We start from the raw sequence: 144,179 nt of genomic DNA on the forward strand, positions 1-144,179 counted from the left end.
CCTGAGGACAGAACATTTCTTCCCATCAAACCAGGGAGGCATTTTTAACTTTTTAACAAACACACAGACATTTAAAATCTGTTAAAACTTTTGTGTATAATTTAATATTTTGTTTAATAATCAAAAGTACTTTAAAACAGCAAGAAATAATCACCATTTTGCTTAGACATAAAACATAGGAGTAGAATTAGGCTACTTGGCCTATGTTTTCTTTTCTGCCATTCCATCATGGCTGATCCATCATCCCTCTCAACCCCATTCCCCTGCCTTCTCCCCATAGTCTCTAATGCCATGATTAGTTAAGAATCTATCAACCCTCTGCCTTAAACATACCTAATGATTTAGCATGCACAGCTGTCCATGGCAATGAATTCCACAAATTCACCACCTTCCGGCTAAAGAAATCTTTCCTCATCTTTATTCTAAATGGACGCCTCTCAATTCTGAGGCTGTTCCCTCAGATCCTAGACTCCCCCCACCATAGAAAACTTCCTCTCCACATCCACTCTATTCAGATCTTTTAATATCATAGTCATAGTCATACTTTATTGATCCCGGGGGGAAATTGGTTAATATTTAATAGGCTTCAGTTTTTTAAAATAAACTTCTGCAAGTGCAGGCCCAGAGCCATCAAATGTTCCCCATAGAATACCTATGAAAAGTATTCACCCCCCCCCCCCCCCGAAGTCTTCATGTTTTATTGTTTTACAACATTAAATCACAGTGGATTTAATTTGGCTTGGTTTTTACATTAATCAACATAAAAAGGCTGGTGTCAAACTGAAAACATCTCTACAAAATTATCTAAATTAATTACAAATATAAAACACAAAATAATTGATTGCATAAGTATTCACCCCCTTTAATATGACACACCAAATCATCAGTGGTGTAGCCATTTGGTTTTAGGGTCACATAGTTGGTTAAATGAAGATCACCTGTGTGCAGTCAAGGCATTTCAATTGATTGTGTAAAAATAGACCTGTATCTGGAAGGTCCAACTGCTGGTGAACCAGTACACTGGTCAAAGCTACACAATGAAGACAAAACAGCACTTAAAACAACTTCACAAAAAGCTTATTGAAAAGCACAAGTTAGAAGAAAATTTCCAAGTCACTGAATATCCCTTGGAGTACAGTTAAGCCGATCATCAATAAATGGAAAGAATGTGGTATAGCTGTAAATCTACCTCAAGAAGGCTGTCTGCAAAAAAAAACGAAGTGACTGCGCAAGAAGAGGGCTAGTGAGGAAGACACCAAGAGACATATAACAACTGGAGGAATTACAAACTTCAATGGCTACGATGGGAGAGACTGTGCATACAACAACTGTTGTCCAGGTGCTTCACCAGTCACAGCTTTATTGGAAAGTGGCAAAGAGAAAGCCACTGTTTATAAAAAAAAAACTCATGAAACCTCTGCTAGAGTTTGCCAGCAGGCATGTGGGAGACTCTGAAGTCAGCTGCATGACGGTTCTGTGGTCTGATGAAACCAAAATTGAGCTTTTTGCCCATCAGTCTAAATGCTATGTTTGGCATAAGCCAAACACCACACAAAAACACACTATCCCCACCATGAAGCATGGTGGTAGCTGCATCATTCTGTGGGGATGCTTCACTACAGCAGGCCCTGGGAGGCTTGTGAAGGTAGAGGGTAAAATATATGCAGCACAATACAGGCAAACCTTGGAGAAAAACCTGATGCTATCTGCAAGAGAACTGTGACTTGGGAGTAGATTTGTTTTCCCGCAAGACAATGATCCCAAGCATAAAGCCAAAGCTACACAGGAATGGCTTAAAACAACAAGGTTATTATCCTGGAGTGGCCAAGTCAGAGTCCTAACCTCAATCCAATTGAGAATTTGTGGCTGGACTTGTAAAGGGTTGTTCACTCATGATCCCCATACAACCTGACAGAGCTTAAACAGCTTTGTAAAGTAGTTGGAAAACAATAGAATATGAAACTTCAGGCATTGTATGTTAACCCTTTCATTGCTGGGATTATTCTCAGAAACCTCTTCAGGACCCTCTGTAATGCCAGCACATCATTTCTTAGATAAGGGGCCCAAAACTGCTCACAATATTCCAAGTATGATCTGACCAGTGCCTTATATCGCCTAAGCAGTTTTGTATTCTAGTCCTCTAGAACGTTAACATTGTGTTTGCCTTCCTTACTGCTGACTCAACCTAAAAGTTAACCTTTAGGGAATCCTGCATAAGGATTCCCAAGTCCCTTTGCACCTCTGATTTTTAAATTTTCTTTCCATTTAGAAAATAGTCCACACCTTTATTCCTTGTGCCATCTGTGATTTTTGTCCATTTCCCAATCTTTCTAAGTCCTTCTGCAGACAGCCTGCTTCCTCTATTTTGTCTGCCCCTCAACTTATATTCATGTAGTCCACAAACCTGGCCACAAAGTCATCAATTCCTTAACCCAAATCATTGACATACAACATGAAAAAAAGCTGTCCAAACACTGACCCCTGTGGCACAAAACTAGTTACTAGCAACCAACCAGAAAATGCCCCGTTATTCGTACTATTTGTCTTCTGCCAGTCAGCCAATCTTCCATCTATGCGAGTATCTTTCCTCTAAAACCATTGGCCCTTATTTTGTCAGGCACCCTCATGTGTGGCACCTTGTCGAAGCCTTCTGAAAATTCAAATAAACAACATTCACTGAATATCCTTGTTATTTCCTGAAAGACATTCAACAGGTTTGTTAGGCAAAATTTCTCCTTTAGAAAACTACACTGACTTTTGCCTATGTGCCTCCAAGTATCCCAAAACCTCATCCTTAATAATTGACTCCAACTTATTTCCAATCACTGAAGACAGACCCCCTTCTTAAAGAGTGGAGTTGCATCTGTAATTTTCCAGTCCTTGGGAACTATTCCAGAATCCAGTGGTTCTTGAAAGGTCATTACCAACGCCTTCACAACCTTTTCAGCTACCTCTTTCCGAACCCAAGAGTGTAGTCCATCTGGTCCAGGTGACTAGATAACCTTCAGGCTTTTCAGCTTCCCAAGCACCTCCTTAGTAATAACGACGACTTTCATTTCTGCTTCCTGACTCTTTTGCATTTCTGGCATTCTGCTAGTGTCTTCCACAGTGAAGAATGACACAAAATTCTTATTGAGTTCTCCGGTTTTTTTTTTGTCTTCCATTACTACCTCTCCAGCGTTATTTTCCTGTGGTTTGATATCCACTGTCATTTCCTTTTTACTCTTTATACATCTGAAAATAATTTTTTATATCCTCATATTATTGGCTTACTGCCCTTCATATTTCATCTTTTTTCTCTTTACGGCTTTTTTTAGTCGCCTTCTGTTGATTTTTAAAAGCTTCCTAATCCTCTGCCTTCCCACTAATTTTTGCTACCCTCTGTCTCTTTTATGCAATCTTATTAGCCAGTTACCTCATCCTCTCTTTAGAATACTTCTTCATCTTTGGGATGTACCTTTATGGCACCTTCTGAATTTCCCTTAGAAAGACCAGCCGTTGTTCTTCTGTCATCTTTTCTGGTGTCCCCTTCCAATCAACTTTGGCCAGCTCCTCTCGTGTGCCACTGTAATTCCCTTTATTGTACTGTAATACTGATACATCTGTCTTTAGCCTCTCCTCTAATCTGAGGGTGAATTCAATCATATTATGATCATCTGCCCCAAGGATTCCTTTACCTTAAGCTCTCTAATCAATTCAGAATCCGGTTTATTATCATCGGCATGTGATGTGAAGTTTGTTAACTTAGCAGCAGCAGTTCAATGCAATACATAATATAGCAGAGAGAAAAAAAAATAAATAAAATAAATAATAAATAAACAAGTAAATCAATTACTTATATTGAATAGATTTTAAAGAAACGTGCAAAAACAGAAATACTCTTTTAAAAAAAAAAGTGATGTAGTGTCCAAAGATTCAATGTCCATTCAGGTATTGAATGGCGGAGGGGAAGAAGCTGTTCCTGAATCGCTGAGTGTGTGCCTTCAGGCTTCTGTACCTCCTACCTGATGGTAACAGTTTGAAAAGGGCATGCCCTGGGTGCTGGAGGTCATTAATAATGGACGCTGCCTTTCTGAGACACTGTTCCCTGAAGATATCCTGGGTACTTTGTAGTCTAGTGCCCAAGATGGAGCTGACTAGATTTACAACCTTATGCAGCTTCTTTTGGTCCTGTGCAGTAGCACCTCCATACCAGACAGTGATGCAGCCCATCAGAATGCTCTCCACGGTACAAAAATAGAAGTTTTTGAGTGTATTTGTTGACATGCCAAATCTCTTCAAACTCCTAATAAAGTATAGCCACTATCTTGCCTTCTTTATATCTACGTCAATATGTTGGGACCAGGTTAGATCCTCAGAGATCTTGACACCCAGGAACTTGAAGCTGCTCACTGTCTCCACTTCTGATCCCTCTGTGAGGATTGGTATGTATTCCTTCATCTTACCCTTCCTGAAGTCCACAATCAGCTCTTTTGTCGTACTGACATTGAGTGCCAGGTTGTTGCTGCAGCACCACTCCGCACAGATTGTAGTCTTCCAGTTAGGAAGTCGAGGTACAGAGGTCCAGGTTCTGAAACCTCAATTCCGGTTCATTGCACGGCACACCAACCAGAATTGCCATTCCCTCAATGGACTCAACCACAAGCTGCTCTAAAAAGCCATCTTGTAGGCATTCTACAAATTTCCTCTTGGGATCTAGCACCAAATTGATTCTTCCAATCTACCTGCATATTGATCATGACAGTGCCCTTTTTACATACCTTTTCTATTGCCCATTGTAATTTGTAGCCCACATCCTGTCTACTGTTTGGAGAGTTGTATATAGCTCCCATCAGGGTCTTTTTACCCTTGCAGTTTCTTTACTTTACTCACAAGGATTCTATGTCACCTCTTTCTAAGGATTTGATTTCATTTTTTACTAAATGAGCCACCCCACACCATCTGCCTTTTGATACAATGTGTATCCTTGGATGTTAAAATCCCAACTATGATCTTTCAGCCACAACTCGAGATGCCTAGACCATCATTCCTGCTAATCTCTTAACTGCACCACAAGATCATCTACCTTATAGCATATACCTCTTTCATTTGGATATAACACCTTTAATCCTATATTCATCACCTTTTTTTGATTTTAGCCGTTACATTTTAACTCATCCCACTGAGTGCAATTTTGCCCTATCATTTACATGTCCTTCCTCAGTTTCACTGCATATTGCATCCACTTGTATACCAACTGCCCTAACCGCAGCCCTATCACTCCAGTCCCCATCACCCTACCAAATTAGTTTAAATCCTCCCCAACACTTCTAGCAAACCTGACTGCGATGACTTTAAATGTAACTCATCCTTTTTAACAGATCATATCTTTCAGAAGAGATCCCAATGAAGCCAGAAACCTGAAACCCTGCCTTTTGCACCAATTCTTCAGCCACACATTTATTTGTCAAATTATCCCATTCTTGCCCTCACTGGGATTTGGCACAGGCAGCAATCCAGAGATTACTACCCTAAAGGTCCTGCTTTTCAGCTTTCTGCCCAACTCCCTATATTTTCTCTTTAGGGCCTCTTCCCTTTTCCTACCAATGTCATTGGTGCCAATATGCACCATGACTTCTGGCTGTTCACCCTCCCCCTTTAGAACACTGTTGACCTGATTTGACACATCCCCGACCCTGCCATCTGAACTGCAAATGTGTCCCTTTCACATCCACAGAATCTGCTTTCTGCCCCTCTAAATATGGAATCCCCTATCACTACTGCACTCCTCTCCCACCACCTCCCCCTTCCCTTTTGAGTCACAGAGCAAGACTCAGTGCTAGAGATTTGGTTACTGCAGCTTCCCCAAGGTAGGTCCCCTCCCCAACAGTATCCAAAGTGGTATACTTATTATTGAGGGGAACAGCCTCAGGGGTACTCTGCACTAGCTGAATATTCCATTTCCCTTTCCTGAGTTATCTCAGTTATCCAGCTGTTGCAATTTAGGGATGACTACCTTCCTGTAGCTCCTATCTATCACCTCCTCAATCTCCCATATGAGCCAAAGGTCATCCACCTGCAGCTCATTCCTTAACATGGTCTCTAAGGAGCTGCAGCTCCCTGCACTTCGTGCAGATTTGTTTTCAGGGAGACTAGAAGTTTCCCACGACTCACACAAAGAACATACCACTACTTCTGGATCCATTCTCAGCACATGAAGTAACTATGGAGAAACATGAAAAGAAACTCACTAGAAACTTACTAAGAACCTTTGCCTGTGCTTGCTCAAGCTTGTTCTCACTGAAGCCTGTTCAGCCAAACCCAGAACATTAACAATGCACTGCTCCAACAATGGCCAGTCCGCTTACACCTTCTTTCTTATTGGCCCCGCGTTGATTACTGCCCGCCTAAAAGAAGCTGAAGCATCCCGAGCTCTTCTTAAAGAATGGAACCTCACCATCAAACATGTTGATTTCAGCCTGCCAAAAAAATTCTTCTAATCTTTGATTCGGGAAGCTTCAAATGAATGGGGATTCCAGTACAGTACCAGGTCTGGCTGGTGTGGAATCACAAGGGGTAGATTCTATGGCAAGGCTCTGATCAACTAGTGTGTATATCTGGATAATATCAAGAGAGGTTTCTAATGGAATTTGAAACCTTAATAAGCAAAAAACGAAAGGTAAAATAAAGTTTGATCAATAAAAGGTATTTATTTCATACAACACTTTCCATTATACACTACAGGATTATGTGCAGTGTTGGAAATTCAAAGTAATGTAAATCTAAAGAGACAATACAATTAGAAACAATTGCACCTTGAACACTTTTAAAAAATAAAGCCAAGTAACAGTAACATTTTGTCATAAAATCACATACAATGGGATGAGTAAAATATTAAGAAGTTATTTTGATTATGTTTAACTTTGCCATTTATACTTGTATGATTTCCGAAATAGTTGTCTACAATGTTTTTAAACAATAAATGAAATTGTAAAATTATAAACAAAATATTCACCATGACAAAAGTTTTGTATTCCAAAAAAGTAGGAATTTTGTCCATGAACAAACATTTTGATAATTTATTCTATATTAAAATTAACTACACAGTGCTTGCTTCTTTCAGTGCTAAATAAATGGGAACTCCATATAATTAGCTCATCTAATTCTGTGATTGAATTTGAATATAAAGTGACAGTATAACAGTACTTAATGTTTGTTAGTGCAAAGTAGCTTGAGCAAAGGGTTTGGACAAGAAACATGCTGCATTTCAGTTTCTGATCTTATAAATTGGCACTCCAAGTATTTTTTTTATTGGAGTATTGGGATAGTTTTCTGTGCTGGTTTATCTGCATAATGAGGGGTGATTGATAAGTTCGTGGCCTAAGGTAGGAGGAGTCAATTTTAGAAAACCTAGCACATTTATTTTTCAACGTAGTCCCCTCCTACATTTAAACACACTTAGTCCAGTGGTCATGGAGCATACAGATCTTGGACCTTCAGAAAGCGTCTACAGCAGGGATGATTGATAAGTTCATGGCCTAAGGTAGAAGGAGATGAGTTATACAGCTCTCGTTACATGAACATGCAGGTTAACTCTTTGAGTGATTATGCAGAAAGTTTGAAGTTAATAACTCATCTCCTTCTACCTTAGGCCATGAACTTAGCAATCACCCCTGCTATGGACACTTTCTGGAGGTCCAAGATCCGTATGCTCCACAACTGCCGGAATAAGTGTGTAAATGTAGGAGGGGACTATGTTGAAAAATAAATGTGCTAAGTTTTCTAAAATTGACTCCTTCTACCTTAACAATCACCCCTCGTATATCTCTATATGCACATTTGCACTTTTGTTTTTCACACTTAACCTGATCTTTTATAAATCTCAAATAGCAGAGTTATATCATTCAAATTCATGAAAATCTGTATGTTGACAACATGATAATAGCATTTACGTGCCTTCTACCTGGAAAGATGTTTTAATAGAAGGCTCAAGAAATTCTGTATTAGAAAAGCTAATGTTTATATCTGGACATGCTACATAAAAACTGTGGAGTTTGTTTTTTTTTCTTGATATTTTATGCCATATTATGAAATTACATAACAAATGGCATGGTATACACTTACATTATTTCAGAAAGTACTTAAAATTCCATCTTTGTTCTATATGTGCATCAATTCATCAAGAAAAAGAAACAAGTGGTAGCTTCTCAAATACCAGACTAAATCAAGTTCCATGAAAATTTTTTAAAAAAATCACAATAATGTGCATACATTGGCAAAAGAAATACAGGTCAAGAGTATGTGGTGGATAGCTGTTTATATATTATAATGCAAGAAAGAATGACTATTTAATTTGAATTATCCAGTTTGCTATTTTCTATTCTTGGATGCAGTATAGGCAAAATTACTGCCATTTCTAAAGTTCCTGCCATAATTTCAGTCACAAATCTGTTTTCCCTTTGATGTTCTCCAAACATAACTGCTTAGTTTTTAAAAGCATTGCTGGAAACTCATTGAAGGGTGATATTCTTTCTGGTAAAGGTAAAATCGATTATTCCTGTGAATTTAAATCTTACATTCAGGTAGGCAGAATATTATTTTACTTCTGTTGGAATGAAGGCTGTGTACGTTTAATGAAAGTCAGCTTTTCTCATTCAGTTAGTTTGATTCCTGAAGAACAGGACATGTAACTAGTGCTAATGAACATTAGTTTAACTAACTAGGAACTAATAATTAAACTATTTACCCATTGAATTTTTTTTTACATGTACTACATCTTAAATTATCATTAATTACACTATTTCAGATGCTTTTTGATCACTGTAATCCTATTTGTTTCTTGTCTTTTACCATCCTTTGCAAGTTTATTATAGTAATAATGGAAAATACACTTGTAGCAATTCAAATTTAGCATAATCATTTTTGAATTTATGAATACTTTGAACCACAGTGATTGAAGAAGGGGCCTGTATGTTAGGTCTGTGTATTAATGCTGCAAATATGGATTTATTTAAACTTTATCAAATATGGATCAATTTTTAAAAAATCACTACAAGATATATCAGTTAAGAAACTAATTTGCAATTGAATAATGTCAAGATCTTCCCCTCCACAGTAATAAAAATAAAAAGTAGTAAATCCTGTTTAAATTTCTTCCAGCTGAAGATATTTCTGAAAAGCCCATTGTTTAGTGAGTACAATTTATTTGGCTGATGTAGTAGTCATAGGTATAATAACTTGAGAAGCAGTATACAAGTATCACATTTGTAAACACTGTTCCTCATAGTGTGCAAAATAAAACATGCTTGTATAGTCAGAGACAGACTTAAAGTGATAAACTACCATTATGTTTCAGAGGAAATGCACACAATTTACAATGCAGGCCTTCACAATCATATTCAATGAGCATATAGACCTCTTCTTTACACAAAATTTGTTCAGCAGGAAAAATTAAAAAAACATCAATGATAATGGAGTAAGGGAGGCAATAATTTTTCATCACTTACCTTGTGTAATTTGTTACTATATTTATCTTGACATTTTAAATTTGTTTTCTGGTATATAGTTAATTAATCTCTAAACCTTGTTTTATGTATTGACCATATTAACCAGTTAATAATTAAGAGGAAACCTTTGTGTTCTAGAATCACAGGCATGTAATATAATAAATAAAATTAAATTTTGTATATAATTATAAAAATATTTAATATTGCATTGAATTCTTTTAAATCTTGTAGTATTACAAGTCAAAAGGAAATTTGAAAGCAAACAAAAGATCTTTTCTGGAAGAAAATTTGGGTGATAAGTGGTGGCAGCTGGACCTCAAACATTTGAAGAGCACAACATTTAAATGCATACAGTGGCAATTGCAATTCCTTTATGTTCAAATTTAAACTGCATATTGAGAAAGCTACAGAGCCTGCAAATGGAAATATACATTTACAAACTATATAGTATTTGCATTCTTGACTTACTGTGAAAGGTGATGTCTGCAGCACATGCAGCGATTTTTTAAAAAAATTGTTGATCTATATGCAAAAAATACACTTTAGCACTATTTATTTAGTGATAGTTGTACAGGACACGGTGGCAGTTCCCAGATGATTTGGAGTCATTTAATTATCTGAGGACAGTCACTCCAAGCTTTAGCTTTTCTCTTGGCAAGGGCTAACCAGGCAGGTTCCACTGATACTGGTGCTGCATCAGGAGTTGAGAACCTCTTCGGCAATTCCTTTACTGGCGGAGTTGAAGCTACTGAATCACAAATTTCAACTAGTAAAGAGAATTTTTTTAAAAAATCAACAACAATGAATGTATTGAAGAGTAAGATATACGGTAAACACATTCTGATTAAAGGTGTGAAAAGTTTACTGTAAAGAAAATCATTTTATGACTTCAATTTTCCTCCCATTCAATCCAAGTGTATTTGAAATACTGATTAATTGTAGTTACAGATAGTGTTATCTGGAGACTTCTAAAACAAAAAAAATTGCAGTGCAATACGTAGTGATTCTCATTCAAGTTAACAAAATGTATCAAACTGTCTGCAGAGGATATTTTTTCTTACCAGCACACCTGGGCTATTTAACTCAGAACATGGAAATACAACATGCTTCTTTAAAAAAACAGCACAAAACCAACCACCTGGGGAGTGGGTAAACTGTAAATTACATTCTATCACGCAGTGGTAAATCAAGGCAACTGCGCTGTGTTGTCCAGTTGCCTTGATTTACTACTTTTTGATATACAATGACCTGGATGACTGAGATCCTTCATAGACATGTAAATTATAACTTTTTTCCAGGCTGTGGATTTTTTCACAGTTTTATTCAATGATAAGCGACTGTTTACTAGCGGCACTTATACAGTTAATTAGGTGAATAGTTAAAACTTATTACCAGATTATTATTGACAGCAAGGATTCACTTCTAACTTTAAAAATTTTGTATGTATAAATGCTGAAGGTCATTGTTTATATACTACATCTAAGTAGCACAACTATAGATTAAGATTTTGGTGACTGATGAAATTCAGCATAGTGAGATGAAGAGCTGCTTTCTATTGGTATTGTAACATTTTCCCTCAGTTACCATAAATTCCCTCTAATAACCCTAATCCCTTGCCAGCACCTTAGCATACTTTTTGCATTTCCGCTTAGCTTTAGCTCTCCTTGTAATTGGGCCCCTTCTGCAGGGACTCTTGCCCACATGTTGAAAGTGAACTGTACAGTACAGCATTCAAGGTAAAAGATAATAGTCAAAGATGTTGAGAATTTTCCTTTTCAAAATACTCTTGGTATTCTGCTCTTGACTAAACCTTAACTTTGTTATAAGGCTGAGAAACAGAGAAAATTCATTTTCATTTGAATGTGAGAATTAATAATGCAACCAATTTCATTTTTTCTTTCAATTATTAACATTTCTGTATCATTAAAAACGAACAGTCCTGCTAAAGGGTCTTGGCCCGAAAAATCGACTGTACTCTTTTATTCTTTTCCATAGATGCTGCCTGGCCTGCTGAGTTCTACTGCATTTTGTGTGTGTGTTACTTTAATGTTTTAAAATTCGTTTGTAGATGAAGACATTGTTGGCAAGGACGACATTTACCTGCATTTATGGTAATGAGTCATCTTGGCATTTTAGAGAGCAGTTTGCTGATTCAGATTAAGGTGGCAGATTTACTACCCTATAAAACATTGCCTTTTGCTGGGGCAATAGCATCAACATGGGTGATGCCAGCAGGCTCAATAAACTGATTAGAAAGGCTGGCTCTGCTATAGGAGTCAAACTGGACACACTGGAGGCTGTGGTAGAACAAAGGACCCTACAGAAAATCCTAGCAATGCCGGACAATGTTCCTCACCCTCTGCATGCCACCTTGGCTGAACAGAGGAGCACTTTTAGTAATGTACTAAGACAACTGAGCTGCTCCAAACAGCACTATAAGAGGTCGTTCTTACCCTCGGCCATTAGGCTCTATCATGTCAACCTATAGCCAGGGAAGTGATGACCCCCTCTTGTTAGACTTTTTGAGGTAACTTGTTTTTTTTTATTCCTTCTTCCTTCTCTTCTAATATTTGTATATCTGTGCACTTGTAATGCTACTGTGACACAGTAATTTCCTTTCTGATCAATAAAGTATCTATCTATGAGGATTTTCAGGGTGACTGTCCTTAACTAAAAAGGGTAATAAGGTTACAATCACACTGGAAGTGAAATCTCTGTAATCAGTCAAAACTCAGACTTGAGCTTTTTACACTATGCAGAAGAAATATTAACAAAACAATGATTCAGGAAACAGCTTTGAGGCAATAGAACTATTTAATTATTTTCAGAATAGAAACTATTTTTGAAATGTATTCTTCTTAAATAAAAAAATGTGTCAATTACCTGTGACAGAAGTTGGGAGTGTGGCAGATTTTTTCAGATGTTCACGGCGTTCCACCTTGGATACAATATTGGTTGCAATTTTCTTTTCTTCATCTTGAGTGGATTTCTTCAGTGAACTTATATAATGGGTGCCTGCTTTAATGTCTGTAGAGCTGGAGACTGTTATCTGAATTGACAAATTGTAAAAGGTAGTTTCTTCAATGTGTCTTGCATGTAATTAGGTGTTCAACTTGTTTGAAATATAACTATTTATGTTGGTGATTCAGCATTAGATAGCATTTGAATTCAACCAGGAAAAGTGTGAAGTGATTCATTTTGGAAGGTTGAATTTGAAAGCAGATTACAGGGTCAATGGTAGGATTTTTAGTAGTGAGGGAAAAAAAAAGGAATTGTTGTGTCTCTGGATGTGGACCCCAAGATACCCCTCTGTTCTCCACAGCAAAAATCTTACCACTTAATCAAAAATCTGCCTTCAAATTCAATCTTCCAAAGTGAATCACTTCATGCTAGGGTTAAGAAGGCATATAGTGCGTTGGGCTTCATTAGTTAAAGAGTCATGAGGTAATATTGCAGCTCTATAAAACCTTGCTTGGATCACATCTGGTATACTGTGTTCAGTTCTGGTTGCCTCATTATAGGAAGGATGTGAAGGTTCAGAAAGAGTGCAGAGGAGATTAACCAAGATACTGCCTGGATTAGAGACATCTTACGAGGATAGGTTAAATGAGTTGGAACTGTTCTCTTTGGAGCGAAGGAGGGCGAGAAGTGACTTGATAGAGGTACATAAGACAATGAGAGGCATAGATTGAGTGGATAGACAAAGACTTTTTCCTAGGGTGGAAATGACAAATACAAGGGGTCATAATTCTATGGTGATTGGAGGAAAGTTTGGAGGGGATGTCAGAGGTAAGGATTTTTTTACATGTAGTGGTGATGTGTGGAACTTGCTGTTAGGCTGGTGGTAGAGACATTTAAGAAACTCTTAGGCACGTGGATGATGGAAAAAGAGGGCTTACGTAGGAGAGAAGGGATAGATTGATTTTACAGTAGGTTAAAAGGATGGCACATTGCGGGCCAAAGGGCCTGTACTGCATTATAATGTTCTGTGGATGACAAGATAAATTTTATAACTTTATTACAGTCAAGACTCATTCCTTGACATGTTGATATTCAGCATTATACTTTATGTACATAAAAATGTCAGCTGAGGAAAGACATCCAGTTCAGGATTATCTCTGGAGTATTCCTGACATTCTATTGACAAGTCCACACTCCCTTCCCTCTCCAAACAATTGGTCCATCCCTGAAGGAAGTTCCCACACTAATTAAAGAGTGAATAGGTTGTTTTTCCACTTCAATTTAATTAGTCTTGACTGTATCTAACAGCTTTTATCCTATCGCTTAAGGACTAAAATGTTCAAGGACAATAGGGAAAAGATTGTAATTTGCAGACACTAAGGACAATTCTAGAACAGTTACGGCACAGGAACAGGCCCTTCAGTAAACAGCGTATGCCAAGTCATGATGCCAGTCCAGAGATATCCCATTTGCCTACACATGGTCTATATTCCCCCATTCCTGCCCATGTATGTGTCTGTATAACTGCCTCTCAAATGTTGCTTTTGTATCTGCTTCCACCACTTCCCCTAGCAATGCATTGCTGACACCAACTAATTAAAAAACCTGCCTCAAATATCCTTTACATTTTCCCTCTCTCAGTTTAAAGCTTTGCCCTCTAATATTTGATGACCTGAGAATCTATTCTTTTTTTGTAATATTCTGGAAGGAATGAACAGCCACTTTCTGCATGAGCTATTGGCATTTAGAAACAAAAATAGCCTGAGACTAACAATCTCTATTTCAAAACTAAGCCATTACAAAATACCAAACTTTTTTTTTCCCAAATCATATTTCGGTTTTGAAAGAAAAAACATTTTCTGTTAATGTCCATCAAAAGTTCTGGTAACTTTTAACTTTTGGTAGATTACTTATACCCTTCTCTTCTCACCTATTCATCATCTCTCTCTGGTTCCCCCTTCTTCCATATTCCTCTGACCTCTCCTATTAATGTCTTTAGACCTTTACCTCCTCTGCCTATCACCTTATCCATCCACCTACCCCCTCATTTACCCACCTTTCCCCTCATTCACCCACCTTCCCCCTCATTTACCCACCGTTCCCTTCAGCTGGTCTCAAACATCACCTACCAGCTTCTACTGCTTCTCCTCCTTTCTTTCCAGTTCCGATGACATGTTGTTTGTTTTTCCCCTTCATAGATTCTGACTGACTTGCTGAGTTCCTCCAGTTATGTATGTGTTGCAAAAGGTTCCCTCTGATGCTCCAGAGGTGATTGTCTTAATCACTAATCATTCTCTTCTACAGCTACACAACCACATTAATTTCAAATAAACATGCTGCAATGCCAGTTTCGAGCAGTTATATTGGAAAAATAGTTTCCTGCTTTTTTGCCCATAGTGAAAGAACATAGCATATTTCTATGTGCCAGCTGATTTAAGGCCATCTGTAACAAATCCTCTCTAATTATGTCTGTGGTAGTGTGACTCAATTTAACTTTCTCTCCCCTTCACAAGACTTTTGTCAGAGATTTACATTACAGGACATTTTCCTCAGGTACTTAAACACTGACATTTTAATTGTTTGGAGATTTGAGTCAAAAGAAGGTTATAGCTTGCCTTAGTTTCAGTTGAAAATATCTTTTATGGTCTGAGCAACCCACTTAATAGAGGCTGTCTCTTTAAAGCAGAGAAAAGGAAGAATTTCTTTAACCAGAGGGTGGTGAATCTGTGGAATTCACTGGCGCAGAAGGCTGAGAAAGCCAAGGTATTGGGCATATTTAAAGTGAAAGTTGGTCGAGTCCTGATTAATAACAGTTACTGGAAGATGGCCGAAAAATGGGGTTGAGAGGGAAATGACTGAATCGTGGAACAGACTCAGTAGGCCAGATCACTCAATTCTGCTCCTATATTATAGTCTGATTAAGATCTGATTAAGGCCAATTATCAGGATATGACACCAGATGTCAGCATTGCCACATCTGCATACAATGCCAGAATAAAAGTTAGCCTAGTCCAGCTAAAAATACAAATATTCTGCTAGTACATGGAAAAGAAATCAATGTAATTTAGATCTTGTGTTGAAATATTGGTGAAAGCCACTCACACCTATATACTTGGCATTCAAATCATTAGGAGCAAACAATGGTTATAGACTTTAGGCTTTCGATTCACAGCAACGATGTGCAAAAACATACATGCACAATTACACACAGAAATCAGAGTACAAAGCTGATGTACTTACTCAGCAAAAACAAGCCACTGAAGTAAAGGTTACTACAGTCAGGTGTACAACCTCATATTTCTTGGTCTTGCTTAATCTGATCGGTTGTAATTGCCAAACAATATCAATTACATTTTTGAAAATGTAATTTTACCAGTGTTCCATTCCTTCAGATTTAAGTGTGATGAAGATTCTCTCATTCTGTTTTTCTTGCCCCATTTCGAAATACTTTAAACCTAATTTATTACTTCTGGTTTATACTCTATCAATCCCCATACTGATAAATAGTGATTTGTATATCTCAGTATTTCCCAACCTTTTTTAGCCTAATGGCCCCCGAAGCATTTTCATACACTCCAACGGCCCTAGTGGGTACAGTTTACTTTCTGGCACCCTATTGTGTTAAAACATATCTACCATGAGAAAAATGATTCTGCTTTAAATTTTTATTTTTCTTTAAACCTGGCTTACACAGTACCTGAGTGCTGTACAGCAGCTTCAATATCAATGATTCTTGAGCTTGATGGTTTTTAGCAAGAGTTGAAATATCTGGTTCAAGTTGTGACAGCAAAAGCCTCAAGTCTCATTCGTAAACAATGTCCAAGTGGTTTCTATTTTTTATGAGTATGTGGTTCACTGCACTGAACCCTCTTTCAACAAGGTAGGAGGATGGAAATGCAATGAAGAGCAGTTTGACTCTTCTCCAAAGACCAGGGAATTTCATATGACAGTGTAGCCACATACCGCAAAAGCTGAAATTTTTGAAAAGCATTTTTGCTTCTTCATCATTCTGAATTTCAATAATTTCATCTTGCAAGTTCTCTACCTATTCTTGCACCTTGCAAAGAAATAGGTAAATTGCCCAAACTGGAACTTCCAGATCGTTGAGATCCTTGAATCGATTCTAAAAATCCTTCTTCAGTGACTGCAGGTGTAAGCAGTACTCTTGCAAACCATCATCTGTGAAAGAGAGTGCCATACTTCCCATGCAAGGAAATTGTGAGAACATTCTTCTCCCTAAGTTTTGCTTATATATTTCCAATTTTCCAATAAAAGTGGACACTGCACTTTTTGACTGGATTAAACTGAAATTCTCACCATGCAGTTTCATATTTAGAATGTTAATTTTGTCATAAAGATCAGCTAGGTATGTTACATCTTCATGTAGAAGTTCAATCTTGTCTCGCAAGCTCTTGTCGACTTTGAACAAAAGTTCAACCAGTGTCAAAAAGATCAAAGAAACATTTTAAACAGCGGCCTTTTGACAGCCAATGCACTTCAGTGTGAAGAAGTGTTCAAACTCTTCATCATTATCTTGGCATAACTGGCAAAGTATTCTGCTACTTAATGGATGAGCTTTAGATTAGATTAGATTAGAATCAACTTTATTGTCATTGTGCTGAGTACAGATACAAAGCCAATGAAGTGCATTTAGCATCTGACCAGAAATGCAAAGAATAGTGTTATTTACAAAATAACTGCGAATAAAAAAATTGCTACAGCACACAAATATAAAAGTATTGAGACAGTACCATATGGATGCAATACTGCTTAGCGCTGTGATGTGAGGTTCAGCAGTGTCACAGCCTCAGGGAAGAAGCTCTTCCTGTGCCTGCTGGTGCGGGAGCGGAGGCTCCTGTAGCGCCTACCGGATGGGAGGAGAGTGAAAAGTCCATGGTTAGGGTGAGATGAATCCCTGATAATGCTTTTCGCTCTGCCCAGGCAGCGTTTATGGTAGATGTTCTCAATGGTGGGCAATTGGGTGCTGATAATCCGCTGGGCAGTTTTCACCAAGAATCATGCTTGTAAGAAGTCGTTGGCTAAGGTTTTGGCGGTGAGATGTCATGATGGATTACAAACAAGCTCGGAATTTCTTTTTTCATAAATGCCACTAAACCAGCATGGTGACCTATCATATATGGTGCTCCAACTGTTGCACAAGAAATCATGTTCCTAATCAGAATACTTTTATTCTCAATATATATTTTGAGCTCATTGTAGATTGATTCTCCATTGATATTTGTTTTCAACTTTTTACAAAAGAGAATCTATTTATGAGGGGTGATTGATAAGTTCGTGGCCTAAGGTAGAAGGAGTCAATTTTAGAAAACCTAGCATATTTTTCCTACATTTACACACTTAGTCCAGCAGTCATGGAGCATATGGATCCCTTCTTTGTAGGAGTTGGCGTCTTGGACCTCCAGAAGTGGTCCACAGCAGGGGTGATTGATAAGTTTGTGGCCTAAGGTAGAAGGAGATGAGTTATTCACTTCAAACTTTCTGCATTTTCACTCAAAGGGTTGAACTGCATGTGCCTGTAATGAGAGCTTTATAACTCATCTCCTTCTACCTAGGCCACGAACTTATCAATCACCCCTGCTGTGGACCACTTCTACAAAGAAGGGATCCGTATGCTCCACGACCGCTGGACTAAGTGTGTATATGTAGGAGGGGACTATGTTGAAAAATAAATGTGCTAGGTTTTCTAAAATTGACCCCTTCTACCTTAGGCCACGAACATATCAATCACCCCTCATATAAACTTTTCCTTTTTTGATAAATTATACATGTGCCATTAGCAATGCCTTATTGTCTCACACAGCTGATTCATCCAGTTGTATCCCAAATTCTGTTTTTTGTAGCTTTCTGCATATTTGATACTCAATGTCATCACTCATTTCATCAATGAGCTAGAGTTATTACTCAGGTGAATGGATTTTAAAATACTGGTATCCATTTTGAAGACAGTGGTGAGCACTTCTGATACAGCAGGCATTATTAAGCTTTCACCAATTGTATGAGATTCTCCACAGTTTGCAATCATTTTCGAAATGTTATAAGCAATGAGACCACTAAAAAGGTTATTTTTAGCTTTCTTAGCAAATAACTCAAGTGTGCAATGCTTTTCAAATGCTTCTTTTATCTTCTGGAACTGAGTCATACCATAAATAGCCTTTTCAGGGGGTCTTTTATGGACATGTTCCTGCAATCTTGATGGTTTCATGGCTTCATTAGACAGTATAGTATTACCACTAAGACACATGGGGCATTGCTGATGTGATGGGAACGGAATAAAACCATATTCCAGGCATGTAACATTGTACTGACGTGCTTTCTGTAGCTTCTGTTTCTCAGCAGGATTAGAATTCAAGGCTTCACCGCCTTCAGACTCAGAGATCCCGCTGTACATATTTATCCATCATTAATGGGGCTAAATTAAAATAAAAAATTAATCTGGGAACACCTGTTGGATATTGACAATGGCAGTGAGTTGACAAGGTCTTGTGCCTCAAGTTAGGGTGCTGCTTACCCCTCCCCAAGAATCTTGAATGCCCCCTGATGCTTCTATTTCCCCTAAAGCTCCATTAGACACATAACCGCACCCATTAGGAATCACTGATATATCTCTGCCTCAGACTTCAGTTGCCATCTATCAACCTATTCTATCATTGTTTTGAAATATTATTTAAACTCTATTACAGTAAAATTCCAATAATTCACTATCCTATGGTTCAGATATTTCAGTGATTTGAACACAGGAGATTCTACAGATGCTGGAAATCTTGAGCAATCCACACAAAATTCTGGAGGAACTCAGCAGACCTGGCAGCATTTATAAACAGTCAACATTTTGGACAGTCCTGATGAACAGTCTCAGCCTGAAATGTCAACTGTTTATTCCCATCCATAGATGCTGTCCGACCAATGGTTTGGAGTCTGACTCACTGGGTCCTGTTTCTTGTGCTCCCTTTAAATTCAACAGGAATCTAGAGATTTTATAATACTGTATAATATTAAAAATAAGTAGTTGCCTTCTTTAGAATAATGATGCTTCATTCCAGCTTTTTACATAAGAATAAGCAGTCTCTTAAGGTTTATCCTGTCAAGAACCCTCAGTCTTATGTTCCATTCAAGTTAACCCTGTTATGATATACTTATACATGCACTCGTGAGCAGACGATTAAAGTTGGTGCACATGCGCCGTTGTTTTTATCTGAAATATCTGTCTTGAAACATGGTGGCAGCGGTGGGGCTCGGAAAATTGCTCTTTTCAACTGCAGTGCCCGATGTTTTCAACTTGCAGTTGACAGTATAATAATAACACAACTCTGAAACGTCGGTGGGTGAGTGTAAGAGTAGAAAAATATCAACCGAGACGAGCAACCAGCCACAAATAGAGACGGGTGCAGTAGCAATGCCTGGAGGTGAGACAGCAGAACCTCAGCGGCATCCAGCACCCGTGGGCGACCCTGTGCCGGGGAACCACGGTCAGGGTGGAAGTCCTCCCCCAGTCAGCGGCATCCGCCCGCGACGGTCAACTGCAGAGTGATAGACGGATGGAAGACATGGCGGCAGATGTGGACGAACTACAGTGTCGTAGCACACCTGCACATACAAGTTCCAGCACACCAGACGGCATTATTTTTACATACAAATGGACCGTCAGGACTTGAGGTCTACAACAGTTTTGTGTTCGCAGACAAGGCTGAAGGCCAAGACCTCACAAAGATTTTAGCTGCATTTGACAGATATGCTATTGGTGAGAAAAATGAGACATATGAACAGTACTTGTTCAACAAGCAGCAACAAGAACAAGGTGAGACCTTTGAATCGTTTCTTGCCAGCCTTAGATCTCTTGCAAGGTCATGTAATTTTTGCACGTGTATGTCAGGCAGTCTGCTGAGAAACGAGATCGTACTGGGCATTAACGACTCCCAAACCAGAAAATGTCTGCTACAAGAGAGAAAGCTATCACTCAGTGACTGCACTGACATCTATAAAAGCACAGAAATGGCTGAATCACACCTACAAGCATTCAGTACAGATAGCAGTTCCGCTACTGTCCATGGGATTAAACCTCGCACTAACAAGAAAGGTTCAAAGGTTCAAAGCATCCTGGACAGAAGGCTAGTGCTAGTGGTGGAGCCAGAGCAAAAGGCACCTTGAACAGGCACAGAAGCGAAGTGAACCCTTGCAAGTACTGTAGCACGGAACATGCAAGAGACGAGCAACAATGCCCAGCATACAGACAGGCGTGCAAGGCGTGTGGCATTCAAAATCACTTTGCAAAGATATGCAAGCAGAAGCCCGTGCATGGGGTGGAAGCACAAAGCGGTGACCAAACCGACAGTGACAGCAGCACCGAGTTTATCGACAATGTCATACTGGTGGTCAACAGTTTGAAGACAAAGGATGACGTATTCGCACAGATGCTCATCAATGGAAAGCCTACAGACTTCCAAGTCGACAGTGGGGCGAGCAGTAACATTTTACCCCGCAAATACTTGGAGGGAGTAGACCACATACTAAGACTAGGTACAAAAAAGCTGATGATGTGGAATAAGACCACCATGGATGCAGGAGGGATGTGCAGAGTGAAATTGCGTAACCCCATGACGAACCGCAAGTATTCTGTTGAATTTGTCGTGGTCGCTGACAACTTTACACCATTGCTGGGAAGCAGGGCCATCCAGCAAATGAAGCTGATTACAGTCAACGATGACAACTTTTGCAGGGTGCATGCATCTACACAAAGAAAAACAATGCACACCAGCATAACGCTATGCAGGTGTTCGATGATGCGCTCGGGGAGCTTCCGGGTGCAGCCCACCTGCAGATTGATGAGGAAGTTCAACGCACAGTGTTACCCCCACAACGTCTACCTCACACTGTGAAGCAGAAAGTGAAAGCTGAGCTTGATCAACTGGTAGACAGCTAGGTGATAGCTCCAGTCCATGAACCTACAAGGTGGGTTAGCCAGTTAGTGGTGGCAGAGAAGAAGAATGGCAATCTTCGTATATGCATTGACCCTCGACCATTGAACAAAGCGCTAAGGAGAGAACACTACCCCCTTCCGGTGATAGAGGACATTTTGCCAGATCTTGACCAGGCTAAGGTTTTCAGCAAGCTTGACTTGAGTTCTGCATTCTGGCAAGTGAAATTGGACAGTGAATCAAGCATGCTCACCACTTTCAATACACCTTTCGGACAGTATAGATGGCTCAGACTCCTGTTTGGAACCAGCGTTTCATCAGAGATCTTCCAGCACAGGTTGCATCAGGCGCTGGAAGGACTACCGGGAGTGATCTGTGTCACAGACGGCATTCTGGTGTACAGAAAAGGGGAAACGCAGGAAAAGGCAATCGCCGATCATGATGTGAAACTTGAGCAGCTATTACAGCGTTGTGCAGGGCAGCATATCAGGCTCAACAAGAACAAATCTGTCTTCAGAGTGACAGAGATACCCTTTTTGTGGCACCTCATCACAAGTGAGGGACTTCATCCTGATCCTAAAAAGGTCGCTGACGTTCTCAACATGCCACCACCCACGGATGTGCAGGGAGTACAGCGATTGATCAGATTTGTCAACTACCTGAGCCGTTTTCTATCAAGTCTCTCAGATACCCTTGAGCCAATAAGACAGCTGACAAAGCCAGATTTAGCATGGGAGTGGTCAGCTGAGCAGCAAAAGGCTCTCTCCAAGATCAAGCGGATGGTATCTGAAGCACCGGTGTTAGCAAACTACAATTCTAAGGAAGAGCTAACCATCCAATGTGACGCCAGCAACAAAGGCCTAGGGGCAGCACTCCTCCAGAACGGACGTCCGATCGCATATGCAAGCAGAGCGCTAACGGACACAGAAACGCGTTACGCAGCGATCGAAAAGGAAATGCTCACAATCGTTTTCACACTTGAGCATTTTCATCAATACTCTTTTGGCTGCTTCACAAGAGTACTCAGTGATCACAAGCCGCTCGAAATGATAGTTAAGAAGCTGTTGGTGAAGGCACCGAAGCGCCTGCAGGGAATGCTTCTTCGCCTGCGGAGCTATGACTTTGACATCATCTACTGTCAAGGAAAGCTCATGCACCTCGCGGATACGCTATCACGAGCAGTTAGCGGTACTCCAGGCCAGGAGAGCAGCTTCGACGAAGTCAACATGCTATTACACCTGCCAATCCGCGATGAGCGTCTAGAGCAGATTCGCGTAGAAACAACGAAAGATGACACACTACAGATGTTGAAACGCGTAATCATCAGTGGATGGCCGAGCAAATGTGACACACTACCAGAGCAACTTACACCCTACTATAGCTATAGGGATGAGCTCGCAGTCCAAGACGGCTTAATCTTCAAAGGTGAGTGTGTCGTCATACCGCAAAGCGAGCGAAAGCAAATGAAGGAAAGAATTCATTCGTCTCACTTGGGCATAGAAGGATGCCTCAGACACGCACGCAAATGTCTTTTTTGGCCAGGCGTGAGCAACGACATCAAGCAATATATTGCTACATGTGATATTTGTCATACATACGAAATGAGTCAGCAGAAAGAATTGCTTATAAGTCATGAGGTACCTGCTCGGCCGTGGGAAAAGATAGGTACCGACCTGTTTACATTCAAAGGAAAAGAATACCTCGTCACCAATGTTCCATCTAATTTTTAGTAGCCAGTGTGCGCAAAAATCTTATGTTGTGCAATTTTTTTCCTGTGACAAAAGTATGTGCGCACTGAAAGCACAAGTAGCACAGTTTATGTAAGTTTACAAAATATTTGACATAAAACTGCACAGAATAACAACAAAATAACATACATATTTAAGTCACTCAGTTATTTTTTCTCTCCTGTCTTTGCCATTTACCCATTCGTTGTAAATTCTATCTAGACTAATAGAACTTCCATCCAATTGATAGCTTTTGATTCTCATTAACATATCCAAACATTCACCTAAATGATTTCTCAGCTTGTTTTTGAGTCGATTCATTAGGCTAAAACCTCGCTCACAGTCCGCACTAGACGCAGAAAGGATCCCCCATTGTCCATCAACTGTGCAAGATCGCAAATCTGTTCATTTTGAAGTATAAATGCCACTAGCTGAGCAAAGTTTGAAATCAGTTTGGATTTAATTTTTTCTTGCATGGAAAATTTGAAATCATTAAACTGTCTAACTATTACAGTATTTTCAGCTAGAAAATCTAGACATAAGGCATTAACTTGTTCATCGCCAAATGTGAAGTCACAATCTGCAATTGCGGAGAAATCAGAAGCTGACCATTCTTGTACCTTATCTTCAGGAAACCTTCCTTCTAAATGAATACAAAGACTATTTATAAAAGTCAACAGCGAACTTGTATCTACTGTGACGTTTTCTACACGTTGTTGGCTTAGCAAAACTTTAACTTTGTCACTCCACAAAACACTGTCTCCCAGATACTGCTTTCTTATCTTGTTAATTCTGCCTCGTGCAAAATGAAGTGAATCAGTCGCTGTCAGGCCACTCTTTTGCAGAATCTTGCACAGTGCAGCCAGTTCATCAAAGACATCACTTAAAACCTGTAAAGCTACTTTGTATGTGATGTTTATCAATTTCTTGTGACAGTATTTAGTCAACTAACTAGTTAACAGAAACATTTAGCTATTATTTTCAATAAGTATAATTATTAATTACTATATTATTTTAGGTAACTAACCTTTTGTGCACACATTAATTTCCTTTGTGCGCTGGTTGAAAAACGTGTGTGCATGCGCACACGCGCACAGCTTAGAGGGAACATAGCTCGTCACCGTTGATTACTACAGCAATTTCTTCGAGGTAGATCTTCTTTGCGATATGACCAGCGCAGCCGTTATTTGCAAATTGAAGGCTCAAGTGGTTAGTGATAATGGGTCACAGTACGCGTCAGCGGAGTTTCACAGATTTGCACGAGAATGGGATTTTGAGCACTTGCGTAGCTGCTCCAGAAATAGTAAAGCGAATGGAAAAGCTGAGTCAGCAGTTAAAACAGCTAGGCAGATCCTCACAAAGAGCAACAAATCGCCAGCAGATCCCTACCTCACACTTTTTTATTAATCTTTTTATTGATTAGAGAAAACATATATACAGACAAGGGGAAAATTATCTCAAATGTATATATCAGCAACAATATAAACAAAAGATGAAATAGATATTGTCATAATCATACATAGGAATAAGCAAGTATGCAATATATAATTAAAAAAGGACAACTAATTCTCCTCTTATCAATTCATAAAGAGAGGGAAAAAAACTAAATTTAAAATGAAAGGAAAAAAAACCACCGCACTAAAAAAAAGAAAAAAAATGGGGGGACTGGGCAGTCCATTCAGAGGATACATCCAAGAAAAAAAGAAAGACTTTCTGATCAACTCTAAAACTTTCAAAAAAAGAAAGTAATTGGAAGAGTGATAAATCAAATGAAAATATAGAATAAAAGGTCACCATATTTGCTCAAATTTATCTTTTCTTTCTTTTTTAATCTTTTTATTGGTTTCATAATGGTAAACATAACATAATATTGATACAAAGTTACTGGGATTTCATTGTTATAATTAACATATTTAATTATAAACCCAGTTGACACATGGGTATTAAACCTCTCAATCGTACAGGATACAAATACAATATATATTAAAAAATAGAAAAAAAATATAAAAATATACCCCAAAAGAAAAACTAACCTAAACAATGTTAACCAACTAACCAAAAAAAGAGGATGTATCAAAGGTCCGACTTCTTATTTACTCTAAACTTAAACAGGACATAATGGAGGGAAGCCAGAAAAAGATAGTAGATGGATTAGAATCCTTCCACTTCAATAAAGTGGCTCTTCTAGCCAATAAAGTCAAAAAGGCTTTCATACATTGAGCGGAAACAGGAATATTTCCTGCTTCCAATGGGATAATCCCAAACATTGCCGTAAGTAAATTAGGTTGTAAATCCAGATCCAAGACTTTTGATAGCATTTTAAAAACATCTCTCCAAAAGCTAACTAGCTTTATACAGGACCAAGACATATGAGTTTAAAGTGGCCACCTCAATATTACATCTGCAGACATCCCACCCTGCAAAAACTCATTTCAGTGAGGTAGCACCCCTGTCCCCCGCAACCCCATATACCGCACCCCCGGTCGACCTCCAAGGGTGTATGTAATACTTTGTTTCGTGATTTTGTCTAATCTGTAAACCAAGTTGGGTATGTACAGAAAATGTGACATTAAAATATGTACTTATATTATATTATTATGTTTATTCTATTACAACTTTAAGCAAGTCTACAGGGAGTTTGGCCTCATCACGTAGGACATCAATAGAGTAGCTCCTTAGCAGCTAGCCAGCTAGTTTAAATAACTTTAGCTATGCTAATGAACAAATGACACCTGTTAAACTCACCTCAACATGTCTTTTACATTTTAACCCACCATGAGCAATGTAATTATTAATAGAAACGTCACTGTTGCAAATAGTGCAGCGAGCAACACTGTCATTATTTTTGAGGTCGACCGTAAAGCTTGCCCACAGAGAAAACTGATAGGTCTACTTAGCACGAAGAGAGACCAATCAGGATGCTTGCTTTTGCTCTCGCTTTCCCTCTCCGGCTCCCTCTCAAAAAATCGATTTCCGGGTTATTGTATATAATTTCCGGGCGTCAGGGAGCTGCTATCAATATGTGGGAGACTCTTGGAACTTCCGGGAGAGGTGGGATGTCTGCATCTGTCACAAATAGGATTAATATTGGAAAAAATACGCGCTAGTTTATCCTTTGACATATAGGCCCGATGCACTACCTTGAACTGTATCAAGGAATGACGGGCATGAATAGATGAGTTATTAACCAAATGAAAAATTTTACTCCATTGATTATCTGAAAATGACTCTTGAAATTCCGATTCCCAAGCACGTTTAATTTTATCATTAGGTATCATTCATGAATTCAATAACCATTTATAGATTATAGCTATCAACCCTTTTTGAAATGGTTTAAACTGAAAGAAAGCATCTGTCACATTAGGTGGATAAGCAGAAGGGTAATTTGGCAACAAACCACGTAAAAAATTCCTAATTTGTAAATATCTAAAAAAGTGTACATTAGATAAATCGTACTTTTCCACTAACTGAGAAAAAGACATTAAACAATCCCCTAAAAACAAATCTGAAAAAGTTATTATTCCCTTGGTTTTCCAAATTAAAAAGGCCTTATCCAAAATTGATGGTTTAAAAAAATAATTAAGATGGATATTACTAGAAAGAATAAAATTATTTAACTCAAAAAATCTACAAAACTGAAACCAAATTCTTAATGTATGTTTAATTACGGGATTAAAATCTTGTCTACTAATCTTAGAAAATAAAAAGGGAAGAGGGGCTCCCAGTAAAGAGGCCAAAGAGAACCCCTTCACCGAGTTTTCCTCCAAATCCAACCATGAAGGACATTCATGTATGTCTGAATAGTGAATCCAAAAAGTAATATATCGAATATTAATTGCCCAGTAATACATTCTAAAATTTGGCAAAGCCATACCACCATCCTTTTTTAATTTCTGCAATAAGGGTTTACTCAATCTAGGATTTTTATTGTTCCAAATATAAGATAAGATTATAGAGTCTATTCTGTCAAAGAATGTCTTAGGAACAAAGGAAGGAACTGCCTGAAATATATGTAAGAATTCCAGTAAAGCTATCATTTTAATAGCATTAATTCGACCTATTAATGATAATGACATAGGCGACCATTTAGAAAGCATTTGTTTGGTGTATTCAATTAATGGAAAAAAAATTATATTTATAAAGGTCCTTAAAATTTTTAGTACTTTTAATACCAAGATAGGTAAAGTAATTTTTAGCAATACTAAAAGGTACTTGATGATTTGGATCCGAGTAATTATTAATAGGAAATAACTCACTTTTATGTAAATTTAATTTATACCCAGAAAAACTACTGAATTCAGAAATTATAGATAACATAGAAGGAATAGATTTCCTAGGATCTGAAATATAAACTAACAGGTCATCTGCATATAATGAAACCTTGTGTATTTTGTCCCCTCTCTTAATACTCTGAACAGTATTAGAATCTCTGAGAGCAATATCAAGGGGTTCTAAAGCCAAGTCACATAATAAAAGGGCTAAGAGGACATCCCTGCTGAGTACCCCTATATAATCTAAAATAGGGAGATTTTTGATTATTAGTTATAACTGCAGCCATAGGTGCATGATAGATCAATTTGATCCAGGAAATAAATCCCAGGCCAAAATTAAATCTTTCCAAAACCTCAAATAAGTAAGACCACTCCACCCTATCAAAGGCTTTCTCTGCATCAAGAGAAACAACACATTCAGATTCTCTAGATGAAGAAGAGTGAATAATGTTTAATAATCTTCAAATGTTAAAATGTGAATATCTATTTTTAATAAATCCAGTTTGGTCATTGAAAATAACAGTAGGTAAAATACTCTCAAGTCTATTAGCCAAGATCTTAGAAAAAATTTTAAAATCCACATTCAATAGAGAGATTGGTCTATAGGAAGCTCATTCAGATAAACCTTCATCTTTTTTAGGAATTAATGAGATTGAAGCTTCATAAAAAGTTTTCGGGAGATTCCCAGAGGATATAGAATCAGTGAAAATTTGACATAAATGAGGTGTAAGTGTATCATTGAAAGTCTTATAAAATTCCACTGTATATCCATCCGGTCCTAGAGACTTACCTGGTTGGGAAGAGGATATAGCCCTTGCTATTCCCTCTTGTTTAATAGGTGCATCTAATGTATTCATATCTTGAATAGAAATTTTAGGTTTATTCAATTTTTGCAAAAATCTATTCATAAAAGTAATATTGTCTGAAAATTCAGATTTATAAAGATTAGAGTAGAAATCCATAAATATCTTATTAATTTCACAAGGATCTACCGTTTCAGTTCCATCAGGTCTTCATATTTTCAGGATCTGTCTTCCAGCCATATTTGCTTTTAACTGACCAGCTGGAAATTTGCCTGACCTGTCCCCATGTATATATAAAATTGACTTTTAGATTTAAGAAGTTCCTGCTCATGGGAAAAGTCAAAAGCAAATCATGCTGTGTTTGGATTTCCACCCTTTCCTTAAAGAGATCTTCACTAGGCATTACTGAATAAACTTTATCTATTTCTTTAATCCTATTAGTAATAAGTAAAAGTTCCGCCTTAGTTTTCCCTCTTAAACCTGCTAAATATGAAATTATCTGTCCCCTAAGAAAAGATTTCATTGAATCCCAAATAACCAAATTTGACATTCCCTCAGTTGTACTTAATTCAAAAAATAGAGAAATTTGCTCTTTAATAAAATTTACAAAGGTTGAATCTTGTAACAATAAAACATTATGTTTCCACTGAGGTATCTGAATATTATCAGAAAACTTCAAAGTTAGTTTCATAGGTGCATGATCTGACAACGCAATCACATCATATGCACACTCAGCAACAGAGGGCACTAATCGCGTGTCCAGCAAAAAATAATCAATTCTTGAATGGTTATGGTATACATGTGGGAAAAAAAGAAAACTCTTTTTCTTTAGGATGTTTAAATCCCCAAATATCCACCAAACTGTATTCTAATAAAAGAGAATTAATGCAAGTCGCAGCTTTATTAGGAAGCGACGGATTGGTGGACGATCTGTCAATTGACGGACTGAGACAGCAGTTAAAGTCACTGCCCATAATCAACTTATATTCATTTAAATTTGGCAATACAGAAAATAGCTTCTTAAAAAATTCAGGGCTCTCTATATTAGGTGCATATACACACACCAAAGCCACCTCTTGACCACATAACAGACCAGTGACAATTGAATATCTTCCAATTAAATCAGTAACAGTATTAAAATAAACAAAAGGGATTTTAGAATTAATAAAAATAGATACCCCTCTTATTTTATTTACTGATAAAGAATGAAATAAGGGTCCCTTCCAAAATTAAAAAAAAAATTTCATCTTGCCTTCAGATACCAGTCTCCTGCGCAAAAATAATATCTGCATGAAGTGTTTTTAATTTCTTAAAAATCTTTCTGTGCTTAATAGGTTGGTTCATACCATTTAAATTCCAAGATGTTATACTAATTTTATTAAGATGCATATTTAAAGTTTAATTAAAAAATTTTATGAAGTGAACTAATGCGCAGGCGCAAACTAAATCCAAAGAAAGGGCGAAGCATGACTCGATCAGAAAGAAAAGCAAGTTGATTGACAAAAAAAAAAACCCCAGGATTGCCCAGTTGATAAAAAAATAATCTAATAGACCCACCTTCTCCCCCAGAAACCCAGAAACTGTCCAATAGGGAAATGGCACGCTATCCTAATAACCTTTAACCCCTGTCTCCAGATAGCAACCCCTGCTTACAAAGTAAAACGTTATCACCATCAAAAAGACATAACAAAGAATACATAAAGAAGTAAACAAATTTCAAATATTTTCATATTATGTCTAACAATAATTAAGACCGAATTAACGACAGCCATCTTAAATCCATTTAAAATACGCAACCGTGTATTCAAAAAAAGGATAAATCCAACCATTATACTACAACTAATATTAAAGACTTACAAATCAAAGAAAAAATAAGTAAATATATATAAGTTGAATTCAAAACTACATTAACTATTAAAGCAAACAACAACAGATCTAAGTAAGTCAACCAAATCCATGACTAAGCACTCATAAAACATGGAGCTGACTTTCATTGAAACCGTAACAAACAACTCCCATCTAAAGATTAACTCAAATCAAAGAAGAAAAAAATAAATAAATATATATATATTAAATCCAAAACTATATTAACTGTTAAAGCAAACAACAACAGGTCTAAGTGAGTCAACTAAGTCCGTGTCTGGGCACTCATAAAACGTGGAGCGGACTTTCATCGAAGCCGTTACAAACAACTCCCAGCTAAGGATCAACTTTTCAAATTGCTTACGAAATGGACTTAAACTCCTTTATAAATTTCCAACCGTATTCTGGAGAGTCAATCCGTTTTAGACGAGCATTGGGTGGAGTAATCATCAGATGAGCCGGGTAACACAGAGAAGGGTGACAGTTAATCTTAAAAAGTTCAGCCATAACTTCCCGATATTTAATTCTTTCAGCATAAATCACTGGGGTAAAATCTTCAACTATATGAATCTTAACTTGATTATAAATTAGCTTATCCCTTTTCCTTGCATTCCAAAGAATAGCTTCTTTGGTTGTAAAATAATGCAAACACAGAACTACAGGATGTGGTTTCATTTCAGCTGAAGGCTTAGGACGTCGAATTCGGTGGGCTCTGTCCAATATCGGACAGGCTTCGAGAATGTCACTCAAGAGTGAATATAACATGTTCGAAAAAAACCTCAATGGCTCACCGGTTTCCGTATTTTCAGGCAAACCCAGTATGCATAAATTCATCCTGCGACCTCTGCTTTCCAGATCAATTGTTTTCTTCTTAATTCTTGATAATTCCGAAGTAGTCTCATTAATTTTATTTTCCATAAAAGACATACAGTATTCAAATCCTGCTCTTTAATAGTTTGACTCATTAACTCCTGTTCTCTTTCAATTCTATGAGTGCTCTGCTTAAGCGTCAGATATCGATCTTCCAGATTCTTCAAAGATTCCTGAACAACGAGAATGGTTTTTTCAAGCATTTCATTAGCATTCATCAATTTATCGATTTTGGTATCCACCGTACCGATCTTTGCGTTAATAGCTTCTATTAAAGAGAGCATTCTTTCTGAAGTAGAAACTTCCTCTGATTTCTTCGTTTGTTGAGCTTTGGGAAGAGTTTTGCCACTTCTTAATTCGGTTCCAGATCGAATATCAGCCATCGTAAATCCTTCAGCAAAAATAATAAATCTTCAGACTTGAAATGAATCCAGCAGTGGAAAGTAAGTTGTGAAAGATGGAGCTACGACAAAAACGTCTTACTCCATGAGCTGCCAAGTGGAGACTCCTACCTCGCACTTCTAGACCATCACAACACACCTTCGCAAGGGCTCAGCACAAGTCCTGCCCAGCATTTGATGAATCGCCGCACACGCATGCTCCTGCCTACAACAGCGAGTTTACTGGAACCCAGAGTTGTACGCGAACGCGAGCGTATGAAACAATGCATCCAGCAGCAGGCCAACAATTACAACATCAGCCAAAAATCTTGCCCCACTCGAAGAAGGGGATACCGTGCGCATGCAACCCCTGGTGCAAGGTAAAAAGAATTGGGAGAAAGCAACTGTGTGTCGGCGCCTTGATGAGTGTTCATATGTAGTTCAAACCCCCTCTGGGATCTACCGACGTAATCACACACATCTACGAAAGACGGCTGAGGAACTGCCTGAAAAGCTAATCACATATGAACAGGCAAAACTAGGTCAAACAACCGAGATCAATGACCACAGTGTGCCTACTGCATCAGATGCACACAGCCAAATACTAGCAGAGGCTAATGACACAACACAAATACTAACACAAACGTTGAAACATACAAATAACAAACAACAGGATTGGGACAAAACAGTAAAAACTCGTTCTTGCCGCACGGTGAAAAGGCCACAATATCTAGAAGACTTTGTCCCACATTGAATAATTGCATGAACAATTGAATAATAAGTCTGTGACACTATTTGGCATTATAGTGTCATGTTTATACTCAATGAAGGACTATGTCCTATTTGAGGTTGTGTAGTCTGTAGTTTGAAGTTAAAGTTGAATTTTAATATGTTTTATATTTTGTATATATGCTCATACAAATGGAAATAATAAATGGTATGTATTTGTGACAGGCATAAGAGACATAAGGCATGATTAATAAATACTTTGAAAGTTAATTCTGTGAAAATACACTGCAAAGCAGACTTCAGCGAAATTGAGTTTAATTGTTAATACAATTGTTCCTTTTCTTTGTTTTGATAAAAAGGGGGATGTTATGATATACTTGTACATGCACTCGTGAGCAGACGATTAATGTTGGTGCGCATGCACCATTGTTTTTATCTGAAATATCTGTCTCAAAACAACCCTGACTCATTGAAACCTCAGCAGGTAATAGTCTAGTAAACTTCAAATATGGAGTCAGTCATGTGCACAGTACTCCAGCTGTATGAATATTCCATAGAATTTGAGCACGTCCTCCCTTCTTTTATATTCAGTAGTTAGCAGTAAGTGATAACATTGCAGGCTTTGTTAATTATTTACTATCCCTGTTGTGAATCATGGACTAAAATGTACAAATTCTAAGGATCTCTGCCATCCTCATCATTCAGCAACACTCAGAAAATGCTCGAGGAACTCAGCACGCCAGGCAGCATCAGACCTGGTCTGCTGAGTTCCTCCAGCATTTTGTGTGTGCTGCTTGGATTTCCAGCATCTGCAGATTTTCTCTTGTTCATCATTCAGCAATATGATTTTTTAAATCTTTCCTGCCAAAATTAGGCAACATCCCATCTTTCCCCATACTCCATTTGTCAGAAGTTTGCCTACTTATTTAATCTATATTCTTTTGTAGCTTCGTGTCCCAAATGAATTTCCTATCTATCTTTACTTCATTGGTAAATATAGCAATCATTCAGTTGTAAAAGGCTGAGGCCCTAGCACCAGGCCCGGTAATACAATACTCATCTTGCCAAGCAGAAAAAAATCCATTTATGCCTATTCTTCTTTTTTTTTGTTGGTCCCCCAGTCTATCCGTGTAAAGGTGTTACCTCCTGCTCCATGATCTTATACGTTCCACAACAACCTTTGACGTCACACCTTGTCAAATGGCTTCTGAAAATCTAAGTATTACATTAGTGCAATTGGTGTAGTGATAAAGAATGAAATTTTCCCCAAAGAATTTGTTTAATCTTTCTATCATTTCCTTATTTGGCTTCATAATTTCAGCTGTCTGTCCCAAACTTTTGTTAATCTTTTTATGAATCTTTAAGAAAACTTTGATATACAGTATGATAATTTGTTTTCCACTAATTTTAGGTGAATGCTAGAATCTTTCAATCTTAAGGCTTTTTAAAATATTCTTTTTGCTAGTATACAGGTGGCCTCCATTTTCCGAACGTTCGCTTTAAGACACCTCGCTGTTACGAAAGACCGACATTAGTTACCTGTTTTCGCTAACAGAAGGTGTTTTCACTGTTACGAGAAAAGGCAGCGCTTGCCCGAACAGCCAAGTTCCTCCCCCGGAACTGCATTCTAGCCGGCATTGCTTAAACATGTGCTTTATCTCGATTTATTTTGTGCATCCGTTAGCAAGATGAGTTCTAAGGTATCGGAAAAGCCTAAAAGAGCTCGTAAGGGTGTTACACTTAGCGTAAAACTAGACATAATTAAGCGTTTCGATCGTGGTAAATGAAGTAAGGACATTGTCCGCGCGTTGAACTTGCCTGTGTCTACCATTTGCACTATTTATACACAGAGAGAAAGAATTTTGAAAGCTGCCGATGTTACTGTTGGTTCTGCTCGTAGCAAAGTGGTCTCTCTTAATCGGCATCCAATAATGGATAAAATGGAAAGTCTATTGCTTGAGTGGATTGATGAGTGTACAAAGCCCGGTGTTCCGTTAAGTTTTCTTATACTTAAGGAGAAATCAGTCAGTCTTTTTAATAAGCTGAAACAGAAAGCACTGGACGATGGTGATGAAAGTGTTGCGAAAGTGGAATTTAAAGGTAGTCATGGGTGGTTTGATCGGTTTCTGAGGCGAGGGCAGCTTCATAGTTTAAGCAGTGGTCCCCAATCTCCGGGCCGCGGACTGATACGTGGCCGCGAAGAATGAAGTTGTGCCCCAGTAGCCGGGACACACCCAGCATATCTTTAAGAAAAAAGCCGAAATAAACAAGCTAATTAATTAGGTGCCTCCTGGCACGTAAATGTCAGCCCAGATCAGAGGCAATTGCCAATTGCGTCAGGTGGTTATTCATATGAGCAAGTGTTTAACTGTGACAAAACTGCAATTTATTGGAGTCTTCCTGATTCCGGTAAGTGAAACTACACTGTACATACATTATTTCTACTTTATATAGGCTGTGTATTTTTACGTGTTATTTGGTATGATTTGGCAGCTTCATAGCTTAAAGGTTACTGGAGAGAGTGTCTCTGCCGAGAGCGTTTCCGCAAGATTTTCGCTGTGCTAGACAGTGCTGCAGAAAAGTATTTCTACTTTATATAGGCTGTGTATTTATCATATCATTCCTGTTTTTACTATATGTTACTGTTATTTTAGGTTTTATGTGTTATTTGGCATGATTTTGTAGGTTATTTTTTGGGTCTGGGAACGCTCAAAAATTTTTCCCATATTAATAAATGGTAATTGCTTATTCACTTTACGACATTCCGGCTTACGAACCGTTTCATAGGAACGCTCTACCTTCGGATAGCGGGGGAAACCTGTATCTAACTTTTCCATGGTTGGGTTCCTGTTCCCCTAGCTTTCTATTTCCCAATTTTTAATACCAAACTGAGTTATTTCTTAACACATCTGCCACAATCTTCTACAATACCGTTAAATCCTGATTACTTAACTACCCTTGCTAACCACTTCATATTGGCATAGGTTCTTACATTCAGGATTTAAAAATATAGTTTCCAAATCATTCCAAATTTTGTTTGATGTTCACTCTGTCATTGAGGTTACATATTAAAGGTTATTAATTAACCATTTCACTATACATTACTAAATCTGGATTGAAGTGGTGGTGGATTGAATAGGAAGGTTAACAGGAGGAGGATAGAAAGGCTACTGTTTCTACCATTAGAGGCAGTTACAAAAATTGATATTGAAAATCTGTGCTGAACATTATAAAATTTAAGCCACATTTCTGACACTATTTTAATTAATTTAATTAAAAGTGATGGTTGCTGTGAGCCATATTTCTTCCTCTTATGTGCTTGCCCTCAACAAAACGAGCAGAGAACTTAGAAATTCTAGATATATTCAAATATGCCACATTGTATCTTTTTTGGAGGAGTACATCTACTTATTTAGCTTGATTTCTCTTAATGTGGGAAACATTATGACAAGCAAACTGAAAAACTCAAACATTAGCTATATATCTAATGATAAATGCATTAGATATTGTTAATTTTACTGCATTCATAATGATGACTATATTTAGAAAAAGAGTAAATTTTTATCATCTTTGTTTATTCTACCAGCAGTAATAACCTTAACACAATGGTATCATTAGCTTCCACCAGATTTGATATGCAGTGTCTTTAATTCAGTCCAATAGTTAAATATTAACTTATTTCATTCAGATTGATGTGAGCTACCAGCAGAAATGCTGGATGTGGGTTCAAGATGTTGGATATAAACATAGATGGGAAGGGTATGGAGAGCTATGGACCAGGTGCATATTGATGGAACAAGGCAGATTAACAGTTTGAACAGACTAGATGGATCGAAGAGCCTGTTTATGTGCTGTGACTCTATGACATTTAAATCTTGGAATAACTGGAAGTGCTTACGTTTCCCTTAATCAGTTTTTCAGCTATTTTGGCCTGCCTTCTCTCCTCTCGGCTTGCTTGCTGTTCACGGAATCCTTTCTGCTTCTGCATTGCCAATGTAATCCATAGAGGTTGGGCAGATTCCACCTTGTCCACAAGCCTTGAACTGTCTAGGGAATGTCTGCTTTGAAGAATTGGTTTTTCTGCAAACATAATATGAAAATGTATTTTTTAACCAGAAGCAAACTAGCTAAACAGATGCACTTATTTTCAGATTATGTCATGTTAATAACAAATTATGAAAATTATAGATGAAAAAGTTTAATTTAAAATCATTTTGAATGAATTGACAATTTGACACAAACTATTCCAAAGGAAATAACTAACAGAACACACACACACACACACACACACACACACACACACACACACACACACACACACACACACACACACACACACACACACACACATACACACACACAAGATTCCACAGACGTCGTTAGTCCAGAGCAACACACAAAATGTTGGTGGATTTAAAAACGTAAACACGAGGAAATCTGCAGATGCTGGAAATTCAAGCAACACACATAAAAATGCTGGTGAATGCAGCAGGCCAGGCAGGATCTATAGGAAGAGGTACAGTCAACGTTTTGGGCTGAGAGGCTTTGTCAGGACTAACTGAAAGAAGAGATAGTACGAGATTTGAAAGTGGGAGAGGGAGGAGGAGACCCGAAATGATAGGAGAAGACAGTAGGGGGAGGGATGGAGCTAAGAGCTGAAAAGTTGATTGGCAAAAGGGATACAAGGCTGGAGAAGGGAGAGGATCATGGGACAGGAGGCCGAGGGAGAAGGAAAGGGAGAGGGGAGCCCAGAGGATGGGCAAGGAGTTATAGTGAGAGGGACAGAGGGAGGAAAAAAAGGGAGAATAAATAAATAAATAAATAAGGGATGGGGTATGAAGGGGAGGCGGGGCATTAACGGAAGTTAGAGAAGTCAATGTTCATGCCACCAGGTTGGAGGCTACCCAGACGGAATATAAGGTGTTGTTCCTCCAACCTGAGTGTGGCTAGAACTCAGTGGGCCAGGCAGCACCTATGGAAATGAGTGAACAGTCAACATTCCTGATGAAGGGTCATGGCCCAAAACATCAACTGTTTATTCATATCCAAAGATGCTGTCTGACCTGCTGAGTTCTGCCAGCATTTTGTGTGTGTTGCTAAGGGAAATAACTTTCATTATATGCTTAATATTTGAATGATCTGAGAAGAAGTCTGGTAAATATCAAGGATGTTTGGAACGCTGACTTTTATCCCATAAAAACCCAGATGAAATCTTGACATTTAAACCATTTTGGGGAAAAAACTGTATAGGAAAAATCAGGGACTTAAATTCATGTGGAATAGATATCCGAATATATTAGCTAAATATTAATTATTACATTTAGTAGGATAACATGGGTATAAAGTAGTTCTCAGGGCAATTTTACTGTTTCTGTCCTCTGCCGTTCCTGAGCAAATGTGACCTACAGAGGAAAACCTATATGAAAAAGAGGAGGACTGACGTCTAATATACAAAAGAAAACAATGTGTGCAAAAAAATAAATACTCAGATCATGAATTGTAAAGAGTTCCTGAAAGTAAGTCTGTAGGTCATAGAATCACTGTGTTTGAAGTAATCCACACCAGTTCAGGAGCCTGATGGTTGTAGGTTAATAACTGTTCCTAAACTTAGTGGTGTAGGATCCAAGGTGGTGTGCACCTCCTGCTTCATGAGAGAATAGGACATGGCCCAAATGCAGGGGTCTTTATAGCACACCGCTCATCACAGGCCTCCATTCTGAGAAATAACCTTCAGCCATCATTTTCTGCTTCCTGCCTCCAAGGCAATTTTGAATCCACCAAATTAACTCTCCATAGATTCTATGGCACCTACCCATCCATACGGAGATTAACGCAATAGAAAGGAAGGACATAAGCCGGGAAGATGTGGAATCGATATGGGTAGAGCTGCATAACACTAAGGGGCAGAAGACGCTGGTGGGAGTTGTGTACAGGCCACCTAACAGTAGTAGTGAGGTCGGAGATGGTATTAAACAGGAAATTAGAAATGTGTGCAATAAAGGAACAGCAGTTATAATGGGTGACTTCAATCTACATGTAGATTGGGTGAACCAAATTGGTAAGGGTGCTGAGGAAGAGGATTTCTTGGAATGTATGCGGGACGGTTTTTTGAACCAACATGTCGAGGAACCAACTAGAGAGCAGGCCATTCTGGACTGGGTTTTGAGCAATGAGGAAGTTAATTAGCAATCTTGTCGTGAGAGGCCCTTTGGGTAAGAGTGACCATAATATGGTGGAATTCTTCATTAAGATGGAGAGTGACATAGTTAATTCAGAAACAAAGGTTCTGAACTTAAAAAGGGGTAACTTTGAAGGTATGAGACGTGAATTAGCTAAGATAGACTGGCAAATGACACTTAAAGGATTGACGGTGGATATGCAATGGCAAGCATTTAAAGGTTGCATGGATGAACTGCAACAAATGTTCATCCCAGTTTGGCAAAAGAATAAATCAAGGAAGGTAGTGCACCCGTGGCTGACAAGAGAAATTAGGGATAGTATCAATTCCAAAGAAGCAGTATACAAATTAGCCATAGAAAGTGGCTCACCTGAGGACTGGGAGAAATTCAGAGTTCAGCAGAGGAGGACAAAGGGCTTAATTAGGAAGGGGAAAAAAGATTATGAGAGAAAACTGGCAGGCAACATAAAAACGGACTGTAAAAGCTTTTATAGGTATGTAAGAAGGAAAAGACTGGTAAAGACAAATGTAGGTCCCCTGCAGGCAGAAACAGGTGAGTTGATTATGGGGAGCAAGGACATGGCAGACCAATTGAATAATTACTTTGGTTCTGTCTTCACTAAGGACGACATAAATAATCTTCCAGAAATAGTAGGGGACAGAGGGTCCGGTGAGATGGAGGAACTGAGCGAAATACATGTTAGTAGGGAAGTGGTGTTAGGTAAATTGAAGGGATTGAAGGCAGATAAATCCCCAGGGCCAGATGGTCTGCATCCCAGGGTGCTTAAGGAAGTAGCCCAAGAAATAGTGGATGCATTAGTGATATTTTTTCAAAACTCGTTAGATTCTGGACTAGTTCCTGAGGATTGGAGGGTGGCTAATGTAACTCCCCTTTTTAAAAAAGGAGGGAGAGAGAAACCGGGGAATTATAGACCGGTTAGCCTAACGTCGGTGGTGGGGAAACTGCTGGAGTCAGTTATCAAGGATGTGATAACAGCACATTTGGAAAGTGGTGAAATGATCGGACAAAGTCAGCATGGATTTGTGAAAGGAAAATCATGTCTGACGAATCTCATAGAATTTTTTGAGGATGTAACTAGTAGAGTGGATAGGGGAGAACCAGTGGATGTGGTATATTTGGATTTTCAGAAGGCTTTTGACAAGGTCCCACACAGGAGATTAGTGTGCAAACTTAAAGCACACGGTATTGGGGGTAAGGTATTGGTGTGGGTGGAGAGTTGGTTAGCAGACAGGAAGCAAAGAGTGGGAATAAACGGGACCTTTTCAGAATGGCAGGCGGTGACTAGTGGGGTACCGCAAGGCTCAGTGCTGGGACCCCAGTTGTTTACAATATATATTAATGACTTGGATGAGGGAATTAAATGCAGCATCTCCAAGTTTGCGGATGACACGAAGCTGGGTGGCAGTGTTAGCTGTGAGGAGGATGCTAAGAGGATGCAGGGTGACTTGGATAGGTTGGGTGAGTGGGCAAATTCATGGCAGATGCAATTTAATGTGGATAAATGTGAAGTTATCCACTTTGGTGGCAAAAATAGGAAAACAGATTATTATCTGAATGGTGGCCGATTAGGAAAAGGGGAGGTGCAACGTGACCTGGGTGTCATTATACACCAGTCATTGAAAGTGGGCATGCAGGTACAGCAGGCGGTGAAAAAGGCGAATGGTATGCTGGCATTTATAGCGAGAGGATTTGAGTACAGGAGCAGGGAGGTACTACTGCAGTTGTACAAGGCCTTGGTGAGACCACACCTGGAGTATTGTGTGCAGTTTTGGTCCCCTAATCTGAGAAAAGACATCCTTGCCATAGAGGGAGTACAGAGAAGGTTCACCAGATTGATTCCTGGGATGGCAGGACTTTCATATGAAGAAAGAATGGATGAACTGGGCTTGTACTCGTTGGAATTTAGAAGATTGAGGGGGGATCTGATTGAAATGTATAAGATCCTTAAGGGATTGGACAGGCTAGATGTAGGAAGATTGTTCCCGATGTTGGGGAAGTCCAGAACGAGGGGTCACAGTTTGAGGATGGAGGGGAAGCCTTTTAGGACCGAGATTAGGAAAAACTTCTTCACACAGAGAGTGGTGAATCTGTGGAATTCTCTGCCACAGGAAACAGTTGAGGCCAGTTCATTGGCTATATTTAAGAGGGAGTTAGATATAGCCCTTGTGGCTACGGGGGTCAGGGGGTATGGAGGGAAGGCTGGGGCGGTGTTCTGAGTTGGATGATCAGCCATGATCATAATAAATGGCGGTGCAGGCTCGAAGGGCCGAATGGCCTACTCCTGCACCTATTTTCTATGTTTCTATGTTTCTATACCAGACTACATAGAACATAGAATAGTACAGCACAGTACAGGTCCTTTGGCCCACAATGTTGTGCCGACCCTCAAACCCTGCCTCCCATCTATTCCCCCCCACCTTAAATTCTTCCATATACCTGTCTAGTATTCTCTTAAACTTCACTAGTGTATCTGCCTCCACCACTTACTCAGGCAGTGCATTCCACGCACCAACCACTCTCTGAGTAAAAAGCCTTCCTCTAATACCCCCTTGAACTTCCCACACCTTACCTTAAAGCCATGTCCTCTTGTATTGAGCAGTGGTGCCCTGGGGAAGAGGTGCTGGCTATCCACTCTATCTATTCCTCTTATTATCTTGTACACCTCTATCGTGTCTCCTCTCATCCTCCTTCTCTCCAAAGAGTAAAGCCCTAGCTCCCTTAATCATGCAGGACCTTGTTGAAGGTAGTTATTAATGAATATGATATAGTTGGGATCACAGAGACATGGCTCCAGGGTGACCAAGGATGGGAGCTCAACATTCAGGGATATTCAATATTCAGGAGGGATAGACATGAAAGAAAAGGAGGTGGGGTGGCATTGCTGGTTAGAGAGGAGATTAACGCAATAGAAAGGAAGGACATTAGCTGGGAGGATGTGGAATCGATATGGGTAGAGCTGCATAACACTAAGGGGCAGAAAATGCTGGTGGGAGTTGTGTACAAGCCACCTAACAGTAGTAGTGAGGTTGGGGATGGCATTAAACAGGAAATTAGAAATGCGTGCAATAAAGGAACAGCAGTTATAATGGGTAACTTCAATCTACATATAGATTGGGTGAACCAAACTGGTAAGGCTGCTGAGGAAGAGGATTTCTTGGAATGTATGTGGGATAGTTTTCTGAACCAACATGTTGAGGAACCAACTAGAGAGCAGGCCATTCTGGACTGGGTATTGAGCAATGAGGAAGGGTTAGTTAGCAATCTTGTCGTGCGAGGCCCCTTGGGTAAGAGTGACCATAATATGGTGGAACTCTTCATTAAGATGGAGACTGATATAATTAATTCAGTAACAAAGGTTCTGAACTTAAAGAAGGGTAACTTTGAAGGTATGATATATGAATTAGCTAAGATAGACTAGCAAATGATACTTAAAGGGTTAAAGGGATATGCAATGGCAAGCATTTAAAGATCGCATGGATGAACTACAACAATCGTTCATCCCAGTTTGGCAAAAGAATAAACCAGGGAAGGTAGTGCACCCGTGGCTGACAAGGGAAATTAGGGATAGTATCAATTCCAAAGAAGAAACTTACAAATTGGCCAGAAAAAGCCGCACACCTGAGGACTGGGAGAAATTCAGAGTCCAGCAGAGGAGGACAGAGGGCTTAATTAGGAAAGGGAAAAAAGTTTATGAGAGAAAGCTGGCAGGGAACATAAAAACTGACTGTAAAAGCTTTTATAGATATGTGAAAGGAAAAAGATTGGTTAAGGCAAATGTAGGTCCCTTACAGTCAGAAACAGGTGAATTGATCATGGGGAACAAGGACATGGCAGACCAATTGAATAACTACTTTGGTTCTGTCTTCACTAAGGAGGACATAAATAATCTTCCGGAAATAGTAGGGGACCAAGGGTCTAGTGAGATGGAGGAACTGAGGGAAATACATGTTAGTAGGGAAGTGGTGTTAGGTAAATTGAAGGGATTGAAGGCAGTTAATCCCCAGGGCCAGATGGTCTGCATCCCAGAGTGCTTAAGGAAGTAGCCCAAGAAATAGTGGATGCATTAGTGATAATTTTTCAAAACTCTTTAGATTCTGGATTCGTTCCTGAGGATTGGGGGGTGGCTAATGTAACCCCGCTTTTTAAAAAAGGAGGGAGAGAGAAACCGGGGAATTATAGACTGGTAAGCCTGACATCGGTGGTGGGGAAAGTGCTAGAGTCAGTTATCAAAGATGTGATAACAGCCCATTTGGAAAGCGGTGAAATCATTGGACAAAGTCAGCATGGATTTGTGAAAGGAAAATCATGTCTGACGAATCTCATAGAATTTTTTGAGGATCTAACTAGTAGAGTGGATAGGGGAGAACCAGTGGATGTGGTATATTTGGATTTTCAAAAGGCTTTTGACAAGGTCCCACACAGGAGGTTAGTGTGCAAACTTAAAGCACACGGTATTGGGGGTAAGGTATTGATGTGGATAGAGAATTGGTTGGCAGACAGGAAGCAAAGAATGGGAATAAACGGGACCTTTTCAGAATGGCAGGCAGTGATGGGTGGGGTACCGCAAGGCTCAGTGCTGGGACCCCAGTTGTTTACAATATATATTAGTGACTTAGACGAGGGAATTAAATGCAGCATCTCCAAGTTTGCGGATGACACGAAGCTGGGCGTCAGTGTTAGCTGTGAGGAGGATGCTAAGAGGATGCAGGGTGACTTGGATAGGTTAGGTGAGTGAGCAAATTCATGGCAGATGCAATTTAATGTGGATAAATGTGAGGTTATCCGCTTTGGTGGCAAGAACAGGAAAACAGATTATTATCTGAAAGGTGGCTGATTAGGAAAAGGAGAGGTGCAACGAGACCTGGGTGTCATTATACACCAGTCATTGAAAGTGGGCATGCAGTTACAGCAGGCAGTGAAAAAGGTGAATGGTATGCTGGCATTCATAGCAAGAGGATTCAAGTACAGGAGCAGGGAGGTACTACTGCAGTTGTACAAGGCCTTGGTGAGACCACACCTGGAGTATTGTGTGCAGTTTTGGTCCCCTAATCTGAGGAAAGACATTCTTGCCATAGAGGGAGTACAAAGAAGGTTCACCAGATTGATTCCTTGGATGGCAGGACTTTCATATGATGAAAGACTGGATCGACTAGGCTTATACTCTCTGGAACTTAGAAGATTGAGGGGGGATCTGATTGAAACGTATAAAATTCTAAAGGGATTGGACAGGCTAGATGCAGGAAGATTGTTCCTGATGTTGGGGAAGTCCAGAACGAGAGGTCACAGTTTGAGGATAAAGGGGAAGCCTTTTAGGACCGAGATGAGGAAAAACTTCTTCACACAGAGAGTGGAGAATCTGTGGAATTCTCTGCCACAGGAAACAGTTGAGGCCAGTTCATTGGCTATATTTAAGAGGGAGTTAGATATGGCTCTTGTGGCTAAAGGGATCAGAGGGTATGGAGGGAAGGCTGGTACAGGGTTCTGAGTTGGATGATCAGCCATGATCATACTGAATGGCGGTGCAGGCTCGAAGGGCCGACTGGCCTACTCCTGCACCTATTTTCTATGTTTCTATGTTTCTACATCTTGTTGAAGCCCAAATTGATAATGTCCACCTGTGTCTACCTTTTTATTTACCTCTTAATAAAAGATTCATCAGACATAACTTCCCATGCACAAAGGTATGTTGACTCCACCTATTCAGACCGTATATACAAATACTACTAGATCCCGTCAGTTAGAATTCCCTACAAATAACTTCCCCACTACTGATATCAGCCTTACTGACTTATAGTTCCATTAATTGCCCTTCCTACCCTTCTTAAACAATGGAACAACAGTAACCACCTTCTAGTCTTCAGGAGCTTTACCAGTGACTAACAATGAAGCAAATTTATCCATGAGGAACTCAACAAATTTCTCCTCTAGCCTCTCAAAAAGTCTGAGGTTGCACTTGGTCAGGCCCTGTGGATTTATCCACCTCAATGTGCTATAAGGCTGTAAATACCTCCCATCTGGTAATATGACTGTCCTCCAAAACACCTCCACTTGTTTCCTTAAACAACCATGAATTTCTTTTCAGTAAATACTGAGGAGAAATGTTCATTTAAATTAATCTTTCTCGGCTGAACTCCAAAGGAACCTGCTCTCTCTCTATCCACCCTTTTACTCTTACTATAGTTATAAAACCTCAGGATTTTCCTTAATCTTACCTGCCAGATTCATCTCATACCATCCCTTTCCCCTCCTGATTTGTTTCTCAAGATTATTCTTATAGTCATCAAGTTATTCACTCATTTCAATCCCCTAAACCCAATAAATGTTTCCTTCTCAAACAAGAGAAACTCTGCAGATGCTAGAAATCTAAGCAACACAGACAAAATGCTGAATGAACCCAGAAGGCCAGGCAACAGCTATGGAAAAAGAGTACGGTCAGCATTTCAGGCTGAGACCCTACATCAGGATTTCATCATATCCTTCTTTTTCTTGACCAGAGTCCTAATATTCCATGTCAGCCAAGGCTTCCTAAACTTGCTCTTCAACCTAACAGAAAAATGCTGCTTCTGGACACTTGATATCAATCACACCCTTAAAAGTTCTCCACTTGTTACTCATTCTTTTCCCTTCACATAGGCTAACCCAAAATCACCTTCTGCTAGATCTTGCTTAATTCTCCCAAAATCAGCTCTTTACTAGTTTATTGGACCTATCCTATCCTGTGCTTCTTCACCACAATTTTTAAAGTTCCACTCTCTCTCCTAACGAGCCGAGCCCCAGCCCCAGCCCCAGCCCCAGCCCCAGCCCCAGCCCCAGCCCCAGCCCCAGCCCCAGCCCACTCCCTCTCACAAAGGTGGCTGTGGTTGACCTTACCTTCTTTTTATTGCCTGTTGTTAATTAACTAATTGGTCAATCAACTATTAACTATTACCAAATCTGCCATTTAAATTCCTGTAGAGTTAAATTCATAAGCAAGACCCAAGATGTGGGTGCATAGAAATAATACAAAAGTAATTCTCTAGATTCCTCACTGTGGGACAAAATAAAGACAATACATGAGGTCATTTCGGTCCATTGTGGACAGAATGCTGCCCTGTTGTCGATAGCACTTTTTGGAGATCACCTTAAATTTAGGTCTAGTATGCTCTCTCAAGAAAATGTGAAAGATCATGTGGTACTATTTCAAATAAATCAGCTAGCACCCAAAATCAAACTACCTGGTGTGCACAATCTGATAGCAATGTTTCTTATAATGACTAAATTTGATAGCACAGGACTTAATTGGTTGTATGGTGCTTTCAGGCAGCTGGGGGCTAAGGGACATAAAAGATGTTTCGTAAATGCAAACTTTAAATTTCCTTAATCATTCAATGTTGAGGAATTGAAAAGCAGAGCCTCTTAACTAAGGGGAATATCTTACCACTGTTAATAGAGCAGAATGGAACCAAAATGGTTGCAACAAGTTCACACTTTGCCTACCTTTCTGAATGGAGTCTGTTTTTTTGTCTGCCCTCCATGGAAGGTTGATGAATGGCAAAAGAGATTTTTTATCTTTTGTTTCTTCTTCATTCTTTAATCTGCATGTTTGCACTGAGGTACCATTCTTCTCATCTTCTTTTCTCATATCTGAATCAAGTGAAGACTTTGTGTTTTTGTGATCTGCAATGTCAATAAAGTCTGTCTTGTTTAAGGTACTGTGAGGGGATGGAGGTGCAGTGAACTGTGTAGGCTTAGGTGCTAAAGCTGGTTTTTGAGATATTTGTGGTCTTGATGAAAGTTTCTCATTCGAAAGTGCGGCAAGTTTAATTTTAATATGCTTTGCCACATCAGCACTACTTAGGTGTGTAATCCCGGTCTGTGAAATGTCTGAAATACTACTTAAGCTGTCTTTCAAAATTTTACTATTCTTATTATTCGTGGTACAAGAGCTTTGCTTACCAGAAACAGTGCATGATTCACTTTCTTTCCCTTTTGCAGCTAGGAAGGCTGGAATGCCGTCCATACTATCTCCAGCACTGTATCTCTTCTTCCTTTTTTGTTCTCCTTGCTGCTCATAGTGGAACCGAAGGGAATAGTGGGTCCTCCGTAATTTTATCCCAAATGGTGATGTATCCATCATCCCCTCAGTTTGAGAGATCACATTTGCTGCTGTTCGGTTACCACTGGGGAGCTGAGCTTGTGGCAGTGAACGCTCTTCCCTTGGTGTTGCAGGAAGACTTGGAACTAAAAATGATGGAAGATCTTTGGCAAACTTGCAACCCTCAGCAGCATCTGTTACCCTAATATTGTGATTTTCTGACTGTGAACCACCTTTTAAGTCTTTGGGTACATCCTGCTCAATATCTCTGGATGTCAAAGACCTGCTGGGTTCAAAAGAATCCATTATGGAATCAGCCACAGGCACATTTTCGCCAGGTGTATTTTTCTTCTCCTTTTCATGAAATATATTTTCTTTAACACTATCACTAACTTTATTGCCATCCGCCCATTTCTGCCATGCGGGTGTTATTGAAAATTTTGCGTTAGCAGATAAAGTTTTTCTCAAACTGCCGTGGGCACTTGGTACTTTGCATGTAGTCCAATCATCACTAAATCTGCCATGGACCCTCCTTTCCTTTTCTTGCAGTCTTTCATTTGAACTTTTAAGAATTTTAGCCCTAATGGTAGCCCACTCATTTAAAGCTCTCGACTCATCAAGTGATTGTCCTGCATTGAACTTCAACTTTCCTATTCTGCTCCTCATATCAGGAGTTGACTTATTTGCTTTTTCAATAAATGGCAAATCAACGGTTTTCTTCTCTTCTGGAAAACCAAGCAATGACTTACAGGCAGTATCTTTAATCTGTTTCAGATCAACAGCAGTACCACAAAGTTGAGCTCCAGTGACCAGAATGGCTGTGTGAGGAACATAACTTGAAGAGGTGAGACCTTTACTTGACTTCGGAGAAGAATGTAAAACAGTAGCATCTAATGAAGGTATAGTTTTTCTTGGAGGTGTCACAGGAGTCAGATTAACTTTTGGAAAGATGATTTGTTTCTCTCCTGAAGCAACTTGAAATGAAAATGGCTGTGACATAGTTTGTCTTTCATCCAGCTCTTTCCATCTAAGTTCTTCTCTTCGTTGCTGCTCTTCCAGTGCCTGAAGGGATTGTTGCTCTTCTTTACTTATCACATTATCATCATTTTGCCTCTCTTCTTCTTCCCTTTGTGGATTCTGCAAATCTGACTGCTGTTTAACCTTCTGCTGATTTTGCTTTTCCAAATCTTTTCTTTGTGCTTCTTCATTAGATTGTTTGTTTCCAGCAGCACTAAGATGCAATTTTCCTTTCTCTTCACTTTGAAACCTCTCTTTTGTCTCCAAACATCTTTCTTCTTTTTCTGTTTTCAAATTCACTTTCTCATGATGTTGCTTTTCTAGTTCCCTATTTTGTTTCACTTCTTCACAAAGTCCCTCCTCAAATTGACAAACTTTTTCCCTTTTTAGTTTACGACACTGTTGCTCTACCTTGCTTAATTTTTCCCCCTCTATTTTTTGTCTCTGTTCTTCATCTTGTAATTTTTGCTCTTCAGTTTCTCTTCGCTTCTCCTCTTCTTCACGAAGTTTTTGCTCCTCCATTTCTCTTTGTTTCTGCTCTTCCTCGTGTAATTTTTGCTCTATTTCCCTTCGTTTCTGTTCTTCACGCAATTCTTGCTCCTCTATTTCTCTTCGTCTCTGTTCTTCCTCGCGTAATTTTTGTTCCTCTATTTCTCTTCGTCTCTGTTCTTCTTCACGCAATTTTTGTTCTTCTATTTCTCTTTGTCTTTGTTCTTCACGCAATTTTCGTTCTTCTATTTCTCTTCGCTGCTCTTCCTCGTGTAATTTTTTTTCCTCTATTTCTCTTCGTCTCTGTTCTTCTTCATGTAATTTTTGCTCCTCTATTTCTCTTTGCCTCTGCTCGAGTAATTTTTGTTCGTCTATTTCTCTTCGTCTCTGTTCTTCTTCACGCAATTTTCGTTCTTCTATTTCTTTTTGTCTCTGTTCTTCATGTAATTTTTGCTCTTCTATTTCTCTTTGCCTCTGCTCTTCTTCAAGTAATCTTTGATCCTCTATTTCTCTTCGTCTCTGCTCTTCTTCACACAATTTTTGTTCCTCTATTTCTCTTCGTCTCTGCTCTTCTTCGCGCAATTTTTGCTCCTCTATTTCTCTTTGTCTCTGCTCTTCCTCACGTAATTTTTGATTCTCCATTTCTCTGCATCTCCATTCTTCCTCTCGTATTTTTTGCTCCTCCATTACTCTTTGTCCTTCCTGCTCTCGTCCTTCTTCCAGTCTCTTTTGTTCTGCAAATTCATATTGTGTTTGGTCTTCTTCATGGAATTTATACTTCTTTGCATCCTCTCTACATCTTTGTTCTTCATCGTTTTGATGTCTTTTTTCTTCATTTTCTTTCCCTTCCACTGCTTTATAATGTTGTTGTCCATTCTCCACATGAATCTGCACCTTTTCTTCTCGGTCACATTCAACTTCATGAACAATCACATTCTGCAACTCCTACAAGATGCAAAGTTTTTAATATATTTTTAAATCTTCAATATAATAGACACAATTTCTTAAATCTTGCAACTTAATCCTCCCCACTTTTCCAGGATATTTCAATTTTGCTGGTAAGAGTCATAAATTAGTGATATATTATTCCACAAAAAAAATCTAGATGTAGACCTTTGATAAATCAGTTCACTCTAGCTTAATATCAAGGGCATAATATGCTTGTTACAAAAAGGGGATAATACCCTTAAAAATCTGTATTTATGAATAGTCTTGTAACCATTGTAACTAGAATATAAATAATAATTCCAATAATTCTAAGTTTTCTACAATACTGAATTATTCTACTTACCCCAGGCAATTATTTAACCTGGTGCCTGTAGAATTAGCAAACAGCTTATAAATGCAGGTCATTTTGGAAAACGTTGAGTAAATTTCTTTGTTTGTAATAACTCAGGAGTGTAAAGGTAGATACATTGGACAGGTGATGAAGAATAAGGATCAACACAGCAACCCAAAGATACGAATGTATAATTCGTGAAATTGCTGTGACAGTAGATAAAAATAAACACTTGCTTTTTAAAAATTTTTGGTTTTATAGGTATAAACATGGTACAAAGAAATTAAGAGGTAATGGTAAGTTTCTAGAAAATTTGCTTGGGTCTTAGGTAATGCAGTTTTAGGTAAATTTATTTAAGAATTAAGGACATTTATTAAAGAAAAGGAGTACAGTCTTGTGGTTCACTGGCAGAATGCAACTTTATTTATGAACATAGAACTACTAAACAGGAGGAAAATTTCATAGGTAAAGTTACAATGAGGTTATGAGTGCATTGTCAGTTGGATTGGTTTTGATCATTCGTTTAAGGGAAAAATGGTAATTATTTAAATCAAAGGAAGAATATGGTTATGGGGTGAAGAAGGAAGTTGGATCTCTTTTGGATTATTTTGGAATACAGGGCATTGTGGCATAGTCTTAAAAGCCTGGATTAATAATAATTCACTTGAGGCGATAATCCAGAGGTATGTATTTGAATGCTGCCATGATAACCAAGAATTTTAAAATTTAGTTAGTTTAATGAATCAGAAATGAAAATGATAATATCCTTCATGGTGACTGTAATGTGATTGGAAGATTGTACATTCTGGTACGAGAGGGAAAGCAACCAGAAGTCGTGATACATGTTGGTACCAACGACATAGGCAGGAAGGGGTATGAGGTTCTGAAGTGTGAGTTTCGGGAACTAGGCAGAAGGCTGAAGAACAGGACCTCAAGGGTGGCGTTCTCAGGATTGCTGCCAGTGCTACGTGACAGTGATGGTAAGAATTGGAAGAGATGGCAGTTGAATGCGTGGCTGAGGAGTTGGTGCAGGGAGCAGGGTTTTAGATTTTTGGATCATTGGGATCTCTTCTGGGGAAGGTGGGACCTGTACAGATTGGACGGGTTGCACCTGAACTCGAGGGGAGCAATATCCTTGCAGGTAGGTTTGCTAGCATGGTTCGGGAGGGTTTAAACTAATTTGCGAGGGGGATGGGACCCGGAGCGATAGAGCAGTGAAAGAAGTGCATGGAGTAAAGCCAGATCTAACATATAGAGAGGCTTTGAGGAAAGAAAAGCAGAATAAATGGTGTAAAGGTAGTAAGGTAGAAGGGCTGAAATGTGTGTACCTCAATGCAAGAAGCATCAGGAACAAAGGTGATGAACTGAGAGCTTGGATACATAAATGGAATTATGATGTAGTGGCCATTACAGAGACTTGGCTGGCACCAGGACAGGAATGGATTCTCAATATTCCTGGATTTCAGTGCTTTAAAAGGGATAGATAGGGGGGAGAAAGGGGAGGAGGGGTGGCATTACTGGTCAGGGATACTATTACAGCTACAGAAAGGGTGGGTAATATAGCAGGATCCTCTTTTGAGTCAGTATGGGTGGAAGTCAGGAACAGGAAGGGAGCAGTTACTCTATTGAGGGTATTCTATAGGCCCCCTGGTAGCAGCAGAGATACAGAGGAGCAGATTGGGAGGCAGATTTTGGAAAGGTGCAAAAATAACAGGGTTGTTATCATGAGTGACTTTAACTTCCCTAATATTGATTGGCACCTGATTAGTTCCAAGGGTTTAGATGGGGCAGAGTTTGCTAAGTGTGTCCAGGACGGATTCCTGTCACAGTATGTGGACAGGCCGATTAGGGGGAATGCCATACTAGATCTAGTACTAGGTAATGAACCGGGTCAGGTCACAGGTCTCTCAGTGGATGAGCATCTGGGGGACAGTGACCACCACTCCCTGGTCTTTAGCATTATCATGGAAAAGGATAGGATCAGGGAGGACAGGAAAATTTTTAATTGGGGAAGGACAAATTATGAGGCTATAAGGCTGGAACTTGCAGGTGTGAATTGGGATGATGTTTTTTGCAGGGAAATGTACTATGGACATGTGGTCGATGTTTAGAGATCTCTTGCAGGATGTTTAAGGATAAATTTGTCCCGGTGAGGAAGATAAAGAATGGTAGGGTGAAGGAAATATGGGTGACAAGTGAGGTGGAAAATCTAGTCAGGAGGAAGAAGGCAGCATACATAAGGTTTAGGAAGCAAAGATCAGATGGGTCTATTGAGGAATACAGGGAAGCAAGAAAGGAGCTTAAGGGGCTGAGAAGAGCAAGAAGGGGGCATGAGAAGGCCTTGGCGAGTAGGGTAAAGGAAAGCCCCAAGGCATTCTTCAATTATGTGAAGGAAAAAAGGATGACAGGAGTGAAGGTAGGATCGATTAGAGATAAAGGTGGGAAGATGTGCCTGGAGGCTGTGGAAGTGAGCGAGGTCCTCAATGAATACTTCTCTTCGGTATTCACCAATGAGAGGGAACTTGACGATGGTGAGGACAATATGAGTGAGGTTGATGTTCTAGAACATGTTGTTATTAAGGGAGAGGAGGTGTTGGAGTTGTTAAAATACATTAGGACGGAGAAGTCCCCGGGGCCTGATGGAATATTCCCTAGGCTGCTCCACAAGGCGAGGGAAGAGATTGCTGAGCCTCTGGCTAGGATCTTTATGCCCTCGTTGTCCACGGGAATGGTACCGAAGGATTGGAGGGAGGTGAATGTTGTCCCCTTGTTGAAAAAAGGTAGTAGGGATAGTCCGGGTAATTATAGACCAGTGAGCCTTATGTCCGTGGTGGGAAAGCTGTTGGAAAAGATTCTTAGAGATAGGATCTGTGGGCATTTAGAGAATCATGGTCTGATCAGGGACAGTCAGCATGGCTTTGTGAAGGGCAGATCGTGTCTGACAAGCCTGATAGAGTTCTTTGAGGAGGTGACCAGGCATATAGATGAGGGTGGTGTAGTGGATGTGATCTATATGGATTTTAGTAAGGCATTTGACAAGGTTCCACACGGTAGGCTTATTCCGAAAGTTAGATGTCATGGGATCCAGGTAAGTTTGGCCAGGTGGATTCAGAATTGGCTTGCCTGCAGAAGGCAGAGGGTTGTAGTGGAGGGAGTACATTCAGATTGGAGGATTGTGACTAGTGGTGTCCCACAAGGATCTCTTCTGGGAACTCTACTTTTCGTGATTTTTATTAACGACCTCGATGTGGGGGTAGAAGGGTGGGTTGGCAAGTTTGCAGATGACACAAAGGTTGGTGGTGTTGTAGATAGTGTAGAGGATTGTCGGAGATTGCAGAGAGACATTGATAGGATGCAGAAGTGGGCTGAGAAGTGGCAGATGGAGTTCAACCTGGAGACGTGTGAGGTGGTACACTTTGGAAGGACAAACTCCAAGGCAGAGTACAAAGTAAATGGCAGGATATTTGGTAGTGTGGAGGAGCAGAGGGATCTGGGGGTACATGTCCACAGATCCCTGAAAGCTGCCTCACAGGTGGATAGGGTAGTTAGGAAAGCTTATGGGGTGTTAGCTTTCATAAGTTGAGGGATAGAGTTTAAGAGTCGCGATGTAATGATGCAGCTCTATAAAACTCTGGTTAGGCCACACTTGGAGTACTGTGTCCAGTTCTGGTCGCCTCACTATAGGAAGGATGTGGAAGCATTGGAAAGGGTACAGAGGAGATTTACCAGGATGCTGGCTGATTTAGAGAGTATGCATTATGATCAGAGATTAAGGGATCTAGGGCTTTACTCTCTGGAGAGAAGGAGGATGAGAGGAGACATGATAGAGGTGTACAAGATAATAAGAGGAATAGATAGAGTGGATAGCCAGTGCCTCTTCCCCAGGGCACCACTGCACAATACAAGAGGACATGGCTTTAAGGTAAGGTGTGGGAAGTTCAAGGGGGATATCAGAAGAAGGTTTTTTACTCAGAGAGTGGTTGGTCTGTGGAAGGCACTGCCTGAGTCAGTGGTGGAGGCAGATACACTTGTGAAGTTTAAGAGACTACTAGACAGGTATATGGAGGAACTTAAGGTGGGGGGTTATATGGGAGGCAGGGTTTGAGGGTCGGCACAACATTGTGGTCCGAAGGGCCTGTACTGTGCTGTACTATTCTATGTTCTGTGTTCAAAACTAATGTCCTTTATGGCATTTTTCATTCTTATCTCATCTGGTCTATATGTAGCTAATGACATAGTTTTATGTACATAACACTTCATCACCCTCTAAGATGAAGAAAAGTACTGATCATCAATAGGTGCTCCTTCTATCAACTTAAGAAATTAGGTAAAACAATGCTAGCACAGGCAAGCTAAGATGAATGGATTCTGGTAAATGTGTATTTGGTATGCTTCAACATGCTTTTAAGATTTCCATTGTCATTTAATAATATAAAATAATTTATCAGTTTAATGATTAATTGTATAGTCATTTCAACAATTTTTTAAAAATCATTTTAAACATTTTAATTGTATGATAAGCAAATTATCATCTAACTAAATTGATGATTTTCCTCCAGTATAATAACAATACTTACAATTTATTTGTTTACTGTAAACAATGCTGATTTTCAAAAACAATAATGTATATCACTTTCTCAAAATATACAGTTACCCGTGCCAGTCTCCCACGTTTCTTCGAGACTCTTTGATTCCGTGGCTTGACAGAAATTTTGTGCCTAGCTGCAGAGTTGTTGAGGCGGCTCAGTGACTGTGGGACTGCATCAAGGTTAATCGATTCAATGGTTCCGCCAGACCTTGCAGAAGGTGGGGTGCTGGTGGGCCTTGACGATCGAGCTGTTGGAACCTATAAAATAGAAGGTACCTCTGGTTTTAAATAATGAGATTTGTAAATTTATCAAAAGTGCAAATAATTATCTCTACTGTTTTAGAGATTTACTTAACTTTAAGTTAGGATTAAAACTAAATTATCTCTGATGCAGGGAAACTGGAAACTAATATAGTAATCATCAGAATATATCTAATTAAGTTTTAGAACTAAAATATTTGTTACTTCTCCCTTCACAAGCATTTCCAGCCCTCATTTTTTACACTTAAATATTTGTGCAGTACAATCTAGAAAAACAATCTATATTGTATCTACAACAGAACACAACAGAATTTACAGACAGAACAAAATTATATCAATTTTATACTAACTGTTTATTTTATCATTCATTTTTTCAGCTTAGAAGATACAAACAAATAGGTTAACCACTTCCTAGTCATAGTGAACATTGTAACATGTTCTTCAGCTTCACTGCCTTTCTCTCCTCACCTTGGGCCTAACCTTTTCGACAGATCATGAGACTGGAGAAGGGAAAATTAAATGGAAGGATAGATTAATACATTATCAATAGAAGTGAATATATGAAAGATAAAGATGGAAAACAAGGGAAAATATTCAAATTTCAGTGGGAATTGCTAATAATAAACAGTATAAGAAAAATGTTTGAAATAAATGTTAGTAAAAAATTAATTTAATATCTAAAATAATATAGTAATTTATTTTCACCTCATCATTCATCTATGCAGATAGAAAACACTGAATGCAAGCCAGATATAATGTGATAAATTTTTCAAAGATAATTAGCATAACATTTATAGATAATGCATCCAGTATTTGTGTCAAAGTCACAGTTATGTATTATTTCTCATTTTTCTAATCCAGAAACTGATCATCAAGGAGTTAGTTTCTTTCTAACTAAATCCTTGCTTGTTTATCGTCTGTTTGTTACACCTTGAAATCTATTTTTACCCTGTTCTGTCCTATTTCAATGACCTAGGTAAACTACTGCAGGTAATGCAGTAAATGTATAACCGATGGTAAAGATGTCTACACCTCGTCTACTAGGCGACTAATTTACCAAGCAGTAACACTCTATCCACAGTGACCATTTTGCACTTTTTGTTGTATGGCATTTTAATTCTTCTACTTACTCTCACATGTACCTTTCAGTTATCATCCCTTGCCATTGCTACTGAGAGGATAAAACTCAAGTTGGAAGAATGAAATATCAATATTTTTGTTTGTATAGCTTACAACCCAATGGCAAAAATAACAAATTTCCTAATTTCAGGTAACCCACACCCTTTGTATTTCCTTCCCACACACACTCACCTGCCCAACTAGTTTTCTTCGCCCTTTGTTCTCCACCCCATTCCCACCCTCTCCCCACATCACCTCCTTCCCCACTACCACCTACTAACCACTATACCTCCACTCCTTCCCCATCTGATTACATCTGCCCGTCTTACCCTCTCCGTATGGTTCCAGCGATCATCCCAACTCCCTCCATTCCCTTTCTGCTCCCTCAGCCCTCACGCTGGGTTTCAACCCGCAATGTCAACCTACACCTTTTGCCCCCACATGTGCTGGTGTCATTCATTTTCATGAAAAGGCTCCAAACCCATGCATTCATTTTACAGTGTTAGTTGTTAACTATTAGAGAGGTCATTAGCTATTTCTTACTGAGAAACTTCCCATTCAAACTTGAAGGGCACAAATTCAGAATCTCTTCAAAGCTGCTAGTGTTTTTTTTGTGTGGATGTTTCCGCTTTTAGAAACATTAACATTGTGATTAAATTAATGGGAAGCCTCCAGTAAGGAGAATATTACAAGTGCATCTATTTTGTGAGCAATATTCATGAATACATTATCAGATCCATTGTTATGAAAATATACCTAGGACCACGAAAATAATCATTTGGATGACAAGGGGAAAACATGGGCAGCCTTATTTCTGAAAATATGATTCATGACTTTACACAAAGTACTTGATGATCTGCTGAGCTGGAGAAAAATGAACACTTACCCTGAATCCCAAACCTGGTAATTGGATTTCTTGCTGGATGCATTCTTCTAATGCACTTCTGGAAGACCCATCAACTTCTGCATTGGCTCTGGTATTGTCCATTTTCTTCACAGTAAGAGTCTGTAGTGGTTGACTAAATTTAATGTTTCTTTCCGGCTGGTGCTAAAATTTGGCACAACATGTAAAATGAGTTTTTTTTCATGTTTGGAAATTCTTTACTGTCAAATTATAACTACTAACAACATGCCAAAGCAAGACTCAAACACCACATGTATTCATTATCTTGCTTTAGTTCCATGTCCAAGTTTTATTCACAAAGACGCATTGAAGTGCATTTAATTTTACCATCCTCTTCTGTGAAAATATTAATAGTTTCATTGATCCCATCTAACACTGAAGGGAACAAGTATTCAATGGAATGCAGACAACGTGTTAAAAGCAATTCTGCCCATTGGGAAGATGATATGGTAATTTATTGTGCCATATATACAACACAAATAATTTAAAAGATTGTATTTTTTTCTACCCAAGGTAGGATACACAGAATCAAGGCAGCACCTTCCAGACTATCTGCCAACTACCATCTAGAAGGACAAGAACAACAGATACCTGGGAACACCATCACTTGGAAATCCCCCTCCAAGTCACTCACCATCCTGACTTGGAAACTTATCACTGTTCCTTCATTGTCGCTTCATCAAAATCATGGAATTCCTCCCCAACAGCACTATGGGTGTACCTACCCCCCAGGGACTGCAGCGGTTCAAGATGGCAGTTCATCACCCCTTCTCAAGGGCAACCAGGGATGGGCAATAAACACTGCCTGAGCTGGTGATGCCCACATCCCATAAATGAATAAATAAAAATGTAAAAAATTCAATCGTGCTTGGTATATTTTTCCACAAATGGGAAAGATCATTATTGAAAAATATATATTATGAGTAGTTAAAACAAAAAGAATAGCATAGCATATATAAATATTGAATACATTATCCTTCTCTTTTGATAGGCTTGTTCACTATACAATATATCTGAGCAAGATAAATGAACATCATAGACTAAATAACAGAGTTGAGAAAGCATGACTGACAAGCAGAGAGCATACCTTGGGAAAATAAAGTGAGCACTACCGGAAAATAGTAATGTGAAGCATCAGAAAGGGCATTCAGTAGTGTCCAGGAAAATGTACAGAATAAAAAAAAATGAGGGCAGACCAAATAGTACTGAAGAACAAACTTGAAAAAGAATAAAGGGAACAAGGTTTAGGAAGAAGGCACAAACTAAACAGCTTACAAAGGAAAATACAAAGTGAACTGGAGAAGAGGGCGGAAAGTAACTGATTGTTGAAAGCAGTGACACCGCTTCTCCTGAAGTTGACACTATTGCTGAATCCTGTCCTCATTTAATTACTCCCTCCATCTGGTATCAACAAGTAAGTGAGTAGATGTTAAATGGAAAAGACGAAAGTTATGACTACATCTTTGCAGTAGTGCTGGTAACGTGTGCTACAGAGCTAGTATCTATCAATTGCAGCAGAGCAAAAACACAAGTATATGACAAAAAAAATAAGGGATTCACTTTATTTTCTGTCATCAAAAAACAGGATAGATCTAGTCCAGCTAATTACTACTCATGTCAGTCAACACTCAAATCACTGAAACATGATGGCAGGATCATTGACAATGTTTTCAAGGAACCTTGATTGAAATATAAAAAAAGGATGACATCCAGAAGTGAGGTGACATCAAGAAGGCATGTGACTCTGGCATCATGGAGTTTCTTATTGTTCAAAGTAAATTTTATTATCAAAATACTTATATGTCACCATATACAACCTGAGATTCATTTTCTTCCGGCCATACTCAAAAAATCCGTAGAATAATAACCATAACAGAATCAATGAAAGACTGGCCAACTAGGGTGTTCAACCAGAGTGCAGAAGGCAACAAACTGTGAAAATACAAAAGAAAAAAAATAAACAAGCAATAAATATTGAGAATATGATATGAGGAGTCCTTGAAAGTGAGGCCATTGGTTGTGGGAAATTTTCAATGATGGTGCAAGTGAAGTTGAGTGAAGTTATTCCCTTTGGTTCAAGAGCCTGATGGTTGAGGGGAAATAACTGTTTCTGAACGTGGTGGTGCGGGTCCTAAAGCTCTGGACCTTCTTCGTTGAGAAGAGAGCATGCCTTGGATGGTGGGGCCACTGAAGATTGACACTGCTTTCCTGTAACAATGTTTCATGTAGACGTGCTCAATGGTGGAGAGGGCTTTACCCCTGATGGACTGGGCCATATCCACTACTTCTTGTAGGATTTTCCTTTCAAGGGCATTGGTGTTTCTATACCAGGCTGTGATACACTATACATCTATAGAAGTTTGTCAAAGTTTTAGATGTCCTGCCGAATCTTCACAAACCCCTAAGGAAGTGGAGGGACTGCAGTGCTTTCTTCGTAATTACACTTACATGCTGGGCCCAGACAGGTTCTCCAAAATAAAAACACCAAGGAATTTACAGTTGCTGACCCTCTTCACCTCTGATCCTCCAATGAGGACTGGCTCATGGACCTCTGGCTTCCTTCTGCTGAAGTCTATATTCAGTTCCTTGGTCTTGCTGACTTTGATTAAGAGGTTGTTGTTATGATACCATTCAGCCAGATTTTCAATCTCACTCCTATATATTGATTCATCACCTCTTTTGATTTGGCCTGCAATAGTGATGTCATCAGCAAACGAATATGGCATTAGAGCTGTGCTTAGCCACACAGCCATAAGTGTAAAGGGAGTAGAGCTGGGGGCTAAGCACACAGCCTTGTGGTGCACCTGTGCTGATGGAGATTGTGGAGGAGATGTTGTTGCCAATCTGAACTGACTGGAGTCTGCGAGGGAGTCCAGGAACCTATGGCACAAGGAAGTACTGAGGCCAAGGTCTTGGAGCCTATTGATTAGTTTTCAGGAGATGATGGTATTCAATGCTGAGCTGTAGTTGATAAAGAACATCCTGAAGTATGCACCTCTGGTGTCCAGATGTTCCAGGGTTGACTGAGGAACCAATGAGATATCATATGCTGTGGACCTGTTGCTCCGCAGGCAAATTGGAGCAGATCCAAGTCACCTCTCAGGCAGGAGCTGATGTGTTTCATCACCAACCTCTCAAAATACCTCATCACTGTGGATGTAAGTGCTTCTGGGCAATAGCCATTGAAGCAGGTCACCACGTTTTTCTTGTGCACCAGTATAACTGAAGCCTGTCATACCCAATGCGAGAGGGTACGTGTGGTTGTTTTTCATCTGAATCCCCCTACTGTTGTAAGTATTCCTCAGGCCAAGGCTCAAACATAGTTAACTGCTTCAAGGCCATTTTGATCTTTCCTCCTTTACAAGGTCAGAAGTTGATACGTTTGTTGAATACTACATTATTTCCTAAATCAGTTCTCAGGTGCTCTATGTCCTGACGGTTCAAGACATGGACACATAAAGCAGTAAGTAACATCTGTACCACTTGAAACAAGAGGGAGCCAAATCACTTCCTGCCACTTCCACCTCTCGACTTCACACCATCAGCTGACCAGAATGTAACTGGATCGGGAATATTAATACTGTGATCAAGTTCTAGGCAATTGACAAGGAATGACTTACCTTTTGTTTTCACAAGGCATCTACAAGGTACAAGGCAGCAGTGCAAGGGAACAATCTCCATTTGCCAAAGAGCGCAGTTCCAAAATTGCTTGTGAATTGTGACAGCAACCAGGGCAACGTAGCCCCCGCGGCTTTCACCCATATTCCATCCTAAGGTTTGTACCCTCCACCCTGATCACATTGTGTACCATCTACAAAATACACCACAGTTACTTATTAAGGCTACCTTAACAGCACCTCCCTAACCTGTGACCTCTATTACCATAAAGGAAAGGCAGAAGCTGCAAGAGAACATCATAACTTGCAGGTTCTCCTTGAAGTTACCTAGCTGGAAATATATCAATATTCCTTCATCATTGCTTGGTCAAGACCTTGGAACACTGTACGTGTACCTTTATTACACAGAATGCACTGATTCAAGAAGCCGTTCACCACCATCTTCTCAAAAACAATTAAGGATCAAAAACAAATACTGGTATTTTCATTATGAGTGAATATTAAAAAAAATTCTGATATCATAGCTGGACAGAAAGTTGAAAGCCTACTCACTTGAAAAAGGTAAAGGGAATGAATGTACTTGTGCCAGAGTAATATTCAATAAGATAGGCTCAAAGATGCCTTAGAGTAAGGTTTAAGTGACGTGAAAAATAGATAATAATTCTGCCTCAAGTACAATGAAATTAGAGTTAACAATAGCAGTACAGAGGTACACAACAGAAAATTCAAACAACTTTCTTTTGACAATTTTCCTGTAGAATAACCAAGCAAGAAGCCAACAAACTCAGCTCCATTGTCGTCATCAGATTCATACCTTTGAGTCTCTTATCTACTGTTTTTCCTCTGAAATTACTTGACATTTATGTTCTGTGGCAATAAGCCTCTCCACAAGTGATGTTTTTCTCCCTAATCATCTGTTGCAGCCTTGACTGTAACCCACACCTAGTGAAAGAGAATTGAACAGCAACCCACACTGAATTATCTGAGAAGGTCTCTTGTATCTCAGACAGCTTGAAATTAAAATTCCATCGGAACATAAATTATGTAGCGTGTTTATTAATAGCAGAAAAGATAAACAGTTCCACTGACAGATTGGTTTACAGAACAGACGTTTCCCCTTTGATGCAAAAGGTATTGAAGGTACCCAAAATACTCTTACTGTTACTGGATCTGATTAACTGCTTTCCATAGTTTCATGCTGTGAGGTTCTAACCTTCTCCAAAGCTGCTGAGGTTTCTGTTAAAGACCTCAGAAAACTGGGAACATATTACCACATATATATAGAAGTAAAATATTGCAGATGTTGGACATCCGTAAGGACAGTAAATGAAAAATAAAATACCAGAATTCTGGGAGAAGCAGCTCTGAGAATTTAAATTGTGGAAACAGAGGACCAGTGTTTAAATGCAACAGAAACAGAGGCCACAGGAATTTAAGCACAACAAAAATAGATGCCTGTAGAGTTTAATGAGAAGAGCTGAACCCCAGAAGATTATCAATTATGGGAACAGAGATCCTGCAGGTTTAAACAACAGAGGCACTGAGAGCAAAAACCCACTTAGAGATAGATCCTTAAGATTTAAACACAATGCTTATAGAGATCCTAAGCATTTAAAAATATTGTAATCTGGGTTAGATGTTGTAATAACAGACTTCAAAAGGCCTTTTTAAACTCCTAAATTTTTCATTTAAATAATACTGGAAAGGTAAGATATTGAACAGAACAGCTCAAAACATCCTCTGCACTGACTATAATATTAAAGTTAAAAAGTTTAATGTAAATTTGTTATCAAAGTGCATACTATATATGTCACCATATACAACCCTCAGATTCATTTTCTTACTGGTATATTCAATAAAACTGTAGAACAAAACTACATAACATAATAAATGAAAGACCGCACCAGCTGGGGCATTCAACCTGTGTGCAAAAGACAACAAACTGTGTAAATACAAAATGAAAGAAATAATAAATAAATAATAAACACATAAACAAATAATCAATAAATATCAAGAACATGATGGGAGCGTCGGGCCGCAGGAGGAGCCGGATTGGGTTCGAAGCAGCTGACCTGGATGCAGGCCATGCTACTAAAGGCACTGGAATTGGAGCACGAAGGCAGTGTGCAGAGAAACTCCGAGCGACTGTCTTGGATGTTTCTTTCGCGATGACAAGATCCTGTTGGACATTGATTGCTTCAAGCCTGTTTCCCTTGTTTGGTGGTGAGACAGGAGGTGTGGCAGCAGAGTCACCTCTGTTATAGCGAGGACTATGCCTCAAGCCGTGGGCTTGACAGCTGCTGCAGACCAGGTGAAGAAAGACAATGGAGGTGTTGTAGCGTGGCATCCATGCTTGCTTGGGGGTGGACTCTCCTGTCGGAGCTGCCCCCCAGTGTTGGATCGCTGGAACTACAGGTTGGAGTGCAGGGAACCATCAATTTGTGGGACTTGCCGCTCAGGGTCTTGGATGAAAAATGTGTTTTCCTGAGTGACTATGTTCTTTTTTAAATCTCTCATTACTTCTGAATGTACATGTATGTTTTTACACCTCGACCCCAGAGGAATGATGCCTTGTTCAGTTGCATCCGTGTATGATTTGAATGAAAATTAAATTACTTGACTTTGAAAAGTCCTTGAAAGTGAGTCCATTGGTTGTGGGAATATTTAATGATGGGGCAAGTGAAGTTGAGTGGTTATCCTCTCTGGTTCAAAAGCCAAATGGCTGAGGGGTAATAACTATTCCTTAACCTAGTGGTGTGAGTCCTGAAGCTCCCGTGTCTTCTTCCTGATGACAGCAGCAAGAAGAGAGAATTACCTGGATGGAGGGGGACCCTGATGATGAATGCTGTTTTCCTGCAATTGCATTTCATGTAGATGTGCTCACTGGGGTGGGGGGGAGGACTTTACCCTTGATATTAATCAGACTAATTCCATTTGCCAGCATATGCCCTGTATCCCTCTATTTCCCCTTCCACATTACTCCATCTGCCAGCCAACACCACCTCACCAGCATTCACCTATCACTTGCCAGCTTTGCCTCACTCTTCCCCCTCACCTCTTTATATTCACCATTCCACTCTTTCAGTCCAGATGAAGGCTCTCAATCAGAAACACAGACTGTCCCATTTCCCTCCATAGGTGTGGCCTGACCCGCTGAATTTATCCAGCTGCTCATTTTCTGCTCCAGATTGCAGCATCTGCAGTCTCGTATGCCTCCCTCTAATTCCTGTTCATTGCTTCTTAAATGTTGCCATCATATCTACTTCCATTACCTCCTCCTGTGTTCTCTGTGTAAATTAATTTCACTGTGCTTTTTGCAGAAACAGGAGAATTGGATATGACGTTTCTTTTACTATACCATCACACCGCAGTCCAAGTAAAGCAGCTGCACTATGGGATTTGGTGCTTTCATTGCGCTCTTGGACATATTGGAGAATATAAGAAACAAAAGCTCGAAGAGGCGAGATGGCCTCTCAAGATTCTGGCTGTCCCTCACTTTGCAGAGTAAAAGGAAGCACAGCAAGTGTGCATCTGGAAGGCAAGGTGTGCAGTTCCTATCAAACATACTCATTACTGCTAGATCTTGGGATTACACTTACTATATTTGAAGATTTGGACACCTTTGAATATATGATGTGTAAGTTGCTTTTAGCAATGTCTAACAACATTTTACTTGAATGAATACATAATGTAGACACAAAACCTGTAGTACTAGAACAGGAACCTACTGCTAAGGATCAGTTTACATTCTTCCCTGGGTTGAGATGGTACTCATGACATCTGCACATTCTGAAATATTTACATCATTTAGTGTGTTTGACAGCCTACCAGGAACTCCACAGTAGGCAAAGCCCAGTGACAGCCACTCTTACAACAGAAAAGCAGTCAAACATCCAACAGGCCAGAATGAAACGTCTGACCTTAAAGCAAGCGAGGTTAATCGAATCCTTACGGGATGTGAAATCATTTGCTGCTTGTGAATTTCATTGTGAGCTACTGAAAATACTTGACTACTTAATGTTGAAGTGGTCCGTGGTCACAGAGTGTATGTTTGTGATCTTCCGCTGATGCAGCTCATCCACTTCAATGTTCAACGTGTTGTGCATTCAGAAATGTTTTTCTGCACACCACTGTTGTAACACATGGTGAGTTGAGTTACAACCAACTTTCCGTCAGCTTGAACCAGTCTGGCCATTCTCCTCTGAATTCTCTCATTAACAGATATTTTCACCCACAGAACTGCTGCTCTCTGGATGGTTTTGTTTTTCACACCATTCTCTGTAAACTCTAGATGTGCGTGAAAATCCTAAGAGATCACCACTTTCTGAGATACTCAAACCATCTTGAGTGACACCAACAATCATTCCACAGTCAAAGTCAACTAGATCACATTTCTTCCCCATTCTGACATTTGGTTTGAACAACAACTGAACCTCTTGACCAGTTCTGCATGCTTTTATGCATTCAATTGCTGCCACATGATCAGCTGATTAGATATTTGTGTAAACAAGCAGCTGTACAGGTGTACCTAATAAAGTGGCCTCTCAGTGTATAAGTACTGTTAAGGGTACCATCTTTATATTTTCTTCACATTTAAATTAATTTTGTGGCGAATATTATGGAACATCACAGCAGTCAGTTGAAAGTCATCCCTTGCCCAATCTTACAGTTGAATTAAGAGTGTGTACATGAGGGCATGATTTAAATAAGCAATAGTTAGCAAAATACTGTGCAGCAGTTAAAATGCTTAGAGCACGTGTTTTTCTGAAAATATTGGAGTCTGCAGTATTATCTGCTATGTGTGCTGTTCTTCAGCTTTGGTTCAAAGTCAATGTAAGCAAACAAAATGACTTTCCCCGTGATGCGGCCACGCACTCAGAAACTATGCTGAACCTGCACAAAAATTTTTACAGCTGCCGCATTAAAAAACCTTTCATGCCATCGCTCTTCTGTGGATCTCTGAGAGTTAGTAACTTGCTACTCCACTTGTCTCTGTGTGCCGATATCCTTGTAATCAGTGTCAAACTAGTGACAGGAGAAAATGTGCCAGTATATGTACTGTTTGTAAAAGCAATCAGCCTGTCTTGGATTAGAACATAGAACAGTTCAGCCCAGTACAGGCCCTTTGGGCCACTATGCTGGACTGAACCTTGCAGGTAACAATCTCCAGTCTGGCAGTAAATGCCCAAATTATAGGATTATTTCACTCCACTAAAGTGAGGGATTTTATGAACAAGAACCAGTCCATTCCAAACTGAAACTGGTTTGAAACAACCATTGCACTCACAAATAGAATAACGTAAAAGATTTGGTACAAATGATCCAAACGGAAGCTAACAGTCAATGTATATCTTAGGTATTGCCCTGTCATTACAACACATCTCACCTGAAGGGTTCGAACTTTTCCTGGGATGCCTTGCTGAGATGTCACTTGTGCTGTTGTTTGATTGGATGATGAACCCCCTGGGATAAATATACTGTCATGGGATAATGTCCTGGTTCCTATGCTGACAGACCTGTCAACATTTCAGAAATGTACGTTATTACCTTGCTTACAATACACATTATTACCCTGCTTAATATGTATTAATTTTCAAAATGTGCAATTCGGATCCATTATTTTCATCTTTAAGGTTAAGATTCTATATTTCACTTCCTTTGAATTCTCGTAAGTTTTTATCCAATTTTATTTGTCCTCAGTTTTCTTCAGGCTTTCTGACAACTGTGGTCAGGTAGGTGATCATTATTATGATCATAATACCATTACAATATCATTAGTTTCAATATAATTATGGAGAAGGATAGGACTGGACCCAGGGTTGAGATTTTTGATCTCAAAATTTTCCTCAATTTCCTATAATTGGTCACCGAATTACAGGAAAGATGTCAATAAAATTGAGGGAGTAGAGGAGATTTACTAAAATATTGCCTGGGTTTCATCTCCTAAGTTACAAAGAAAGGTTGAACAAGTTAGGTCTTTATTCTTTGGAGCGTAGAAGGTTGAGTGGGGACTTGATAGAGGTACAGTATTTAAAATTATGAGGGGGATAGATAGAGTTGACGTGGATAGGCTTTTTCCATTGAGAGTGGGGAAGATTCAAACAAGAGGACATGAGTTGAGAGTTAAAGAGCAAAAGTTTAGGGGTAACATGAGGGGGGACTTCTTTACTCAGAGAGTGGTAGCTGTGTAGAACGAGCTTCTAGCAGAAGTGGTTGAGGCAGGTTCGATGTTGTCATTTAAAGTTAAATTGGATAGCTATATGGACAGGAAATGAATGGAGGGTTATGGGCTGAGTGCAGGTCGGTGGGACTAGGTGAGAGTAGGAGTTTGGCACAGACTAGAAGGGCCGAGATGGCCTGTTTCCGTGCTGTAATTGTTACATGGTTATACGGTTATAACATAGTAATAGGTCTTGGCTACAACTTTCTCTCTAATTTTTCCTACAGCTGCACAGGTCTGAGCAGAAAATATTTCCACAGCCTGAAAACTGCGCGGCACACTACATAAAAGAGAGTTCCAACTGCATGGCAACAAAGGATTTGTGCACAGAAGCATTTCAGTTACTGAGCGGCTGTGGACCTATGCAGCTTAGAGGAAATAGTGCTTGCCAATACAAGCAGTTCAATAATCCATCTAAATATCAACATGTAGAATGCCAGTCCATCTGTGACTGTATTGGCTTTGGTGTCCTAAATATTTGGGAAATATGATGAGTGAGGCTGGTGTTTAAAACCGCAAACACGAGGAAATCTGCAGATGCTGGAATTTCAAGCAACACACATAAAAGTTGCTGGTGAACGCAGCAGGCCAGGCAGCAACTATAGGAAGAGGTACAGTCGACGTTTCGGGCCGAGACCCTTCGTCAGGACTAACTGAAAGAAGAGCTAGTAAGAGATTTGAAAGTGGGAGGGGGAGGGGGAGATCCAAAATGATAGGAGAAGACAGGAGAAGGAGTGATGGAGCCAAGAGCTGGAAAGTTGATTGGCAAAAGGGATATGAGAGGATCATGGGACAGGAGGCCCAGGGAGAAGGAAAAGGGGGAGGGGGGAAACTCAGCGGATGGGCAATAACGGATGGAGTATGTGGGGCATTAACGGAAGTTAGAGAAGTCAATGTTCAGGCCATCAGGTTGGAGGCTACCCAGACGGAATATAAGGTGTTGCTCCTCCAACCTGAGTGTGGCTTCATCTTTACAGTAGAGGAGGCCGTGGATAGACATATCAGAATGGGAATGGTTTGTGGAATTAAAATGTGTGGCCACTGGGAAATCCTGCTTTCTCTGGCGGACAGAGCGTAGGTGTTCAGCGAAACAGTCTCCCAGTCTGCATCGGGTCTGGCCAATATATAGAAGGCCGCATCAGGAGCACCGGACGCAGTATATCACCCCAGCCGACTCACAGGTGAAGTGTCGCCTCACATGGAAGGACTGTCTGGGGCTCTGAATGGTAGTGAGGGAGGAAGTGTAAGGGCATGTGTAGCACTTGTTCCGCTTACAAGGATAAGTGCTGGGAGGGAGATCGGTGGGGAGGGATGGGGGGGAAACGAGGCTGTGTTAATTGAAATAACTACACCAAATGAGAAAATAACTTTCACAGAGCTATTATACATGTAAAAATATATGATGCTGAAAAATTGTGACTGAATCTTCAGCACTCTGTGCTTGATATTAAAATTCCAAAATTTAAATTTCAATCTCATCCTGGACATCTTGATTACATTTATGGAAATACCCTTCCCCTTTTCAGGGTGGTGTGTCCAAGGAAAAGGTAAGGGAAACAATGTTGAAAGAAATATTAAAGAAAACTGCTTCTTTCAGACTTCATATGACTGTGGCATTTTCAAACCTGTATCAAAGGGAAAATCACATTGTGCTGGACTTCCCTTTGCCCCAGTTCATTTCAATACTTGTTAGACAACTGGAATTGCAAAATGAATGAGAGGCCTGTGCACTAGGTGTTCTTGTTCATCAGTCACTGAAAGCAAGCATGCAGGTACAGCAGGCAGTGAAGAAAGCTAATGGCATGCTGGCCTTTATAACAAAGGGAACTGAGTATAGGAGCAAAGAGGTCCTTCTGCAGTTGTACAGGGCCCTGGTGAGATCACACCTGGAGTATTGTGTGCAGTTTTGGTCTCCAAATTTGAGAAAGGACATGCTTGCTATTGAGGGAGTGCAGCGTAGGTTCACAAGGTTAATTCCCGGGATGGTGGAACTGGTTATGTTGAAAGATTGGAGCGACTGGGCTTATATACACTGGAATTTAAAAGGATGAGAGGGGATCTGATTGAAACATATAAGATTATTAAGGGGTTAGACACGCTGGAGGCAGGAAGCATGTTCCCACTGATGGGTGAGTCCAGAACCAGAGGCCACAGTTTAAGAATAAGTGCTAGGCCATTTAGAACGGAGTTGAGGAAAAACTTTTTTCACCCAGAGAGTGGTGGATATGTGGAATGCTCTGCCTCAGAAGGCTGTGGAGGCCAAGTCTCTGGATGCTTTCAAGAAAGAGATGAATAGAGCTCTTAAAGATAGCAGAATCAAAGGTTATGGGGATAAGGCAGGAACTGGATACTGATTGTGGATGATCAGCCATGATCACAGTGAATGGTGGTGCTGTCTTGAAGGGCCGAATGGCCTACTCCTGCACCTATTGTCTATTGTCAACATTCACCTGTTTATACATTACCTTTATAAGCCATACACAAAAATAAGGCTGGGGAAATGGTTGATGAAGTGTGATTTGTAATGAACTGCAGTCATCTCTGATTCTTAGGTTTTGGCACTTTAACAAGTTTTAGAAAATGTATGGAACTTTGTAAATTTATGCCTATATTAAGCCCTTTTTTTGAACAACACGGTGTGAGTTACGTAAGTTTTTGCTACAGCCTTATGTAATAAGGAGCACTGAGATCAAACTAAGTTTAGGGGAATATATGAACTAATATGGTCATAATAGTCCCTGAAAAATAGTCTTTATAAGACTAATCTTTAATATCACTGGCTAATGAAAATGAATATTTTTGAGTCTCCAGAACTGCTTTGAGATGTTTATGATGGAGGGAGTCCTTCAGTCCTATGTTAGCTGCATTCGCTCTCAACGTCCGGCAACTTTCCGTATATGCAGTTTTCAACTGCAATTATATTTCCCCAGGAAATAAAATATCAGCTTAAACAATTCACTGGTAGCTAACAAATTACAAGGCAACTTCAAAACTACATTCAGCCATCCAATATCAATTCAAATTGAAACCTGAGTTTTCTATGCAATGCCATTTATTCTATCCGGATTTTGATAATGCAAAGTTCAATAGAAAATGTTTTCCACACTTATAAGCTATTTGAACCACATATCAGACATAGATCCAATTCAAATATTGTTGGCTGATAAGAGATACTGAGGCTGTGGTCAAGAAGAAGAAGGAAGCATACACTATAAAGCGATGAAAAATACTTTTAAGGAGGAAATGGATCTGGCAGGTAAGGTTAAAGGAGATCTCATGTCTGAGGTCTGATGGCTATATTGAGTAAAATAGTGGCTAGGTAGAAAGTCCCCTTAGAGATCAGCAGAACGGCCTACATCTAGAGTAGCAGGATATTTTCCCCAGTGCTTAGTGAGGAGAAAATCATGGCTGATCAAGCGCAGATATTTTGAAAGATATCCTATTATCAGACAGGAGGTATTTACAGCCTTTCAGTGCATTAAGGTGGATAAATCCCCAGGGCCAGACTGAATGCATCCTCAGACTGTGTGGGAGGAAATTGTGGTGACCTTTGCAGTGATGGGCATTTCTTTGTTAGCTGCTGGTGAAGTTCTCAATTACTTGTGGCTAATATTGTTCCGTTGTTTAAGAATGGTGGCAAGGAGAAGCGGGGAACTTGCAGGCTGGTCAGCCTGATATCAATAGTAGGGAAGTTATCATCCAACATTCTGAGAGACGGGATCGACCAGTATTTGGATAGATAAGTTTGATCAAGAGTAGTCAGCATGGCTTTGTATATGGAAAGTCATGCTTTACAAACATTTTGAAGTTTTTTGAAGAGGTAACCAAAAAGGATAGCAATCTTTTTATCTATTTGGACTCTAGATAGGATTTTGACAAAGCCCTGCATGGTATGCTGGTTTGGAAGGGAGGTCCCGTGGAAACCATAGGACATAACAGATTTAGGCTATTCGGCCCATTGGATCTGCTCCATCATTCCATCATGGCTGATTTATTATCCCCCTCAACCCCATTCTCCTGCCTTCACCCCATAATCTTTGACACACTCACTAATCAAGAACCAATCAATCTCTGCTTTAAATATACCTAATAACTTGGCCTCCACAGCCATCCACGGCAATGAATTCCATAGATTCACCACCCTCTGGCTAAAGACATTCTTCCTCATCCTTGTATTCTGAGGCTGGACCATTTGATCCTAGACTGCCCCACTATAGGAAATATCCCTTCTACGTCGACTCTATCTAGGCCTTTCAATATTTGATAAGTTTCAGTGAGATCCTCCCGCAAACTTCTAAACTCCAGCAAAAACAAGCCTAGAGCCATAAACATTGGCTTTTATATTTTAGTCATCTTGAATCCAGAGAGAGCTGGTCAGGTGGATTCAACATTGAATAGGAGGTAGGAAGCAGAGCGTGGTATTGTAATTGTTTTTTGGATTAGTGGCTGTTACCTACTGGTGGGCCACAGGGCTCTTATTCTTTGTTATTTATATAAGTGAATTGGATGCAAATACACAAGGCTTGATTGGTAAGTCTGCAGATGCCATGAAATTAGGAGGTGTCATGAATAGTGAAATAAGTAAGATTACAGGAGGATCTTGACCAATTAGGTAAATTGCTTGAGGTGTGGCAAAGTATTTCAATACAGGTGAGTGTGTGTGATTCATTTTGGAAAGTCAATCATCATAGGAATTATGAATGGTAAGGAACTAAGTAGTGTAATGCAATAGAGGGAAGGATTAGTGGGCCTAAGGTATAAGGTGAAGTTGACCAGGCAAGGTCTATTTTCAAAGGCGTAGACTATTCTCTGAACAGAGAGCAATTTCTGAAATCAGAATTGCAAAGGGACTTGGGAGCCCTTGTGCAGGATTCCCTAAAGGTTAACTTGCAGGTTGAGTCATGGGAAGGGAGGTAACTGCAATGTTAGCATTCATCTTGAGAAGACTAGAATATAAAAGCAAAGATGTAATGGTAACACACACATGTTGGAGGAACTCAGCAGGTCAGGCAACCTCTATGGAAATGAATAAACAATCAACATTTCGGGCTGAGATCCTAAGTCAGGACTGGAAAGGAAGGGAGGAGAAGCCGAAGTAAAAAGGTTGGGGCAGGTGGGTAGGAAAGGTAAGGGGCTGGAGAAGAAGGAATCTGACAGGAGAGGAGAGTGGACCATGGGAGAAAGGGAAGAAGGAGGGGCACCAGGGAAAGATGACAGGCAGGAGAGGAGAAATAAGACGCCAGAGTAGGAATAGAGGAAGAGAGACAGGGGAAGGAATTCTTTTTACTGGAAGGAGAAATTGATGTTCATGCCAAGTTGGAGGCTACCTCGATGAAATATGATATGTTGCTCCTCCATCCTGCGAGTGGCCTCATCATGTCAAAAGGGGATGCCATAGACAGACATACTGGAATGGGAATAGGGACAGGAATTAAAATGGTTGGAATTAAATGGCTTTTGGTGGATGGAAAGGAGGTGCTCAACAAAGCAGTCCCCCAATTTATGTCGGGTCTCACCAATGTAGAGGTGGTCGCATCAGGAACACCAGATACAATGGGTGACTCCAACAGATTCAAAGGTGAAGTGTTGCCTCACCTGGAAGGACTATTTGCGGCATTAAGGGAGGTAAGGGAGGAGGTGGATGGTGGATGGGCAAGTGTAGCATATCTGCCACTTGCAGGGATATGTGCCAAGAGCAGATTAGTGGTGAGGGATGAATGGACGAGGGAATCCTGGAGGGAGTGATCCCTCTGGAAGGTGGAGATAGGAGCGGTGGGACGTAAAAATGTGTTCGGTGATCGGATCCTGTTGAAGATGGCAGAACTTGAGGAGAATGATGTGTTGGATGTGGAAGCTCATGGGGTGGCAGGTGAGGGCAAGAAGAACTCTATCACTGTTAAGGCTGTGGGAAGATGAGGTAAGTGCAGGAGAAGATGCAGGCGGGGGCAGTATCAATGGTAGAAGTAGGGAAGCTCTATTCTTTGAAGGAGGAGGACATCTCTGATGTCCTGGAAAGGAATGTTTCATCCGGGGAACAAACGTGGCGGAGATGAAGGAACTGAGAAAAGGGAATGGCATTTTTATAGGAGACAGGATAGGAAAAGGTATAGTCAAGATAGATGTGGGAATCAGTAGTTTTAAAAAAGATGTCGGTAAATAGTTTGTCTCCAGAGATAGAGACAGGGAGATTGATAAAGAGAAGGAAGGGTTCAGAAATGGGCCAAGTGAATTTAAGGGCAAGCTGGAAGTTGGAGGGAAGGATGTAATGCTGAGGCTTTATAAGGCATTGGTCAGTCCGCACTTGGGGGTATGATGAGCAGTTTTGGTCTCCTTATCTAATAAAGTATGTGCTGGCATTGGAGAGGATCAAGAGGAAGTTCACAAGAATGAAACTGTTAACATATGAGGAGTGTTTGATGGCTCTGAGCCTGCACTTATTGGAGTTCAGAAGAATGCTGGGGGATTGCATTGAAACCTATTGAATGTTGAAAGGCCTAGATAGAGTGGACATAGAGCGAATGTTTCCTATTGTGGGGGAGTCTGGGAACAGAGGGCACAGCTTCAGAATACAAGGACTCCCCTTTAGAAAAGAGATGAGGAGGAATTTCTTTAGCCAGTGGTGAGTGTGTGGAATTCACTGCCAGCAAAGGTTGTAGAGGCGGAGGTACATGGAGCTTAGAAAAATAGAGGGCTATGCGGTAGGGAAATTCTAGGCAGCTTCTACAGTAGATTACATGGTCGGCATAACATTGTGGCCGAAGGCCCTGTAATGTGCTGCAGATTTTCTATATTTCTATGTATCTGTGGAATTCATTGCCACAGGTGGCTGTGGAGGCCAGGTCACGGAGTTTATTTAAAGTGGAGGTTGATTGGGTCTTGATTAGTAAGGATGTCAAAGTAATGGAAGAGAAGACTGGAGAGTGGGGTTGAGAGGGATGATACATCAGCCATGATGGAATGGCGAAGCAGACTCAATGGGCCAAATGCTTAACTCTGCTCCCATGTCCTATGGTCTTCATTTCTTGAAACATTGGTGAATGATATGTAACCTTATAGAGATGTTTAAAATTATGTTAAAGTAACTGGTTAACAGTCTTTTCCCTGGGATAGAAGAGACCAAAAGAAGGAAGCATAGACTAAGTATGAGAGGGATTTTCCACGCAGAGGATGGTGAAGATATGAAATGAGCTGCCAGAGGAAATGGTTTAGGGGGTGGTTTAGGCAGGTACAATAGTATAACTTAAGCAAGGCTTAGAGGGATATAGATTGAATGCAGAAAAGTGGGACTAGATGGATAGGCATTGTCATTGGCCTGGACTCATTTGGTCAAAGGGCCTGTATCTATGCTGTATTGCTCTATGGCACTACTCACAATGATTGCTATGTGTCAATATAATTTAATCCAAATGAGCTGTTTTTCCCTTTCAGGGCTCTTTTGAAGACTCTGACTTGGAGTTACACACTGACTTCGGTTCTTTGTGGAAATGGGACCCACTCTCAGGGCCTCACAACCAGGTGCTTTTCGATATGACAAGGACGCGACCCGGAAGACTAGTGCACCCTCAGGCTCTGGGGTTGGGCTGATTCGAGGCCGGTGCTGCTGCCTGATGTGTCATGGGAGTACACGGAAGGGCAAAAGCAGTGAGCTGGCTGCTGTCTGAGTGCCCAGGGACCCGAGTTCTTTGGGCACAGAGCACAGAAAGAGCAACGCAACAGACTTTTAACACCATAAATCAGCGAGCTGTTTTGTTATGTCTCCCCTCTCGCTGTGAAACGGGGATACCTCTTTTGCCCTTATGAGGGAAAGAGAGAGCCAGTGTTATGTCGAATAATGGATGAATGAGTAGTTTTTGGGGTACTGCTAGTCTATTTCTTTATAGGTGCTTTGCTGCACACCTGAGTGCTCAGTGGGGGGTGCCGATGCTTTTTTTGCTGGTGGTGGTGCTGTTGTTGCTTTGCTGCTGCTTATGTGTGTGGGGGGGAGCTGGGGGGGGCTTTGGGGTTCTGACATTTAACTGTCATTCACTCTTTGGGGCACTCTATTTTCGTGGATGTTTGAGAAGAAGAAGAATTTCAGGATGTATATTGTATACATTTCTCTGACATTAAATGTGCCTTTTGAAACCAATTGAAAATGCCATGCTATGTAACAACTTATTGTTTTCATTAATATTGACATTTACAGTAGATTCTGGTCAATTGAGACCAGTACATTTTGGCCCAATTAGCCAAAGTTAAATCAAAATAATTGAAAAGGTATTAAAAAAGGCAAACTGGATAACAAGTTACATATTTAAATGAAATACGGAACAAGTAGAACACTATCACTGCTACTACAGTACTACAACACTGTGCATTAGTTTCTAATAAGTAGCAACAGTGGAATTAATCCGCATTGTGTTCTTTGATTGTAAGCAACCAAAATCAGTGCAGACACCTAGAGCACCTACATACAATGCTATTGATGATTGCATCCTCCAGATCTTCATCTTTTATAGTATATACCACAAATATACTGTAGTACATATCATAATTATACAAATTCATTACTGGGAAAGAAAATTGAACTTCGAAGTTACATTCTTATTACAGTGGATCCTGTTATGATTTGCTATTTTGTAACTTAAAAACACTAAAAAAAAACCTAAATGGAAAAACAAGGGAGCCAAGAGATGTGAGTCTTAGTTCATTTTTTACTTTAAGTGAGGCACGTACATATCACATGGTAGTGTCATGATGTATGCAATTTATATATTTTTACATATAACTCACAATGAATTATTTAAATGAACAAGAATGCTTAATCAAACAATATGTTTACAATATTACTCAAATATTACTGAAATATTAAATACACAACACTCCTCCCCACTTAGCTATAAACTCCAACTCATTAAAGAATACTGTATAAAACAAATGCTATATACAGACATTCACAGCATAGTAAATTTTAAATTGTCCCATTCAGGCATAAAGATTTAATCACTGTGGAGTTTTTCTTACTCTTGTGGGATAACATCTTTCCTGACAATGGGGGTCACTCTGCTTGGCAGGTGAGACTCATGGATGTGAAACAATCTCAGGTTCTGGGGCCTCTTTCATGGTGGTTGTAGGAGTTGGTTATAGGACTGCAGGAAGTGGTTCTGACAGATTTGGCCGCCTTTCTTTTCTAACAATTGACTCTGCTGTTCTCAACTGATGGATGTGTCATCTCCAGATCACATCAGACACAATCTCCACTGTGTGGTACTCTTTCCAAGTACCCACTATTCAAAGTAACCCATATAAAAGAAAAGAAAGCTGTCAAACACCCAATTTGCTAAGAGAAAAAAAACACGTTGCTCATAAAAAAGAAACCCTAAAACAATAAAAGAACCAATTAAAAAAGAGAATTGAACACCTAATGTGCTGAGAAAACAATAACTGTAAGCAAATAGCTTTCTGAACTGAAGTCCGTAGATCAGCATAGTTCAGCACCAAGCCAAGACATGGAGCAGCATTCTGAACCAACCCATCCCTCACTTCGCGCGCCGACACGCTGCATTTTTCAGTCACCTCGCCAGGACTGCTTATCCAGGAGTGAAACATCACACCTCCTTGCTTGAGGAGCCCTCAATTTGGCTCAGCTGTTTGTCCTGCAGAGATTGGGTTTGAGGAGATCCAAATGTGAACACAAGGGACAACCCAGGAACAGGTATTTGTCCTGCATACTCCTCCTGAGATTGGGTTTGAGGAGATCCAAGCGTGAGTGCAAGGGAGGAGTCAGGAATAGCATAGCTAGTGAGTAGTTGGTTGTGGAGTGTGCTGCAATGTAATATGCAAGGAGGAAATTGGTGAGCTTCTGATTCGGTGTTAGTGTAGTGTGTCCTGCTGACATTGCTCACAGTACATTCTTTAGACTCTAGACAGACCTTTCCACCAAGCCATTTGTAGCTGGATGGTACAGCGTAGATGTAATGTGTCTTATTCCATTCATTTTCAGGAATGACTGAAACTGTTCTCCCAAAATCTGTGGTCCATTGTCACCGAGTAAATGCTCTGGAACACTGGTCCCTGCAAAGAGGCTTCTCGACACATCAGTAGTATGCACAGCAGTAGTGTAGTCTACTGGGAACACTTCTGGCCACTTTGTAGCTGCATCCACTACTACCAAGAAATCTGTGCCTATGAATGGCCTGGCAAAATCCACATGAATCCTCTGCCAGGCAATCCATGATATTTCCAGGGAGGGAGAGACACTGCTCTTGGCATCTTCTGGTTGTGTTGGCATCTCACACAGTGCCTGCCAAGCTTCTCGATCTGTTGATCTATCCTAGGCCACCAGACAAAGTTTTGAGCCAATGCTTTCATTTTAATCATGATTAGATGACCGGTATGCAGGTCCTCCAATGTTTTAGCTCTTAGCTTGGACGGTACAAAATCTCCCAACCCCCACATAAGGCAACCTCTGCCAAGGGCAAGTTCATCTTGGCGCTGGTTAGAATGGTGGAACTGGAGTTTCTTCTGCATATTCCAGTTATTTTGGGCGGCCAATGAGACCTGAGACAGTGTGGAGTCTTTCCTGCTTTCCCTTTGGATCATCTCTGCGACAGTATGGAGATCTTTAATTTGCATCAGGGAGAACACATCAAGAGGAGTGTCCTGTTTTGTAAATGTTTCAGGTATTTCCTTTCCCAAGGATAAACGGGACAATCCAGCCGCATTTCCATGCTTAGTCGTCCTCTTGAATTCGATCTTGTAATTGTGTCCTCCAAGAAACAGAGCCCATCTCTGTATTCGTGCTGCTGCTGTTAGTGGAACACCTTCTGTGGATTGGAAATGGACACCAGTGGTTGACGATCAGTAAAGAGGGAAAACTCTCTCCCATACTGGTTGAAACACTGAATGCCGAACCACACCCAAAGCCTCGCTGTCAATCTGTGTGTAGATTTTCTGTGTAGTGGTAAGGGAACATGATACAAAGGCTATGGGCATTCACTTCCATACTTCCACCATTCATAACGTGTGACATGACTGCACCTGTACCATAAGGCGAGGCATCACAGGCAAGCTTCACTGGACGATGTGGATCATAATGTGTGAGTACAGTGTCTGACATCACCATTTCCTTTTCCTTTTTGAAAGCCACCTTGCACTGCTTTGTTCATTGACATTTCTGTCCAATCTGCAGTAATGCGTCAAGGGGTGGAGTACAGTAGCCAGGTTTGGCACGAGCCTGTGATAGGTAATTGACCAATCCTAAAAAAGAACCGCAGCTGTGACATGCCTTTTGGTTGTGGGGCATCCACCATTGCGAGAATATTCTCAGAGCATTTGTTTAAATCTTGTGCATCAATGGTGTGACCACAGTAAGTGATGCTTGGTTTAAAAAATTCACACTTGTTGTATGGTGCTCTGAGTCTATAATCTTCTTATCTTTTTAACACTGTATTAAGACTCTCAAGATGTTCCTTGTCATCTTTACCAGCAACAATGATGTCATCCAGGTAACACTGGGTACCTGGGCAGCCTTGCACCACCTGGTCCATAGCTTTCTGCCAGAATGCAGGTGAAGATGCTATTCCAGAAATCAGCCTATTATATCAATAAATCCCTTTGTATGTGTTTATGATGAGAAATACTTTGGATTCTTCTATATCCATCTCTAGGTACTGTAGACCTTTAGGTCCACTTTGCTGAAGTGTTTTCCTCCAGAAAGGTTTGCAAAGATATCCTCTTTCCTGGGCAGAGGATATTGATCTACTTCCAGTACTGAGTTGATAGTGACCTTAGGATCACCACAGATCCTGACAGACTCATTCTTCTTGGGTACTGGGACCACTGGTATTGCCTATGGGCTCCACTCAACCTTGGAAAGAATTTCTTCAGCCTCCATGTGATCTAGCTCACTGGTTACTTAATCACGGATGGTATTTGCAAAACTTGGGTGTGGCATTTTCATTTAACACTATTTAACCCTTGATATGTTTTAGTTTTCCAGTGCCATCCTTGAACATCGCTGTGGCATCATCCAGTACCTTTCTTAGTTCACTTTCAGTTGAGCTATTACAAGGGATGTGGCTGGTAAATGCTGGATGGATCTCCAATCAGGTTGTAGTTGTCTCAGTTAATCAGGCCCCCACAATGCTGGTCCTCCTGTTTTTACCACATACAAGCCCACTGTGGCTTGTTGGTAGTTGTAGTTGTAGTTCACTGCTATGAATGTCTTCCCACAAGGATTATCTTTCCTCTTGCATAAGTTCTTAGTTAGATACCTGGAGGCTTCAGTTCACTATCTTTGAAATGCCATTTTGTGAAATAACTGAAACAGACAATTCTATTCTATTTTAATTAATTTGCCTTTCACTTCTAGCATAAGCCATACTGCTTGTCTATTTTTAGATTTCACACTGGAAATCTCAAGGCTACGTAGTCCTGTGTCACTCTCATAATTATCAGGTTTTCCATCAGCAGCATGCAGATTAGTACTCTCTTTCAAACTGCAACTTGACATTTTATCTTTTTCTCATCCCTGTGCAGTCCATCTGTTTTTGTCTGCCTGACGTACTCTTTGTATGTGTCCTAATTTGTTGCATTTTTTGCAAGTTTCACCTTTACATCTGCATTGATCTGGTGTATGAGAGCCCTGCCACAATAGTAGCACAATCTGTTTGGCCAGGCCGGTTTCTCTTTAGACATTGCAATTTTATTCCTGCTCACTTTCATTCCTGACGGCAACTCAATTGGTCATCTATCTGCAATTTTCAGCTATTTCAACCACTTTTTAAAATGTGAGTTGTGTTTCAGTTAGGAGCCGATTTTGAATGCTTTCTTGTAAGATTCCATAAACGATACAATCTCTCAGTGCATCACTAAGCCCATCATTGAATTGACAATACTCAGATAATCTTATTAGTTCAGCCATGTATGCTGAAATAGACTCCCCTTCCTTGTGATTTCACTTATAAAACCGGAAGCCTTCTGCAATCAACAATAGTTTCAGTGTGATATGTTCCTGCACTACTTTTACGATATAATCAAATTTCAGCTGGTTTGGCTGGAGTAGCCAAACTCCTAAGCAAACTGCATGGCTTTAAATCCAATGTGCTTTGCAAAACTGGCATTTGTTTCTCATTGGCTATTTTATTTGCTTTAAAATACTGCTCAGTCCATTCAGTAGAGTGACATTCTGGGTGGGGGTGAGGCCGACAGCCTGTCCCTGCATTTCTAATGACCAGTACTGTTTATTGTTCTTGTGTTAAAATACTTCTGTGGGATTATGGTGGGAAGTTCCAGTTCATTTATTGTTACATTTTAGCTTGGGTTATACAGTTATTCACTTGTGTGTTTGTGGGTCACCCTAACTGTAACTGGGGTGTGTGATGGTCACCCCCTTCCCGCCCCGGTTGGTGTGAGACTGGTTGGGTTCACTCTCTGGGTCATGTTGCCTGGTCTGTTTGTGTCTATCACAATCCACCCACGTCACGCCGGTGTTCTTCTCTGACCACTGCCTTCTGCGAGCCACCTGTCACCTACGGGAGGACCGGAAAGCAGGCAGGGGGCGTGGAAACTGCATGTTAAGCTGCTGACTCCAGAGAACATTAAGGAACTAGAGAGGGAGTGCACAGGTTGGAGAACCTTGAAGGCCTTCTTTGATTCCCCTGTTCACTGGTGGGAAGCCACCAAGGAGAACATCAAGAGGTTCTTCATCCACAAAGGTATCCAGAAAGCAAGGCAGGGGCAGAGGGAACTGCGTAAACTCCAGACAGAGTTGCAGCAACTTCTCCTTCTGCAGTCGAAGGGGCGGACGTCAGGGAGGAATTACGAGAGTTGAAGGGCCGGCAAGCCCAGCACTTCGCCGCCAAATCCTCCAAGATCATCTTCTGATCAAGGGTCCAAACCGTGGAGCAGGACCAGATGTGCTCACGCTTCTTCTTCCAAAAGGTGCAGAGAGGGAGCTCTGTGATCCACAACCTTAAGAAGGAGGACAGCTCCGTTACATTCTCGCAGACAGACAGATTGAGGATCTGCAGGTCCTTCTATGCCAGTCTGTATGACAGAAAGGCCACAGACACCACAGCCTCCCACAACTTCCTGTTGTCTATCATGCAGGTCTACTGGAAGTGTACAACGCTATGCTTCTAGCTGGCAGCATGTCGGAATCCATGAGGAAGGGCATCATTACCCTCATTTACGAGCAGAAGGGGGAAAAGGATGACAGTAGAAATTGGAGGCCCGCATCACTCCTGAATATGGACTACAAGATCCTGTCTAAGGCTATCGCCAACAGGGTCAAGTCTGCTCTGGAACAGGTGATCCACCCGGACCAAACCTGTGCTATACCAGGCAGGAAGATCTCGGACAGCCTTGCGCTGCCGAGGGACACCATCGCCTATGTGCAGGACAGGGGGGTGGACGCCTGCCTGGTCAGCTTGGACAGGATATCACACACGTACATGACAGATGTACTCTCCAAAATGGGATTTGGGGAGGGAATCAGGAATTGGATCAAACTGCTCTACATAGACACCTGAGTGCAGTCCAGGCCTGGAACATTGTCTCCACATCCCGCTGCCCACGGGAGGACTGCAGTGGGGCGGAATCAGTGATCCACCTCTTTTCACACTGTGGGTTTGCGGAGAAGGTGTGGAGGAGGATGGACGGGCTAGTGTCACGTTTCATCCCCAGCAGCTGCGTCACAGAGGACTCTCTGCTCTACGAGCTGTTCCCGAGGACGCACATGGAGACAAACATCCGGCGCTGCTGGCAGAACATCAACTCAGAGAAAGACGCTCTTTGGTCGGCCTGAAACTTGATGATCTACCAGCAAATCGAGATGTCCTCAGCAGAATGCTGCCGAGTGGCACATTCTCGGCTGCAGGAGTACGTGCTGAAGGACGCACTGAAACTTGGTGCAGCCACCGCAAGGGCCCGGTGGGGAAGGACCATGGTTTAGGGTTCTTCTCCCGTGGGAGTGGGAGGGGTTGGGGGTAGGGAGTATACCCCCCAACAATGGTGAAATAAAATAAACCAATAGAGTGCCACGTCAGTGGCTGAAATTGTGAAACTGTATAGAATGTAATAGTACTGTCTGTAAAGTATTCAGAGTCATTAAATGGTTTATTGCAAATAATTCTATTATGAAAAAAGTATATCTTGTTATATAAAAAAAAACTTGTTGTTGAGCTTTCTCGTCTGTCGTTATGACCCAAATGCTCGCCACCATATACTTTTTATACTCTACTAATAAAAAGTGTCAATCTTTCCGATGTATCCAGCCAGTTCTGTTCTCGTTTTATGATTATTATCGCATGGTACTCACAGTTTATGAATCTGTGACTTCTTCCTTTTACTGCCTTGTTTTTCCCTGATTGTTTTTCCTCTTGCAAAGAAAGTGTGCTGCTCCAAAGAGAAAAAAACTGCTGTGGTTTTTTTTTAAACCCGAACTTCAACAACAGGCAGTCGTTTCAGGTTCATTTAAAGTTTCTCATCACCACTATTATGTTTTATAACTCCAAAACATAAAAACATAATTGAAGAAAAGCAAAGAAGCTGAGAGATGCAAGATTTAATTTCTTTTTTACTTTAAGCAAGGTGTGACCATATCATGTGGGCGTGTCATGACACATGCAATTCATGTGTTTTTACACATAAGTCATAATGAATTATTTAAACAACCAAGAATGTTTAATCAAACAATATATTACTGAAATATTAAATACACAACAAATTCCACTTAATTGGGCCACCGGTTATTTGAGGCAGGAGACTGTTGCCAAACCGTTTCGAACTAGCACCAGTCACGTGCAGTTGCATGGCCATAGACACTACACTATGAATGTTTCATTGTAACATTCAAGATGATTATCGATACTTTGAAGTTCTTCATAATTCCTAACTTGTTGACATAGTGAAATTGTTTCATTTTCACTCCCTGCCATTTCTGGCATCTCCAAGCCTGGATGCTTGAAACTGCAGTGAGCAAACAGTTCTGAGTTGTCTTACTTCTTATTTCTTACCCAACTATCAGTAACAAAAATCACTGCATTTTGAACACAAACATGCACAACTGACACTTTTTAAAACTGTTGGCTCTAAGCATGGTGTAGTCTCTAATGGCCACACAAGTGCATGTGACTAACGCTAGTTAGGAACTGTGGGCAGCAGTCTCCTATCCTAATTAAGCAGAATAGTGTCCCAAATAAACAAAGGGCATCCCACCTATTTTCTAGAATATTTTTTGTTCTTTAAGCGTTGTCCCAAATAAGTGGGTGTCCCAACTAACTGATGGCCCAATTAAGCCATAATCCACTGTAATAAGAATATAATTTCATAATTCAATTTTCTTTCCTGGTGATGAATATGTGTATATTCATGGTATATACTATTAAAGATGACAACAAAAGTGGAGTGCAATCGAATATTTATAGTGTTGAACAGTTGTAACTGCTGTTAAAATCTACAATCTGAAGGTGAATTGAAAAATTGATTTCAACCTATTGAAAGATGCAGTTATCATCATCATCAACTTTTTAATAGGTTGGGACTTAACATACTCAAAATATTAGGAGAGTAACATTATGACAACTGTTACAATACTTGGTTATACAAAATATGATTTTACAAAACCAAAGATTAATTAGATTTAATTTACTATTTTAGTTTCAATTTCCGTAAATATTAGTGTACCACTTAGCACTTTTCCGGATTGGACTCCATCTGCCACTTCTCCACCCGACCGTGCATCCAGTCTATAGTATGTGGTAATAATGATAACCTACACTATCCACAACATCTCCAACCTTCATGTCATCTACAAACTTACTATCGCACTCCTTCAGTTCCTCATCCAAGTCAAATCTAGGGGATATTGAAAAATCTAAACAGAGTGGATATGGAGAAAATGTTTCCAATAGTGAGGGAGGGCACAATTTCAGAATAGAGGGACATCTCTTTAGAATAGAGATGAGGAGAAATTTCTTCAGTGAGCGAGTGGTAAATTTGTGGAATTCATTGTCACAGATGGCTGTGGAGACCAAGTCACTGCGTATATTTAAAGCAGAGGGTGATAGGTTCTTGAATAGTAAGGATGTCAAAGGTTAAGAGTTGAAGGCAGGAGAATAATGTTGAGAGGGTTAATAAATCAGCCATAATGGAATCGCAGAGCAGACACAATGGGCTTAATGACCTAGTTCTGCTCCTGTGTCTTATGGTTTTATAGTCTAACTCATTTTTAACAAATCACAAACAGTAGATGGAACCAGAATAAATCATTGCGTCACATCACTATCGCCCACCTCCAGGCAGAGTACTCCATCTACTACCACCTTCTGTGGGCAAGCCAAATTAGAATCCATGCAGCCAAGTCTCCATGGATCCCATATCTCATGACTTTCTGGATGAGCCTATCATGAGGAATGTTGCCAAGCACCAGGTGATCTACTTGGAATCCACAAATCTGGAATAGAAGGAAGTCATACTGTATCCTGCAGGACTGCCCAAGAAGATACAAAGTAATGTTAGTAAGTATGATTAGAAAACCCTCACCAATTTTTTCTAGATGCACCACAGAAAGCTTCCTATCCAGGTACATCACAGTTTGGTATGACAAATGTTTTGCCCAAGACTGAAATAAATTATATAGTTATGGGTGCAGCTTAATCCCTCAGAAAAAAAAGAATGTAGCAAAACCAACGAGCTGATCATTGACTTCAGGAAGGGGGACGGGGGACTGTGCACACGCTCCTGTTCGCATCATCTCTGCTGAGCTTGAGAGGGCTGAGCTTCAAGTTCCTAGGAGGGAACATCAATAGCCTGTCCATTGCCAAGAAAGATCACCAATGCCTCTACTTCCTCAGAAGGCTAAAGATATTTGGCAAGTTTCAGTTGATCCTCACAGATTTTTATCAATGCACCACAATGATCAATAGTTTTCAGTCATGGATGAGCAATTTCCATATAGCCAGCACTTTGAATGCTACAATTGAAAGGAAGGGGGAAGGAACATAAGGCCATACGAAATAGGAGCAGGAGTCGGCCATCTGCCCCGACGAGGCTGCTCTGCCCTTCAATACGATCATGGCTGAACTGTCCATGGACTTATCTCCACCTACCTGCCTTCTCCCCATAACCCTTAGTTCCCCTAAAATCTATCCAACCTTATCTTAAATATATTTACTGAGGTGGCCTCCACTGCTTCATTGGGCAGAGAATTCCACAGATTCATCACTCTCTGGGAAAAGCAGTTCCTCCTCATCTCTATCCTAAATCTGCTACTCCCCCAAATCTTGAGGCTATGTCTCCTAGCTCTAGTCTCACCTACCAGTGGAAACAACTTTCCTACCTCTATTTTATCTATCCTTTTCATAATTTTATATGTTTCTATAAGATCTCTCATTCTTCTGAATTCCAGTGAGTACAGTCCCAGGTGACTCAATCTCTCCACATCTCTGGAACCAACCTGGTGAACCTCCTCTGCACCGCCTCCAAAGCCAAAGACTGGTCTCCTTACTTGGTCTCCTCAAGTAAGGAGACCAGAACTGCATGCAGTACTCCAGGTGTGGCCTCGTCATTACCCTGTACGGTTGCAGCATAACCTCCCTGCTCTTAAATTCAATTCCTCTAGCAATGAAGGTCAACATTCTATTTGCCTTCTTGATAGCCTGCTGCACCTGCAAACACACCTTTTCTGATTCACGCACAAGCACTCCCAAGTCCCTCTACATAGCAGCATGCTACAATTTTTTACTATTTTAAATAATAATCTGCTTTTCCATTTTTCCATCCAAAGTGGATGACCTCGCATTTATCAACATTGTATTCCATCTGCCTGTCTCTTGCCCACTCACTGAACCTATCTATATCTCTCTGCAGACTCTCCGTATCTTCTGCACAATTTGCTTTTCCACTCAATTTTGTATCATCAGCAAACTTAGATACACTACACTTGGTTTCCTCTTCCAGGTTGTTAATGTACATCGTGAACAGTTGCGGGGCCAGTACTGACCCCTGCAGCACTCCACTCACCACTGATTGCCAACCAGAGTAACACCCCTGTATTCCAACTCTCTGCTTTCTATTAGTTAACCAAGCAGAACCTTATCGAACGCATTCTGAAAATCCATGTAAATAACGTCCATCTGTTCCCTCTATCTACTGTGCTCATTATATCCAGTAAGTTTGTCAAACAGGACCTGCCTTTGCTGAATCCATGTTGCATCTGCCCGATGGATCATTTCTTTCCAGGTGCCTCACTATGAGGGGTGATTGATAAGTTCGTGGCCTACGGTAGAAGGAGTCAATTTTAGAAAACCTAGCACATTTATTTATCCCACATTTACACACTTAGTCCAGCGGTCGTGGAGCATACGAATCCCTTCTTTGTAGAAGTCGGCACCTTGGACCTCTAGAAAGTGGTCCACAACAGGGGTGATTGAAAAATTTGTGGCCTAAGGTCGAAGGAGATGAGTTATTAACTTCAAACTTCAAAGAGTTGAACTTATCAATCACCCCTTCTGTGGACCACCTGGAGGTCCAAGATGCTCTCATTACGTGTACGTGCAGTTCAACTCTTTGAGTGATAATGCAGGAAGTTTGAAGTTAATAACTCATCTCCTTCTACCATAAGCCACGAACTTATCAATCACCCCTGCTGTGGACCACTTCTACAAAGAAGGGATCCGTATGCCCCACGACCGCTGGACTAAGTGTGTACATGTAGGAGAGGACTATGTTGAAAAATAAATGTGCTAGGTTTTCTAAAATTGACTCCATCTACAGTAGGCCACGAACTTATCAATCACCCCTCATAATTCTTCTTTAATGATAGTTTCAGGCATTTTCCCAACTACAGATGTTAAAATAGCTGGCCTAGAATTATCTGCCTTCTGCCCACATCCTTTTTTGAACAGTGGCGTGACATTTGCCGTCTTCCAATCTGCCAGAATCAGCCATGGCAGTCCAAAAAGGAGTTGTTACACCTGAACCTGAGGGGGACCAATATCTCTGGGCTGGTTTTCTAGAACTATTAGGGAGTGTTTAAACTAATTTGGCAGGGGGTTGGGAACTGGAATGACAGGGCTGAGGACGGGGCAGTTGTTATACAAGTAGATATAGTGTGCAGTGAAACTGTGAGGAAAGACAGGCAGATGATAGGGCAACATTTTATTCAGTAAGATGAGCTGAAGTGTATCATGGGGCAAAATTTAAAAGGATAATGAATACAGGACTGAAGATGTTACATTTGAAAGCACGCTGAATTCACCCTGCAGTTTGAAAGAGATGAAGTCAGATGTAAGAGTATTAGAGTGGAGTAAGTGGAACTACATAGGTATGAGAGGAACTGGTCAACGTTGATGGGAAGGGGACACTAGGATGATGGCAGAACATCAATGGCTGACATTTCTGGGGGCAAGTTGGAAGGCACAGGATAAGTACATCCCAAAGATGAATAAGTATTCTAAAGGGAGGATGGGGCAATCATGGCTAACAAGAGAAGTCAAAGACAGCATAAAAGCAAAGGAGAAAGCATATCATATAATATAGCAAAATTAGTGGGATATTAGAGGACTCAGAAACTTTTAAAACCAACAGAAGGCAACAGAAGGAGAGAAAAGATAAAATATGAAGGTAAGCTAAGAGAATATCAGAAGTTTTTTGCAGAAATATAAAGAGTTATATTGGACTGCTGGAACATGATGCTGGAGAGGTAGTAATGGGGACAAAGAAATAGAGGATAAACTTAATAAGTATTTTGCGTCAGTCTTCACTGTGGAAGACACTAGCAATATGCCTGAAATTCAAGAGTGTCAGGGGGCAGAAGTGAGTGTAGTTGCTATTACAAAGGAGAAGGGTCCTTTGGAAGCTTATTGTTCTGAAGGTAGATAAGTCACCTGGACCAGATAGATGACACCCCAGGGTTCAGAAAGAGGTAGCTGAAGAGATTCTGAAGGCATTAGTAATAATCTTTCAAGAATCTCTAGATTCTGGAATGTTCTGGAGTACCGGAAAGCGTAAATGTCACTACTCTCTTTCAGAAGGGAGGCAGGCAGAAGAAAGGAAATTATAGGTCAGTTAGCCTGACTTCAGTGACTAGGAAGATGTTGGAGTCCACTATTAAGGATGGTTTGGTGTACATGGAGGCGCATGATAAAGTAGGACAAAATCAGCATGGTTTCCTTAAGGGGAAATCTTACCTGATAAACCTAATGGAATTCCTTGAGGAAATAACAGGCAGGATAGACAAAGGAAAGTCAGTGGATGCTGTTTACTTGGATTTGCAGAAGGCCTTTGATGAAGTGCCACACATGAGGCTGCTTAACAAGATAAGAACTTATGATATTACAACAAAGATACTAGCATTGACAGAAGACTGGCTGACTGGCAAAAGGCAAAGAGTGGGAGTAAAGAGGGCCTACTCTGGCTGGCTGCCAGTGAGTAGTGGTGTTCCACAGGGGTCAGTATTAGGATGGCTTCTTTTTAAGTTATATATCAATGACTTGGATTACAGAATTGATGGCTCTGTGGCCATGTTTGCAGACGTTACAAAGATAGGTGGAGGGGCTGGTGGTGTTGAGGAAACAGGGAGTCTGTAGCAGGACTTTGACAGATGGTAAGAATGGGCAAAGAAATGGCAGATGGAATATAGTGTAGGGAAGTGTATGGTCAAGCACTTTGGTAGAAAGAATAAAAGCATAGACTGGTTTCTAAAAGGGGAGAAAATTTAAAAATTGGAGGTGTAAAGGGACTTGGGATTCCTTGTGCAGGATTCCTTAAAGGTTAATTTGTGGGTGAATCGGTGGTAAGGAAGGCAAATGCAATATTAGCATTCATTTTGAGTGGGCTAGAATATAATATCAAGGATATGAAGCTGAGGCTTTATAAGGCATTGGTCGGACTGCACTTGGAGTATTGTGAGCAATCTTGGACCCTTTATCTCAGAAAAGATGTGTTGGCATTGGAGAGGGTCCAGAAGTGGTTCATGAGAATGATTCCAGGAATGAAAGGGTTAACATGTGAAGAGCATTTCATGGCTGTGGGCCAGTACTCGCTGAAGTTTAGAAGAATGAGGGGGATTTCATTGAAACCTATTGAATATTGAAAAGCCTAAATAGAGTGGATGTGGAGAGGATATTTCCTATTGTGAGTGAGTCTAGGACCAGAGGGCACAGCCTCAAAATAGAGAGATGTCTATTTACCACAGAGGTGAAGAGGAAATTCTTCAGCCAGATGGTGGTGAATCGGTGAAATTCATTGCTACAGGTGGCTGAGGAGGTCAAGTCATTGAGTATATTTAAAATAGAAGTTTTGAAATAGGTTCTTGCTTACTCAGGGTGACAAAGATTATGGGGAGAAGGCAGGAGAATGGGGTTGAGAAGGATAATAAATCAGCCATGATGGAATGGCAACACAGACTCAATGGACCAAGTGGCCTAATTCTGCTCCTATGTGCTATGATCTTTTGATCTTCTGGCAGTAGTACAAAATAATTGGCAAGATTTATGTGAGCTGAAATTAAATGACACTTACAAAGTGCTGGGGTAATCCAGCAAGTCAGGCAGCTTTTATGAAGGGGAATAAGGATCAGGGTCTCATCCCAAAATGTTGACTGTTTATTCCCCTCCATAGATGATGCTTGACCTATTGAGTTCTTGCAGCATTTTGTGTGCAATGCTTAAGATTATTGCAGAATGTCCTGTGTTCATGAAATTAAACAACAATCCTTTGTGTTTGCAAATGTGAAACTTAAAAGCAGAAGGTTGGTGGCTCAGCTTTGAATTCTCCCTTGTTAAGCAATTCAAACTTAATTTTCAGAACCACAAAAGCAATATCTGAAAATGGAATATTCTAACTTTATATTCATATGGTACAGCCTGTTAATTATTAATGACTTATAATACACTAACTTTTTATGAAACCCCGGTTGATATGATTACTACTAATGCCAGGCACTAAACCCCAAACGAGTGAGACAAGATCGTACCTTTAATTGTACTTTAAACTTGTTTAAAAAAATTTGAAACATTGTTATTGTAATCAAAATGTGCAACTTAATTCAATGATAAAGTTAGAATTATTCCTGTAGTTCTATAGTTTAATTCCCTGCAGTTTTATTGAATTATCAGATCATATTTTGAGAATGTCTTCTATTGAGATATTCAGATAGAATGTAATTCAATTCCTTACAATTTAACCTAAGCATACGGCAAACATTGCTGTTCAGTGATTTCCTTAAATTGTTCATGCAATTTTTTCATTACATCCTAATTCTAATTTATCATCTCAGCAATTAGTGTGAATGAATAAAAATGCTGCTGAGTGAATCTCTAATCATGACTTTAATGTTTTTTTATCTTTACTTTGCTAGGAAAAATCATTGATTCAAGGAGAATTTACCTTAATTCATCTTCTGATTCCTCAGTAGCTAATCCAATGCCATTTCGAACATCCCCAGATGAGTGACAGGATTTTAGATTTACTCTTTCAGCAAATGTTGGAGGCACTTTCCTTCTTTTACCAAACAGCTTCCTGAATGTTTGGAATTTGCCCTGCTTTTTGTTCTCTGTCAATTACAAGATTCATACACACTTTTATGTAAATTAATTGCTGTTATACCAAGGGTTCAATACAGGAATAAATGGTACAGTCACATGGAAAGTATGGTCAAAGGGCAATTATGAAGTCGATTCAGCATTTTCTCTTTGGTATTTCTTTAAGTTAAAAAAAATACTCATATTGAAACCATTTGTTTTCATGCCATTTCAAGCTTTTAATGTTGTAGAACTTTTAGGATATTTCAGACAAGGGTGCCAGTAATTTTAATCATTCTTAGACATACAATAGTTTGTCTAACCTCTGTGCCACCTAGCAATGTATATGAGGCAAATGATAGAGGATCTTGAATCTACAAGGTGGAATAAGTCTTTGGTAGTAAAACTTAAATGGGCAATAGTGAATTAGCAACCTGTAAAACCCTCCAGATGAGAAGCAAAACATGCAATGTGTAAAATGGCTACAGATTTATTGTCAACAATTTGTACTATTAATAAAGACACCTTCCTCAGGGTAGAAATTATACCAAGCCTGTTAAAATGACGATGCAGAGGGAGCCCACAGTGCTTTTGGGCAAGCCACACTGTTGTGATATTCCAACGTCTTACCCCAAAGAAACAGCGACAAGATCCTACACAAGAAACAGCGACAAGAAAAGATGAGGACAGGAGGTTGATATAGTATCACTGTGCACCTCAGGTGTAAAAATCGAGAAATAACCCAATGCTTAATGCAGCACACAACTCAATCACAGTGGTAGTTATGTAGCAATAAATACTGTACGTTAATGTTTTATCACATATATTACTTTCACTTTTGGAAAACTGTAATGCTTTACACAGAATCCTCCATGTCCTCACTTGCTGACCCCTATCAGTTCAGATTGACAACAACATCTCCTCCACAAACACCATCAGCACAGCTATGTGCTTAGCCCCCTGCATATTCAAATTTGCCGAAGACACCAGTGTCGTAGGCCAAGTCAAAGGTGGTTATGAATCAGCATATAGGAGAGAGATTGATAATCTGGGTGAGTGGTGTCACAACAATGACCTCTCAATCAAAATCAGTAATACCAAAGAGCTAATTATTGACTTCAGGAGGAAGAAACCAAAGGACCATGAGCCAGTCCTTATCAGGGGAATTAGAAATGGAGGGGGTCAGCAACTTTAAATTACTTGGTGTTATCATTTCAGAAGGACCTGTCCGGAGCCCAGCACATAAGTGCAATTATGAAAGAAAGCATGGCAGCACTTCTACTTCCTTAGAAGTTTGAAAAGAAATGGCATGACATCTAAAACTTGGACAAACTCAGGAGGGTAGGGGAAGGAAGAGGATCATGTAGCAGTGATAGGGGACTCTATAGTTAGGGGGTCAGACAGGCAATTCTGTTTGCGCAGGAAAGAAATGTGGATGATAGCTTGCCTCCCAGGTGCCAGGGTCTGGGATGTTTCTGATTACGTCCATGATATCCTGAAGTGGGAAGGAGAACAACCAGAGGTCGTGGTACATATTGGTACTAACGACATAGGTAGGAAAAGGGAGGAGGTCCTGAAAGCAGACAACAGGGAGTTAGGAAGGAAGTTGAGAAGCAGGACCTCAAAGGTAGTAATCTCGGGATTACTGCCTGTGCCACGTGGAGTCAGTATAGGAATAGAATGAGGCGGAGGATTAATGCGTGGCTGAGGGATTTGAGCAGGGGGCAAGGATTCAGATTTTTGGATCATTGGGACCTCTTTTGGGGCAGGTGTGACCTGTACAAAAAGGACAGGTTGCACTTGAATCCCAAGGGGACCAACATCCTGGAGGGAAGGTTTGCTAAGGCTATTGGGGAGAGTTTAAACTAGAATTGCTGGAGGGTCGGAACCAAATTGCAGTGATGGAGGAAGAGGCATTTGGCTCACAAATAGAGAAAGCTTGGACACAGTTGAGAGAGAGGATAGGCAGGTGATAGAGAAGGGACACGCTCAGACCGATGGTTTGAGATGTGTCTATTTTAATACAAGGAGTATTATGAAAAAAGCATATGTGCTTAGAGCATGGATTAGTACTTGGAGCTATGATGTGGTGGCCATTACAAATACTTGAATGACTCACAGGGAGGAATGGTTACTTCAAGTGCCAAGTTTTAGATGTTTCAGAAAGGACAGGGAAGGAGGCAAAAGAGGTGGGGGTGTGGCACTGCTGATAAGAGAAGGTGTCATGGCTGCAGAAAAGGAGGAAGACATGGAGGGATTGTCTGCTGTGGGTGGAAGTTAGGAACAGGAAGGGCTCAAGGTGCCACACATGAGGCAAGATAAGAGGCCATGGAATTACGGGAAAGTTAAATACGTGGATAGGGCATTGGCTGATTGGCAGGAAACAGAGAGTGGGAATAAAGGGATCCTATTCTGGTTGGCTGCTGGTTACCAGTGGTGTTCCACAGGGGTTCGTGTTGGGGCCGCTTCTTTCTACGTTGTACATCAATGATTTGGATTATGGAATAGATGGCTTTGTGGCTAAGTTTGCTGATGATACGAAGATAGGTGGAGGGGCCGGTAGTGCTGAGGAAACGGAGAGTCTGCAGAGAGATTTGGATAGGTTGGAAGAATGGGCAAAGAAGTGGCAATTGAAGTACAATGTTGGAAAGTGTATGGTTATGCACTTTGGCAGAAGAAATAAATGGACAGATTATTATTTAAATGGGGAGAGAAATCAAAGTTCTGAGATGCAATGGGACTTGGGAGTCCTCGTGCGGGATACCCTTAAGGCTAACCTCCAGGTTGAGTCGGTGGTGAAGAAGGCGAATGCAATGTTGGCATTCATTTCTAGAGTATAGGAGCCGGGATGTGATGTTGAGGCTCTATAAGGCGCTGGTAAGACCTCACTTGGAGTACTGTGGGCAGTTTTGGTCTCCTTATTTAAGAAAGGATGTGCTGACATTGGAGAGGGTACAGAGAAGATTCACTAGAATGATTCCGGGAATGAGAGGGTTAACATATGAGGAACGATTGTCCGCTCTTGGACTGTATTCCTTGGAGTTTAGAAGAATGAGGGGGAACCTCATAGAAACATTTCGAATGTTGAAAGGCATGGACAGAGTGGATGCAGCAAAGTTGTTTCCCATGATGGAGGAGTCTAGTATGAGAGGACATGACTTAAGGATTGAAGGGCGCCTTTTCAGGACAGAGATGCGAAGAGATTTTTTTAGCCAGAGGGTAGTGAATCTATGGAATTTGCTGCCACGGGCGGCAGTGGAGGCCAAGTCATTGGGTGTATTTAAGGCAGAGATTGATAGGTATCTGAGTATCCAGGGCATCAAGTGTTATGGTGAGAAGGTGGGGGAGTGGGACTAAATGGGAGAATGGATCAGCTCATGATAAAATGGCGGAGCAGACTCGATGGGCCGAATGGCCGACTTCTGCTCCTTTGTCTTGTCTTGTCTAACAACTCTACTGGGTGTTTTTTATAGACCACCCAATAGTAACAGGGACATCGAGGAGCAGATAGCGAGACAGATTCTGGAAAGGTGGAATAATAACAGGGTTGTCGTGGTGGGAGATTTTAATTTCCCAAATATCAATTGGCATCTCCCTAGAGCGAAGGGTTTAGATGGGTTGAGTTTGTTAGGTGTGTTCAGGAAGGTTTGTTGACACAATATGTAGATAAGCCTACAAGAGGAGAGGCTGTACTTGATCTGGTATTAGGAAATGAACCTGGTCAGGTGTCAGATCTCTCAGTGGGAGAGGATTTTGAAGATAGTGATCACAATTCTATCTCCTTTACCATAGCATTGGAGAGGGATAGGAACAGAGAAGTTAGGAAAGCATTTAATTGGGGGGGGGGGGAAATCAGGCTATCAGGCAGGAACTTGGAAGCATAAATTGGAAACATGTTCTCAGGGAAATGTGGCAAATGTTCAGGGGATATTTGCATGGCGTTCCGCATAGGCACATTCCAATAAGACAGGGAAAGAATGGTCGGGTACAGGAACCATGGTGTACAAAGGCTGTTGTAAATCTAGTCAAGAAGAAAAGAAGAGCTTACGAAAGGTTCAAAAAGCTAGGTAATGATAGAGATCTAGACGATTATAAGGCTAGCAGGAAGGAGCTTAAGAATGAAATTAGGAGTACCAGAAGGGACCATGAGAAGGCCTTGGTGGACAGGATTAAGAAAAACCCCAAGGCATTCTACAAGTATGTGAAGAGCAAGAGGATAATACTTGACAAAATAGGACCAATCAAGTGTGACAGTGGAAAAGTGTGTATGGAACCAGAGGAGTTAGCAGAGGTACTTAATGAATACTTTGCTTCAGTATCTACTATGGAAAAGGATCTTGGTGATTGTAGGGATGACTTACAGTGGACTGAAAAGCTTAAGCGAGTAGATATTAAGGAAAAGGATGTGCTGCGCTTTTGGAAAGCATCAAGTTAGATAAGTCACCAGGACCGGATAAGATGTACCCCAGGCTACTGTGGGAGGCGAGGGAGGAGATTGCTGAGCCTCTGGCAATGATCTTTGCATCATCAATGGGGATGGGAGAGGTTCCGGAGGATTGAAGGGTTGCAGATGTTGTTCCCTTATTCAAGAAAGGGAATAGAGATAGCCCAGGAAATTATAGACCAGCGAGTCTTACTTCAGTGGTTGGTTATTTGATGGAGAAGATCCTGAAAACCAGGATTTATGAACATTTGGAGAGGCATAATATGATTAGGAATAGTCAGCATGGCTTTGTCAAAGGCAGGTTGTGTCTTACGAGCCTGATTGAATTTTTTGAGAATGTGACTAAACACATTGATGAAAGTAGAGCAGTAGGTGTAGTAAGTATGAATTTCAGCAAGGCATTTGATAAGGTACCCCATGCAAGGCTTAGTGAGAAAGTAAGGAGGCATGGGATACAAGGGGACATTGCTTTTTGGATTCAGAACTGGCTTACCCACAGAAGGCAAAGAGTGGTTTTAGATGGGTCATATTCTGCATGGAGGTCGGTGACCAGTGGTGTGCCTCAGGGATCTGTTCTGGGACCATTTCTCTTCATGACTTTTATAAATGACCTGGATGAGGAAATGGAGGGATGTGTTAGTAAATTTACTGATGACACAAAGGTTGGGGTTGTTATGGATAGTGTGGAGGGCTGTCAGAGGTTACAGCAGGACATTGATAGGATACAAAGCTGGGCTGAGAAGTGGCAGATGGAGTTCAACCCAGATAAATGTGAGATGGTTCATTTTGGTAGGTCAAATATGATGGCAGAATATAGTATTAATGGTAAGACTCTTGGCAATGTGGAGGATCAGAGAGATCTTGGGGTCCGAGTCCAAAGGACAATCAAAGCTGCTGTGCAGGTTGACTCTGTGGTTAAGAAGGCATATGGTGCATTGGCCTTCATCAATTGTGGGATTGAGTATAACAGCTGAGAGGTAATGTTGCAGCTTTATAGGACCCTGGTCAGACCCCACTTGGAGTACTGTGCTCAGTTCTGGTCGCCTCACTACGGGAAGGATGTGGAAACCATAGAAAGGGTGCAGAGAAGATTTACTAGGATATTGCCTGGATTGGGGAGCATGCCTAATGAGAATAGGTTGAGTGAACTCGGTCTTTTCTCGTTGGAGCGATGGAGGATGAGAGGTGACCTGATAGAGGGTGTACAAGATGATGAGAGGCATTGATTGTGTGGATAGTCACAGGCTTTTTCCAAGGGCTGAAATGGCTAGCACATGAGGGCACAGTTTCAAGGTGTTTGGAGGTAGGTATAGACAAGATGTCAGGGGTAAGTTTTTTAAGCAGAGCGTGGTGAGTGCGTGGAATGGGCTGCTGGCAGCGGTGGTGGAGGCGGATACGATAGGGTCTTTTAAGAGACTCCTGGTTAGGTACACGGAGCTTAGAAAAATAGAGGGCTATGGGTAAGCCTAGGTAGTTCTCAGGTAAGGACGTGTTCGGCACAGCTTTGTGGGCTTAAGGGCCTGTATTGTGCTGCTGGTTTTGTATGTTTCTAAACATATATAGATCTGTGGTGGTGAGTATATTGACTGGTTGCATCAATACCCTTGAATGGAAAAGGCTACAAAGCGTAGTGGATACAGCCTAGTTTGTCAAAGGTAAAGCCCTTCCCACCACTGAGCACATCTACATGGAATGCTGTTGCAGGAAAGCAGCATCCATCATCCAGGCTATGCTCTCTTCTCACTGTCGCCATCAAGAAGGTGGTACAGGAGCCTCAGGACTCACACCACCCAGTTCAGGAACAGTTGTCACCTGTCAACCATCAGGCTCTTGAATCAGAGGGGATAACTTCACTCAACCCACCACAAAACTGTTCCCACAACCTATGGACCCACTTTCAAGGACTCTTCATCTCATGTCCTCGAATTTATTGCTTATTTATTTATTATCATTATTTGTTTTTTTTCTTTTGTATTTGCACAATTTGTTGACTTCTGACCATTGGTTGTTGGTCCGACCCAGATGGTCCTTGGTTTTACTGAGTATGCCCGCAAGAAAGCAAAACTCAGGCTTGTATATGGTGACATATATGCACTTTTATAATAATTTACTTTAAACTTGAACTTTGAACAGTATCAATACAGCATGATGAAATTAAAGGTAATTTAAAATATACTTTATGGCATAATTACAATGTTTAAATGACAAAAAGAAGAACGTAAGAACATAAGGAATAGGAGCAGGAGTAGGCCATTTGGCCCATCGAGCCTGCTCCACCATTCAATAAGATCATGGTTGATCTGTCCGTAAACTCAGCTTCATCTACCTGCCTTTTCCCCATAACCCTTAATTCCCCTAATATGTAAAAATCTATCTAACTGTATCTTAAATATATTTAGTGAAGAAGCCTCAACTGCTTCCCTGGGCAGAGAATTCCACAGATTCACCACTCTCTGGGAAAAACAGTTTCTCCTCATCTCCGTCCTAAATCTTCTCCCTTGAATCTTGAGGCAATGTCCCCTAGTTCTTGTCTCACCTGACAATGGAAACAACTTTCCTACTTCTATCTTATCTATTCCTTCCAAAATTTTGCATGTTTCTATAAGATCCCCTCTCATTCTTCTGAACTCCAGAGAGTATAGACTCAATCTCTCCTCATAAGTTTACCCCTTCATCTACTTCTGCTCCAAATATTTGTTTTAGCAAATAACAAGCAAATAGGTCAAAATGTAGATAGAAAGCAAACCTTTAAGTGGAACTGGTGGGTGAGCTTTATTTGGTTTCTATTTCTAGAAAACCTGTATGCACTTATAAAGGACCAGGTTTGGGATCTTGCGGAAGCATTAATAGTGCCTTTAGAGGCCATGTCACACAAGAACTAGTGAACAATTTCTCTGTGATTTCAACCCTAAATGCTATGCATGTAGCAACATAATATTTTACAATTTTTCTACTTTGTTCAAGTGTACCAAAATAGATGATTAGTCTCCAAGCAATGTTAGAATTGGGCTCTAAATTAGCAGGGATGCAATCAGTGCAGTACTCTGTGTATATGGCCTGTGACCAAAATCTAAGAACAGTTGGCACCCTGACCTTCAGAAGCACCCTTCATTTCCAGCTGTGAGTACAACATTGAAGGAACTAATTTAAAACAAATGGAAACTCCAAAGTCTCGATCTGCTCATACAGCATGGAAACTCGCTTTTTTGGCCCAACTCGTTGATACCAACAAAGATGGCTACTCGAAACTAGCTCCAATTGCTTACATAGGGAGTTGGATTAGAACACAAATTATTACTGAGATTTATGCACTATAACTAGATCACTTCTGAAGGAGTGGAAGTAGGCAAACATCATTACAGAGGGAAAGCTTGTAATGCCTGCTATTGATTTGAAAGCCTAGAGGTAACACTTTTTATGCATGCTTTGAAAGGGAGACTAACACGCCTGTGAGAATCCCCACAGGATCTGATGACATTGTGATCTTTGTCTCATAGGCTAATGTCAGAATATCTTTCAAGTGGGTTAATCCTCTCAAGATTTCAGGTCCTGACGGTGTACCTCAGAGGTTACTGAATATCTGTGTTGACTAACGGGCTAGAGTGTTCAAAGGCATCTTCAACCTCTCACTCTGCAGTCTGAGGTTTCCAGCTGCTTCAAGAGTGCAGCAATCCTACTCATGCCCAAGAACAGTAGAGTGAGCTTCCTCAGTAGCTCTCAAATCTACTTTTATGAGCTGCTTTTGAGTTAGTTATGGCTAGAATTAACACCAGCCTGAGCAAAGACCTGGACACATTTTAATTTGCTTAGAGCCAAAAGAATCTATAGAAGACACAATTTCACTGGCTTTTTGGAACACCTAAACCACAAAACATATACCAGGCTGCTTTTGATCAATTACAGCTTAGATTTCAACACCATCATCCCCTTAGTATTAATCACCAAACTTCAAAACCTGGGCCTCTGCTAAAACCGTATCCTCAACTTGTTTACTGGGAGATCACAGTCCGCGTGGATTGGTAATAACTTCACCTCCTTGCTGACGATCAGCACAGGCATACGTCAAGGATTCACCCCTAGTCCACTCTCTGCCCTCATGATTGTGTTGCTAAGCACAACTCAAATGCCATCTATAAATTCACTGATAACACTACCATAATTGGTAGATTTTCAGATGGCAATGAGGCAGCTTACAGGAGTAATATATATCGGCTAGTTGAATAGTGTCACAACAACAACCTCACACTCAATGTCAGCAAGACTAAGGAATTGATTGTGAACTTCAGGAAAGGGGAAGTTCAGAGAACAGACACAAGTGTTCATCAAGGGGCTGGCAGTGGAAAGAGAGAATAGCTTCAAATTCTTAGGCTTCAACATCTCGGAGGATCTAAAGTGGGCCCAACACATTAATACAATCATGAAGAAGGCATGCCCACCACTTCAGGAGGTAGTGTCTCCAGAAGGCGGCATACCATCGCTAACAACCCTCACCATCCAGGACACACCTTCTTGTTACTACCATCGGGAAGGAAATACAGGAGCCTAACGACTCACACTCAATGGAATCTGCTTCTTCCCCTCTGCTGTCAGATTTCTGAATGGTCCATGAACCCACAAATTTGACTTCGTTATTTTTTTAGTCCCATTTGTTTTTAACAATTTGTAGGATTTTTTTGTCTTTCCAGTGAACTACTATCACGAAGTCTGCGATAATGAATCTGATTCAAAACTCTCTTCAGTCTGCAATTTATAATCACGGAGCAGTTAACACTTGTCTGGTTGGAAGTCATGGTACCTGAAGAGCAAACAAGTTACCGTAATCACTTACATGCATGGTGAGGTGACATGGAGGGGTGATTTCAGCTTAAAGTTAAAAGCAGGCACAGACTGTATTGTGTGACACCAAGGTAAACAACTTGCTAAAGCTGGCAATTATTGATAAATGTAGATCAGTTCATGAACTGACACATGATTTCTATCAAATCACAAATTCCATGTATAGCTAGATGAGGATTAGAAATGTTGACCAATACTCAGTCAATCTACCCGAATGATCTATACTTTTCCCATGTGTTTTGCCCCTTCCCCTAAACTATACATCTGTGATAACATCATGAAAGTTTATTTACATTGAATGAGATTAGCCACACAAAAAACCTAAAAAAAAGTTCTGAAAAACAACCTACACATCAAGAAGATTATTTCCAAATATGGCATTTATAACTAAGTGCAACTATGGAACCTGACAGCTATTTCTCTGTTTCATCTTGACAATTCTCAGCTCAATAAAATATTAAATGTTTAACTTTGTGGAACAAAAATATTGCATGAGAAACGTCCACATTACCTTGAAGCCCTATCAGATATACTAACACTTTGAAATCAGTGATAAAATCGCATTCAAGGAGATAAACATTATTGAGAGATTCATTGCAACGTCTTGGTGACATGATGCACCCATCCTCCACAGATAATCCCATGTCACCATCCTCCACAGATAATCCAAGGACTTTGTTCACTTCACAACTCTCTGTTACCAAAGTCCTCACACCTGAAAGATGTTTTTTTTAGCAGGCATTTACAGGAAAAAAATACAGTAGAATTTACAAAAAAAAATTATACATAAACATACAAAGACTGTCAAATAACCAATGTGCAAAAAGAAGGCAATAATAAAAAAAACTGAGATCTTAGACCATAAGATATAGGATCCGAATTAGGTCATTTGGCCCATCGAGTTGTAAAGAGTTCTTGAAAATGCAATAAATCATGGTATGACTAGTTCAATAAATCACATTATGACTTGTGGCAATTGTTCTGGCAAATATGCCGCCTCCTCCCCGTGAACATAATGATTGTTAAACTTTTAGCACTAGATAGATATTTTGCACAAAAATATATCGGCATGCAGAATGTCCTTTAATTTTCTTTTTTGATTATATTTTTTGTTAATTTTATGACAATTCATTGAAGATTAGAGGCATTTCTTTCAGCTCAACTCATGCAAAACTCAGTATTATTCCTGTCTCACCCAAGCAGTACCATGCAGTGATATTGGGGTTGAGGTCACCACTGAAGTGTTGTGTTTATTCTATCCTGTGTTCAAATTCATTACAGGTATTCTTCCACAGTCTGAGAACTTCACTTTATCAATTGTGCTCTATGAACTGCAATAAACCACCATGAGATTTTGATAATAAAAAGCAACTAAACAAATAAAATTTGTGCAATAGTAAAAGTATAACACAAGGCGTGATTCATGTCCAAGTTATAAACTTGTGAACTTTTCAAACAAACTAGGTGGAGAGGTTATATTGCGGATAGGGAAAATTTGGTTTGCAAACAATCCTCTTCTTTTTAAAGTACCATGAAAAGGAAGCAAGATAAATGAGAAGCATAAGAAAGTTTGAATGCACATAAGAGAGAGGAGCAGGCGTAGAGCAAATCCCCCTCAACTCTGCTCCACAATTCAATAATATCATGGCTGATCCAATCTCAATCCAAACACTACTTTCCCACTGTGCCATCACCGAAGATCCATGTGACTCAGAGAAGAAATTCTTCCTGACCTCCATCTGAAATAGTAACCCCTTGGTCTTAAAATACACTCTGCTCCCTGGTTTTATATACTCACTTTAGATGAAACATCCTTGCAGCATCTTCCCTGTCAACGCCTTCAGAACCTGAGATGTTTCAATAAGATCATCTCTCATTTTCGAAATGCATCCTGCTCAAACTTTCTCCTTATGTCAAATGCTTAATTGCAGAAATCAACCAGAAAAAGGTCAGAAGCAGGAATATTGCTTGATGACTGCACAATGTTCAACACTGTTCTCAAATTCTCAGTAAGCGAAACAAATACAACTAGCTCCCAAAACCGAGGCATATTCAGGCATTCCTTATCTCCAAAAAGAAAGAGTCTAATTTCCTACTCCAGACATTCAATGGCATTACCATAGCCAACTCTTAGAAGATCGTACAATGCTTGAAGACCTCTGAAGTATTTCTGTACTCTTCACAGCACCAGAGTAGTAAATATGATAATCAATCATTTTATTATTATTTTAGATGAGGATGAAATATCTTCAAAGAGTTATATGCCCTCTGTAACAGACAGACAGGGCCTTGATTTAGCACATAATCTGAAAGATGACAGTCCTTGATAATGCAGCATTCCTTCAGTGTAAATCCAGTGTTAAGCATAAGCAATGCAGATAAAACTTCGAGACCTCGCATCTTCAAAGCAAGAATTGAAATAAGCTGACACATCATAAACTGCATTAGACAAACCCTAGTTTTCTAACTTTTGAAACATCCTATATTAATTAAAATATCTGGGCAATATCCAAGAATTATATCAAGAACATTTGCGTATGAATGGGAATAAAGACTTTCAAGGGTTTTCTCACATTGATTCCTAAATTCATCGGAGCACCATTTAATGAATATCTGCTGTACCAGCACAAAAGATCCTGAGGAAATTAGCATAGAAATATAGAAACATAGAAAACCTACAGCACAATACAGGCCCTTCAGCCCACAAAGCTGTGCCGATCATGCCCCCACCTGAGAAATTACGTAGGTTACCCACAGCCCTCTATTTTTCTGAGCTCCATGTACCTGTCCAGGAGTCTCTTAGAAGACCCTATTGTATCCGCCTCCACCACCGTCGCTGCCAGCCCATTCCATGCACTCACCACTCTGTGTAAAAAACTAACCCCTGACATCTCCTCTGTACCTACTTCCAAGCACTTTAAAACTGTGTCCTCTCATGCTAGCTATTTCAGCCCTGGGAAAAAAGCCTCTGACTATCCACACGATCAATGCCTCTCATCATCTTATACATATCTATCAGGCCAGCTCTCATCCTCCATCGCTCCAAGGAACCTATTTTCATAAGGCAAGCTCCCCAATCCAGGCGACATCCTTGTAAATCTCCTCTGCACCCTTTCTATGGTTTCCACATCCTTTCTATAGTGAGGCAACCAGAACTGAGCACAGTACTCCAAGTGGGGTCTGACCAGGGTCCTATAGAGTTACAACATTACCTCTCGGCTTCAAACTTTGTTCAAGTACTGTGAATGGTAACTCTGCCAACTTATGCAATCATCTAATCTAACCTGCAGGCACGTACAAGATGGTGGCTGATAATGTATTGAGGTCAGATACATCTCGGGGGTACTGAATTGAAGCTAAGTTTTGTAAATTCTTCAGAAAGTTTCTTTTGATTCCACCTCCAAGGATGATGAAAGAATATTGTTGTATCTTATTGAGGCCAAAAATATCCTGCTGAGGCAGTTCGTTGTTATGGCTCAGAGTCTTCATTGCAGATTGTATTCATTCTTCTAAGTACTTTCCAGCAAAAGTGTTTCGACAAATAAATCAGCCCAGATTGTGGTATCACAGCTCCACATCTTTCCATCTGTTTTAAAGATGGTTTAAAAAAATAGTTTTACTACACACATTAGATATGCAATTTTCTTCGCTTATTAGCAATATTAACATATCCCTACACAAAACCTTAAAAAAACATAATCCTTCATCATGGTATATGGCAGATGTGAAATTGAACCACGCGTTTTTAAATATGAAATAGATAAAAGGAGTGATAATAATTAGAAGAAATATGGCATCTATCAGTGCTTTTACTTATTCAGAAGTAGTATATTCAGAATTTTACTCTTTAAAACTTAAATCCTTCGGTTAACATAAACTGATTATTAAGAACCCAAGTTGATGATAACTTTTGGAACACCCACATATGCATGCAAATCCAAAGGCTCAGAATTTCCTTCATTGTTTGCCCACACAAAAAAACAGGCTCTTACCTTCCTAAGAGACACAGAATCCAGCACGAAGTATGAGTCCTGCACATCTAAGGAGTTTATAATCCCACATACCACAGAAATGCAATGAAGCCAAGCCCTCAGGCTCAACTACCAAACAACCTGAATTCTTGTCAATGGCTCTGACACAGAACATTAAAAATTAAACATTTTGAAAATATAAAAACACTAGAAGACATTTACAAACAACTAAAGAAACACATGAAATGATCTCAAATAGTTATGAAGTAAATAACCTGGAAGTTCTCTCTCTCCCTGGATGCTGTGAAAATAAATACAGTCACTGAACCTACATCTTGATGCAAGTATTATGAAACTGTAGAGGTTCACCATCTACAGCTGCATCCCACGAAGGTGTCCAGCAACAGAGCACAGTGGTCATTGATCTGGAAATTCAACACACTGACAGAAAGCTCAGGTAATGCATGGGAGTGGCTTATTGGCAGACATCCCACCTCTCCCGGAAGTTCTGGGAGTCTCCCGCATATTAATAGTGGCTCCCTGATGCCCGCAAATTATATACAATGTCCCGGAAATTGATTTTTTTGAGAGCCAGCATGAGAGAACGCACGAGAAAGAGTGAGCGCAAGAGCAAGAAAGCAAGCGCGAGACAGCGAGTGTGAGTGAGAGCAACCACGAGAGAGAGAAAGAGCACGAGAGCGAGAAAGCAAGCGCGAGAGCGAGCGCGAGTGAGAGCGACCACGAGCGAGAGAGTGCACGCACGCAAGAGAGAGAGCAAGAGAGTTCTGAAAAAAGTCAGAGTGGCAGAGTGTTCCAAAAAAAAGAAAATATAAAACGTACGTCACCCCAGACTACACTAAAGTGTACCCCTGCCTAATAGGGGTCAAAATAATGACAGTGTTGCTCACTGCACTGTTTGCAACAGTGACTTTTCTATCGCCCAGGGTGGGTTAGGACTGTACAAGACATGTTGAGGTGAGTTTAACAGGTGTCATTCGTTCATTAGCATAGCTAACGTTATTTAAACTAGCTGGCTAGCTGCTAAGGAGCTACTCTATTGCAGACATCCCATCTCTCCCGGAAGTTCCGGGAGTCTCCTGCAAATTGATGGTGCTACCTCCCTGAAATGAGTTTTTGCAGGGTGGGATGTCTGTATTGGCAGCACATTAGCTCAGCCAGAAGATGAAGAGTTGAAATCTCAATGCAAACGTTTTCCTGCAAGTGTTCATTAAAAGAACTTTCTAAACATTAGACTGACATTCAAAAGAATAATTGTGCATGGTGTAAGTAATCCTTGGTTCTGTTGTAAAAATTAGAAATGGTGTTTTGAGAACCACTATGTGTGAAGTGGTTCCCTTCAGACATTTCCTGCTCTAATTGATGTAAATTAGGTCGAGCTCTTTACCCTTGCAGACTGATCATGTTGAAAATTCCAACTGCAATTTTTCTTGGCTACTGTTAACTAGTAGGTGTCTCAAGAATCTCACATAAAACTCAATCTAGGAGCTGTGCATGGAGTGAACAAACTGGATGGATATGATGAACAGGTTGCTTGGAGGGAAGACATAAAGAAAAGATTGCGGTGAATAATGCCTGAGTCCTATCTGGAGTCATACGGCAACTGAGAAAACTGCAAGAAAACCAGTTCTTATTTTGTATTAGTTTCTGCGCTCCACGAAGGTAACCAAAATTGAAAATGATACACATTGAAATCTGATGTAAACTATGGAAATTAATCAATTACCTTGACCTTTATCTCACAGGAAACATCTCAAAATAAGGCAATTTCAGCTTGCTTTATATCATTGAAAGTATCAAAATTCAAGGAATGAAAACAGGACGTATCTGCTTGTTTCTGTGTTTCACCATCTGTAGGTGATTATTGTGCCAAGCTCCTAGTCAGCTAATCGGATATTCCATTCATCAGCAATGAAATAGATGCTTATAACTGGGTGGATCTTTTCAGTCATATCATTCATAGACAGTAGGGTTCACAAAATCACAGATGTAACATACTTTAAACATGCTGCCTTTTATGCAAGATCAACTGTACAACTGAACATTAAAGTTCTCTCCATGATATAACATCAAACTTCTTCCTCTTGACCTGTAATTTCTACACGTGTTGTTTTCACTTCTCCAGTCTTTTCAACCTTCTACTAAAGGAGAGGGAACTGGAAAATTTCAATTAAATGTACTCCTTGGACTTCCTTTGACATAAGCATTAACAAACAATTTTGTATAATTCTACCAAGTAAATTACACTGTAATCATATTCCATTTTGCTTCTAGTTGTGATAGTTACAAAATTGCAGACAGAATTCCTTTGCATGCCAAATGCAAATGAATATTCTACAGTAATTAAACACGCACATAACACCCACTTCATTCAGCAGTCTGTCAAAAGTTTTCCATCAGACTGTATTACATCCAGCTTCTAGAGTGGCGCAGCTATTAAAGCCTCTTCCTCACAACCAGAAGCCTGGGATCTAGTCAAAGCAAGTGGAAGATACTGGTCTACGACAAAAGTTACCAATGCTCACACTAAATGATCTAAGGTAACTGAGGTAAATCATTCATTCAAAAACAATCCATGGTTGTCAGATAACCATCACGCTCCTCCGGAAGGGAATGTGAAGTTATCACAGCCTCTAATTTTTGGGCCACTGAGAATTTTCAGATGACCAAACAAACAATCTCAAAAGAACACTTTGGCTACAAATTGTTTTAGAGCCGACTTCAGCATAAGTGCAGCAGAAATTTTTCTTCTGCCAAATTTCCTCTGGCAAAACAGGAACAGTTCTCAGAAGTCACAAACAGCGTCATATATCACTTTGTTAAGAAAGAATTTAAAGCTGTATCTGACACATCCCACTCAACAGTACTAACAACAGTATTTTCCCAACTTGCTACATTCTCTCTGATATATAGTGTTATCAATCATATTTGAATTCTTCCAGTGAGACTTTTGTCAAACCTCCCAAAAGGTATTCTACATGATTAAGACTGTTATTCATCCATACACCTCTTAAACAGCTTGCAGAATTTGCTGGAATTGATCACATCATCCATCTCCACCATATAAGGCAAAGCATAAATATAGAACCCTCTTTTTCTCAATCTTGGTTAACTATAAGTTTAAAAAGTGCGAGTGAGGGAGTTTTAAGATGGAGGCGCAGTGAAAAGTCTGTTTTGCTGAGCTCAGCACTGCAACACTGATAATTTCGCATATAAACCTATCCGTTTCAACTTTTTTTAAATGCTCAAGCGTCGGATTTAATGACATGAACATTGATGAGTATTTTCTGTTCAGCTGCTTCAACACCATGCCATCGAAAGGTACTAAAAAGGTGGCCAAGATGGGCTGCACAGAGCGCTCACCCGGGGCTGAGGAGCTAGCTACTGCTAGCTTTGCTAACACGTTGGACCCGGCTTTTCATCAAGTAATTCAGGAAGTTACGGAGACCGTATCCAAAATGATGGACGAGAAGCTGGCTCCACTCTCCCTAACACTCCAAAACCACACATTGGAGCTGAAAAATCTTGATACAAGAACGACCAAAGCCGAGGGTCGAGTCTCCACGGTAGAAACTGTAACTGATCAGGCCCAAAGCCGCATCCGGGCGCTAGAAAAGCAAGTTCAAAGTCTGTCTGACTATATCGATGATCTTGAGAACAGAGGTAAGAGAAAGAATATACGAATCATCGGTCTACTTGAAGGTACAGAAGGCAGCCAACTGGCGAAGTTTTTTGAGGGCTGGCTGCCTAATTTCCTTGATTTGGAAACCAGGGCTGGACACATTAAAGTGGAAAGAGCTCACTGTACGCTGGTGCCAAAACTGGGCCCAGGCCAACGCCCTCGACCCGTCTTCATGCGGTTCCATAATTTCGGTGATAAGCAAAGAGTGATGGAGGCTTCGAGATGCCGCAGGACTGATGTCCAGGCTTTAATATATGAGGGATCCAGGTTTATGTTTTTTCAAGATTTTTCAGCAGTCATTATTCGGAAGCGCAAGGAATTCGACCAGGTAAAGAAGAGGCTGAGAGAATCCGGAATACACTACTTTATGCTACACCCAGTGGTGCTGAAAATCACCTACAACAGGACCACCAAGATATTTGATTCTCCTGACAAAGCAAAAACTTTTGTGGGCACGTTGGGCTAAAGAATGTATACAGTATACAGTGTAGCCCTGGTTATGGATGATAACATGCTCGATGGTTGCTTTATTTTACCTTTTCATTACTCGACGGCAAGATATCTTATAGGATGGGTAACGTGTTTGTGGGGCAGAATATGGTGTGCTAGAAGGTTCAGAGATCCCCTTTAAGTGTGGGGTAAAGTCCTCTTGTTCAGCGCTGTTGGCGCTTTGTTTTTTTTGTGGGTTTTTTTAATTTACTTATTGCTGCTCAGCTCTCCCCTGGAGTCACATGGTTGTTATAAAGGGTTATAACCAGTAATATATTAAAATTGTGCACTTGGAACATTAAGGGGAGTCATTCACCAATCAAGAGAAAGAAAATCCTACTAAACCAGAAAAAGGAAAGGGTGGATATAGACTTAATGCAGGAGACATATTTAAATGATAAAGAACGTCTAAAACTGCAACAGGGTGGATTTGATCAAGTCTATTTTTCATCTTTTAATACCAGGATTGGGGGGGGGGGTGGCCAGTTTAATTAGGAAGAACTTACCTTTTAAGTTATTAGACTGCATTAAGGATAAGTATGGGAGATTTGTGATTGTAAAGGCTTCAATATATGGAGAGGAATATGATATTCTCAATGTTTACTGCCCTTCAGCTCATCCTCTCAAATTCCTAACAGATGCTTTTTCCAAACTTACAAGCTTTTCAATACAAAACATTATTGTAGGTGGGGATTTTAATTGTCTCATGGACCCATTGATGGACAGAGTGCCTAGTGGTCCCCCATTGCTCTCCTCACAGACCAAACAAATCATGGGCTTATGTGGAGAACTAGGACTTGTGGATGTCTGGAGGTTGTTACATCCCTGAGACAAAGACTTCACATTTTTTTCTAATCCACATAAGTGTTGCACCAGAATGGACTTTTTTCTAATCCCGCCCCCCAAAACTCCTAGATTTAGTTGTATCCTGCACAATTGGAAGTATCACTATTTCTGACCATGCAGCAGTATATTTAAATATTAAGCCCAAAGATAATTCAGCATGACCTAGACGTTGGAGGCTGAATCCTTTTATTCTAAAAGATAATAAATTTATAGACTACTTTACTTCCAAATTCAAAACTTTCCTATCTATTAATTCCAAATCAGCTAGTAGTTCATCGATGATCTGGGAAACTGCAAGGGCCTACTCTGCTAGTAAGAAGCGACAAGCTGCGGAACAGCAGCGCCTAGTGGAAGCAAGGCTTGCGGCAGCTGAAAAGGATCATATTAATAAGCCTTCTGCAGCCCAATTATAGAATATCACAGCCCTATGCTGTACACTAATCTCCTTACTTACACAAGCAGCCAAAAGAAAATTGACATTTGCTGAACAACGATTGTTTGAACACGGTGAGAAACCAGGTAGGTATTTGGCTTATTTAGCTAGAAAGAAAAATGCCTCTCAGACTATTGCTTCAATTAGGGATGGGACAGGAGACCTCACTAGTAATTCTAAAATGATTAATGTTGTGTTTAAGAATTTTTATTCTAAACTGTATCAATCTGAGCAATGTAATGATGGACAATCTAGGCTGGAGTCCTTTTTCAGGAGTTTAGATTTCCTAGGCATTTCTTCTGAACAAGAGTCCCTCCTCAATGCTCCGTTATCTATACATGAGATACAGGAAGCTGTGAGACAGCCCCAAAGTAGGAAGGCCCCTGGTCCTGACGGACTCACTCGTGAATTCTATAAAGAGTTCACAGGGTTGTTATCAGAGCCTATGCTAAACATGTTCAATCATGCATTTAATTGTGGTCTCCTCCCACCATCATTGAGAGAAGCTAATCTCTCCCTAATTCTTAAGAAAGGAAAGAGCCCCAAAGATTGTGCCTCCTACAGGCCTATTTCATTGTTAATTATTGACTTTAAAATCTTTGCATTGTGATTAGAAACTGTGTAACCTTTTATCATAAAAGAGGATCAAACGGGTTTTGTAAAAGGCCGTAGGTCATCTAACAACATCAGAAGATTATTTAATGTGATTCAGGCATGTCAGTAACAGGCAGTGGATGGCTCGGTGGTTTCCTTAGATGCAGAAAAGGCCTTTGATCGTGTCGAATGGCCGTATCTTTTTTCACTTTAGAACGATTTGGTTTGGGCAATATTTTTATTAAGTGGGTGAAGGTTCTTTATAATCACCTTTTGGCTGCAATTCTCACTAATGGTATTAGGTCGGATAATTTTAGTATTCTGAGGGGCAGCCGGCAGGGCTGCCCTTTATCACCACTTCTTTTCACACTAGTGATCGAGCCATTGGCTGAGGCTATCCGGCGAGACCCCAAAATATCTGCTCCAGACATAGGACTAAAGTCACATAAAATTGCATTGTATGCAGATGATGTTCTAATTTTCTTATCAAACCCTGCTGTATCAGTGCACCACCTTATACAATGCATCAATTCATTTAGCACCTTTTCAGGTTATAAAATCAACTTTACTAAATCAGAGGCTATGCCTCTGGGGAATCTGCAGCAGGTACCTGACACTCAGGGTGTTTTCCCCTTTAAATGGTTGCAGACAGGTTTTGTTTACTTCGGCATATTTATCACACCTACGTTTGATCAATTGTTCAAAGCGTTTACACAGTTATTTGACAAAATCAAACAGGATCTTGAGCGATGGAGCACTCTTCCCATTCCTTGGCTTGGCCAAATATCCTTGCTCAAAATGAACATTCTTTCTCATCTGCTCTACCCAATACGAATGATTCCAATCATTTTTACCCAACAAATACTTTAAAATATACATGGCTGGTTTGTTTCTTTCATCTGGAACAAAGAAAGACCCTGTATTAAAATGTCTAAGTTACAGCTTCCCAGTAGTCTAAGGGGTCTGGATTTTCCAGACATCGAAAAGTTATCAATTAAGTTCCTTTTTATCTTATGTGGTTGACTGGGTTTGCAGGGACCCCTCCTCAATTTGGCTAGACATTGAAGCTTCACAAGCAAAATACCCTCTTATTAATTTGCTTTTCCTCAATAAGATGAAACTAGTTAAGGAATATTGTTGAAATCCAATAACAATTAACACAGTCAGGGTTTGGAGGGCGGTGTGACAAATTGAGGGCAACGCCGCGAAAACATCACCCTTCACTCCAATAACCGGCAGTCCAGATTTTCAGCCTGGCATAATGGATTCTGGATTTAAACCTTGGATTTCTAAGGGTATTTTCCATCTAGGAGATTTGTTTGATGAAGGAACGATGATGTCTCTTAGTCAAATAGTACAGAAATTTAACATACCCAACAAGGATCATTTTCATTTCTTTCAGATGAGAGAAAAAAACATCATTGTTAACTGATTTCTATAGTTCTGACGTAGAAAAGAGGGTGTTTCGTTCTAAGGGTGAAGTCTCTATTGGTACTTTTTATAGCATCCTGAGAGAATGTTCTTGTGGAGAGGCTGAGCGGCTGGGAAGGGTCTGGGAGGAAGAGCTAGGAGTAGAAATTATAGCTGAAACATGGGAAGACATCTGTGATAATGCAAAGAAGATTTCAGTTTGTAATAGAACTAAAGCATTGGAACTCAAAATTCTGCATAGAGCCCATCTGACTCCAGATCGTCTCTGAAATTTAAGATGGGGGTTTCTCCAATGTGTTCTAAATGTAAAGTAAATACTGGAACTTTCACTCACTGCTTTTGGACTTGTCCCAAACTTCAGGCATACTAGAGTGATATTTTGGGTGAAATGGAAAGGATTCTGAAGATGGAGCTTGAACTGGACCCAGTGTCTTTTCTCTTAGGCTTACCCAGTAGTCGATTATTAATGCACATCAGAAAAAACTTTTTAACATCCTGACTTTTTGAGCGAGGAAGAACATTTTACTTTGTTGGATATCCGATAAGGCCCGTGGACTTCTTGGTTGACGTAGTTTAATCATGGAATACATTCCTTTGGACATTTTGACAAGTATGGTACACTCAAAAACAAATAGTTTTCATAAAACATGGCAACCTTTTCTGCAGTATACAGATGAAAACCTGTCTGCTCTACTAATAAGGGCTTTTGTATAGGATGTTGTGGTGATGTCTATATTTTGATGGAAGTGTTCTGATACCCGATATCTGTGAGGGGAAGAAATGTAAATGTAAGTGTATCTGGAAATTGTAAGTTTTGCTATGCTGAGCAAAAAAATAAAAATAAAAAATAAAATAAATAAAAGTGCAAGTGATAAACATCACACACAAAATGCTGGAGGAACTCAGCAGGCCAGGCAGCACCAATGGAGGAAAATAAACAGTCACTTTTTGGGCCGAGAACCTTCTTCAGGACTGTGAAGGAAGGGGGAAGACAACAAAATAAAAACATGGCATTTTCACTTACAAGAGTAAAAATGTAATTGAAAAGTTCAAGAGAATTCTGCAGACTAATGGTTTCAAATCTGATACAACACAGTGATCAATACTATTTTTCAAAATGACTAATGTATGCTGAAATTATTATGCAAATCTTCTGTTGCATCAAAACCTTGTGCCTTGCACAGTCTTCTATAGCACCCCAGATACTAACACACTGGTGTGGCTCAGTACAGTTTAGGTCTATCTTAACACAGGCAACCTATAGGAAATAAAGAAGCACTTTGACAGGGGCTGTCAAGACTGTCAGTGTGTTCAGGGCCATTGAAAATGCCAAAGATGCTCAAATTCATTAAAACTTGGTGCATATTGAAAAGTAAATTTTGATCTCTAAAACACTATAAATTGAGCTATATATTAAAATCAAATCAGACCTCTAAAAGTAAAGTAAATAATGCTAAAAATAACTTCTTACTTTTCTCCGTTTCTCCCATTCCTTTGTCTGCTTTGTGTGTGCTAATTTTAACGATGAGAATCCACACAGGAGCAGCCACAGCCAGAGTATGTAGGGCAGAAGACATTTGTCACCACTTTATATTGCAAACCAGAATATCTAGATGGATAGGCTGTTAAATCCCAGCATGAGTGTCAGAATTGGGGTGGAAAATGTAATAACACCCATTTCAGTGTGGTGAATTCAAAAGAACTTAAAACTGACCTGCAGATTGATAACTCAAAAATATTTGTAATTAGCATTGAATGCCTACCGTTCCTGGCCTGGATCAGATTTTGGTAAATCAGATCACTTGGCTGTTCTCCTCCTGCCTGCATTCAGGCAGAGCATAACAAACAAGGCTCCGGAGATCAGGACAACTCACGAGTGGTCACAGTAGGCACAGAAACAATTACAAGATTGTTTGATCTCTGGAAAGCCATCTCACAGGTAAGGTGGAGATTCCAGACCAAACTTGAGTCAACGAAGGATGCTCGACAGCTGTGGAAGGGCTTGAATGCTATCACCTCCTACAGAGTTAAATCAAGCAACATGAGAGACAACACAGACTGTGCTTCCGGATGAACTCAATGCCTTTTATGTTTGCCTTGAATATCAGAACATGAAAGGACCACATCTCAATATTTGGAGCTGACATGATTCTTTGATCTCAGTATCTGAACCTGATGTGAGAGCTGACTTTAAGAGGGCGAATCCAAGGAAAGCATCTGGACCGGACGGGGTACCTGGTCATGTACTGACCAACTGGCTGGTGTGTTCACTGAGATCTTTAACCTCTCACTTTGGCAGTGTGTGTATCCCACCTGCTTCAAGCAGACTTCAATTCTACCGGTGATCAAGAAAAGCGTGGTAACCTGCCTCACTGACGATCACCCATTTGCACCTACATCGACCGTGATGAAGTGTTTTGAGAGACTGCAGATGAAACGTGTCAGCTCCCGCCTGAGAGGCAACTTGGACCTGCTCCAATTTACCGACGGGAGCAACAGCTCCACAGCAGATGCCATCTCATTGGCTCCTCACTCAATCCTGAAATGTCTGGACATTAAGATGCGTACATCAGGATACTCTTTATCAATTACAGCTCAGCATTTAATGCCATCGTCCCTCAGAACTAATCAATAAGGTCCGTCCTTGGCAATACCTCCTTGTGCAATTGGATCCGAGGTTTCCATACTTGTAGAGTCCAGTGAGTTTGGATAGGCAATAACATCTCTTCCACGATCTCCATCAGCACTGGTGCACCACAGGGCTGAGTACTTAGACCCCTGCTCTACTCACTCTACACCTATGACTGTGTGGCAAAGCACAGCTCCAGCACCATATTCAAGTTTGCTGATGACTCCGCTGTTGAAGATTGAAAATTTGTCTGAGTGGTGTCATAACAACAACCTCTCACTCACTGTCAGCAAGACCAAAGAACTGATTGTAGACTTCTGGAGAGGGAAACCAGAGGTCCATGAGCCAGTCCTTATCAGGAGATCACAGGTGGAAAGGGTCAGCAACTTTAAATTCCTATTTCAGAGGATCTGTCCTGGACCCAGCACCAAAATGCAATTGTGAAGAAAGCACAGTAGCGCCTCTACTTCCTTTGGAGTTTGCAGAAAACTGGCATGACATCTAAAACTTTTTCAGACTTCTGTAACTGTGTAGTGGAGAGTGTATTGCTTGGGTGCATCACGGCCTAGTATGGAAATACCAATGCCTTGCAACAAAAAATCCTACAAGTCCTTCCAACTATTGCACACATCCACATGAAATACTGTCATAGGAAAGCAGTATTCATCCCGGAGATCCTCACCACACAGGCCGTGGTCTTTTCTCACCGCTGCCATCAGGTAGAAGGAACAAAAGCCCCGCAGGACTCACATTATCAGGTTCAAGAACAGATACTACCCCATAACCGTCAGGCTCTTGAACAAAGGGGATAACTACACTTACTTATTCAGATGTTCACATAACCAATCTTGTCTGGGCTCTTTGTGATGAATAGGTTGGCTTTGATCCATTGATCAGGGTACTTTTTGCTGTCTATGCAAAAACATACTTTCTTGAAAACTTTTCACTATATTAGAACTTTGGGCGTGTTTCTTGAGTTAGGCGCAGAAGGAAGATGATCTGGAGACAGGACCTCCGCAAACCCTACCCAGCAAAGTCTGTACAGCTGGTCTCCAGGCACACATTATTGGTGATATCTTGGTCCACAGTGAATGAAAGGACTTTTTTTCTCTGAGAAGTCAAAAGCAGGAGTTGTTCAATCCTTGCTCAAGCTTGGAAAAGACCCAACTTTCACAGCCATATCAGTAAGGATGATACACATCTGATGCACAGATATTTTAATTTTCAGGTTTAGCATCTATCGCTTTAGGTGTATGAAGTACAACTGCAAAGATGACAGAGGTTATTGCAGTTAGTGATCCCGATTAAGTGACCTGGGTGGCATGTCAGCACTCCATAATAACTATTTACAGATTATAGAGGAGAAGGTGCTTGCTGTCTTGAGGCAAATTAGAGGTGGACAAATCTAAAGGCCATGGCAAGGTATCTCCTTGGAACTTGTGGAAGGCTAGTGCAGAAACTGCATCCTTAATCATGGGTGAGGTGCTGGAGGACTAGAGGATAGCTGATATTATTCCCTTGTTCAGGAAAGGCTCAAAGAATAAGCTGGAAAATTGTAGGTCAGTGAATCTGATATCCATAATGGGTAAATTATTGGAAGGTATTTTAAGGGACAGGATATTTGGTTGTCAGGGCCTGATTAAGAACAATCAATATGCCTTTGTGCGTGGAAGGTCATGTCTTACCAATCTTACTGAGTCTTACGAGGAGGTTACCAGGAAAGTTGATGAAGGAAAGGTAATAGATGTTGTCAACATGGATTTTAGCCAAGTCCTGCATGGAAATCTTGCCCAGAAAGATAAGTCACTTAGCATTCGGGATGAAGTAGTAAACTGGATTGGATATTGGCTTAGCAGAAGCAGCCAGAGAGTGGTAGTAGATGTTTGCCTCTCTGATTGGAGGCCTGTGATTGGCAGTGTGTTACAGGGATCAGTGCTGGGTCATTTGTTGTCTGTCATCTGTATTAATGATTTGGACAATCATGTGGTAAACTGAATGTGCAAATTTGCAAATGACACCAAGCTCGAGGGTGTGGAAGATAGCAAGTAAGGCTTGCAGCAGGGTCTGGACGAGCTAATAAAATGGGAAAGTGTTGCACTTTGGGTGGACAAACCAAGGTAGGCCATACACTGTGAATGGAAGGCGTTGAGGAATGTGGTTGAACAGAGGGATCAAGAATACAGATACATAATTCCTTGACAGTGGTGTCACAGGTAGATAGGTTTGTAAAGGAAGCTTTTGGCATATTGGCCTTCATAAATCAAAATATTGAGTACAGGACTTGGAATGTTATGTTGAAGTTGTATAAGACATCGGTGAGGCCAAATTTGGAAATATTGTGTGCAGTTCTGGTTACGTAGTTACAGGTAAAAATATCAATAAGGTTGAAAAAGTGCTGAGATAATTAACAAGGATGTTGCTGAGTTATAGGGAAAGATTTGAACAGGTTAGGACTTAATTCCCTGGAGCATAAGAGAACGAGGGGAGATTCGATAGATAGGTACAAAACTATGAGTGGTGTAGATAGGGTAAATGCAAGCAGGCTTTGTCCCCAAGGTTGGTGAGACTAGAACTAGAAGTCAAAGGTTAAGGCTAAAGGTCAAATATTTAAGGGGAACCTGAGGGGCAGCTTCTTCATTCAGAGGTTGTGCCAGAGGAAGTGATGGGTGTGGGTTCGATTTGAACATTTAAGGGAAATTTGGATAGGTACAAAAATGGAAGGGATATCTAGGGCTATAGACCAGGTGTGGGTTGATGGAACTAGGCAGAATAACGGTTCCACACAGACTATATGGGCTACAGGGCCTATTTCTACGCTGTAGTGTTCTGTGACTCTGTTTTCTTTATACTAATTGTCATGTTAAACTTTCAGTGCATTAGAGTAATGATTTATCATCATCTGAAATGTATCAGAGACAAAAGCAGCATAATAAGACCATAAAACCATAAGATATAGGAGCAGAATTAGGCCATTTGGTCCATTGAATCTGCTCCACCATTTCATCATGGCTGATCCAATTTTCCTCTCAGCCCCAATCTCCTGCCTTCTCACTGTATTCCTGACCTGTCCTGACCAATCAAGAATCTATCAAAGCACAAACAAGAGAAAATCTGCAGATGCTGGAGATCCAAGCAACACACACAATGCTGGAGGAACTCAGCAGGCCAGGCAGCATCTATGGAAAAAGGTACAGTTGACGTTTTGGGTCAAAATTCTTCCACAGGACTGTAGAAAAAAAGCTGAGGAGTAGATTTAAAAGGTGGGAGGAGGGAAGAGAGAACCCCCCCCCCTCCAGGTGGTAGGTGAAACCTGGAGGGGGAGGAATAAAGTAAAGAGCTGGGAAGTTGATTGGTGAAAGAGACAGAAGGCCAAGGAAGAAAGAAAAAGGGAGAAGGAGCACCAGAGGGAGGCAAAGGGCGGGCAAGCAGATGTGGTGAGAGAGGGTAAAGGGGATGGGAAATGGAGAAGGTGGTGGGTTTGAAGGTGGGGGTGTTGGGGGCATTACCGGAAGTTTGAGGAATCAATGTTTATGCCATCAGGTTGGAGGCTACCCAAACAGAATATAAGGTGTAGTTCCACCAACCTAAGTGTGGCCTCATCACAACAGTGGAGGAGACCATGGACAGACATATCAGAATGGGAGTGGGAAGTGGAAATAAAACCGGTGGCCACTGGGAGATCCTGCTTGTTCTGGCGGACGGAGCATAGATGCTCGGCAAAATGATCTCCCAATCTACATGGGGTCTCACCGATATACAGGAGGCCACACTGGCAACACCGAACACAGTAAATGACCCCAAAAGACTCACAGGTGAATTGTTGCCTCACCTGGAAGGACTGTTTAGGGCTCTGGATGGTAGCAACCTCCAACTTATATATACATAAAGATTTGGCCTCCACAGTCGCCTGTGGCAAAGAATTGCACAGATCTACCACTCTTTAGATAAAGAAATTCCTCCTCATTTCTGTTCTAAAAGGACACCCTTCTATTCTGAGGCTGTGTCCTTTGGTCTAAGACTCTCCTACCTGAGGAAACATCGACTCTATCAAGGCCTTTCACCATTCGGCAGCTTTCAATGAGGTCACTCTTCAGTTTTCTAAATTCCAGTGAATACAGGCCCAGAGCTATCAAATGATCTTCATATGACAAGCCACTTAATGATTTCTGGAATCATTTTTGTGAACGTCTTTTGAACCCTCTCCAGTTTCAGCACATCCTTTCTAAGATAAGGGGTTAAAACTGCTCACAATACTCCAAGTGAGGCCTCACTAGTGCTTTATAAAGTCTCAACATTACATCCTTGCTTTTATATTCTAGTCCTCTTGAAATGAATGCAAACATTGCATTTGCCTTCCTCACCACAGACTCAACCTGCAAATTAACATTGAGGGAATCCTGCACAAGGACTCCCAAGTCCCTTTGCACCTCAGTTTTTGTACTTTCTCTCCATTCAGAAAATAGTCAACCCTTTCATTTCTTCTACTAAAGTTCATGACCATACACTTCCTGACACTGTATTCCATCTGTTATTTCTTCACCCATTCTCCTAATCTGTTTAGGTCCTTCTGTAACATCTGTACTTCCACAGAACTACCTGCCCCTCCAGCTATCTTCATATTGCCTGCAAACTTTGCAACAAAGCCTTCAATTCCATCATCCAAATCATTGACGTGTAACGTAAAACGAATTGGTCCCTACATTGACCCCTGTGGAACACGACTAGTCACCGGCAGCCAGCCAGAAAAAGGTTCCCTTTATTCCCACTCTTTGCCTGCTGCCAATCAGCCACTGCTTTAGCCATGTTAGAATCTTTCCTGTAGTACCATGGTCTCGTAGCTTGTTAAGCAGGCCCATGTGTGGCACCTTGTCAAAGGCCTTCTGAAAATCCAAGTACACAATATCAATCAATTCTCCATTGTCTATCCTGCTTCTTATTTCTTCAAATAATTCCAACAGATTCATCAGGCAAGATTTTCCCTTGAGTAAACCATGCTGACTACGGCCTATTTTATCATAGGCCTCCAAGTACCCTGAGACCTCATCCTCAATAATAGACTCCAACATCTTTACAACCACTGACATCAGACTAACTATAGTTTCTTTTCTTCTGCCTCTCTTCCTTCTTGAAGAATGGAGAGACATTTGCAATTTTCTAGTCTTCAGGAACCATTCCAGAATCTAGTGATTCTTGAAAGATCATTACTAATGCCTCCACAATCTCTTCAGCCACCTCTTTCAGAACTCTGGGTGTGCAACCTCTTGTCCAGCTGACTTATCTAACTTCAGACCTTTCAGTTTCCCAAGAACCTCCTCTCTAGTTAAGGTAACTTCACACACTTCATGCCCCCTGACACCTGGAACTCCCACCATGCTGCTAGTGTCTTCCACTGAGAAGACTGATACAAAATACTTATTAATTTTGTCCACCATGTCATTGTCTCCCATTACTACCTCTCCAGCATTATTTTCCAGTGGTCTGATATCAACTCTCACTCTCTTTTACACTTTGTATATCTGAAGAAACTTTTGGTATCCTCCTTAATACGGGCTAGCTTACTTTTGTATTCCATGTTAACCTTAATGACTTTTTAGTTGCCTTCTGTTGGTTTATAAAAGCTTTCCAATCCTCTAACTTCCCACTCAGTTTTGCTCTATTATATGCCCTCTCTTTGGCTTTCATGTTGGATTTGACTTCTCTTGTTAGACACAGTTGTCTGGAAGATCACCAAGGGAGAGCCAGGTGATCTGTCTTTTGCTAGCTAAATAGGAAGTTGAACAAGCTGCTGGCCATCCAATTACAGTAAAAAGTCTGCTATGCAGCTTGTACCTGACTTGACAACTGATCATTAAACAAATGCACCAGCTATCCCAATCTTGACCCTGATGCTCCTTCCCTGCTGTTCATTTATCAACTCAGCAGTTACTGGAGACTCTCAAAGGCAAGCCTGAATAGAAGGGGGTTATGTTAAAGAAGCAATGAGAAGTAGCCATGTATGCAGCAGTATCTATGCTGACTCAGTTCAAACAATGCTCCATTCTCAGACTGTATATTTGCCTCCATTCCTTTATGGAAGCCTTTGATTAAAGTGAACACCATTGCAGAAGCGTTCATAAGCAATAGCACCCTGGATGAGAGGATAATGCCAATTGAAACAAGGAGCGTGTTCTTGTTAGGACCACGTTGCACTTCAATAAGATCCTTTATGCAAAGCCAAGAGCCAGAAAGTGCTTCGGTATCCCTAACATGCAGGTCTCTGGCATATGTGTGAATTCAATCTGTCCTTGAACACATTTCCGAAAATGATCAACCTGATTTGCACAGTTTTGACACTCTACTCCAGCATTTCACGAACAAGATGTTACTTATGGTCTTTGGCACAGCAAATACACAATCAGACTGATTTAAAGCATCTGAACATCTGCTGCTCCCCCAAAAAAAGTAATTTTCCCTTCAGCTTTGCATGAATTTGCCTTCTTTAGGCATAGAAAGTTAATGGCAAAGACTTGACCTACATGGCATGAGGGATCATTTGATTCATTAGTTTATTATTAACCTTTGGTTGCCACAGCTAACTTTCATGAATACACCTCAACTTGTACACATGCATTTTTAAAAATTAATTCACAGGGAATTATTCTGGGAAAGCTGCTTTTTATTTTAGTCTCTAGCTTCCCTTGAGAGAGAGGTGGCCTGCTGATTTCTTGATCTGTTGCAAACTATATGATTAAAAAGCTCCCAAAGCCCTGGTAGGTAGTAAATGCAGGAATATGAACTCAGTGAAGGAAAAGATACATATATCCAGATCAAAATGGTGCATTTGTGGTGATTATATTCCAAAATCTTAGCTAGCTAGGAGCTTGTTTGAAAGAAAACTACATGTGATTTTTCTGATGTTAAATGAGATTCTTAAAAAAGTATGATGTTCCCAGGAAGCCTAGCTATAATGAACAGCACAATTTCATTAAAAAAAGTTCCCACATTGAAATTATGGCACAGTTAAAAATATTCATTGGTAAGATGAATATCCTCAATAACTTTATTATTCTCTAGAATGAGATAGAAGATATTAATCTGATCCAAATTATGCACTCTTTATTTTGAAAATGCACGGATTCCACACTTTATTAGCTTATCAATTCTTATATTTAAGACAAGTTCAGAGTTGTTATTGATGGTTATTGTTTATTATGATCATTTTTCAAGTTATTGTGACAACAATACCACAGATAATACAGGAAAGCCAAAAACACAGTTTGAAAGGCAAAGAGAATGACATATAATCTACGTGATAAAAAATTCCTCCTTGTTGTATTGTTTATTCAAATTTCATACTATTTAAGTAAAAGACTGGCCTAATTATCAGGAGTATGTTGCAACAGTAAGCTTAACAAGGTTGTTTGTCAAACAGGAAGTAATGGGAGCTCACTCTTCAATAGCATAGGTATCACCCTTCACCTTGTTATTGGATTGAAATTATGCAATCATTCCATCGTTACTAATTCTCAGGTTTTTGTATGTTTAGTTTTATCATTGCATACAGAGATGATGCTATTCAGAACACTGACTTTGCCCAGTACTGGCAGGTATCCACCAAAAACACAAGTGCTCCAGGAAGCTGTACCAATGCAGTCAATGATGTAGTGCAGGAAGAGTTGGGGAGCATTACCAGGGAAGGCTTGGAGCATGGACTGTTTTATATAGCCAATGAAAAGGCAGGCATTGCTGGGGCCCATGGCTACCCCTTGAGTAGGGAGAAAGTGGGAGGAGCCAAAGGAGAAATTGTTGAGGGTGAGGACCAATTCTGGCAGATAGAGAATGGCGATGGTGGAGGGAACTGGTTGAGGTTTTTGTTGAGAAATAATCAGAGAGCTTTAAAGCCTTCTTGATGGGAGAAAAAATTGTACAGTGACTGGACATCCATGATGAAAATGAGGTGTTCAGGGCCAGGGAATTGAAAGTTGTAGAGATCAGCAGCAGGTGAGTTGCAGATGTAGGTAGGAAGGGACTGAACTAAGGGGGATAGAATAGAGTCAATACATGCTTACATGAATCACAAACAGTATCCAAAAGAAATCAGCAAACATTAGAAAAAGAGGATTAGGGAGAATAGTAGGAGTGAAAACTGACAAGTGCTCAGAACCCGACAACCTGCAACTCCAAATTATAGAAGAGATGTTTATGCACTGGTTTTCATCTTCCAAAGTTCAGTAGATTCTAGAACGATTCCCAGAGACTGGAAGATAGTGAAAGCATCTCCACTATTTAAGAAAGGAGGGAGGGAGAAAATGGGGAATTACAGACCAGTTATCCAAACATCATAAGTTAAGAAAATTCTGGAATCTAATGATTAGATTATGAGGACATGCAGTCCTCTTTTATTGTCATTTAATAATGCATACATTAAGAAATGATACAATGTTTCTCCAAAATGATATCACAGAAAACTCATGACAAACCGATTGAAAAAACGACAAAAACCACATAATTATAACATATAGTTACAACAGTGCAAAGCAATACCGTAATTTGTTAAAGAACAGACCAAGGGCACGGTAAAAAGTCTCAAAGTCTCTCGAAAGTCCCATCATTTCACGCAGACGGTGAACTTCCAGTGTCGCAAACTTGCCGATGCAGCATCCTGGAAGCATCCGACCACAGTCTGACTCCGAGTCCGTCCGAAAACTCTGAGCCTCCGACCAGCTCTCCAACTCCAAGCACCAAGCACCATCTCTGCCGAGCACTTCGACCCTGGCCCTGGCAACAGGCAATAGGCAAAGCCGAGGACTTGGGGCCTTGCCCTCCGGAGATTCTCGATTGCGTAGTAGCAGCGGCAGTGAAGCGGGCATTTCAGAAGTTTCTCCGGGAGTTCCTCCGTGCTTCTAACAGCTGTCTCCATCAAATCAGGATTGTGCACAGCCCCCTAGTTAACACATACGATATCATTCGGAATGGCCGCACGCACTGCGTCGTGCCGCCATCTTCTCCTCCCTCCCCATGATATGATGCACTTTGAAAATAGGTCTAGGACAGTGCAGAATCAATGTGGATTTATGAATGAGAAATTATTCCAATTGCCATCTGATAAAAACAACCATTGCCATTTTAAACTTTCCTGCTGGGCCCTCAAAAATTCTATTAAATTATTCTGGCAGAACTCCTTAGAAACATACAGTTTTATCATGCATTTAACAAATACCTTGAGACACGAAATTTTGAAGTTAATATTTCTGTGGTGAACAATATAGTTTTAGATCAACCAATTTATTTTTGGTAAAAGCAATAAAGCTTTTAAATATATTCAAGGAAATTAATCAATTTGATGTTTTGAATAAGGACACAATGTTATTTCATGAAGCAAGCAATTTATGTTATATATTAAGGAGTGTATGAGAACTAATTCCATCCTCCTGCAACTCTTCAGAAATGTGTCTCAGGCCCAGGTCTATAATGAGAACAGCATTAGAGAAGTTGCTGATGATTAATGAAAACACTGCTCCAAAAAGCAGTTCAATTTCTTTATCTCATTTTGAAAACTGAAAGCTATGCTTGAAAAATCATGCACTAGACTTTTCTTCTCATTTCGTACTTGATCCAGAGAGCAAATTGGTGGAGTAAATTACTGGGATGCCCATCACCTTTCATGTTTTATTTTTGTTGACTTAGAGTTTGCTTGCTGCCATTTGCCCAGGCCACAAGAGGTTGTTGGTAGGAGATTGTTGCTTAGTGGAGCAACCTCACTTCCTCCCATCCTGACCCACCTTCTAAAAACATTGACTAAATGATAATATTGCATCACTCTCGTTACTCCAGAGCTACTTCATTGAAGGTGCATTTACTATTGAGACATGATCATGATTACTTGCTGATTACTGGGCTTCACTATGGAAATTTTAATATTTGTTTTGTCAATTTAAGCATAATTTGTGTCCAATGAGCATAAAGTTGTGATACTCCCAGTGCAATTAGCCTTTTGGAGCATACAGGGAAATGAGGCCAAGTCATATGAGAAGCAATCATCATTGGGCACTCGAAGTCAACTAGCTCTTTGAAACACAGCATCAGACTGGGATCTCTCATTAGTCCCATATCACCATTTATCCTTCAGGCCTGACCTCTACCTCATACTGACATGCCAAACTATCAATCTCCCCAATCCTCTGAAGTCCTGACTCTTTGGACCTGAGCTCCAACACATTCCACCACACATCTCCAAAGCCCTGATCCCTTCCATCTACTGACCTCCTCTAACTCTCCAGATATTCTGACACATTTCATCCACTGTTCTCTCTTGATTCCCTCGAGCCTTGAACTCCACAACACTAATCTCCCCCAAACCCTTTTGGCAAAATGCTTACATGCACCTCTTTTCCTCAGATACTTCATTTTCCAGTTAGAGATAATTTTATTACTCATTCACGCAGACATCCTTCCTTTTGCCTCGTCTCAGCAGTACAGAGAGGCATTTCATATTTAGAAGCTCAGACTATCTTTCTGTTTTCAGAGTGTCTCCCTTTGGTACCTTTAATTGCAGAGAAAGTCATGGAAATGAGGTGCCTCAGCTATGCTTACTTCAGTGAATAACTAATAAATACATAAAAGAACAGGAAATGCTGGAAACACTCAGCAGATCCGCCAGTATAGAAGGAACGGGAAAAATAATTAATTTTTCAGATCCAAGATCCTGTGTCAGTTTTGAGAAAGAGCCTGAGGCCTCAAAGATTAACTTGATTTCTCTTTCCATAGATGTTGGCTGATCTCACAGACAGATAAAGCAAGAAAACAGTCCCTTTGGCCCACCAGGTCTACGTTGAGCATCAATCACCCATTTATAGTAGTCCCACATTAATTCCATCTTTATTTGCCCCTATATTCACATCAACTCTCCCCAGATTCTACTACTCTTTTGCCTACTCACTAGGGGTAATTGGCCATGGTGAATTTAGTTAGTAACCTGGTGCCTTTGGGATTAGTGAAGAAACTGGTGCACTGGAGGAAACCCATGTAGTTACAGAGAGAACTTGTAAACTCCACACAAACAGAACCCAAAGTCAGGATTGAACCCTACTCTCCAGCATAATGAGGTGGCAGCTCAACTAATTGAGCCACTCTGCCATCCAGCTTTTCCTATTTTTATTTCAGATTTCCTGCATCTGCAGCTTTTTGATTTTCATTCACTGATTAAAATATAAAATGTTTAAAAGTATATGATTTTCTTGTTAATGGCACTTCTTTATTCACATCAACATTATCTATCTCTGTTTGATTCAATAACTCCAGGCTTTAGTAATTCCCTTACAGCAGTTTGGCACCCTGATGTTGATGTCCTTCTTGACAATCATTGCGTAAAATGATCTTCGCTAATTGTGAAAAAACAATCAGGTTAGAAATTCAATTGCTCCTTAACTGGAGCATTAAGACAATTTTAACCCATAGTCATTCACACTGAAGAATCAGGATTGGCAAATGTTTTCAGGAGGCAACACTTGCCGAAAAGAGATCGTTGTTAGTAGACTAATTTCACAAGGTCTCTGCTCTCCTGCTGGCTGTGGTGGATGCAGCAGAAATAACATAACAATAAACTCTGACAGTGTTCACTGTACAGTGTCCACTGTACAGTGCCCAGATCAATTCTGATGGAAGATCATCAACCAGAAACTCTCCTCAAATTCACTCAGAGATGGTTTTGAATTAAGTAATTAGCATCCAGAGTTGCTTTGCGGCAAACTGCAGAAGCTAAAACTGAAAGGGATAGTAGCACTTTAAATAAGACAACTGTAAAACATTATAAAGTTATGCAAGATATAATGAAAACTAGCCAGTGTTCAAAATAATATGATAACATTTTAACTGTGTTACATGAAGAATGACATCATAGTATACAGACAGTGGCATGCAAAAGTTTGGGCACCCCTGGTCAAAATTTCTGTTACTGTGAATAGCTAAGCGGGTAAAAGATGACCTGATTTCCAAAAGGCATAAAGTTAAAGATGACACATTTCTTTAATATTTTAAGCAAGATTACTTTTTTTATTTCTATCTTTTACAGTTTCAAAATAACAAAAAGGTAAAAGGGCCCGACGCAAAAGTTTGGGCACCCTGCATGGTCAGAACTTAGTAACACCCCCTTTGGCAAGTATCACAGCTTGTAAACACTTTCTGTAGCCAGCTAAGAGTCTTTCAATTCTTGTTTGGGGGATTTTCACCCATTCTTCCTTGCAAAAGGCTTCTAGTTCTGTGAGATTATTGCGCTGTCTCGCATGCACTGCTCTTTTGAGGTCTATCTACAGATTTTCGATGATGTTTAGGTCAGGGGACTGTGAAGGCCATGGCAAAACCTTCATCTAGCGCCTCTTGAGGTAGTCCATTGTGGATTTTGAGGTGCGTTTAGGATCATTATCCTGTTGTAGAAGCCAACCTCTTTTCATCTTCAGTTTTTCTACAGACGGTGTGATGTTTGCTTCCAGAATTTGCTGGTATTTAATTGAATTCATTCTTCCCTCTACCAGTGAAATGTTCCCCGAGCCATTGGCTGCAACACAAGCCCAAAGCATGATCGATCCACCCCCTGTGCTTAACAGTTGGAGAGGTGCTCTTTTCATGAAATTCTGCACCCTTTTTTCTCCAAACATATCTGATGAAGTTCTATTTTAACTTTATCAGTCCACAGGACTTGCTTCCAAAATGCATCAGGCTTGTTTAGATGTTCCTTTGCAAACTTCTGACGCTGTATTTTGTGGTGAGGACGCAGGAAAGGCTTTCTTCTGATAACTCTTCCATGAAGGTCATATTTGTGCAGGTGTTGCTGCACAGCAGAACAGTGCACCACCACTCCAGAGTCTGCTAAATCTTCCTGAAGGTCTTTTGCAGTCAAACGGGGGTTTTGATGTGCCTTTCTAGCAATCCTACGAGCAGTTCTCTCGGAAAGTTTTCTTGGTCTTCCAGACCTCAATTTGACCTCCACCATTCCTGTTAACGGCCATTTCTTAATTACGTTACGAACTGAGGAAACGGCTAACTGAAAACGCTTTGCTATCTTCTTATAACCTTCTCCTGCTTTATGGGCATCAGTTATTTTAATTTTCAGAGTGCTAGGCAGCTGCTTAGAGGAGCCCATGGCTGCTGATTGTTGGGACAAGGTTTGAGGAGTCAGGGTATTTATAAAGCTTTGAAATTTGCATCCCTGGCCTTCCTGACGATGACTGTGAACAAGCCATAGGCCTAACAAGCTAATTAAGATCTGAGACCCTGGTAAAAGTTATCTGAGAGCTCAAATCTCTTAGGGGGCCCAAACTTTTGCATGGTGCTCCTTTCCTTTTTTTCACTCTAAATTTGTACAGGACAAAAATAATACACTAATCTTGCTTAAAATGTTGAAAAGAATGTTTCATCTTTAACTTTATGACTTTTGGAGATCAGTTCATCTTCTACTCACTTAACTATTCACAGTTACAGAAATTTTGACCAGGGCTGCCCAAACTTTTGCATGCCACTGTATAGCCTGCCAAAAATATGTAACTAATACAAGGGCAAATTCCTGAAGAAAGTGTATGGTCAAGTTTCCAGAATGATGCGAAGTGCCCCTGAGATCATCATGAAAACGTTTGATTAAGCTCCACTGCCATCAAGCTCTCTGCTGCAAAAAGCTTTATTCGCAGAATGCAGAAAAAAACAGTAATGGAACTTTGAAGCAGTTTCAACTAATTCAGTAACATTCCTGAGACTCATCAGATACCAGATAGTAGCTGGTACAGACTGTACCCAGGTGATAAACAGGTTCTGTTTTTACAAATATCCAAAAGTCAATTGTGTCCGCATGTTGGAAAATACACACTCCTAATGGGAACCACACCTCCACAGTAATTGTAATGAATGGCGCCTGAAGCACGAGACTAAACAGACTTAATAATTACAAAAAGTGGAGGGAGAGAGAGAGAGTCTTGCAGGGATGAGTGCATGTACATATGTCAGACTTCTGAATTTAGTACTTATATGGGAGCTTCTTTGTATGTAAGGGTGTCCATGTGTCAGAAATACCAACAGCCTTCTCACTTAATGAAGGGATGCCAGCAGGTGGTGCTGTTAACACACCATTCTTGGAAACAACACACACAAAAAATGCTGGTGAATGCAGCAGGTCAGGCAGCATCTATAGGAAGGGGTACAGTCAACGTTTCGGGCCAAGACCCTTCGTCAGGACTAGCTGAAAGAAGAGATAGTAAGAGATTTGAAAGTGGGAGGGGGAGGGGGAGATCCAAAATGATAGAAGACAGGAGGGGGAGCCCTCCCCCTCCCACTTTCAAATCTCTTACTATCTCTTCTTTCAGTTAGTCCTGACGAAGGGTCTCGGCCCGAAACATCGACTGCACCTCTTCCTATAGATGCTGCCTGGCCTGCTGCGTTCACCAGCATTTTTTGTGTGCGTTGCTTGAATTTCCAGCATCTGCAGATTTCCTCGTGTTGGTATTCTTGGAAACATCCAACCTACGAAAGCAAATCATCTGGCAGCGCAACTGATAGGAAGTGCCTCTGACTATGAGAACCAGATACTCATTTCTTGGTGGTACCAGCAAGAGCAGGGCATTCTGAATAGGAACAGAAGGCTAGGTCAGATGAAAGTGTGCCTGAAGGGATGGGCAGGGAAATGGGCTTTAGATTCCTGTACTACAGGAGCCATTCTTGGATAGATGGGACCTGTTCAAGCAGAATGGGTTGCATATTAATCAGAATGGTACCAACACCCTTGCAGGGAGGTTTTGTTGCTGCTGTTCAGGAAGGTTTAAACAGAGTTAATAGGGACTCAGAGCAGGTACTCAGATGGGGAGGCACAGTCCTTTAGAAGAGATAAAGCTAATGAAGTCCTGTTGGCAGAGCAGGCAGGTAAATGCATGAGAGGAATACAAAGCTAAATGACATCATTTTAATGCAAAGATGTCTAACTCATAAAGTGGATGAACTCAAAGCTTTAATCAAGATGTGAGCCTACAATATTATTACCACTACTGAGACATGGTTGAAAGACGGACAGGACAGGAAGCTCAGCATCCTGTGGTACAGATTCACAGGGGAGACAGAGGGGAACATAAAGGATGAGATAGCATTGCACTGTTAGTCAACAAATGCGCATTGATGGGGAATATTCTAGAAGACCCCTCAAACAAGGCCAAGTGCTTAGAGATTATGACCAATAAAGGTGCTGTCACTTTGCTGGGAGTGTATTACAAACTTCCTAACAGACAGCAGCTGATAGAAGAACAGGAATATAGACAAATAATAGAGAGATGAAATAAAACAGGGCTAAAGTACTTAAGGGTTCCAAATATTAACTGGGATTGCTGAAGTATAAAAGGCTCTAGTGGGGCAGAAGTTTTGAGGTGTGTCCAGGAAAGCTGTCTGACATTCTATGTAGATAGACCAACAAGGGTTTCTACCTTAACTGGTATGTAGCCAGTCAAGTGGATGGAGTTTCAGTTGGGGGGATATGTGGAGATAGTTGACCATAAATTTGTAGGTGGTTATGGACAAGGATAAGGATGGACCAGAATAAAATTCTTAAATTGAGAGAAGGCCAATTTCATTAAAACAAAACAGGACCTGGCAAAGATAGTTCAAGGTTCAAAGCTCAAAGTAAATTTATTATCAAAGGACATATATGTCACCATACACAACCTTGAGTTTATTGTCTTGCAGGCATATTCAATAAATCCATACTAAACCAATAACCATAATAGAATCAATGAAAGACTGTACTAGTTTGGGCATTCAACCAGTGTGCAAAAGACAACAAACTCTGCAAATATAAAAAGAAAGAAATAATAATACATAATTAAATAGAGCCTGATGGTTGAGAGGTAATGACTGCTGCTGAACCTGGTGGTGTGAGTCCTGAGGTTCCTGTACTTTCTTCCTGATGGCAGCAGCAAGAAGAGAATACAACCAGGGTTGTGATGGGGTGGAGGGGAGGTATGGTCCCCGAAGATTGATGCAGCTTTCCTGTGACTACACTCCATGCAGATGTGCTCATGGCTTTACCTGTGATGGTCTGGGCTGTATCCATTACTTTTTGTAGGATTTCCCATTCAAGGGCATTGGTGTTTCCATACTAGGCTATGATGCAGACAGTCAATATACTCTCCACCACACATCTATAGAAGTTGGTCGAAGTTTTAGACGTCATGCCAGATCTTAGTAAACTCATAAGGAAGTAGAGGTGCTGCCGTGCTTTCTTCGTAATTGAACTTATGTGGTGGGCCCAGGACAACACGTGGAGGAATTTAAAGTTGCTGACCCTCTCCAACTCTGATCCTCCAATGAGGACTGGCTCATGGAGCTCTGGTTTCTTCCTTCCAAAATCAATAACAGCTCCTTGCTCTTGCTGATGTTGAGTAAGGAGTTGTTGTTGTGGCACCACTCAATCCCCTTCCTACATGCTGATTCATCGCCACCTTTGATTCGGCCTATGACAGTGGTGTCGTCACCAAACTTGAATATGGCATTTGAACTATATTCTGGAATTTTGGAAACACCTACTTGCTGGTAAGTCTGCATCCACATAGCTGGAAGTATTCATAGGTAAAAAGCAAGAGTCCAGGACCAACATTTTCTTTTAAAGGTTACAAGTACAGGAAACCTTGGTGTTGGTAAAAGAGAAATAGGAAGCAGATGGCAGTTACAAAGAATGAAGGATGACAGAGACCTGTCAAGAGTAAATAAGTTGTAGTGAGACACTTAATAAGGAATTTTTGAAGGACTAACAAAATGCCTTTAAGGGTGCAGTGCAGCAAATGCTGTTTTCATGGACTTCAGTAAGACATTTGACAAGGTGTCACGTGTGAGACTGGTCCAAAAGACTGGAGCTCTCGGATTCCAGGACTAGTTGGAAAAATAGGTCCAAAATTGGCTAAACGATAGAAAGCAAAGGATGATATCAGGTGGTTGTTTTTGTGATTGGATGCTGGTGAAGTTTAAGAGACTACTAGACAGGTATATGGAGGAATTTAAGGTGGGGGCTTATATGGGAGGCAGGGTTTGAGGGTCGGCACAACATTGTGGGCCGAAGGGCCTGTACTGTGCTGTGCTATTCTATGTTCTATGTTCTGAGTTTGTGAACTCCTTCTGGAACAGCTGGCCACCCATGCTGACTAGCAATGTTCCCCAGGAACACTGGGACCCCTGCTGCTTGCAAAATGAACCCCAGGGTTCTGAAAGAGGTAGCTGAAGAGATTGTGGGGGCATTAGCAATGATCTGTCAAAGATTACTAGATTCTGGAATGGTTCCAAAGGACTGTAAAATTGCAAATGTCACACCACTCTTTAAGAGGAACGGAGGCAGAAGAAACTATAGGCCAGTTAGCCTGACTTCAGTGGTTGGAAAGATGTTGAGGTCTGTTTATTAAGGATGAAGTTTTGGGTAATTTGGAGGCTTGTGACAAAATAGGCCAAAGTCAGGATGGCTTTCCTAAGGAGAAATCTTGCCTGTCAACCCTGTTGGAAATATTTGAGGAAATAACAAGTAGGATAGACAAGATAGAGTCAGTTGATATTCTTTACTTGGTTTTTCATAAGATCGTTGACAAGATGTCACACATGAGGCTGCTTAACAAGATATCAGCCTATGATATTACAGGAAAAATACCAGCATGGTTAGTAGATTTCCTGACTAGCGAGAAGCAAAGAGTCAGAACATAGGGGCCTTTTCTGATTGGCTGCTGGTGACTAGTGGTGTTCCACAGTGGTCGGTGTTGGGACCGCTTCTTCTCACATTATATGTCAATGATTTAGATGAAGGAGTTGATGGCTTTGTGGTCAAGTTTGTGGATGATACACAGATGGGTTGAGAGGCAGGTAGTGTTGAGGAAGCAGGGAGTCTGCAGAAGAACTGAGACAGATTGGGAGAATAGATAAAGAAGTAGCAGATGGAATATAGTATAGGAAAGCATATGATCATGCACTTTGGTAGAAGGAATAAAAGTACATGAACTATTTTCAAAATGTGGAGAAAATTTTAAAAACCAGAGGTGCAATAGGACTTGGGTGTCCTTGTGTAGGATTCCCTAAAGGTTAAATTGCAGGTTAAGTGGGTAGTAAGAAAGACAAATGCAATGTTAGCATTCATTCTGAAAGAACTAGAATACAAAAGCAAGGATATAATGCAGAGAAGTTTCCTTCTCCTTCCTAAAATTGGAACAATTCAACTGCCTGCTTCCTTCTAACAGCATAAACAATTGTCTCCAAACACTTCATTACAAAAATACTCAATTACCTGTCAAAATCATTGTTAATTTAATGATTTTACAGTGCAGCTCCCCGGCTTTGCTTGTGAAATATTTACTCTTTAAGAAGCAGAGTGAAAACACCCTACACATTAATATTACTTTCAGTCTAGGTTTCAGCGAGTCTCCCTACACCCTGGAAATGAAGTGTGCATCGTGTAAACCTTCAAGGATGCTGTGGTACCTCTGCAGCAACTTTGGAATGAAAAGATTTCTTTTAAGTTGCACAGGCTTTGTGAACAATTGCAGACAAGTGTAGGGAGATCCACAAATGTCAAGCAGACTATTAGGTTTTATTGTGTAAGTTTACAACCATGTAGAATCACTGTTACAACCTTCATGTCCAGAATTTGCTTAGATTATGAATTATGATCTCTTAGGATATTCTGGCAAAATCCCTGCTGATAAGGCATGGATGAAACAGCAAGAACAGACACAAGATCCTGTTAATTTCAAGAAACTCCTCCTGTATGACAATAACAAGGTAGATCATTCATAACAAAATAAAACAACAAATTGCTGCAGGACTTCAGTGTGTCAGGCAGCAGCTATCGAGGGAACTGAGCAATCACTGTTTTGGGTCAAGTGGAGTCTGCAATTTGAAGAAATTTTCCTTCTTTCCAGTTCAGGTTCTGAATCTAAAACATCAATTATACATTTCCCTCTACAACTGCTGCCTCACTCACTGAGTTCCTCCAGCATTTTGGTTATTTTTGCTCCAAACTGCAGCATTCGCAGAATCTTGTGACTCCAGGTTATTCACAGTCATAGCACAGAGTCATATAGCTTAAAACAGCCTTTTCAGCCCAAATCACCCACACCAACTAAGTTATCTAGAAACATAGAAAACCTACAGCACAATACAGGCCCTTCGGCCCACAAAGCTATGCCGAATATGTCCTTACCTGAGAAATTACCTAGGGTTACCCATAGTCCTCTATTTTTCTAAGCTCCATGTATCTATCCAGGAGTCTCTTAAAAGACCCTATCGTTTTTGGTTCCACCACCGCCGCCAGCAGCCCATTCCACACACTCACCACTCTCTGCGTAAAAAACTTACCCCTGACATCTCCTCTATACCTACTTCCAAGCACCTTAAAAATATGCCCTCTCATGCTAGCCATCTCAGGCCTGGGAAAAAGCCTCTGACTATCCACACGATCAATGCCTCTCATTATCCTGTACACCTCTATCAGGTCACCTCTCATCCTCCGTCGCTCCAAGGAGAAAAGGCCGAGTTCAATCAACCTATTCTCATAAGGCATGCTCCCCAATCCAGGAAACATCCTTGTCAATCTCCTCTGCACCCTTTCTATGGTTTCCACGTCCTTCCTGTAGTGAGGCGACCAGAAGTGAGCGCAGTACTCCAAGTGGGGTCTGACCAGGGTCCTATATAGCTGCAACATTACCTCTCAGCTCCAAACTCAATCCCACGATTAATGAAGGCCAATACACCGTATGCCTTCTTAACCACAGAGACAACCTGCATGGCTGCTTTGAGTGTCCAATGGACTCGGACCCCAAGATCCCTCTCATCCTCCACACTGCCAAAAGTCTTGCCATTAATGCTATATTCTGCCATCATATTTGACCTACCAAAATGAACCACCTCACACTTACCTGGGTTGAACTCCATCTACCACTTCTCGGCCCAGTTTCTCATCCTATCAATGTCCTGCTGTAACCTCTGACAGCCCTCCACACTATCCACAACACCCCCAACCTTTGTATCATCAGCAAATTTACTAACCCATCCCTCCACTTCCTCATCCAGGTCATTTATAAAACTCACAAAGAGTAGAGGTCCCAGAAACAGATCCCTGAGGCACACCACCTGTCACCGGCCTCCGTGCAGAATAAAACCTGTCTACAACCACTTGTTTCTTTCTGTGGGCAAGCCAGTTCTGGATCTACAAAGCAATGTCCCCTTGGATCCCATGCCTCCTTACTCTTTCAATAAGCCTTGCTAAAATCCATATACACTACATCTACGGCTTCAACCCTCCAATCCTTCGGAATCTCTTGCGTCCTCATTGATGATGCAAAGATCATCGCCAGAGGCTCAGCAATCTCCTACCTCGCGTCCCACAGTAGCCTGGGGTACGTCTCGTCTGGTCCCAATGACTTATCCAACTTGATGCTTTTCAAAAGACACTTAAGCTATTTGCCTCCATTTTCTAAATGAGGAGAAAATCCAAAAATCTGACATGCAAGGGGACTTGGGAGTCCGTGTGCAGAACACATTAAAGGTTAACTTGCAGGTTGAGTCGGTGGTGAGGAAGGCAAATGCAATGTTAGCATTCATTTCAAGAGGTCTAGAATACAAGAGCAAGGATGTAATGCTGAGGCTTTGTAAGGCACTGATGAAGCCTCACCTTGAGTATTGTGAACAGTTGTGGGCTCTTTATCTTAGAAAAGATGTGCTGGCATTGGAGAGGGTCCAGAGGAGGTTCACAAGGATCATTGCAGGAATGAGAGGGTTATCAAACGAGGAAATTTTGATGGCTCTGGGTCTGTACTCACTGGAATTTAGAGGGATGGGGGGGATCTCACTGAAATCTTTCGAATGTTGAAAGGCCAAGATAGAGTAGATGTAGAAAGGATGTTTCTCAAGGCTGGAGGGTGCAGCCTCAGGATAGAGGGGCATCCTTTCAAAATAGAGATACAGAGAAACTTCTTTAGCCGTGGGGTGGTGAATTTGTGGAATTTGTTGTCACATGCAGCTGTGGAGGCCAGGTCGTTGGGTGTATTTAAGGCAGAGATTGATAGGCTCTTGATTGGACATGGCATCAAAGGTTACGGGGAGAAGGCTGGGAAATGGGGCTGAGGAAGAGAAAAAAAAGGGATCAGCCATGATTGAATGGTGGAGCAGACTTGATGGGCCAAATGGCTTAATTTTGCTCCTATTTCTTATGGTCTTACGTCCCTCTAAACCTTTCCTATCCATGTATCTGTCCAAACATCATGCAAACATTGTAATTTTGCCTGCATTATCACTTGCGCTGGCAGCTTGATTCATATACTCATCACACAAGGCATACATAATTTAAAAAGTGTAACTCACAGAACAATGTTGACAGAATCACAGAACAGCTACAATATGCCAGTTGGGCGTGTGTCATCTCTATGTAAAGTTAATCTAACTTGTTGCATTGCTGCGATCTGACCCAAAGGTCTGTATGCTCTTTCCTTTCTGATACCTACCCAGATCCATTCTGTATCTGTAGCTGAACCTGCCTCTAATATTACATATGATCATGAGTTCAGACCCGAATCAACACAACCCATAAAAGGTATTACTCCTGACATTTCTGCACTTTTGTTTACTATCTTCAATTTACATCACCTGATTCTCTCTATCTGCACCCCCTGCCCTGCATAATTTCAAACATTTATATCAGATTCCTCTTTTCCAAAGAGACTAACCTCAGCTTCTTCAGTCTATTTGCCTTCTCACATTGAACGAAATCCCTATGTATAACAGCAGATTATACCATGCACTCAACTTGCTGAAATTAATGCCCTGGATAAAATGGCTGTTTTTCCGCAACTTATTACACTGGAGGAACCTGTAACTCCTACAGAGAATTTTTTGAAAAGTAGTAGCTGTGAAACATGCAGAAATCATTATCTTCAAAGTGCTGCTACTTAATCATTTGGAATTATTCCACTAGCCTAGAAGTTAACTGCAAATTCAGTAGTTACTGTGCCTAAAGTTATGCAAAATGATACTCTTCTTGTATCAGGATGCAGCTGACATACTGGAGGTGCTATTAGACCAAGTTTCAGAATGCTGACCTCAAATGGAATGGTAGTTATTCAGCAGAGTCGATTACGCTGGGCACTGATAAACTCAGAATAAGAGGGTACCAGTACACCTGATGACTTTTAGTGAGGAGAAGGATTCCTAGCTCCACAGACAGAGAAGAAACTATTTCTTTCGCAACTATTATGTGACAGTTTCATTCTCTTTAAGGACTGCTCATCTGGCTGTGTTTGCCTTCAGAAAAGCAACTTTAGGTATGCATTGTACATGATAGAATAAGCAGTGATTCAATGTAGTAGGAGAGCTAAAGATCAGGTCACAGATCTCTCAGTGGGTGAGCATCTGGGGGACAGTGACCACTGCTCCCTGGCCTTTAGCATTATCATGGAAAAGGATAGAATCAGAGAGGACAGGAAATTTTTTTTAATTGGGGAAGGGTAAATCATGAGGCTATAAGGCTAGAACTTGCGGGTGTGAATTGGGATGATGTTTTTGCAGGGAAATATACTATGGACATGTGGTCGATGTTTAGCGATCTCTTGCAGGATGTTAGGGATGAATTTGTCCTGGTGAGGAAGATAAAGAATGGTGGGATGAAGGAACCATGGGTGACAAGTGAGGTGGAAAATCTAGTCAGGTAGAAGAAGGCAGCATACATGAGGTTTAGGAAGCAAGGATCAGATGGGTCTATTGAGGAATATAAGGAAGCAAGAAAGGAGCTTAAGGGGCTGAGAAGAGCAAGAAGGGGGCATGAGAAGGCCTTGGTGAGTAGGGTAAAGGAAAACCCCAGGCATTCTTCAATTATGTGAAGAAAAAAAGGATGACAGGAGTGAAGGTAGGACTGATTAGAGATAAAGGTAGGAAGATGTGCCTGGAGGCTGTGGAAGTGAGCGAGGTCCTCAATGAATACTTCTCTTCGGTATTCACCAATGAGAGAGAACTTGATGGTGAGGACAATATGAGTGAGGTTGATGTTCTGGAGCAGGTTGATATTAAGGGAGAGGAGGTGTTGGAGTTGTTAAAATACATTAGGACAGATAAGTCCCCGGGGCTTGACTGAATACTCCCCAGGCTGCTCCACCAGGCAAGGGAAGAGATTGCTGAGCCTCTGGCTAGGATCTTTATGTCCTCATTGTCCATGGGAATGGTAGCGGAGGATTGGAGGGAGGTGAATGTTGTCCCCTTGTTCAAAAAAGGTAGTAGGGCTAGTCCGGGTAATTATAGACCAGTGAGCCTTACATCTGTGGTGGGAAAGCTGTTGGAAAAGATTCTTAGAGATAGGATTTCTGGGCATTTAGAAAATCATGGTCTGATCAGGGACAGTCAGCATGGCTTTGTGAAGGGCAGATCATGTCTAACAAGCCTGATAGAGATCTTTGAGGAGGTGACCAGGCATATAGATGAGGGTAGTGCAGTGGATGTGATCTATATGGATTTTAGTAAGGCATTTGACAAGGTTCCACACGGTAGGGTTATTCCGAAAGTCAGATGTCATGGGATCCAGGGAAGTTTGGCCACATGGATTCAGAATTGGCTTGCCTGCAGAAGGCAGAGGGTCGTGGTGGAGGGAGTACATTCAGATTGGAGGATTGTGACTAGTGGTGTCCCACAAGGATCTGTTTTGGGACCTCTACTTTTCGTGATTTTTATTAACGACCTGGATGTGGGGGTAGAAGGGTGGGTTGGCAAGTTTGCAGACGACACAAAGGTTGGTGGTGTTGTAGATAGTGTAGAGAATTGTCAAAGATTGCAGAGAGACATTGATAGGATGCAGAAGTGGGCTGAGAAGTGGCAGATGGAGTTCAACCCGGAGATGTGAGAGGTGGTACACTTTGGAAGGACAAACTCCAAGGCAGAGTACAAAGTAAATGGCAGGATACTTGGTAGTGTGGAGGAGCAGAGGGATCTGGGGGTACATGTCCACAGATCCCTGAAAGTTGTCTCACAGGTGGATAGGGTAGTTAAGAAAGCTTATGGGTTGTTAGCTTTCGTAAGTCAAGGGATAGAGTTTAAGAGTCGCGATGTAATGATGCAGCTCTATAAAACTCTGGTTAGGTCACACTTGGAGTACTGTGTCCAGTTCTGGTCGCCTCACTATAGGAAAGATGTGGAAGCATTGGAAAGGGTATAGAGGAGATTTACCAGGATGCTGCCTGGTTTAGAGAGTACGCATTATGATCAGAGATTAAGGGAGCTAGGGCTTTACTCTTTGGAGAGAAGGAGGATGAGAGGAGACATGATAGAGGTATACAAGATAATAAGAGGAATAGATAGAGTGGATAGCCAGCGCCTCTTCCCCAGGGCACCGCTGCTCAATACAAGAGGACATGGCTTTAAGGTAAGGAGTGGAAAGTTCAAGGGGGATATTAGAGGAAGGTTTTTTACTCAGAGAGTGGTTGGTGTGTGGAATGCACTGCCTGAGTCAATGATGGAGGCAGATACACTAGTGAAGTTTAAGAGACTACTAGACAGGTATATGGAGGAATTTAAGGTGGGGGGTTATATGAGAGGCAGGGTTTGAGGGTCGGCTCAACATTGTGGGCCAAAGGGCCTGTACTGTGCTGTACTATTCTATGCTCTACGTTAAAATCAGCAAAAGTCCTGAACTTAGTGGAAATAGGACTTTCATTATGTGAGGCTGGGAACCTGGCTGACAAAAGAGTATTCTCACTCAGGCATGTTGCACTTGTCAGATATAGGACAAATGCAGCTCCTTGCAAGCTAGATTAATATTCCATCACGCATTTCAAATATGCATGAAGGTTACACTGGATGTTCCTTAAAGCAAAACCATGGGTGCCACAAGAGAGGGGCCAGTGGGCCTAACCTCCAAGAAAGAGGTGGGGTAGATCACTCATTGTTGAGGGAGAAGTCAGAAGTGCAATTAAGGCCATCTCCCCTCAACCCACACTCATATGATTTACAGACAATGTAAGCACACATCTCCTGCTTAACAGTACTTCAGATAATTTCATGAATTTGTCCACTAGCTTCCACTAAATACACCACAGGTAGAGACTGCTGCATGTAGTGATAAGTAACTACTTAATGACATGATAAGTTACAATTATGACCATAAAAATGCTTATGCTGATAATTTATTTTTACAACTATGTAATCTTTGTCCTTTGGAGGCTCACTACACACGCTCAACGGCAATATATGCACAAAAGAACCGCAGCCTCAAGTGACCGGATTTTAAAGAGTGCTCAAAAGTATAGCACCAGATGTAAGAATTTCTAGATAGGCATATGTACTCTGCGCATTGTTATCATGTGTAGTCCGATTTAACAAGGGTCAATGTACTGGTTAACAATCTTCTCAAACGTTCAATGTGTTGGATCACCCTAGATTTAGTCCATCATTTCAGATCACAGATTTTAATGCCCATCACAGTAACCTACTCTAATACTAAGGACTAAGCGAGCTATCTGTTTTTATCCTCTTAAGCTTTTAGGGCTCAGTCAATGTACCTGAGACCCTTCCTCTGTAATGATAACATTTTTATAGTGTGTTGCTCTCAAAGGCTTTTGAACTGATCAACGCTGACAATCAGATATTTGAGTGCTGCCCAGAGATTTGAACAATTTAAAATGAGTAAAAAAGCAAATTTAAATTAAAACACTAGAAATTAAGTTAAACATAAAGTAAAACAGTATAAACACATAATGTGCATTTAACCATTTCCTCAGATCTGATCACTGGGTTGTTTGTGACATTTGGATTTCTACACAGAGATGCAGATGAACAGGACAAGGTGGGGTAGACAAACCTAAAGAACTGACCATTGCAGGTAGGTACTATTCAGTCCAATATCTCCAGAATTGGAGCAGTGATCATTTAAATTGTCCTGGGTATGACTCTAAACTGCAACTCGTGATGAGGCTCTGATTGGGGATTGGGGAAAGTGGAGTTACCCCTTAGTCATTCATTGCTCCCAGGGCCGCTCTGACCTGGAACAGTAGCACCTGCAAGGGTTCCTGCTCAGGATACGAGCGAAGGCCAATGGCAGATCCAGCAGGTTCAGTAACTGAACTTATGACGGAGAAGGCAGGTGAGCTACGACCTCAAATGACAACAGCTATAGTACAGGCGAATGAACATTTGGGAAGAGAAATAGTGATTTCTTTAGTTCGCCCAACGGTAGGCAACAGCAAACCACCGTTGCTAGATACTAGATTTCCTAGAATCTATTTGCTAAGAAAACCATGGTCAAACTCACAAAATATATCACACAACAACAGCGTCAAGAGGATCTTCAAGACAATTCTGAAGATGCTTCGCTCGGTAGGGTTGATTCTGGTCAGCAGGGGATCCCCGACTATCATCAAGCTACTGCTCATAAAATTAAAGTAAAACAAAAGAAAATTATTGCCACTTGGAATGTAAGAACCCTATATCAAGCAGGAAGATTGGACAATGTGATAAATGAAATGGAAAGACTAAAGATTAACATCATGGGAATTAGCGAAGTTCGTTGGATAGGTACTGGAACATGTCAGAATAGAAATAAAACGCTAATTTATTCTTGTGGAACATCCCATGCTAATAGAACAGGAATTCTTATGGATGAAAACATGGCAAAAGGTGTTTTAGGACATTGGGCAATATCAGAAAGAGTGCTCCTTGTTAGATTCAGAGGGCAACCATTTGATTTGGCAACTATACAGGTATATGCACCAACAACAGATGGAACAAATGAGGATATAGATAAATTCTATGAAGAGATGGACAAGTAAAGAATGGATGCAAATCTCAAGGTATTGTTATTGTCATGGGAGATCTAAATGTTAAAGTAGGACAAGGTGCTGATGGAAATACCATCGGAAAATTTGGACTAGGGGAAAGAAATGAAAGAGGTGAGAAATGGGTAGAATGGTGCAAGATGAATAATCAGGTCATTACGAATACCTACTTTAAAAACTATCCAAGACGCTTGTGGACCTGGAAAAGTCCAGGTGATAACACCAGAATTCAAATTGACTTTATTACTATAAACCAAAGATTTAGAAACTCGGTGACTCAATGCAAAACATATCCAGGTGCAGACTGTAATAGTGACCATGTCATGTAAAAGTAAAACTTAAAAAACTAAAGAAGCAAAAACCTGAGCAATCCCTTGACTACTTGCAATTAATTAAAGAAGAAAACATAAGACAAAAATTTACAATTGAAGTAAGGAATAGATTTCAAAGTCTAGAAACAGAATCTGTTGAAGATGATAGCAATCATGTAGAAATGAAATTTAACTCTCTAAAGGATGCCTTGGTAGAATCAGCAAAGTCAGTGATTCCTAAAAAAGAAAAAAGCACAAAGAATAAACAGATGACAGATGAAATCAAAAATCTAATGGAAGAAAGGAATCAGAAGAAAGCAAATCCTATAGAATATAAGCCCTCAGGTAAAAAAGTTAAAAGCTTATGTTAAAAAGCCAAAGAAGAATGGTTAAACCAGGAATGTGAGCAAATAGAAAGAATCCCTATTACTAATCCAAAAAGGTTACATGAACAAATCAAGAATATCACTGGTAAAATGCTCCTCTGTTCTTCAGGTAGATGTCTGAAAGCAAAGGACAGTACCATTATCATGGAAAAAGATGAGATTATGAACAGTTGGCTGAGTATATTCAGGAATTGCTTGAAGACGATCGAGGTGAAAAACCAGAAATTAAGAAAAACATTGAAGGTCCAAGTATTTTAAAATCTGAAGTTCATAATGCAATAAATAAGATGAAGAATGGAAAGGCAGCAGGTTCTGATGAATTAGTAATAGAACAAATTATCACCCTTGAAGATCATGGAATTGAAAAACTTACTGATTTAAGCAATGACATTTATGAGACTGGAATAATACCAGAAGAGATGAAATAATCAGTATTTATCACTCATCCTAAGAAACCTGGAGCAATAGAATGTGAATTACATCGAACCATAAGTTTAATAAGTCAAATCACCAAGATACTTCTAAGAATTTTGATGACAAGAGCTAAAAGTAAGATACAAGCTGAAATAGGTAAAGAACTATGTGGTTTTGTGAAAGACAAAGGTACAAGAAACACAATATTGATGTTAAGGATACTATCAGAATGAGCTATTCAAGTGCAAAAAGATTTGTTTGTTTTATCAACTACACAAAAGCATTTGATAAAGTGAAGCACAATAAGTTATTTGAAATATTACAGAAAAGTCTAGATCTAGATGCGAAAGACCTCCACCTAATCAGAAATCTGTACTGGGAACAAACTGCCGCTGTAAGAATAGATGGAGAAGTGAGTCAGTTTACGAAAATCAAGAGAGGCATTAGACAAGGGTGTGTTTTCTCCCCTGATTTATTTAATGTGTACAGTGAAACAATATTACAAAAAATAAGAGACATCTTGGGAATCAAAATTGGCAGTGAAAACATCAATAATTTCAGATATGCAGATGACACTGTGTTAATTGCAAGTACAGAGGAAGAACTATAAAACTTAATTGATATAATTGTTGAAGAAAGTGCAAAAATGGGTCTATCCAATTGCAAAAAGACAGAATGTATGGTGATATCCAAAAAGAAGGAGAATCCTATCTGCAGCCTGAGGATAAACGGGGAAGACATAAAACAAGTACAGAACTTTTGCTACTTAGGAAGCTGGATGACATCAGATGGCAGGTGCGACATGGACATTAAAAGAAGAATAGGGATGGCAAAAGACACCTTTACGAGAATGAAGAGTATACTGACCAATACTAAACTAGGCATGACAACCCACCTCAGTACTGAAATGTTACATTTATCCTGTTATGTTATATGGCTCAGAATGTTGGACAATATCTAGTAACATGAGGAAACGAATAGTAGCAGCAGAGATGTGGTTTTTGAGGAGGATGCAAAGAATACCTTGGACGAAACTAATATCTAACGAGGATGTCATGAACAGAGCAAGCACAAAAAGAGAAATAATATATGAGATCATGAAATGGCGATGTAACTTCATTGGACATGTGATTAGGAAAGAGGAGTTAGAATGCACGGTAATTATGGGAAAGATTGAAGGGAAGAAAGCAAGAGGAAGACAAAGACAAATGATGATGGAGACAGCAGCCAGAGAACTGGAAATGAATACCAATGGAACTGGAAATGATATCAGATCCACTTGACCTGAAACAGGAGTGTGTGGCCCATGGCAGTCAAAGCTCAAACTGGGCATGGCACCTGATGATGATGATGATGATTCATCATCATTTAAAACATTCTGTTTCCATCTGCCCCAGTCTGATTGTCACATCATTATGAAAAATGTTTCCAAATCACTACCTTTCTCCTCTATTTGAAGAAAATAGATCCAGTTTTTTTTTCAGGGCATTCTTTATATGTTCTTTTTGAGCACCTTAGTTAATCTGTGTTGTACCTTTCATTTACAATAATAACATCCTTCCTGTGGAATAACAATAAAAGTTATATAAAGTGAAATATGTAAAATACAGCTCTTTCAATATGCCAAAACACATAAAAACTAAAAATAAAAATCCTTTGAAGATTCGTCATCATTGCAAATTAAAAAATAAGCAACACATTTCACAGATTACTGTGATAATAACCAAATCTTTTAGTGAAAGATAATTGAGAGACAGTGAAAGAAGCCTTTGCATTTTTTTAAGAAAGAAGATATGTGTGACCTGTTTAACTCCTGAAACAAATGAATGTACATTCCATCATTCTGTACTTTGTGTCTGTCTGGATTCTAGACACAATTTTCTTCCTTTGCACACAATTTCATTTAAATTAAACTCACAATCTCCTGACTCAAAAGCAGAAATTCGGCCAGCAAATTGCTGGCACACTCATAATACAGTATAGTTTTCTAACCTAATGTGTAAATTTTCATTTTCACCTTAAGCTTCATCACACTACTGCTCATATTCCCAAATTAAAAATTTTTTTTTTATTTTAGAACATAGAACATAGAAATCTACAGCACATTACAGGCCCTTCAGCCCACAATGTTGTGCCGACCATGTAACCTACTCTAGAAACTGCCTAGAATTTCCCTAGCATATCGCCCTCTATTTTTCTAAGCTCCATGTACCTATCTCAGAGTCTCTTAAAAGACCCTATTGTATCCATCTCCACCACCGTCATTGGCAATGCATTCCACACACCCACCACTCTCTGTGTGAAAAATTTACCTCTGATATCCCCCCCTGTACCTACTTCCAAGCACCTTAAAACTGTGCCCCCTTGTGTTAGCCATTTCAGCCCTGGGAAAAAGCCTCCGGCTATCCACATGATCAATGCCTCTCATCATCTTATACACCTCTATCAGGTTACCTCTCATCCTCCATCGCTCTAAGGAGAGTTCACTCAACCTGTTCTCATAAGGTACACTCTCCAATCCGGGAAACTTCCTTGTAAGTTCCCTCTGCACTCTATCTAAATTATCCATATGATATTCATAACTTGATCTTTCCTACAGAGATAAATCAATTTTATATTCTTCAACAAATTTACGTTGACCCACATTGTTTAAATATTGAGAAACATTCTAATGTACGTATAGTTAGATGAGTAAATTTGCAACCACAGTCTCTTTTTGTTCATTTTAAGTCACATCTGCCTACAAAATTGGTCAAATAATATGACTATGACAAAATTAGTAGAATTTTTGAACAACTTTAGTTTTCCTTGGACTGTGGCAGGAAACCAAGCAGTCATGGGGAGAACATACAAACTCCTTACAGGCAGTGGCAGGAAATGAACCTGGGTCACTGGTACTGTAAAGTGCTGTGCTAACCACTCTGCTACCCTAAAATAATTATAATTTCACAATCCAAATGAAGAGAACAGATTAATAGATGTCACATTTTAACCACATCTTGTGGTAGTGCAGTATATTCAATAAAAGCCAAAGGTAGTAGTTGGTGCTCTGTCTCCTAGCGTTGAAAAGAACAGGATATGTGTTTTTAAAGAACTGATCAATATACAACAAGATGGAAGCAAGTGCAAATGATTAAGTGCCTGACCACACAAATGATTTGTGGTAGCAAAATCAAAATATTTGCACAGTATGCACATGAGGAGACTGAATTATCACATAGATAATTATTTACCATTGATTAACAATGGTAAAAGAGTGAAAATATTTAAGAAATTAAGGGACCTCATAGTCCCCGGGCCTGGTATGCTACCTTGCAATATTCTTACAAGGGTGGGAGTGGGGACTGATGCTGATTTAGTGATGACAATAGACAATAGGTGCAGAAGTAGACCATTCGGCTCTTCGAGCCTGCACCACCATTCTGAGATCATGGCTGATCATCTACTATCAATACCTGGTTCCTGCCTTGTCCCCATAACCCTTCATTCCCCTATCCATAAGATACTTATCTAGCTCCTTCTTGAGAGCATCCAGAGAATTGGCCTCCACTGCCTTCTGAGGCAGCGCGTTCCACACCTACACAACTCTCTGGGAGAAGAAGTTCCTCCTCAACT

At 40.4% G+C, this 144,179-nt stretch overlaps 1 protein-coding gene across 1 annotated transcript; it reads right to left on the reverse strand.

Annotated features, from left to right (window-relative positions):
- Positions 1–9,906: 9,906 nt before the first annotated feature.
- cracd (capping protein inhibiting regulator of actin dynamics) lies at positions 9,907–89,247 on the reverse strand. The gene is made up of 8 exons (XM_072251827.1): positions 89,164–89,247; positions 64,957–65,086; positions 55,936–56,097; positions 53,736–53,927; positions 45,699–48,747; positions 35,921–36,102; positions 12,369–12,534; positions 9,907–10,251 (listed from the first exon to the last, which is right to left on the reverse strand). The coding sequence occupies exons 3-8, from the start codon at positions 56,035–56,037 to the stop codon at positions 10,091–10,093; spliced, it is 3,852 nt and encodes a 1,283-aa protein (XP_072107928.1). The 5' UTR covers positions 56,038–56,097; positions 64,957–65,086; positions 89,164–89,247; the 3' UTR covers positions 9,907–10,090.
- Positions 89,248–144,179: the final 54,932 nt, after the last annotated feature.

This window comes from Mobula birostris, chromosome 3 (genome assembly GCF_030028105.1).
Source record: "Mobula birostris isolate sMobBir1 chromosome 3, sMobBir1.hap1, whole genome shotgun sequence".
Taxonomy (NCBI): Eukaryota; Metazoa; Chordata; class Chondrichthyes; order Myliobatiformes; family Myliobatidae; genus Mobula; species Mobula birostris.

Excerpts from the sequence above, each read along its gene's own strand:
- cracd (XM_072251827.1), bottom strand. The coding sequence starts at position 56,037 with ATGGACAATACCAGAGCCAATGCAGAAGTTGATGGGTCTTCCAGAAGT. Across the intron at positions 53,928-55,935 it reads TACCAGGTTTGGGATTCAGG|GTTCCAACAGCTCGATCGTC; the intron begins GTAAGTGTTCAT and ends TCTATTTTATAG. Across the intron at positions 10,252-12,368 it reads ACTCCCAACTTCTGTCACAG|TTGAAATTTGTGATTCAGTA; the intron begins GTAATTGACACA and ends TCTCTTTACTAG.